The following is a 144179-nucleotide window of genomic DNA, read 5'->3' as shown; positions in this document are numbered from 1 at the left end:
TATACAGGGATAGTGTGTGGCATCATACCAAGTAAGGCTGTGTGGCATCATATAAAAGGAGGTTGTGTGGCAGCATATGCAGGGAGGCATGTGGCAGCGTATACAGTTTTTTATTTGACGTCTTGGGAGAGATATGTATCAACTGTTGTTTGTATTTGTCAGTTATGGCGCCCAAGAGAAGTATGAAATCCATTGATGACAATCAACCAATACAAAAACGAATACCACCAACATTTACCCCAGAGGAGAAAGAAAAAAGAGCCCAGGAGGTAAGACTTTGTGCAGTTGATGTCTGTGAAATGTTTCACTGTGCTGTGGGATAGCACGCTGACTCTTGCATTTGTGGGGGGCCAAGCACACCACCATCTACTGGTTTGAATATAAACCAAACCGGTACGAAAGTGGAATTTTTCTGGGACCTCTTTTGGTCCTCCATTCCATTCATAATATTGGTTCCTATATTTTTGGTGTCTTTTCACTCACCTTCACCATTGACGTAAGTGGAGCGCACACTGTTGAATATACCTATGTTTGGTGTCACATTTTTATAATGAAAAATGTAATTACTAGATGTACATGTCCACTCCAAAATCAATGATAAATAATGCAATATACAGCTGTTGATTTCTGTACTGTTGTCACAATCGGCATAATGTTGACTTACATTCCATTTTATAGTGCCAATTTATTTTTATTTTTTTAGAGAGAGATATTAGAGCAGGAACTACGAGGAAGGTGTCAAAAATATCAAGATCCAAATCGAATTCTTGTACAACAGCTAATGAGAAAACGGGAAGAGCAAAGTGTGAGACAAAGTCCTTCAGCGTCCGTAAAACCTGTGGAATCGTGGTGTCAGTGTGGGAACTGCATGAATTTGCCGACTGAAGAGGAATGCGTCTGTTGCAAAGATATACGTAATGTGCTCAACATAATCGAGGAAGATGAGCCGATGACGTGCATTACAGAGCATCCTACTTTTACGGACAGATGTCTGGACAAGGACCAACTTACCCTATGTGAAAGGTATAGATGTTTTGGTCCAACACGTCCAGCACCACTAAATAACAGGTAAGGAAATTATTTAGTGTTCCAGTCAAGTTTGAATGATGCTATTGTGATCCTAACCTTATTCCTAAAATAAATATTATTATGTTTACTTTCAGCAGCATGCATGTGTCTAATATGTGTCTGCCCAAAATCGTATGTGGTCCGTGTAACACTAGAAGTAAATTTTGATCGTGTTCCACGCAGCAATCAACCGATGTGTGTCGCTCCAGCCTTTGTGAGCTCTTATGTTTTCAGATTATATTGTAAATAATATGACCATGTCAGGGGTGACAGTATAAGATTGTCGTCTGTATAGTGTGCAAATATGATTGCCTAACAATAGTTTTTTATCCTGTATAGGTCCTTACGGAAGGTCGCATACCGAATGTTCACGATGTGGGTTCACGGTTACCTTGGACGAAAAAACAGGCGTACTATTCCAGCATGTGCAGTTCAGAAAGTCAGAGCAATGTTTCCCGAAGAAAATCAAGTATATGTTGGTTTCAAGCTAGCCACTGACAATAATGCTTCTGAAATGGCAGATTTTTGAAATGTGTTTGATTACTTTACTATGTTGTTATATTTTTCAATAAAATATTATGAAAATAAAAACTTTAGATGTTTATTTATTATAATATATTAACACAGGATAAGTATTGTACATAACAGAAAATAATATACAGGATATAAAGTGCTAGTGTTGATTCAGAGGAAGGCAAAAAACCCCAGGTTATTTTAGTTTTGTTCTTCATTTGTTGTGTGTGGGGGAAATTCCTTCCCGACTCCAAATATGGCAATCAGAATAAATCCCAGAATCAACATCCAATATCCACAGATAGTTAGCTTACAAATTCTTCCAGTGACAGGCAATATAAATAGTGGGAAATAGTTGTAAGGATTTTTGGAGAAGGGCAAACACAACATAGTTCAGTACATTAAAAACGTGTTTTGTGAGCTATAACAGCTGCTGCTTTATCCGGCCGTAGTTCTGTGGCTATGTTTGGTGGTAGGGTCAATGTCCGTGTTTGCCAACTATGTTCAATTTCGTGTTTTGACAATTTGATCACATTTACAAACATAGGAAAGAGGTGTGAGAAAGACATTGGTACGTACTCTTTCTTTGCATTCCATTTTTTGCTTAGTTTGGAGAAAACGACATTATACCTCATGCTACCAAGCAGATCCGACTTTGTGGTCTGTCGGTGGACTCTAGATTGTTCCCGTTTTGTATTATGATTATGGGCCAAAACAGCAAGTTTTCTCCGTGCTTCGATTCCGTCTAAAGAAAAATGTATTCTTTTTGGTCGGTATTTTAGAATAAAGCTGTGGAATACCTCGATTTTTCCAGTATGACAGAAAGTTGACAAGTGGGGCAAGTCTTTCAATAATTGTTTATCTTTTACGATCTTTTCAAGCTCCTCATAGGCTGCTGATGTTGTTGACATCCAATTGTGTTTGCGATCGTCATCAATGTCTAAACATCTGTGATCACATTGTGTGACAATGTCCCCAGGGAATTCATGTACATTACGAATATGTTGAAGTACAGAGAGCCATTTTTCACGCAGCACATCCACATTACCGGAAGCGGGTACTACAGCAGTACCAAAAATGATTGGTTATTGACGTGATCCAATCACCAATTTGGGAACAGCTTCTTTTTTTACTCGCAGCCTTCAGTTTCTTCCGAATGGACTTTGCATAATGCCATATATCAAATTGATGTTCAATCTCTGGGTATTGTTCACGTATTTTTTTACGTATGGAGACATGACGGTCTGTTGCAAGAACATACACATTGAGCCCATCTTGAATAACACGGTTAAGACAGGTTTGAAAGGCCAAACTTTCCATAGCCACAGAAGATGTGGTTTGTGTAACCTGAACGATTTCAAAGTCAACAATCTTGTCGCTCTTATAATCCATCAATGTGTACACACAATATTTTGCATTATGCCCAGGGCTATCACATTGTCCGTCACCAAGGAGACACAATGGTGTTCGTTTGATTTCTTTCTGAAGTTCCATTTTTTCTTGTTTCCAGTGAATGTCCACCACTGGAAATAAAAAATTTCTTTGGTGACGAAAGTAAGTTGAATGTGAAATAAATTGAATCCCAATAGATTTACAAATGTCGGACATCTTGGCATAGTTGCCACCATTAAATAAAATGGAAGCTGCAATCAGAACATTTCCAACCGGGATACGATTACACTTGGGTTGACTTTCCCAAAAAAAATCATGTCCATTGGAACATTTGCCTTGTAGTGAAAGATAGGTACCTTGCTGGAATTTGACTGGGTTTTCTATTTTGTGGCCACAGAAACACGCGCACTGAGCAACCAGTACATCTAAAGCCGATTCAAAAACCAAAAATTTCCGCTCTTTTACTAGGTCTTCATCTGCTGGTTCTGAAAACAAATTGGTTGTCAAGTTGTCAAATGACAGACTTGCATCTTGTGGTTCGTAGTCCAGATCTCTTGCATCATTTCTCCCAGTAGAAGAAACAAAGCTTACCTCTGGATCCTCCAATATGACTTGGCATGATGTTTGTCTTTGTAAGCGGGGGGTTGAAAACGTTGATGGGTAAAAATTATCCAACTTCATTGTTGATTGGTTTTCAAAAGAAAGTTCTTCCTCTGGAAACTGGCATCCTGTATCCACTGTGAAGATGTGTGATTGAGTGGTTGCATCTCTTTTTCTTTTGAAAGGTGTGTTGGTGGCTCTCGTTGCCAATGTCCTCTGTCGGGTGTTTGTTGCTGCATTTCTTTCAAAAAAATTTCTGTTGACACCAATTTTGACATTTTTCACTCCCATCACTTGGGACATTGACGTTGGTGGAGCGTTTTGCATAGAGGTACCGGTAGAAACGTATGTAATGCTGTTGGTGGATGTAGTAGCCAAAGGTAATTGCATGCATTGTGTTGCACAAGAATAAGTGTGTTCATGTTCTGTCCGTTTCCGTTTAGATGGTGGAGACTCTGTTTCCTGATAAGGGAATATAGTGGGAATTGCACTTTCCTTCAGCCATCGTAACTTCTTTTCAGACTTATAAACATAACAGTCTTGTTCGAAGTGTTTCGAACATAGTCTAAATAAATCTTGTTTTTTTCCATCCAAAATTCTTTGTGAGAGTGCATCTATATTGTCCAAGGATTGTCTGGCCTGTTGGAGCCAAACTTTAATCTTGTCAATGTTGCCTGGAAAAACATGCAGGATCACTCCTTGAGAGTAAGTAGCTCGATTAGACCGACTGTCACAACCAGAGACAATGCACGACGGCATTTCTATCAAAAAATTAAATTTAAATATTATGGCATGAGAAAACATAATTACGGTAATAACAAGGGATTACATAAAGAGAGTTGATACCCCTAATGAGGTATATTTGTGTACTACGATACTTATAATTTCCAATTTAGATCTGTGAGTTTGTCTTTTCTAAGTGCAAGATTAAAAGTCGTGAGTTTGTAGAAAATAATAAAATCCACAGCGTGTTTTCGAAGACATAACATCCGATTTGTGTAAGTTCTTCGGTCACTGCGTGTGAACTCACCCTCGGTTATCACACAAATGTGGCCTATGGTGGGTGGCAGATTATGTCATGTGGAGAAGTGAGTATTCAACATGTTACATTGTTTATAGGTAACTGTTTGGCACTGTGAATTGACTGTTCACCAAGGCAGAAAATAGTAGTGTGTAGTTTTACACGATCACTGAAAAACAGTCAATGATCTCAGTGCCAGACAGTTTCACCATGTCAATGGCTGAGGAGAGCAGTTTTGTGTGACTAACCCAAATTTTTATTTTATTTTTAGGTAATAGAGACAGGGAATGAAAGAGAATAACATTTATCAACCAATTTTTTTTTATTGATGAAGCCATAAGTGGCTTCCAAAGTAACATCATAAACACAAATAAAATATTTACATGCAGAACAAAAAAAATTTTTGTTCCATAGTCACAAATAAATTGTTCAGGTAAAAAGTCAACATTGACGGATAGGGACAAACACATAAAAGTACAAAATGGAAGACGAAACAGTAAAAGACATTTACATTGAAAACACACAGACGTCAACGACAATCACAAAGAAGTTATCAGCAGGTGAAAACACCTTGCTTCGTCACATCATCCAACTGGATCTTCATCAGCAGGTGAAAACACCTTGCTTTGTTTCATCTCATCATCCGACCGGACCTTTAGCAGCAGGTGAAAACACCTTGCTTTGTCTCATCATCCGACCGGACCTTTAGCAGCAGGTGAAAACACCTTGCTTTGTCACATCATCCGACCGGACCTTCAAATTGTATTACAGAACGTTTCTGCCAATCATGCGGCATGTCAAAGTTATATTTCCTAAAGAAGAATAAAATAAAAAATGGATCAATGGTTTGATCAACTTCAAGCGGTGAACTATGCGCAACATGGTCGCTTTGGAAGAATGACATCCCTGTCTGGTCACTCTGCATAGTTTGGCTCATCTTGTGAACTTGTGTGTCATGTATGTTTATATGAACTCCCTTGGTTCGGGATTACTTACTTTCTGTAATTCGTTACTTATGCTGCTCAAAATGGCCTGTTTGTCTCCACGGTGGTAATCCGCTCTGGTTGCTGCTGCCGCCGCTGTCGTCGTCTGGATCTGATCGCGTTGCTTGCCCTCCTCATAAAATAATTACAAAAATATATATAAATGACCATAATTTGCAATTATTGTAACATTAGGGGAGTCCCCTTGCTGCCACACCTGTTCAAAGTATCTATGCTCCTCGAATACACTCCTCACGGTCGTGTTTTGACTGGCGCGCTCCCTCTCCTCCTGGTAAACTGCTGTACAAAAAGTCACACACATGGTGGGATTAGATAAAGTGATGTACAAAAAGTGACACACATGGTAGGATATGATGCTACCCAAGCTCATTTGATATGATGCCACCCACTATCCCTGTATATGATGCCACCCAAGCTCATTTGATATGATGCCACCCACTATCCCTGTATATGATGCCACACAAGCTCATTTGAGATGATGCCACCCACTATCCCTGTATATGATGCCACCCAAGCTCATTTGATATGATGCCACACACTATCCCTGTATATGATGCCACACAAGCTCATTTGAGATGATGCCACCCACTATCCCTGTATATGATGCCACACAAGCTCATTTGATATGATGCCACACAATATCCCTGTATATGATGCCACACACTATCCCTGTATATGATGCCACACAAGCTCATTTGAGATGATGCCACCCACTATCCCTGTATATGATGCCACACAAGCTCATTTGCTATGATGCCACCCACTATCCCTGTATATGATGCCACCCAAGCTCATTTGATATGATGCCACCCACTATCCCTGTATATGATGCCACACAAGCTCATTTGAGATGATGCCACCCACTATCCCTGTATATGATGCCACACAAGCTCATTTAATATGATGCCATACAATATCCCTGTATATGATGCCACACACTGTGCCTGTATATGATGCCACACAAGCTCATTTGAGATGATGCCACCCACTATCCCTGTATATGATGCCACACAAGCTCATTTGATATGATGCCACACAATATCCCTGTATATGATGCCACACACTATCCCTGTATATGATGCCACACAAGCTCATTTGAGATGATGCCACCCACTATCCCTGTATATGATGCCACACAAGCTCATTTGATATGATGCCACACAATATCCCTGTATATGATGCCACACACTATCCCTGTATATGATGCCACACAAGCTCATTTGAGATGATGCCACCCACTATCCCTGTATATGATGCCACCCAAGCTCATTTGATATGATGCCACCCACTATCCCTGTATATGATGCCACCCAAGCTCATTTGATATGATGCCACCCACTATCCCTGTATATGATACCACACAAGCTCATTTGAGATGATGCCAAACACTATCCCTGAATATGATGCCACACACTATCCCTGTATATGATACCACTCAAGCTCATTTGATATGATGCCACCCACTATCCCTGTATATGATGCCACACAAGCTCATTTGAGATGATGCCACCCACTATCCCTGTATATGATGCCACACAAGCTCATTTAATATGATGCCACACAATATCCCTGTATATGATGCCACACACTATCCCTGTATATGATGCCACACAAGCTCATTTGAGATGATGCCACCCACTATCCCTGTATATGATGCCACACAAGCTCATTTGATATGATGCCACACAATATCCCTGTATATGATGCCACACACTATCCCTGTATATGATGCCACACAAGCTCATTTGAGATGATGCCACCCACTATCCCTGTATATGATGCCACACAAGCTCATTTGATATGATGCCACACAATATCCCTGTATATGATGCCACACACTATCCCTGTATATGATGCCACACAAGCTCATTTGAGATGATGCCACCCACTATCCCTGTATATGATGCCACCCAAGCTCATTTGATATGATGCCACCCACTATCCCTGTATATGATGCCACCCAAGCTCATTTGACATGATGCCACCCACTATCACTGTATATGATACCACACAAGCTCATTTGAGATGATGCCACACACTATCCCTGTATATGATGCCACACAAGCTCATTTGAGATGATGCCACACACTATCCCTGAATATGATGCCACCCACTATCCCTGTATATGATGCCACACAAGCGCATTTGAGATGATGCCACACACTATCCCTGAATATGATGCCACACACTATCCCTGTATATGATACCACCCAAGCTCATTTGATATGATGCCACCCACTATCCCTGTATATGATGCTACACAAGCTCATTTGAGATGATGCCACACACTATCCCTGAATATGATGCCACACACTATCCCTGTATATGATACCACCCAAGCTCATTTGATATGATGCCACCCACTATCACTGTATATGATGCCACACAAGCTCATTTGAGATGATGCCACCCACTATCCCTGTATATGATGCCACCCAAGCTCATTTGATATGACACCCACTATCCCTGTATATGATGCCACCCAAGCTCATTTGATATGATGACACCCACTATACCTGTATATGATGCCACACAAGCTCATTTGAGATGATGCCACCCACTATCCCTGTATATGATGCCACACAAGCTCATTTGAGATGATGCCACACACTATCCCTGAATATGATGCCACACACTATCCCTGTATATGATGCCACACAAGCTCATTTGAGATGATGCCACCCACTATCCCTGTATATGATGCCACACAAGCTCATTTGATATGATGCCACACACTATCCCTGTATATGATGCCACACAAGCTCATTTGAGATGATGCCACAAACTATCCCTGAATATGATGCCACACACTATCCCTGTATATGATGCCACAACGGATATGCTGCCACAACGTATATGCTGCCACAACGTATATGCTGCCACAACGTATATGCTGCCACAACATATAAGCTGCCACAACGTATATGCTGCCACAACGTATATGCTGCCACAACGTATATGCTGCCACAACGTATATGCTGCCACAACGTATAAGCTGCCACAACTTATATGCTGCCACAACGTATATGCTGCCACAACGTATATGCTGCCACAACGTATATGCTGCCACAACGTATATGCTGCCACAACGTATAAGCTGCCACAACTTATATGCTGCCACAACGTATATGCTGCCACAACGTATATGCTGCCACAACGTGTATGCTGCCACAACGTATAAGCTGACACAACGTATATGCTGCCACAACGTATATGCTGCCACAACGTATAAGCTGCCACAACGTATATGCTGCCACAACGTATATGCTGCCACAACGTATATGCTGCCACAACGTATAAGCTGCCACAACTTATATGCTGCCACAACGTATATGCTGCCACAACGTATATGCTGCCACACTAGAAATGCTGCCACACTAGAAATGCTGCCACACTGTAAATGCTGCCACACTGTAAATGCTGCCACACTGTAAATGCTGACACACTGTAAATGCTGCCACAGGCCTCCCTTGGTATGATGCCACAGGCCTACGCCTGTATGATGCCACAGGCCTCCGCTGGTATGATGCCACAGGCCTCCAATGGTATGATGCCACACTGTAAATGCTGCCACACTGTAAATGCTGCCACACTGTAAATGCTGCCACAACGGATATGCTGCCACAACGGATATGCTGCCACAACGTATATGCTGCCACAACGTATAAGCTGCCACAACGTATATGCTGCCACAACGTATATGCTGCCACAACGTATATGCTGCCACAACGTATATGCTGCCACAACGTATAAGCTGCCACAACTTATATGCTGCCACAACGTATATGCTGCCACAACGTATATGCTGCCACAACGTATAAGCTGCCACAACGTATATGCTGCCACAACGTATATGCTGCCACAACGTATATGCTGCCACAACGTATATGCTGCCACAACGTATAAGCTGGCACAACTTATATGTTGCCACAACGTATATGCTGCCACAACGTATATGCTGCCACAACGTATATGCTGCCACCACGTATATGCTGCCACAACGTATAAGCTGCAACAACGTATATGCTGCCACAACGTATATGCTGCCACAACGTATAAGCTGCCACAATGTATATGCTGCCACAACGTATATGCTGCCACAACGTATATGCTGCCACAACGTATAAGCTGCCACAACTTATATGCTGCCACAACGTATATGCTGCCACAACGTATATGCTGCCACAACGTATATGCTGCCACACTAGAAATGCTGCCACACTGTAAATGCTGCCACACTGTAAATGCTGCCACACTGTAAATGCTGCCACACTGTAAATGCTGCCACAGGCCTCCCTTGGTATGATGCCACAGGCCTACACCTGTATGATGCCACAGGCCTCCGCTGGTATGATGCCACAGGCCTCCAATGGTATGATGCCACACTGTAAATGCTGCCACAGGCCTCCCTTGGTATGATGCCACAGGCCTCCAATGGTATGATGCCACACCGTATATGCTGCCACACTGTAAATGCTGCCACAACGGATATGCTGCCACAACGGATATGCTGCCACAACGGATATGCTGCCACAACGGATATGCTGCCACAACGTATATGCTGCCACAACGTATAAGCTGCCACAACGTATAAGCTGCCACAACGTATATGCTGCCACAACGTATATGCTGCCACAACGTATATGCTGCCACAACGGATATGCTGCCACAACGGATATGCTGCCACACTGTAAATGCTGCCACACTGTAAATGCTGCCACACTGCATTTGCTGCCACAGGCCTCCATGATATGCTGCCACAGGCCTCCCTGATATGCTGCCACAGGCCTCCCTGATATGCTGCCACAGGCCTCCCTGATATGATGCCACAGGCCTCCCTGATATGATGCCACAGGCCTCCCTGATATGATGCCACAGGCCTCCCTGATATGATGCCACAGGCCTCCCTGATATGATGCCACAGGCCTCCCTGATATGATGCCACAGGCCTCCCTTATATGATGCCACAGGCCTCCCTGATATGCCTCCATCATATGATGCCACAGGCCTCCCTGATATGATGCCACAGGCCTCCCGTATATGATGCCACAGGCCTCCCGTATATGATGCCACAGGCCTCCCGTATATGCCGACACAGGCCTCCTGTATATGATGCCACACATGATGCCTATGTCAGCGTTACTTACCGCCTCGCTGGTCCTCCTCGTCCGCCTCGCTGGTCCTCCTCGCTGGTCCTCCTCGCTGGTCCTCCTCGCTGTTTCTCCTTGCCCGACTCGCTGGTCCTCCTCCGTCGCCTCGCTCGTCCTTCCACGTCCGACTCACTGGTACACCTCGTCCTTCCTTGTCCTCCTCGCTGGTCCTCCTCGCTGGTCCTCCTCGCCCAACTCGCTGGTCCTCCTCCGTCGACTCGCTCGTCCTTCCACGTCCGACTCACTGGTACACCTCATCCTTCCTTGTCCGCCTCGCTGGTCCTCCTCGTCCTCGAAGTGTCTCCTCGCTGGTCCTGGTCCGCCTCGCTGGTCCTCCTCAAAGCGTCTCCTCGCAGGTATGCTCGCAGTACAACCTCCTTCCTCTGTGTAGTCGCTTTGAAAATGGCGGCACACAGTGTAAGGAGGTTTGAAGACATTGAAACCCCTCCCTCTCCTGGCACTTGCCAGGATAAGGGAGGGGGGATTCTGTGAGCTCACTAGAGCGAGTCACTTTTCACAAAATTTGCAGCATAAAAGCTATGTGGTTGCTTTACCACATGCAATGCTGCAATTTTGGGAATGGCTCCATCTAGTGACGAGAAATGGTAAATATTATAAATTACAATCCAATTGAATCCAATTTAGAATATTTCCTGACTCGTGAAAAAAAAAAAAATGTGAACAATGTTTAATCACCTACACACTAATTGTTGAAATAAAAAATAAAAATTTTTTTTTGCTAACAACACATTCCCTTTAAGTTTTCACCAGTCTTTTATGTTCTCATTTTGAATCTCTTGGTACATTGTCTACCAGAAAAGTATAGACTAGACACCTGATGCAATCTGATTTCAGGCCTTAAACTCATTTGGCACACCTTAGGGTACTCCTATTCCACCTATGTATATTCTCTTGTCAAAGGAACCTCCAGGGATAGACTGCTTCAGTGAGGTTCCCTACTTTCTTACCTTGCCCATTCCTCAGAAAGCAGGTGAAGTTGCTTGGGTAAGCAACTACTAAGGGTGGGATTTCATCTATCCCAACAGGTGGGTACAATAAAGAGAGTGTCTTACATAATCAATCACCTGGATTATATGATGCATTATATAAATATAACACACATTGCAAACCTTGTAGGTTCTTCTTATCTGATAGCCTGAAAGCTATAGTACCCAGATGTGACCTAGCTTTTGCGTAAGCGATACAGTTAGTTCTTTTATTTTTGATTGCATTGTATCCTATCCTGGCTAACCATTCATTTTTATCACTGTAACCTGTTTCTAATGACAATTTATCTTCATAAGTGAAGTTGGCCAAATAGACTACAGAGGGTAGGTCTATCTTCGGGGCTAAAGGACTTTCAGTTGCATCATTTTCCGTAACTTCAATAAAGAAATGCCCTATATGGTCAGTACCTGAAACATCAGTTCCTATAGCATATAGTCCCTTATCCATTTTATTAGGATTTCGGAAGGTCAAAAATAACTGGTTACAGTTGGTGGAACTTGTACAGTGAGAGGTAGGTTTCTTAACCCCTTGGCGCACCACGACGCAGCTGTACGTCCGGGTGGCCAGTGTCTTAGCGCACGGGGATGTAAAGTTACTGCGAAGTTCCCGGTGCACACTGTCGGCGATATTGTGCACCGGGAACTGGGAGGCCAGCTGTCCCTGACAGCTGACACTCCACTGTATGCCGATCAGCGGCTTATTTCCACTGATTTCGGCAATTAATCCCTTAATTGTGGTGATCGATTGAAATCGCCGCAATTTGGAGGTTTCTAGCACATCGAAATTGTGAGTTTTGCAGATGGCTAGCATGGCGACCGGAGGCCAAGTAATGGCCTCCGTGTCTGCCATGTACGGAAGCCTATCAGGACCAGCCTCCTGATAGACTTCCTGTCAGAGTGACAGGGTGTCACTGCCGTTCGCGATGCACACTGTCGGCGACAGTGTCTGTGACAGCGTGCATCGGGAACCGGAACGTCAGCTGTCCCTGACAGCTGACACTCCACTGTTGCCGATCAGCAGCTCATTGCCGCTGATTTTGGCAATTAACCCGTTAAATGTGGAGTTGGATTGCGATCTCCACATGTAGGGGGTTTGTAGCACATCAGCAGCCCCCATGCAATTGTCGGAGCTGCTGATGCTTGTGATGGCACCCGGGGGCCAGACAATGGACTCAGTGTCAGCCATGTATGCAAGCCTATGAGGACCAGCCCCTGGCTGGTCCTCGTAGACTGTCAGAGTGACTGTGAGATCACACTGACAGTTGGAATACATTACACTACCTAGGTAGTGTAATGTATTCTAGCAGCGATCAGAGCTGCAGGTAAAAAAAGAAAGTGTACAAAGTAAAGAAAAAAGTAAAAAAGTTAATAAAAATGTTTTACAAAAGTGTAAAAATAAAGGATTTTTTTCCTATAATAAGTCTCTTATTATAGGAAAAAAAATGAAACCGTTAAAAAACAGTACACATATTTGGTATCACCGCGTTCGTAACGACCCAATCTATAAAACTATAATGTTATTTTTACTGCACGGTGAATGGCGCAAAAAAAACAAACTAAAAACCATGCCAAAATCACTATTTTTTGGTCACCACCCCTCCCAAAATATAGAATAAAAAGTGATCAAAAAGTGCATGTACCCCAAAATAGTACCAATAAAAACTACAACCCGTCCCGCAAAAAACAAGCCCTTACAGAAAATTAATTATTTTATAAAGAAGTGATTTTATTGTGCAAACGCTGCAAAACATAAAAAACTATATATATATGGTATCGCCGTAATCGTACCGACCCACAGAATAAAGTAAAATTGTCATTTATATGAATGCCGTAAAAAATAAAGAATTTAAAACACCAAAATCACTGTTTTTTGGTCACCAAAGCTCTAAATAAAATGTAATAAAAAGTGATCAAAAGGTTGTATGTACCAAAAAATGGTACCAATAAAAACTACAGCTCGTCTCGCCAAAAATAAGCCCTGACAACGCTCAATTCATGGAAAAATAAAAAAGTTATGGCGTTTGGAAGGCATGGAGTGAAAAGCTAAAATCAAAAAAACAAAATAGGATAAGTCCTGCAAAGGTTAATTAATTTCTATTAAAAAAATTAATTATTACCACATGTGGGGTATTGTCATACTCGGGAGAGATTGCGTCACAAATTTAGGGCGACTTTTTCTCCTTTATCTCTTGTGAAATTGAAAAAATGCAACATTTTAGTGGACAAAAATGTTTATATTCATTTTCACGGCCTAATTCTACCAAATTCTGCAAAAACCTGTGTAGTATAAATGCTTACTATACCTGTAGAAAAATTCCATGAGGTGTGTAGTTTCCCAAATGGGGTCACTTTTGGGGTGTCTCCACAGTTTTGTTCCCTCCAGGGCGTTGCAATTGCGACATGGCACTAAAAACCAATCCAGCAAAATCTACGCTCCAAAATCCAAATGGCGCTCCCTCCCTTCTGAGCACTGCTGTGGGTCCAAACAGCAGTTTATTACTACATATGGGGTATTTCTGTAATCGGGAGAAATTGCTTTACAAATGTTGGGGTGCATTTTCTTCTTTATTCCTTGTAAATATTACAAATTTCCATGTTTTTCAGAAAAAAAGTAGATTTTCATTTTCACAGACTAACTCTAATAAATATAGCAAAATACCTGTGGGGTCAAAATACGAACTATACCCCTAGATAAATTCCTTGAGGAGTCTAGTTTACAAAATGGGGTCACATTTGGGGGGTTTCCGCTGTTTTGGCACCACAAGACCTCTTCAAACCCGACATGGTGCCTAAAATCTAATCTCAAAATAAGCAGGCCCCAAAATCCCGTAGGTGCTCCTTTGCTTCTGAGGCCGGTGTTTCGGTCCATTAGGGCACTAGGGCCACATGTGGGATATTCCTAAAAACTGCAGGACCTGGACAATAAATATTGAGTTGCGTTTCTCCGGTAAAACCTTCTGTGTTACAGAATTTTTTTTATTACAAATGAATTTCGGCAAAAAAAAATGACATTTGTAAATTTCCCCTCTACTTTGCTTTATTTCCTGTAAAATGGCTAAAGGGTTAAGAAACTTTCTGAATGCTGTTTTGAATACTTTGAGGGGTGCAGTTTTCAAAATGGGGTGATTTATTGGGGGTTTCTAATATATAAGGCCCTCAAAACCACTTCACAACTAAACTGGTACCTGTAAAAATAGCCTTTTGAAAGTTTCTTGCAATGTTAAATACTTTTGTGTCAAAAAAGACAAAAGTATAATAGGTATGATACCTTTATTGGCTAACCATAAAAGTTCTATATGCGGCTTTCAGAGCACAGAGGCCCCTTCTTCAGGCGAGTTAACAAATTAATGACTTAGAAAAAAGCACAACATTTAGATGTTACACAAAGACAATTAGTACATGAAGTGATATATCATTAAGATAAGCCGGGGCAATAAATCTGAGGTTATAGGGGTGATGATTTAGGAGTTAAGGCATCTGGAGTTAGTCTGATGGGGGATGTGATGTGTGTCCATATAGAGCAGGGGTCGGGAACCTATGGCTCGCGAGCCAGATATGGCTCTTTTGATGGCCGTATCTGGCTCGCAGACAGGGCTCCTACCTGTCTATGGGAGGGATGCACGTTGCAGCCGCACAGCTCAGTATAGTACACATGACTATGAGAGCGGGGCTGCGGCTGTGTAATTCAGCCACAGCCCCGCTCCTGAGTCCTGACATATGCGCGCGGGGTCAGCATCATGTGATGCGGCCGGCGCTGCACTAATGATCTGCGGCATTGAAGACAGAACATGGCGGGCGCGCTACAAAGCACCCCCATGTTGTCTTCAGTGCCTGAACCGCCGCTCATTAGTGCAGCGCCGGCCGCATTACCTCATGCTGACCGCGCGCGCACTTCCTGTCAGGAGCGGGGCAATGGCTGTATTACACAGCCGCAGCCCCGCTCTATAACGCCGGAGATCAGAGAACCTCTCATCTCCGCCGTTATTCCCGTGAATGCTGCGATCACAGCTGACTGCAGCATTCAGGGGGAAAGTGAGAAGGGGGGATGCCCCTGGATCGCATCACAGGGAATTCCTGTGACGCGATCGAGGGCCATACCATATATGGGCAGACAGCCCAGGGTCTATTGACGGACCCCAGGGCTGTCTGACCATATCTCTTGTTGTTAGGATATACCCAAGTATGTCCTAACAACTGCCTGTGTGCTATCTGTCCACAGGTTAATGTACTGGCACATATCTGATATATGTCAGTACATTAAAGTTTAAAAATAAAGTAAAAACAAAGTAATGTTAAATGTAAAAAAAAATACACCTTCACCTTTTTTACAATAAACATTAAAATAAGTCTCAATACATAAAATATTCACATTCAGTAATGGCGCGCACAACAATTTTTTTGCATCATTTATGATGTGTACGCTGTAAAAAAATGAAATAAACACGGCTTTCATTCACTTATTAATGTGAGGCGCGAGGTGCGATGAATTTACCCTCCATGTTCCTCACATTAATAGTAATTAACCCCATCATGTACCTCGCCTATCTGCGCATGCGCGAGTTCAAAGAGACAGAGAGTCCTGGGTCCTGCCGCCGATGGCCATAGTGAAGCGCTCCTGCACGAAATGGTGAGTATATCTTAAATTCTATATTTTAAGGGTAAAAGTTGGGGGTCGTCTTATACGCCCAGTCGTCTTATACGCCGACATATACGGTAGTTCTTTGATGGCCTGATAAGCATTGGCGGCAGTGGTGAGCGGCAGGGAGCATGGACTACATTTCCCATAACTCCCTGCATAGCCGCGCCGTCTGCAAGCACGCACCTGCGTCCCCTAGTGAAGCGGCATCTGCCTCCTCCCTTGTGTCTCCCTTGGACGTTCCAGAAACCCCTGGCTGTGCTGCTGCTTTGAAGGTGAACATTATAACATGGAAATTGTTACACAGCCTCATGGTCAGCAGCAGTGAGCTGCATCAATAAAGGGGCTGTGTAATACAGTGTGTCCCACCAACCCCCCCTTCCCACTTCACCCCTGAAAATAATCCCACATAATCCATAATATAGCCCCCCCCCCAAAAAAAAAAAAAAAATATGGCCTTAAAAAACATCTGCCACCCATATTACACTCTTGGGGGCTTTAAATTAATCTCTTGTGGGCATAAGAAACTGATTTAAAGGACCACTATCAGGGCAAAAATCTGTTCTGAGCGCTTTATTACAGCTCTGGAGGTCTCCCAGATGGGTCTGAGCCTCTCTTTTTTGTTCATTTTCTGTAAGACCAACACTTTTAAAAGGGCCACTGACAGATACAATTGCTCCAGCGGTCACTTAGTACACAAAGGAGTGTTCCTCTCTGCTGCACTAAGCCACCGCTGGACCTAAACAATAATTCGCTGTAAAATAATAAAATAGATGATTGACATAACTGACAATGCGTTGTGTGACATGTCCAACATTCCAGCTTCTTTCTTCTGCGAATGCCTCAAAGCTGGCATTCTCTCAACATCAGGTGGGAAGAATGCCAGCTTCCAGTCATGCGCAGGAAAAAGAAGAAGCCAGACTGCTGGACTGATGTCATGCATCGCAAGCTCACAATGTAAGTTATTTATTTAATTTTTTTACTGCTAATTACCATTGTTTCAGTCCAGTTGTGGCTTTATACAGCAGGGAGGAGCATTCCTTGCTGTACTAAGTGAACATTGGAGCGATTGATCTGTCAATGGCCCTTTAAACATATTGTACGGCTCTCGCGGAATTATATTTCAAAATATGTGGCGTTTACGGCTCTCTTAGCCAAAAAGGTTCCTGACCCCTGATATAGAGGCTCATAAATCCAGGTGTTAGATTGAGACCTTGTGTCAATGACTGGAATTTTATCATCATCTTGAATTTTCTTTTTATTATTTATACTGTGGTATAAATTATTGGGGGTTGGAAACCTATGTGAGTAATTTAGCATAATCCTGTCATCTAGAGTGTGTGGGAGTGGATTTATGTGCTAAATTAATAAGCTCAGTAGTGTAGTTCACCCCTGTGACGTGACCTGAGATCGGCGATCGGCACAAATTTTCTTGAAAATGTGAGAAATTGCTGCTAAAGTTGTAAGCCTTGTAACGTCCTAGAAAAATAAAAGTACGTTCAAAAAAAGATGCAAACATAAAGTAGACATATGGGAAATGTTAACTAGTGACTATTTTGTGTGGTATTACTATCTGTTTTAAAGGGGTTGTCCCAAGTTGATAAATGGAGCTATAAAGCTCCCCCATGTAAAAATAAGAAGAATTCTAATTACCTGTCCGTCGTCCAGCGATGTCGTTTTCTTGATATCGTTGATTGAAGTTGCGGTCGGTCCCTCTTTGTATCCTGCTCGTTGCCTGGGTTCCCGGCCACCGCTATTTACCTTTAGCGGTGGCCGCGCATGCGTAATGACATCCTCTGCGTCCGGAGCAGAGGATGTCATTTACTCATGAACGCGCATCTCGGCGCATGCGCAGGAGATGCAAGGAGATGAAGTGGAAGGCACCCGTCGCGAGAAGTCTGCGCTCCGCTAAAGGTAAGTGTGTGTGTGTGTGTGTGTGTGTGTGTGTTAGTCTGTGTTTGTGTATATATGGGTGTGTTTGTGTATATGTGTGTGTGTTTATGTGTGAGTGTATATATGGGTGTATTTGTGTGTATATGTTTGTGTATATTTTTGTGTTTGTGTATATGTGTGTGTGTTTGTGTGTGTGTATATATGGGTGTGTTTGTGTATATGTTTGTGTGTATATGTTTGTGTGTGTGTGTGTGTGTGTGTGTGTTTTTGTATATGTGTGGGTTTGTGTATGTGTTTGTGTATATATGGGTGTGTTTGTGTACATATGTTTGTGTGTATATGTGTATATGTTTGTGTGTATATGTGTGTGTGCTTTTTTGGTGTGTTTATGTGTGTGTGTTTGTGTATATATGGGTGTGTTTGTGTATATGTGTGTGTGTGTATATATGGGTGTGTTTGTGTATATATGTATATGTTTGTGTATATGTGGGTTTGTTTGTGTACATGTGTTTGTGTATATGTTTGTGTGTATATGTGTGTTTGTGTATATGTTTGTGTGTGTGTTTGTGTGTTTATGTGTGTGTGTGTTTGTGCATATGTTTGTGTGTATATGTTTGTGTGTATATGTTTGTGTGTTTTTGTATATGTGTGTGTGTGTGTGTGTGTGTGTGTGTGTGTGTGTGTGTGTGTGTATATGTGTGTGTTTGTGTATATATGGGTGTGTTTGTGCATATGTGTATATGTTTGTGTGTTTTTGTATATGTATATGTGTGTGTATATGTGTGTGTGTGTGTGTGTTTGTGTATATATGGGTGTGTTTGTGCATATGTGTATAGGTTTGTGTGCATATGTTTGTGTGTGTTTTTGTATACGTGTGTGTTTGTGTATATGTGTGTGTGTGTGTGTTTGTGTATATATGTTTGTGTATATGTTTGTGTATATATGGGTGTGTTTGTGTACATGTGTTTGTGTATATGTTTGTGTGTATATGTGTGTGTGTATATGTGTGTATGTGTTTGTGTGTTTATGTGTGTGTTTGTGTAATATATGGGTGTGTGTTTATATGTGTTTGTGTATATGTTTGTGTGTGGTTGTTTGTGTGTGTGTAGGTGAGTATAAGTATCGGTATTGTTCACATTGCTAACTTTTTTTTAATGTTGTTGCAGATTTTGATGTACCGATTGGACTACGTCTTTCGATTCGTTGGACTACTGCGTAGATCTACGTTTTTTGAAAATTTTAATAAAATGGTTAACGAGGGTTTTGTTGGGGATTTCTTATTTCAATAAAAAAAAATTGTCTTTGTGTTTTTTTTTCAAACTTTATTAGTGCCTAGATAATGGCAGTTGGCTGATTGACAGCGTCCGTTATTAAGGCGGTACTTAGTGTTAGCCGGTGCAGAGGCTAGCACTAACCACCCATTATTACCCCGGTACCCACCACCACCAGGGGTGCCGGGAAGAGCTTGGTACGATCCAGTACCCGACCATCTGTTGGCTGGTATTATGAGGCTGGGAAGGGCCAAAAACAGTGGACCTTCCCACCCTTGTAATGCTAGGCTGCTGCTGCTGTGTTGTATCGGGCTGGTTATAAAAATGGGGGGGACCCCCACGTCGTTTTTTTGTAAAATTTAACAATAGACGTTGGGTCCCCCACATTTTTAATAACCAGCCATATACAAGGCCGCAACAGTCTGGCATTACATGGGTGGGAAGGGCCACTGGTTTTGTCCATTCCCAGGCTAATAACACTGTGTTGTATGTGGCTGGTTATGATAAATTGGGTGGAACCCCATGTCTTTTTAATAAAAATAATAAATAAATAATAAAAAAAAATGACGTGGGGTCCCCCCCATTTTTATAACCAGCCAGATAATACCCAGCCTCATAATACCAGCCTGCGGCCGCCCCAGAGCCCTACCATCACAACAGATGGTCGGGTACTGGATCATACCCAGCTCTTCCCGGCACCCCTGGTGGTGGTGGGTACCGGGGTAATAATGGTGTTTAGTGTTAGCCTCTGTACCGGCTAACACTAAGCCCCGCCTTAGTAATGGACCTTGTCACTCAGACAGCAGCCATTACTAAAGTGATAGTAATAAAACTTGAAAAGAAAAGACAAAGATATAGATAAAATATTTTATTGAAATAAAGCACCCCCAACACAACCCTCATTAACCATTTTATTGATGAAAAAAAAAGCGTCATCTAAGTAGTCCTCGAAACCGACGTAGTCCAAACACCAAACCTGTAAAAAATCAAAAATATAAAAACAAAATGAAATAAAACATGTCGTAGGCTTACTTTCACTTTCATGTGTGATACTGACTGTTATACCATGTATAGAAGCCTGCGGCAAAGTTGGCTTAGATACAGGGCGCCAGCAGACAGTATCATACATGGCCATACAGACATATATACAAACAAACATACATACATACATGCAAACATACATGCACGTATACACATACAAACATGACAACATACGTGAAAACATACATACAAACATACATACATGCAAACATACCTACATGAAAACACATACATGCAAACATACACACATACAAACATGACAACATACATACATACATGCAAACATACCTACATGCAAACATACATGCACATATACACATACAAACATGACAACATACATACATGAAAACACATACATGAAAACATACACACATACAAACATGACAACATACATACAAGAAAACATACATACATGCAAACATACATACATGAAAACATACATACATACATGCAAACATACATGCACATATACACATACAAACATGACAACATACATACATGAAAACATACATACAAACATACATACATAAAAAAAAAAAAACACCGACAAAGGCCATACTTACAAATGGACACAGCCAGGCCAGAAATGCTGATGAAAGGGCGAGCAGGTGCTTTAAATAATAATAGCCACTCCCACTAGTCTTGAGGGGAGTGGTGTGTGGTGCATGGGATGTGTAGTAAGAAATAATAAATGAATAGTGTGTGTGCAAGTGTAATACTATAAGTGAAATATAGGGGGCAGTAATAAATGAAGTGCCTCAATAGAAATAAATGGATAATGGGGTGCAAGTGAGTGAAACATGGAGGGATAGTGTGTACGTCATGAGGCACAACGTGTATAGCCAGGTAGAAGCCTATTTGTGACGCCTTGATAATTCATAGAGCGGGCTACCCTGCTTGCTATGCCAAACAACAACACACCATGCTCTCCCAGCATCAAAGACCCGGCTGTGTCCAAGAGAAGCGAATATACATAATAATGAAAAATACCTGGGGTATTGGTAATCATTTTGGCCAAAAGGACGCAAGCTCGCAATCCACGACAAGGATCCCCAGACTTGCGAGTCCCTAACTCCTAAACTGGAACAGAACGTTCCTGATGCACAAACAGAACCGATAAAAACAGGGACATATACAAAAACACCGACAAAGGCCATACTTACAAATGGACACAGCCAGGCCAGAAATGCTGATGAAAGGGCGAGCAGGTGCTTTAAATAATAATAGCCACTCCCACTAGTCTTGAGGGGAGTGGTGTGTGGTGCATGGGATGTGTAGTAAGAAATAATAAATGAATAGTGTGTGTGCAAGTGTAATACTATAAGTGAAATATAGGGGGCAGTAATAAATGAAGTGCCTCAATAGAAATAAATGGATAACGGGGTGCAAGTGAGTGAAACATGGAGGGATAGTGTGTACGTCATGAGGCACAACATACATACATGCAAACATACCTACATGAAAACACATACATGAAAACATACATACAAACATGACAACATACATACATACATGCAAACATACATACATACATGCAAACATACATGCACATATACACATACAAACATGACAACATACATACATGAAAACACATACATGAAAACATACACACATACAAACATGACAACATACATACAAGAAAACATACATACATGCAAACATACATACATGAAAACATACATACATGAAAACATATACATACATACATACATACATACAAGCAAACATACATACCTACAAGCAAACATACATATCTACAAGCAAACATACATACAAGCAAACATACATACATGCAAACATACATACATACATACAAGCAAGCATACATACATACAAGCAAACATACATACAAGCAAACATACATGCACATATACACATACATGCACATATACACATACAAATATGCAAACATACATACATACAAGCAAACATACATATATGCAAACATACATACATGCAAACATACATACAAGCAAACATACAAACAAGCAAACATACAAGCAAACATACATACAAGCAAACATACATACAAGCAAACATACATATATGCAAACATACATATATGTAAACATACATATATGCAAACATACATACATGCAAACATACATACATGCAAACATACATACATGAAAACATACATACATGCAAATATACACATACATGCACATATACACATACAAACATGACAACATACATACAAGAAAACATATACATACATACACATACATACATACACATACATACATTCACACACATACATAACAACATACATACAAAAATAAACTCACCTAAGACGTTCCCACGAAGAGCTGAACAGTCCCGTCACTTTTCTTCTCCCATTCACAATAACAGAGCGGTGGGCGCAGATGAAGTAATCACGTGTGCCTGATATGATTACGTCATCTGCGCCACAACGCATTGTTACTATGAATGCGAGCGGCGCCAAGAAGAAGGAAGATGGCAAGTGACGGGACCGTTCAGAGCGCCGTTAGAACGTCTTAGGTGAGTTTATTTTATTTTATATATTTTTAGTTGTTCGCCGGGTGCTGATGCAGCACCGATGCGGCGGGTACAAAAATGTAGTGACAGGGTGGGGGAGGGAAAAGTGGCTTGCCGAAACGGTAGTGTAGTGTAGTGTAGTGTTGATGACATTCACGGTAAGTTTGTCTCAATCGGGCTTACCATGCCCGCTTGAGACGTACATTCTCCCGATGTTGCTAGAACTACAGTATCTAGCAACGTCGGGAGCGCGCACAATGCAGAGCAGAGCGGCTTGATTGACATCGAGCCGCTCACGCCCCTTTTTAGAAAAGATAACCAGCACTTGCTGAGTTATCAAGTGTAAAAGAAAGGCACTTAGGAAATGAATTTTAAATTTTTTTTAACACCAAATGTTTTAAAATTAATTTCCTGCTTAGAATGTATAAAAAAAAAAATTTGAGTCAACTTGGGACAACCCCTTTAATAAAGGATTCACACTGCACATATAACGTTGTGCTGATATTGCTAGATATACGTTCACTTATGTTGCAAATTGGATATCACTGCCTTTATGAACGATTAAAATTGAATTTTATTATAGATATCAAAGACTAAAAATCGGCTGAATAGCCAAAGAACTATTTAAGGCATAAGCAGGGGGACCAGTAGGGGAACGCAAGTGGATACTGTAATTATCCACATACACCTCCACTTGCATATAGGATTTGGGTCCCTTTAAATTATAGTATAAACCTGGTCATCCCGGCCACTAGAGCTGTGTCCCTAGAGCTGTGTCCCAGCTAGAATAACTAATAACATTTTGCCCTGTCGCCTCCCAGCCTCTGGATGTTTTCTTTGCTGAATTTTGAAACCAGTCACTTCTAAAAAATGACCACCTTTTTTAATCAGTCTTTTATAGCCTAGGAGGATAGTGGCAATTCCCTAACTACCTTACAGTGTGATAAATGTATCCAAGAGGTACGTTTGGCTATCTTTATGGCCGTAGATGTAGTAAGTAGAACCTGATATGGTCTTTCTTAATGAAAATAAAACCAGTGTTTTATTTTTATAACTTTGATCAGGATCCAATTTCCTTGCTTCACAGGTTCAGGTATAGGGTCACCTGGAATACAATTAGAGATAGAAACTTACCTGTTGGTTAGTACTTTTGCCATATATTCAGCAAGTGTAAAATCAGACTCCTCATCCAACCTAGAGAATGTATTTAACTGTGGTATTACAAATGGTCCACCATACATCATTTCAAAAGGTGTCAAACCTGATGCTGTAGGAGTCACATGCATGTTTAGAAAATCACAAAAAAGGCCATACTTACTAAGTGGGTGGGTGAAAACCCGTTCCCAGCAGGACGCAGACAGGTCAAAAAATGCTGCAGAAGGAGGGTGCATAAAATAGTGATAGCCACTCCCACTAGTCTTGAGGGGAGTGGCGAACTAAGTGCTCACAAGTGTGCGATAAATGAGTGTCAGTGTTAGTGTAGTGCTAGGATGTGAATGTATGGTAAAAAAGAAATGTGTATGTATGGAAGTGTCAGAACTGTGTGATAATGTAATAAAAAATAAATGTGTGATGAATAGGGGTCAGTGCTGTGAATAGTACAGGGGGTGTCAATACTATGTGTAATACGTGGAGGGATAATGTGCTAGTCGTCAGGCATAGCATATCTTGCCGAATCACAGCCTATTTGTAACGCCGCTACTGTTAGCTAAGGTGGGCTGCTCTGCATGCCAAACCAAACGCCAGCACATCATGCCCTCCCCGCATATAAGACCTGGCTGCGTCCTGAAAAAAAGTATACATAGTAAAAATATCCATGAAACATGGGGTATTAGTTGTTATTTTGGCCAAAATACGCAAAGCTCGCAACCCAACGTCAAGGGTCCCCAGTGCCTTACGAGTCCCTAACTAGAACTTTTCTTTCTGAATTTAAAAACACCAATTAGTGAAGATGTCATTTATTCCAGAATTTTCCCGCAAGCTCCTCGGACAGGGAATTGAGTCCTTCCAATGCCTTTGTAATACTACCATCAGGAGCTGTATTATTTGGAATAAAAGTACAACAGAAAATACCAAACGTTTTGCAAACACCCCCTTTTTCTGCTAGTAACATATACAGGGCCATTCTATTTTGCCATGTCATTAAAGATGTAGGTCCCAACTGATTTGCAATGCCCTTTATTGCATCTCTGGTATAATTAACAAATCTCTGTTGATTGTAATAAATATTATTAATCCAGTCGACATTCTTATTTATCGTAGACTACCAGAAAATTATAGACTAGAAGCCTGATGCAATCTGATTTCGGGCCTTAAACTCATTTGGCACCCCTCAGGGTACTCCTATTTCATCTATGTATATTCTATTGTCAAAGGAACCTCCAGGGATAGACCGCTTCAGTGAGGTTCCCTACTTTCTTACCTTGCCCATTCCTCAGAAAGCAAGTGTAGTTGCTTGGATAAGCAACTACTAAGGGAGGAATTTCATCTATCCCCACAGGTGGGTACAATAAAGAGAGTGTCTTACATAATCAAGCACCTGGATTATATGAAGCATTATATAAATATAACACGCATTGCAAACCTTGTAGGTTCTTCTTATCTGATAGCTTGAAAGGTATAGTACCCAGATGTGGCCTAGCTTTTGCGTAAGCGATACAGTTAGTTCTTTTATTTTGGATTGCAGTGTATCCTATCCTGGCTAACCATTCATTTTTTATCACTGTAACCTGTTTCTAATGACAATTTATCTTCATAAGTGAAGTTGGCCAAATAGACTATAGAGGGTAGATCTATCTTCAGGGCTAAAGGACATTCAGTTGCATCCCTTTCCATAACTTCAATAAAGAAATGCCCTATATGGCCAGTACCTGAAACATCAGTTCCTATAGCATATAGTCTCTTATCCTTTTTATTAGGATTTCGGAAGGTCAAAAATAACTGGTTACAGTTGGTGGAACTTGTACAGGGAGAGGTAGGTTTCTTAATAATAATTAACTTTTCTTTTAAAGAGGGATTAATGGCAGACATCATGGAATATCCATAATCATTATGGGCTGTGGTCCATTTGGCCGAAGACCATGAAGAACATCTCCTTGTCCCTAGGGTATTTACATAGATAGTACAAATTTACTTATCTGAATATCCTAGTTTGTAAGCTACGATTCTATCCATGCATTGGTCTCTAACCACAGCGCAAAAATCTATTTCATATGTTGCAGTCTCACCTTCAGTGAAATTAAAATATTTAACTCCAAGCTAAGTCTTTAGGGAATCCTTTACCCCGACCCTGTTTCCCAGGGATCCATACCTTGGGTTGACACACCTTGGACCTCCACAGGATACCTAGAATAACTAATAACATTTTGCCCTGTCTCCTCCCAGGCTCTGGATGTTTTCTTTGCTGAAGTTTGAAACCAGTCACTTCAAACAAATGACCACCCTTTTTAATCAGTCTTTTATAGCCTAGGAGGATAGTGGCAATTCCCTAACTACCTTATAGTGTGATAAGTGTATCCAAGAGGTACGTTCGGCTATCTTTACGGCCATAGATGTAGTAAGTAGAATCTGATATGGTGTTCCTTAACGAAAATAATACCAGTGTTTTATTTTTATAACTTTGATCAGGATTTAATTTCCTTTCTTCACAGGTTCAGGTACAGGGAATACAATTAGAGATAGAAACTTACTTGCAGGTTAGAATTTTTGCCATATATTCAGCAAGTGTAAAATCAGACTCCTCATCCATCCTAGAGAATGGATTTAACTGTGGTGTTACAAATGGTCCACCATACATCATTTCAAAAGGTGTCAAACCTGATGCTGTAGGAGTCACATGCATGTTTAGGACTACTAATGGTAAACAATAAACCCAATTCTTCCCAGTCTCTTCCATTGCTTTCTTGAGTTTGTTTTTTAATATCCCACTGTGTCTTTCTACCAATCCCGCTGATATTAATTCTATTTGTAAGTTCTGTGCTAGTAAGTATATGACATTATTCACAAAGTGAGATCCATTGTCACTGTATATTTTCTCAGGTATCCCAAACCTACGTATTATCTCCTTTACCAATTCTTTAGTGACTGTGATCGCATCTGGGCTTGATGTGGGGAATAATTCTACCCATTTGGTAAATGCATCTATAATCACTAAGCAATATTTCTTCCCTTTGAGTTTCGCATGAGAACCAAGGTCAAAGATAACTAACATTAATAGCATACGAAATCAGCATTAATATACTTGTCTTAAAGGAACAATGTCTTTCTTATTCACTACATAAGAACAAGATGGGGTCTCCACACAAGATGGCTGCTGCACAAAATGAATTCACTTAAAGATTATTTTAATCACTTTCACATTTCCCACCTTTTGTTTATTTGAGGACTTTTTGTACCCAAGCCAGGTACTTAAAAGGGGGCTTATCTCCCTTACAGACTTTATTTTCTTAGCTTGCTCTACGGTCATACTTGTCCTGCATAATGCCAAAAAGGTCTATACAGTGGCAACAGGCTGGGCCAACTACTTGGCAAATGCCCCCTTGGCAGCATTCAAAACATCAAACACATAATCTGTAACAGTGTTCAATCTGTCGGCCACTTACCCTATATTATGTGCATTCTTCACTGCTAAAAATACTAATATTGGCAATAATCCAAACATCTCCTACCACTATACGTTTATTGGTCATAATTGTGTTACACTGTCACTTACTGTCCTAATGGGACTTTTACCCCTGCAGATATAACAGGTCGTGGGCAGCATCCAACCCAAAGACAGCCAGGTAACATAACCTCAGGGCTCTCATTGCTGTCATGTACTTCTTACTAATGAGTGACAACAACCTGTGACCTTCACTTCATAACTCCAGCTAAAACACCTCAAGTTTTTATTCACAATTCCGTGGCATATTTACATACATTATAATTATAAACCTCAGACAATATAAACAATAGGGTCTCAACTAATAAAATAATACTATCACCAATCTCCTGCTATCACCCTTCAGGTTTGGGTCCCATCAGTTCATTGACAAGTCCTGTACATCAAATCAAACAAACAAACAAACAAACAAACACCTTTATATAAGAAAAACGTCTCTGTTCGACTAGACAGGGCACCTAGAAAATGTGTACTGCCTGGGTACATTTTATTTGCACTTGGTGTTACTCTTTTCAGCAGGATTTGTACCTTGATCTGAGCTGATTAGCTGTAACAGCTCCTACCCACAAAAATATTCACAGATACCATATGTTTTATCTGACAAATGTCATAAACCAAATTTTTCTTACCTACTCTGAGATTCAAAGTAACACCCTTATACATATAACTAATATCTTAGGAAGCTAAAAAAAACTGTTTAATTCAATGAAATCCATACAAATGTGTAGGAATGGATATTGTGGATTTGGGAACTGTCCTCTCTTTGGTCTTACATTCCCCTGTGGATTATGTTTGGCGCTTGTTAAACAGGTTAAACAAAATTTTTAGAGTAGTTAGTAAAGCCATATACCGTGAACACTTTAGATATGATTTCGACCATCTTCCCTGTTGAGACATGGCTTGTCCCATGGCTCAATATAAATAAGTTGCTGGGTAGGATGTATTTGTTCTTACAAGATCCATCTACAAACAGTATAAGATCACTATTTGGTAGTGGAGTATATTTAAGATCTGATCTTGGTAACACTCTTTCTGCTATGGAGGATAGGCAATCATGTGGTTCACCATCCTCAGCAGTAGGCATCAAGGTCAAAGGATTTAAAGTGGTACATCTTTCTATCATAAATAACACTAATGTAACGGAAGCTCTTATAGCTTCTGCGGCGGCTACAACTGATTGAACACGGAAGTAAGGCTTTAGCTACTGGGTCGAATTTTGATGAGTAGTAAGCTAGAGATCTATCCTTTCCTCCATACTCCTGTGTTAGCACCGAAGTCATGTATCCATTTTTATAATCTACAGTTTGAACCAAGGGTTTTTGAATAATCAGGTAGTCCAAGCACTGAAGATCCTACAAGAACCTGTTTTATCTGAAAAAATGCCTCCTCATAAATCAAAGACATCAATGGTCCTGTAATAGCAGCATAATTGGCTATCCAACTTCTGCAGAAGTTGATCATATCCAAAAAAGACATAATTTGTCTTTTTGTCAGAGGTTTCGGTGCTTGGAGTATTGCTGATTTTCTTCCTTCATCTAGATGTTTACCTTCCTGGGTAATATGGTGTATGTAATGCCTGTGTGATGCCTAGGCTAGTAAGTATATGCTCTAGTTCTTCTCCTGTGAAGTGGGTTCCTCTGTCACACTCAATTACTTCAGGGACCCCTTATCGGCATACTAGTTCACTGAATATTTTCCTAGCGGTGTTTTTAGCTGTGGCTTTAGTTACTGGTCATGCCTCAGGCCAGTTTGGAAACACGTCAGTACATACGAGGACATATTCATATACACCTACCTTGGGTAGCTGTATGTAGTACACCTGCAGTCGCTGAAAGGGGTAATCAGGGCGAGACATGTGCTTACTGGGTGTTTTTGTTATTTTACCGGGGTTGTGTCTGACGCATGTCAGGCAACCCTCTACATATCGAGCAACTGCGTTCTGGAATCCAGGGGCAAACCTGTGTTGTAACGCTGTGCTATTCATGGCTCTGTTTGAGTTGTGGACTAGGGTGCACATCATTGGGAAAAGACTATGTGGTAAGAACGTTTTACCCTTTACACACCATGGCTCCCCTTCGCCTCTGACATCTCCTGCCTCCTGCCACAATTTCTGTTCAGGGGCCGGCGCTTGGGTCTGGAAAGCACACAGCATTTCCTCTGTGACTGTGCCCACTGCTTGGACTACCAACACGGGGAGGGTTGCAGCTGCTTTTGCTGCTTGGTTAGCCCTTGCATTCCCTTTTGCTTCAGGGGTGTCTAGTCTTGTGTGTGCTTGCACTTTGATTATGGCTACTTCTGTAGGCAATGCTAGAGCCTCAAGTAGTTATTGTACTGCATCAGCATTTTTAATTGATTTGCCTGCTTAAGTCAGAAAGACTCTTGCTCGCCATATTGTGCCATAATCGTGTGTGACTCCAAAGACGTACCTTGAGTCTGTATAGACGTTCACCCTTTTACCTGTGCCAAACGTTCATGCTTCTGCGAGTGCCATGAGTTCTGCCTCTTGTGCAGAGCTGCTGGTGGGCAGTGACATTTGCATCACCGTCTTATATTCCTGTACTACTGCATAGCCAGTGGTGAAATGTCCTGTCTGCTCATTCCATTATCTAGATCCGTCTACAAAATACTGAACATCATATTTAGTCAAAGGCACATCAGTGACACTTGGTAACCATTGGGCTTCAAGTTGCATTAAACTTTGACAATCATATTCCATATCAAACAAGCCGAATGTCATTTGCAAATTCGTACATTAAGGGTCTGGCACCCCCCCCCCCTTTCCCCTCCTTTCTCTACAACCATAGGCATAGTGATGGTTGTGTGGGACTGGGTGGTCTTGGATAGCAGTAAACCTATATCTGAAAATTAGAACAATAATGAGACTGTTTCATAAGCACATATGTCAACAGAGATACAACACACAAGCAATTTATCAACATATTGCAATAGACAAGTGGTGGATTGTTTGGGCGACACACAGGGGCGTAACTAGGAAAGACTGGGCCCCATAGCAAACTTTTGACTGGGGCCCCCCCTCCCCTGGGTGTCACACAACCCCCCCCCCCTTGTAGATAGTGCCATTTTTACAGCCCCCCATGTAGATAACGCCATACAGCCCCCCCTCTGTAGATAGCGCCATACAGCCCCCTGCAGATAACGCCATACAGCCCCCCTGCAGAGAACACCATACAGCCCCCCCCTGTAGAGAACACCATACAGCCCCCCCTGTAGAGAACACCATACAGCTCCCCCTGTAGGGAACGCCATACAGCCCCCCCCCTGTAGAGAACGCCATACAGCTCCCCCCCCCTGTAGGGAATGCCATACAGTCACCCCCCCCCTGTAGGGAACGCCATACAACGTTCCCCCCTGTAGGGAACGCCATACAGCGTCCCCCCTCCCAAAAAAATGCGACCTACAGTGTGCCGTACAAGATACATGTATCCCCTATCCACAGGATCTCCACAGGATAGGGGATACATGTGTGATCGCTGGCAGCGATAGGGAGAACGGGGGACTGAAAGTCCCCTGAACTTCTCCATCACAAACCTCTGACTTCCGGCGTCTGCGCAGCTCAATAAAAATGAAAGGAGCGCTGGTCACGCATGCGCACAAGCACGACCGCCACTCCATTCATTTCTACGGAGCTGCCGACACAGACCCCGGAAGTCCGAGGTTTGTGATGGAGAACTTCAGGGGACTTTCAGTCCCCTGTTCTCCTTATCACTGCCAGCGATCACACAGGTATCCCCTGTCCTGTGGAGATCCTGTGGAGAGGGGATACGTGTCCTGTGGAGAGGGGATACATGTCCTGTGGAGAGGGGATACATGTCCTGTGGAGAGGGGATACATGTCCTGTGGAGAGGGGATACATGTCCTGTGGAGAGGGGATACGTGTCCTGTGGAGAGGGGATACATGTCCTGTGGAGAGGGGATACGTGTCCTGTGGAGAGGGGATACATGTCCTGTGGAGAGGGGATACATGTATTTTGTTCTATTTTGCGCCTTCAGGACCAGACACCGTTTAGCCATTTTTAGCACATGTTAGTTAAATGGCTATAACTTTTTTATTTGTTGGGCTAATGACGTGATTTTTGCGACGTCTTTTCCGTAGACAATGCAGGTTTCATTTTTTATCGTTTTTATACACACCTTTTTTGCTATTTTAGAATTTTTATTCATAAACTTTGAAAATAATAGTAAAAAAATAAGCTTTTTTACGTTTCAGCTATTTTTTTTTGGTAATAACATAGTTTTACCCTAAAATAGACCTTTTATTTGTGATCGCCATTGTCTACCGTAAATTTTTATATATTACATGTCTATATTAGGGTAATTGGGTCAGCGCTAGCATTACAACAATGATTGGCGGGGGGGGAACGTTTTTTTTCGCGGTGGGTATTTTATGTGTATTTATTATTTACATTTTTTTTGCACTTTACTTTATTATTTTTTTATTACTATGGTCTGTCCCTCAAAGGTCAAAGAAGACCTTTGGGGAACTTTATATATTTTTTTTCTTTCTTTCACACCATGTCTTTCCACTGTAATTGGAGCCGCACAGCAGCCCCAGTTACAGGGGAAATCAGCCCTCTCATAGTGACGATTGTCACTAACTGGGCTGTGCTGGGTCTAGTTAGACCCAGCAGCAGTCTGCCACTAACGGCACCCGGCGATCATGTGACCAGTCACATGATCACCGGGAGGAATAGAGACAGCGCCGCTGCTGCTGTCTCTATTCCTATACACAGCGTTCATTGAACGCTGTGTACAAGTGATCGGAGAAGACAGAAGCAGCGAAAGCTGCTTCTATCCTCTCCTCAGGGTCCCCGGCAGTCACTGACTGCCGGAGACCCGACATTCAGCTGCCCGATCGCGCGGGCAGCAAGTTAAAACCCGAGCCGTAGAAAGTCTATGGCTCGGGTTTTAAGGACCCTGACCGCTGGCCGTAAAAATTCAGCCAGCGGTCGGGAACCAGTTAATGGCAGAGCGGGGAGATACCTCCCTGCTCTGCCGTAGTGTTCAGTGGCGTCCCGCTGTAGCAGCCATAGCGGCTGCTAGCGGAGCCTCCGGCCATGGTGGGGGCCCGTGCCGGCGGGCGACACGGGCCCCCTCATGCCGCGGGCCCCGTAGCAGCCGCTACTGCTGCTACGGCGGTAGTTACGCCACTGGCGACACACTTATCCAACAGCTCTTTCATTGCACGGATGACAATATAAGAGGAATTTGCTGCACCCTGGGGAAGCACCATCCAGGCATACTGTTTGCCTTTGTGTGTAAAGGCAAAATATTAGTAACAATCCGGAGACAGAAGGATAGAGAAAACTGGGTATTATTGGGAGACACAATAGGAGTTATCAGTCTATTTCTTAATAACTTAGCAATCTATATTTAACTTGAGAGAGACATAGAGAGAGCATTTTACATTCCTTCTCACATTTTCACACATTGCAATCAGCTGCAGTCTCCATCCCCCATCATTCACAAATTCCTTTTTCTTGTAGAACTATAAGCTTCAGCGAGCCAAAAAGCTGAAAGGAAACTAAATATATTTATAACTCTGAAATCAGCTATTTTTGATAGAGCAGCTTTAGAACGTAGGTTGCCTGCAGGATCAATATAATGGCAACATTTTATTATTTTTACTACTACATTTTTTATTGTATTATTTTGAAAAAATAACAAAACCAACAAAGGGAGGATACTCAACATGAGGACCTCCCTATAACATATAAACAAAAAATAACACATACATTACATTACAGGGATTCATAGGCATCAATCAAAATATACAATAGAACAGCTCTGGTCTACATATAACATCTATATATAACAGGAGACATCTTCATATAACAGGAGCCAGAGCAATACAAGTATACTAACAACAATCAGAATATCGACCCTATATACAGAATCAAGCAGAAGAGGAAAGTGAAGCTCGGGTCAACTCTGGGGCTAAAGCAAATTCTCTCCAAGGTTTCCATGCTTTTCCAAATTTAACTGACGAGAGGGTCTTAGTAGCCCATGACTTTTCCATAAGATAAGAAAACTGAACCTGATTAACTAATTCCGCCTTAGTCAAGGGATCCGACAACTTCCATTTACGCGCTATCATGAGCCTCGCAGCCAGTATGACATGGGACATAACTATACGCCCAGAGGCAGGGAGAAGTTCCACCCCCAGGAAACGCAGGGCCAATCCAGGAGAAGCAGCTATATTAACTTTCAGAATATTAGAGATGAGCCGGAAAGTGATCAGCCAGAGGGAAAAAAAACAATTGGGCATTCCCACCACACGTGCATGTACGTGCCTTTTGCTCCATAACTACTCCAACAAGACTCTGATACTAAGTCAGACATTTTAGCCACGCGTACAGGTGTAAAATTCCATCGGAAAGCAATTTTCCTAGACATCTCCCAATGTATCAAGCCCTTACAAACCCATCTCACCCAAGCCAAGGCCTTAAACCAATCTGGAAGAGATATATCTAAACCTAGATCGCCATCCCATGTTGACATATACAATAGTTTAACATTAGGAGTGGGGGAAGTAAATAAGCCATAAAATAAAGAAATGCCCTTAACCTCAGTGAGTTTACTAGTGTAAAACAGTATGCCTTGACATGGGAGAAACGTACTTGACACATCCACTGAGGAAAGCGCATGTCTGATATAGAGGTACTTATAAAAATCTGTTCCAGGGATACCATAACGAGCGGATAAATCCTGAAATGATCTAAAGGTAGAATCATTAGAAAGAGAAGAGATAGTCTTCATACCTGCAGACTCCCAAGCATCGATATTAACATTATCTAACAAAGAATACAAGTGCCTAAGAGGCATATCTTTCAATGACCCACCCTCATCCACGGCAGCGGAGCAAATAAAACCACGCTTGAATAGAAGCTCTTATCCCCAACAAAGGGACCTGCGAAGGGGCCCCAAAGAAAGAAGCTTTGTTCAAGCAGGCCATGAGGGAAGTACCCACCGCACACCATTCTATCCCCGTCCAGCGCTTCCCATTAGCCATCCACCAACATTTAACTAAGTCTAATAGTTGCCATATAATACATGTGCAAGTCCGGAACTCCCATCCCCCCCGACCTCCATGGTCTGATCAAAGTAGATATCCGAACCCTGGGGGGCTTTTTTTTCCAAATAAATTTGGACAATTCACTTTGCAACCTTGAAATAAATGAGGACGGTAACGGTATAGAGACCGTACAAACGTATATAAGATAATTGGTAAAACCAACATTTTAGTAAGCGCTATTATGCCAGCCCAGGAGATAAAAGAAGTGGACAATTTCTCCAATAACTGTGGAACTCTAGAAACCAGTGGAGAATAATTATAGCAAAACAAGAGAGAATTTGGGTAAGCAAGCTTAATACCCAAGTACTGTAAATTATCAGTGTGACGATCACCGATCTCAGGTCACGTCACAGGGGTGAACTACACTACTGAGCTTATTACTTTACCACATAAATCCACGCCCACCCACTCCAGATGACAGGATTATGCTAAATTACTCACATAGGTTTCCAACACCCCAATAATTTATACCACAGTATGCTACCACCACCTATACTTATCTAGGCAATAGGGGCCTACGTCTCTATGTTCCCTTACACCAGTTACAATAACAGATTATCTAAATAGAACACAAAATGCAGGTAACGTTCCTCACCTTCGGAAGATTAAGTTCAGTAAGACTACAAGGAAGAGACTTATTAATATTTCAAATTTAATACACAATAGTGCAGTGCAATACAAAAAATAGTTGTCAGATTAAAAGATGAAAAATATACATACAGTTACAATGCATTCAAACAGTTTATGAAAATAAAAGGGATAAAAGAAACAGAACAAAACCTTACTGATGTACAGCTGTAAAGGATTTGCCAGACACAGGTTCTGTGTCGACGCCCGTGGGCAATCAGTCTGCACCTGCTCCTATGTCTGTGAGACTGGCTCCATCTTCCACCACTCAGGATGGAAGGCTTAGGAGTGGGAGAGCCTATCACAGCCTGGCCAGACGGAGCTAGTTCCCGCCCACTGTCTATTTATACCTGCCTTTCCTGTTCCTCCTTTGCCTGTGATTCTTCTATGCTTGTTTCCTGGCTTGCTGCTGCTACTTGTACTACTGATCCTCTGCTTGTTATTGACCTTGGCTTTCTGACCACTCTCCTGCTCAGCGTTTTGTACCTCGCTCACTCCTGGTTTGACTCGGCTCGTTCACCACTCTTGTTGCTCACGGTGTCTCCGTGGGCAGCTGCCCCGTTTCCCTAGCTTCTGTGTACCCTTGTCTGTTTTGTCTGTCTTGCACTTACTGACCGTAGGGACCGTCGCCCAGTTGTACCCCGTCGCTTAGGACGGGTCGTTGCAAGTAGGCAGGGACTGAGTGGCGGGTAGATTAGGGCTCACCTGTCTGTCTCCCTACCTTGTCATTACATAATCACAGGCCCATATACCTAGTCTACCCTGGTCCCTGACACATCTATGGACCCCCTTGAGACCCTGGCCCAGCAGATGCAGGGCCTCTCCCTACAGGTCCAGGCCATGGCTCAGAGGGACAATCTGCGTGATGCTTCCCTGGTAGTGCCCCCCACCTCACCTCTTGAACCCCACCTCAAGTTGCCCAACCGGTTCTCAGGGGACAGGAAGACTTTTTTCTCCTTTCGGGAGAGTTGTAGACTCTATTTTCGCTTAAAGCCCCACTCCTCAGTTTCTGAGAGCCAGCGGGTGGGTATAATTATGTCCCGGCTCCAGGACGGGCCCCAAGAATGGGCCTTCTCCTTGGCTCCTGACGCCCCTGAACTTTCCTCCGTTGATCTTTTCTTTTCTGCTCTCTGGCTCATTTATGACGAGACTGACAAGACTGACTTTGCCGAGAGTCAGCTGGTGACCTTACGTCAGGGTAAGAGACCTGTAGAGGAGTATTGTTCTGACTTTAGGAAGTGTTGTGTAGCTTCTCGGTGGAATGACCCTGCCTTGAGGTGCCAGTTTAGATTGGGTCTGTCGAACGTCCTGAGAGACCTGCTAGTTAGCTATCCCTCTGCTGACTCCCTAGATCAGGTTATGGCTTTAGCGGTACGACTTGACCGACGTCTCAGGGAACGACGACTTGAACGTTTTTGTGCCTTCTCCTCTGACTCCCCCATGATGGCTCCCGAGGTTCCGTTGCTTCATTCTTCCACGGAAAACTCGGATGAACCTATGCAACTCGGGGCCTCCGTGTCCCCCCAACAGTGTAGAGAGTTCCGCAGGAAGAATGGTCTCTGCTTCTACTGTGGGGATGACAAGCATCAAGTCAACAACTGTCCTGGGCAAAAGAATAAGCAGCCGGAAGAACTTCCGCGCCAAAGTGATCATCGGGGAGGTCACTTGGGCGCACAGGTATTTCCCGTAAAGATGAAACCTAATAAAATCTTGCTTCCCTTTCAGGTCTCTTTTGGTGGTAGGTCTGCTACCGGCAGTGCATTCGTGGATTCAGGGTCTTCTGCTAATATTATGTCTGTGGAATTTGCTATGTCTCTAGCTATGCCATTGATTGATTTGCCTAAACCTGTCCCGGTAGTGGGTATCGACTCCACTCCTCTTGCTAATGGTTATTTTACACAGCATACCCCTGTTTTTGAACTCCTTGTTGGCTCCATGCATTTGGAGCAGTGCTCTGTACTGGTGATGAAGGGATTATCGTCCGATTTGGTTTTAGGCCTTCCCTGGTTGCAGTTGCATAGTCCCACGTTTAACTGGAATACTGGGGATCTTACCAAATGGGGTAATGAATGCATGACGTCATGTTTTTCTGTTAATTCTATTTCTCTCCCTGAGGAGGTGAACACTCTACCTGAGTTTGTTCAGGACTTCGCTGATGTTTTCTCTAAGGAGGCCTCTGAAGTGTTACCTCCTCATAGAGAATACGATTGCGCAATCGATTTGGTAACAGGAGCTAAGCTCCCTAAGGGTAGGATATTCAATCTCTCTTGTCCCGAACGTGAAGCCATGAGAGAGTATATCCAGGAATGTCTGGCCAAGGGTCACATTCGCCCCTCTACTTCTCCGGTAGGTGCTGGCTTCTTCTTCGTAGGGAAGAAGGATGGTGGTCTTAGGCCGTGCATCGACTACCGGAACTTGAATAAGGTCACTGTAAGGAACCAGTACCCCCTTCCTTTGATTCCTGATCTCTTCAATCAGGTTCAGGGGGCCCAATGGTTCTCTAAGTTTGATCTACGGGGGGCTTATAACCTTATCCGCATCAAAGAGGGGGATGAGTGGAAGACTGCGTTTAACACGCCCGAAGGTCATTTCGAATACCTCGTCATGCCCTTTGGGTTGTGTAATGCTCCCGTGGTCTTCCAGAATTTCATAAATGAGATTTTAAGAGACTATCTGGGGTTATTTCTTGTAGTGTACTTTGATGACATACTTGTGTTTTCCAAGGACTGGTCCTCCCACATTGAGCATGTCAGGAAGGTGCTCCAGGTCCTTCGGGAAAACAAACTGTTTGCTAAGACCGAAAAATGTGTGTTTGGGGTGCAAGAGATACCATTTTTGAGTCAAATCCTCACTCCTCATGAATTCCGCATGGACCCCGCCAAGGTCCAGGCTGTGGCGGAATGGGTCCAACCTGCCTCCCTGAAGGCGTTACAGTGCTTCCTGGGATTCGCTAATTATTACAGGAGATTCATTGCTAACTTCTCGGTCATCGCTAAGCCTCTTACGGATCTCACTCGCAAAGGTGCTGATCTCCTCCGAGGTGGGAGTGGGTGCTGTCTTGTCCCAGGGTACCAGGTCCCTCACCCATCTCCGTCCCTGTGCCTACTTCTCCAGGAAGTTTTTGCCTGAGAGTAACTATGATATTGGCAACCGCGAACTCTTAGCCATTAAATGGGCATTTGAAGAATGGCGCCACTTCCTGGAGGGGGCTAGGCACCAGGTAAAGGTCCTTACTGACCACAAGAATCTGGTTTTCTTAGAATCTGCCCGGAGGCTAAACCCGAGACAAGCTCGATGGGCGTTATTTTTTACCAGATTCAACTTTTTGGTCACCTATAGGGCTGGGTCTAAAAATATTAAGGCTGACGCACTGTCGCGTAGTTTTATGGCCAGCCCTCCTTCGGAGGAGGATCCTGCTTGTGTTTTGCCTCCAGGTATAATCATTTCCTCTATTGATTCTGATTTAGTCTCCGAAATTGCGGCTGATCAAGGTTCAGCTCCCGGGAACCTTCCTGAGAACAAGCTGTTTGTTCCCCTGCAACTCTGGCTAAGGGTACTTAGGGAAAATCATGACTCTGCACTATCTGGCCATCCAGGCATCCTGGGTACCAAGCACCTCATTGCCAGAAACTACTGGTGGCCTGGGTTGCTTAAAGACGTTAAGGCCTACGTTGCCGCTTGTGAGGTTTGTGCTAGGTCCAAGACTCCCAGGTCCCGACCAGCGGGCTTACTATATTCTTTGCCCATTCCCCAAAGACCTTGGACTCATATCTCCATAGATTTTATCACCGATTTGCCTCCATCTCAAGGCAAGTCGGTGGTGTGGGTTGTAGTAGACCGCTTCAGTAAGATGTGCCACTTTGTGCCCCTCAAGAAACTACCCAATGCTAAGACGTTAGCTACCTTGTTTATCAAACACATCCTGCGTCTCCATGGGGTTCCTGTCAATATTGTTTCTGACAGAGGGGTACAATTTGTTTCATTGTTTTGGAGAGCCTTCTGTAAAACGTTGGAGATTGATCTGTCCTTCTCCTCAGCTTTCCATCCTGAAACTAATGGCCAAACGGAGAGGACTAATCAGTTTCTACAACAATATTTAAGGTGTTTTATCTCTGACTGTCAACATGATTGGGTCTCATTCATTCCCCTCGCCGAATTTTCCCTTAATAACCGGGTCAGTAACTCGTCAGAGGTCTCCTCCTTTTTCTGTAATTTTGGGTTTAATCCACGGTTCTCCTCCGTTTCACATGGTGGTTCCAACAATCCCGAGGTAGATGTAGTTCATCGGGAACTGTGCACAGTCTGGGCCCAAGTTCAGAAGAACCTAGAGGCGTCCCAGAGCATACAAAAGGCAGATAGAAGACGTTCTGCTAACCCCTTGTTTGTGGTCGGGGATCTGGTGTGGCTATCTTCTAAAAATTTGCGCCTTAAAGTCCCGTCTAAGAAATTTGCTCCCCGGTTTATAGGGCCGTACAAGGTCATTGAAGACCTTAACCCTGTCTCCTTCCGACTGGAGTTGCCCCCGTCTTTTTGAGTGCATGACGTCTTTCATGCCTCCCTCCTTAAACGCTGCTCCCCGTCCTTGGCTCCCTCGAGGAAACCTCCGGTCCCTGTTCTCACCCCTGAGGGGGTAGAATTCGAGGTGGCCAAGATTGTGGACAGCAGGATGGTCCAAGGCTCCCTCCAGTACCTGGTCCATTGGAGAGGATACGGGCCTGAGGAGAGGACTTGGGTACCCGCCCGGGATGTTCACGCTGGGGTATTGCTCAGGAGGTTCCACCTTCGTTTCCCCAATAAACTAGGTCCACCTAGAAAGGGTCTGGTGGCCCCTCATAAAAGGGGGGGTACTGTAAAGGATTTGCCAGACACAGGTTCTGTGTCGACGCCCGTGCGAAATCAGTCTGCACCTGCTCCTATGTCTGTGAGACTGACTCCATCTTCCACCACTCAGGATGGCAGGCTTAAGAGTGGGAGAGCCTATCACAGCCTGGCCAGATGGAGCTAGTTCCAGCCCACTCTCTATTTATACCTGCCTTTCCTGTTCCTCCTTTGCCTGTGATTCTTCTATGCTTGTTTCCTGGCTTGCTGCTGCTGCTTGTACTACTGATCCTCTGCTTGTTATTGACCTTGGCTTTCTGACCACTCTCCTGCTCAGCGTTTTGTACCTCGCTCACTCCTGGTTTGACTCGGCTCGTTCACCACTCTTGTTGCTCACGGTGTCTCCGTGGGCAGCTGCCCCGTTTCCCTAGTTTCTGTGTACCCCTGTCTGTTTTGTCTGTCTTGCACTTACTGAGCGTAGGGACCGTCACCCAGTTGTACCCCGTCGCTTAGGACGGGTCGTTGCAAGTAGGCAGGGTCTGAGTGGCGGGTAGATTAGGGCTCACCTGTCTGTCTCCCTACCTTGTCATTACAATAGCAGTGATATCCTGGCTGTGGGGACAGCTGAAAATATGGGCAGTCACTCCAACCAAGACATGGATCCCCAACGACTGACACCACCTTCACTTCTCCTGGCATTTTAAACCCAGTTTTTTCCCCCCAGTCCCCTAGCTGGTGATGTCACTGAGAGGAGGCTGTTCATATGATAATGAAGCATACTCCTCCCACTATACAGTTGTATTTATATAGCGAGACATAAAAGTGGTCATGTGTTCTTGCAAGAATTCCCTAGAAATATAATATTACCTGCATTCACCTGTGCAGACATTTACCAACCCGGGCATATCAAACACCACTGTAATAGGCCCATGTTTTTAGCCAATAGCCAATTCTAGGTAGTTCCTCTGGGTGTAGGGATGTGAATTTGACATATATATGAGGGCTATTTCCCCTGATCATAACTAGCTATGTGGGTAACTACAAATATCAATTATGATGGGGTTTTCCTTGATGTATCATATTTTCTTTGAAACATGTGACAATGGCCTATGCTTACCTTGTCCACATGGCAGACACACCACAGGAACCATTTGCATAGCTTTAGATGTTTGGTCAGGATGTGTGAGCAATTACTTCTAACCCTGGGTGAGAATGCTATCTAAGGCTAGATACAGGCCCTGATGACAAATTCTTAATCAACACATCTCGCACCTTGGTGAGGAAAGGGCCAATTAAACATTTGTCAGACAGTGGATGTCCTTTGATGGCCAAAATATGCATTTCTTAGGTAAATCAGATGTAACTTCTGTGTCAGAAGGAGTTATGAACTGACCTCTTAATAACCTACTTTTGATTATATTACCTATAAAACCACAATCAGCGTTCCACTTATACGGATACTTAACAGCTAACAACGACTGGGTAGAGTTAGATATTCCCATATTCAAAATCTGAGATTTATTGAGATTAACTTTATAATAAGATACTCGACCAAACCTCTCCAGAGTGGCCTGCAATTCTACCAGAGATAACTCAGGGTATGATAATGCTAAAATAACATCGTCAGCGTACAAACCTATTTTGTGAGTAGTCCCCCCTACCTATATACACTGAATCCCCCCATTCTCTCTAACCGCAACAGCAAGAGGTTCCATCATTAAAGCGAAAATAAAAAAGAGAGGGGACACCCCTGGCAAGTACCATTCGAAATCTGAAAGGGCTCTGAAAGGAATCCAGAAACTAGAACTCTAGCCGAAGGGTTGGAGTATAACGCTAAAATGGCAGATGTAATATAACCCAACAGACCAAATTTCTCCAAGGTGTTAGAAAGGTACATCCAATTCTCTCAGTCAAATGCTTTTTCTGCATCCAAGGCTAATAATAAAGAAGGAATTTTTTTATTGCTCAACCCATTGAATTAGATCAATTAACCGTCTGGTACCGTCAGGTGCCTGTCTCCCAGGTACAAAGTCCACTTGGTCAGAGGAGATAATGTCTGGAATGACAGGAAGCAACCTGTTAGATAACACCTTGGAGAATATCTTAACATCTGAATTTAACAAAGAGATAGGTCTAAAATTGGCTAGGTTATCAGGATCCTTTCCGGGTTTAGGAATAGTAACAATAGTTGCCGTGAGCATTTCTGCTGGGAAAGATCCCTCGACAGCTGCTTTGTTAAATACTGCTACTAGATGAGGTAATAATAGATCAGAAAACTTTTTGTAATATGCATTTATAAAACGATCCGGCCCTGGTGCTTTAAATGGTTTGAGTGAGAAGAGAGCCTTAGAAACCTCTGTGCTAGATATAGGGTCAGATAGGGATCTCAGGGAATCTGAACTAATCGAAGGCAGTTGTACGCTATCTAAAAATGAGGAAATATCCTGTTGTAAAGGTTGTTAGGTAGAGGGGGTCTAAAGACAAATTATATAGCTCCTCATAGTATATGTTACATTTTTCCTCTATCAACCACGGGTCCACCACTTTCCTTCCCCCCTCCCCCTTTAAGTGTGCAATTTTAGATCTCCCAGCAGACTACTTTACCTTCCTAGCCAAGAGAGCACCTGCTCTATTGTTATGTACATATGAGCTTAATTGAACCTTTCTCAGGGTATAATCATACCTAGATTGTAACAAGATTTGTAAATGCGTCCGTAAACTATGTAAAATATGCATGTGAGATATTGAAGGGGAAGCTTTATTAAGGCTCTCTGTTTGAGAAATCTTAGTAACCGTATCTGTCACATCTTTTTCCCTTAGTCGCTTCGCTTGAGCAGAGGCCTGGATGAGGATACCCTTCATGTAGGCCTTATGAGCATTCCACAAAGAATAAGGGTATGTAACAGATGGAGCATTAATATCAAAATAAGTAGTGAGAGCATCCTTAATCCTAGTCTCATAAGCAGGGTGAGATAGGATGTAATCATTAAGCTTCCACTGAGAGAGCGGAGGAGATTTAAACCTTTCCTCAACAGTTAATGAAACCGGAGCGTGATCAGACCAGGTAATGTCCCCTATAGAGGATGATCTTTCCAACAGTAGGTTTTGTCTATCTGTGAGAAAGTAATCTATTCGGGAATAAAATAATCTGGGAGAAGAGAAGAACGTATAATCCCGTTCAGAGCAAGGCAACATTTTATTATTATTATTACTTTTTTCTTTGTTTCTTGGGCTTTCTACAGTATCTGGCTATGGGACCTTGCCCATAGTAATTGTAACACCTGATGTCTTTCTTCTTTTTTTTTTTACTTTCTGTAACTCACTAACTGGATATATTCCCCCTGTTCTAGGCTTTGGCATCCTGCTCATCATGGTTAGTAGATCATCATCATCATCACCACGTTAGGTGACATACAATACATTGGTGAAGCATGTGGGGTTATAGTTACTGTAAGTGCATCACTCTAATATCTGCATTAAGAGCAATAGTTTTCAAAACTTTAGTATCTAGAGTATACTCCAAAGATGGAGCTGGAAGCACAGTACTCCACCCATTCCACATTTTGTATACATTATTACCATGTGCCTGGATCATTATGATCATACGACTTCCTTCTGGCTATGCCACACACCGTGTCCCCTGCGGTGGGGTTTTACCATAACCCCAAATTTCACTCTCATCTACAGAAGTCCCAAACTACAGGGACACAATATAGATCTTGTCAGACCACCTTTAATAGGCAATATCACCGTACTAAGCCTTACTACTACACGTCACATTTTGCTTCTATAGCCTAGCAGTCAAAGATTAGTAACTCAAGCGCAGGCACAGAAATATACAATAGAGAAACACTCTTATAGATACAAAGGATCAAACCATCAATCAGTACACAAACATTCCCTGCTTCACTTTCTACCAACTCCTGCTACTGAGTGTAACACAGAGCATTAAACTAGACAGTGGACCTTTTATGGGATTCAGAGACTTTTACCATCCCTCATAGCATGCAGACAGTTCAGGAGTAACCCTTCACTTGCCTTATACATTCACACACCTTTCAAAGGTCCTTCTATTACCCATTCACTGTATTGCTAGTGAGAGAACAGTCCATACATCCACATCACAAGAGAACACAAAATAGAAGTATAGTAGAACATTTTTATAGCCCCAACAGAAAAGATGCAGACCTTATTTATACAAAACAAGTCATACATACGCTTCTATCTTTCTTTTCTCAATTGTTAACTCACTAACTCACTCCTGACCACATGCGCAATAATAGTCACAACATGGAAGTGCAAGAGTGCTGTCCAGATTCGGGGGCGGGAGTGGTTACCCGTCACTTCACACACGGAGTTTGTAATAAAGTGTCTCAACTTAGACCCACATTCTGATGTAAATCTGTAAAACACAGGGAGACTATACCATATACTTCCATTCATTCAAACAGCAAACATACAGTTAGCATAACAATATTACATATATTCTGCAATCTATAATATAAACCAAAATCCTCCTATGGATATTGGCCATCAAATCATTAATCACAGCAGTTTTTATAGCCAATATGACTTATGTACACCAGGAGATAGAGAAACTAAGTGTACAAGACCACATGTTTAAATTACACCTTGTATGTAAGATCATGTTAATTTATTATATAAAATGTGTTACATGTCTATATAATATAATGCAGTTAAGGTTAATTTATTATATACAATGGTTAGTTGAACAGATGGAATTCCTGTGACCACCTGTCTGGTGACTCAACACAACAGAATCAGCACAGCTCTGTTCTCCCACAGGAGACATCATCATTCTCCACATTGATACATCAGTAAATGCTTAATTTCTTAATTTTTTCCTATCATTCCTTTCTCTGATAATTACCATTATTACAATACTAATCATAATAGTAGATATATCGTGGGTTATCTCTTCGGGGTATATCGAAGGTCTATGATATATTGTTGAGTGTATACTATCTAAGTATATGTGACCACAAGGCATCAAAGTCACAGTACACACACATCGCTTACAACAACATTCACAAGTATTATTTTGATCAGTCATATACTTAATGTTCCTGGGTGTTTTAACAGTATTTTTCCTATGAATTTGTCCTGGTAACAATTTTACCTAGGACCATTCCTAATTGGACTCCCTTATACACACAGGGTTTTATTTATTTAACCCTCATACATTCATTCTTCACAGTCAAGGAGTCTCATGTGGATTTTAGTTATAGTTTGGGATGAACTACAAGTTGTTCGCGAATAACAGTGCTCGCTGCACCTTATAAATAAGGCCGCTTACCAAAACGTTATTCTCCCTGGACTATAGTGCTCGCTGCAATCTAGACGCATAGAGCCACTTACCAAAACACAGTCCCAAGACAGTAATGTCGCTCACCCGAGGTGACCACGACGAGGATTTTGTGAAAGACTGTCTCAACTTTCACTTTTGCAAAATTGAAGAGAAAACATACAAAAAAACAGATTCAACCGGTTTTCAATACTTATTATCCTATTATTTTACTCTATAAGTATACTGCTCATATATGTTTAATCTATAACAATCATTTCTTTCAACTTTCCACAAACCATTCTATTCATAACATGCAAACGACCATTTTATGGCTGCCAGTCTTTTCAACAAAATTTTCTCTCATATCAACTTGCTCTGTAAATGTAAAGGATCTGCCAGACACAGCTTCTGTGTCGACGCCCATGGTTAATCAGTCTGCATTTGCTCCTAGGTCTGATAGAGTGACTCGATCTGCTACCACTCAGGCTGGTAGGCTGAGGAGTGGGAGAACCTATCACAGCCTGGCCAGACGGAACTAGCTCCTGCCCTAGGTCTATTTATACCTTCATTTCCTGCTCTTCCTTTGCCTGTGATTCTGTCTTGTTTCCTGGCTCTGCTGTTCCTGCTAGTACTATTGACCTCTGCTTCCAATTGACCCTGGCTTTACTTACTACACTCCTGCTCTGCGTTGGGTACCTCGTACACTCCTGGTTTGACTCGGCTCGTTCACTACTCTTGTTGCTCACGGTGTTGCCATGGGCAACTGCCCCATTTCCCTTAGCTTCTGTGTACCCTTGTCTGTTTGTCTGTCGTGCACTTATTGAGTGTAGGGACCGTCGCCCAGTTGTACGCCGTCGCCTAGGACGGGCCGTGCAAGTAGGCAGGGACTGAGTGGCGGGTAGATTAGGGCTCACCTGTCTGTCTCCCTACCCCGACATTACATAATCACTGGCCCATATACCTTTTCTACCCTGGTTCCTACACAACTATGGACCCCCTTGAGACCCTGGCTCAACAAATGCAGGGTCTCTCCCTACAGGTCCAAGCCCTGGCTCAGAGGTGCAACCAGCGTGATGCTTACCATATAGTGCCCTCAACCTCACCTCTTGAACCCCACCTCAAGTTGCCTGACCAGTTCTCAGGGGACCGGAAGACTTTTTTCTCCTTTCGGGGGAGTTGTAGGCTCTATTTCCGATTAGGACCCCACTCCTCCGGCTCCAGGATGGCCCCCAAGAATGGGCCTTCTCCTTGGCTCCTGACGCCCCTGAACTTTCCTCTGTTGACCTTTTTTTTTCTGCTCTCGGGCTCATCTATGACGAGACTGACAAGACTGCCTTTGCCGAGAGTCAGCTGGTGACCTTACGTCAGGGTAAGAGACCCGTTCAGGAGTACTGTTCTGACTTTAGGAAGTGGTGCATAGCTTCTCGGTTGAATGACCCTGCCTTGAGGTGCCAGTTAAATAGGGTCTGTCGAACGCCCTGAAAGACCTATTAGTTAGCTATCCCTCTTCTGACTCTCTAGATCAGGTTATGGCTTTAGCGGTACGTCTTGACCGACGTCTCAGGGAACGACGACTCAAACGTTTTTGTGCCTTCTCCTCTGGCTCCCCCATGATGGCTCCCGATGTTCCGTTGCTTCGTTCTTCCACGGGAATCTCGGAAGGACCAATGCAACTCAGGGCCTCCGTGTCTTCCCAATAAAGTAGAGAGCTCCGCAGGAAGAATGGTCTCTGCTTCTACTGTGGGGATGACAAGCATCAAGTGAACAACTGTCCTAGGCGTAAGAATAAGCAGCCGGAAAACTTCCGCGCCTAAGTGACCATCGGGGAGGTCGCTTGGGCGCACAGGTATTTCCCATAAAGATGAAACCTAATAAGATCTTGCTTCCCTTTCAGGTCTCTTTTGAGGGTAGGTCTGCCACCGGCAGTGCCTTGGTGGATTCAGGGTCTTTTGCTAATATTATGTCTGTGGAATTTGCTATGTCTCTAGCTATGCCATTGATTGATTTGCCTAAACCTGTCCCGGTAGTGGGTATCGACTCCACTCCACTTGCTAATGGTTATTTTACGCAGCATACCCCTGTTATTGAACTCATTGTTGGCTCCATTCATTTGGAGCAGTGCTCTGTACTGGTGATGCAGGGATTATCGTCCAATTTGGTTTTAGGCCTTCCCTGGTTGCAGATGCATAATCCCACGTTTAACTGGAATACTGGGGATCTTACCAAATGGGGTAATGAATGCATGACATCCTGTTTTTCTGTTAATTTTATTTCTCTCCCTGAGGAGGTGAACACTCTACCTGAGTTTATTCAGGACTTCGCTGATGTTTTTTCTAAAAAGGCCTCCGAAGTGTTACCTCCTCATAGAGAATACGATTGCGCAATCGATTTGATAGCAGGAGCTAAGCTCCCTAAGGATAGGATTTTTAATCTCTTTTGTCCCGAACGTGAGGCCGTGAGAGAATATATCCAGGAAAGCATGGCCAAGGGGTAGATTCGCCCCTCTACTTCTCCGGTAGGTGCTGGCTTCTTCTTCGTAGGGAAGAAGGATGGTGGTCTTAGGCCATGCATCGATTACCGAAACTTGAATAAGATCACTGTAAGGAACCAGTATCCCCTTCCTTTGATTCCTGATCTCTTCAATCAGGTTCAGGGGGCCCAATGGTTCTCTAAGTTTGATCTTCGGGGGGCTTATAACCTTATCCGAATCAGAGAAGGGGATGAGTGGAAGACTGCTTTTAACACGCCCGAAGGTCATTTCGAATACCTCGTCATGCCCTTTGGGTTGTGTAATGCTCCCGCGGTCTTCCAGAATTTAATAAATGAGATTTTAAGAGACTACCTGGGGGTATTTCTTGTAGTGTACCTTGATGACATACTTGTGTCTTCCAAGGACTGGTCCTCCCACATTGAGCATGTCAGGAAGGTGCTCCAGGCCCTTCGGGAAAACAAACTCTTTGCTAAATCCGAAAAATGTGTGTTTGGGGTGCAGGAGATACAATTTTTGGGTCAAATCCTCACTCCTAATGAATTCCGCATGGACCCTGCCAAGGTTCAGGCTGTGGCTGAATGGGTCCAACCTGCCTCCCTGAAGGAGTTACAGTGCTTCCTGGGGTTTGCTAATTATTACAGGAGATTTATGGCTAACTTCTCGGTCATCGCTAAGCCTCTTACGGATCTTACTTGCAAAGGTGCTGATCTCCTCCACTGGCCTCCGGAGGCGGTCCAGGCTTTTGAGATCCTTAAGAAGTGCTTTATCTCGGCCCCAGTGCTGATTCAGCCTAACCAAATGGAACCATTCATCGTGGAGGTTGACGCCTCCGAGGTGGGAGTGGGTGCTGTCTTTTCCCAGGGTACCAGGTCCCTCACCCATCTCCATCCCTGTGCCTACTTCTCCAGGAAGTTCTCGCCCACTGAGAGCAAACTATGACGTGGGCAACCGCGAACTCTTAGCCATTAAATAGGCATTTGAAGAGTGGCGCCACTTCTTGGAGGGGGCTAGGCACCAGGTAACGGTCCTTACCGACCACAAGAATCTGGTTTTCCTAGAATCTGCCCGGAGGCTAAACCCGAGACAAGCTCGATGGGCGTTGTTTTTTTACTAGATTCAACTTTGTGGTCACCTATAGGGCTGGGTCTAAAAATATTAAAGCTGATGCACTGTCGCATAGTTTCATGGTCAGCCCTCCTTCGGAGGAAGATTCTGCTTATGTTTTGCCCCGAGCTATAATCATATCCTCTGTTGATTCTGACTTAGTCTCCGAAATTGCAGCTGATCAAGGTTCAGCTCCCGGGAACCTTTCTGAGAACAAGCTGTTTGTTCCCCTGCAATTTCGGCTAAGGGTACTCAGGGAAAAGCATGACTCTGCACTATCTGGCCATCCAGGCATCCTGGGTACCAAGCACCTCATTGCTAGAAACTATTGGTGGCCTGGGTTGCCTAAAGACGTTAAGGCTTACGTTGCCGCTTGTGAAATTTGTGCTAGGTCCAAGACTCCCAGGTTCCGGCCAGCGGGCTTACTATGTTCTTTGCCCAGTCCCCAGAGACCTTGGACCCATATCTCCATGGATTTTATCACCGATCTGCCTCCATCTCAAGGCAAGTCGGTGGTGTGGGTTGTAGTAGACCGCTTCAGTAAGATGTGCCACTTTGTGCCCCTCAAGAAACTACCCAATGCCAAGACGTTAGCTACCTTGTTTGTCAAACACAACCTGCGTCTCCATGGGGTTTCTTGTCAATATTGTTTCTGACAGAGGGGTACAATTTGTTTCATTGTTTTGGAGAGCTTTCTGTAAAAAGTTGGAGATTGATCTGTCCTTCTCCTCGGCCTTCCATCCTGAAACTAATGGCCAAACTGAGAGGACTAATCAGTCTCTAGAACAATATTTAAGGTGTTTTATCTCTGACTGTCAATATGATTGGGTCTCCTTCATTCCCCTCGCCGAATTTTCCCTTAATAACCGGGTCAGTAACTCATCAGGGGTCTCCCCCTTTTTCTGTAATTTTGGGTTTAATCCACGGTTCTCCTCCATTTCACCTGGTGGTTCCAACAATCCCAAGGTAGATGTAGTTCATCGGGAACTGTGCACAGTCTGGGCCCAGGTTCAGAAGAACCTAGAGGCGTCCCAGAGCATTCAAAAGACTTAGGCAGATAGAAGACGTTCTGCTAACCCCTTGTTTGTGGTCGGGGATCTGGTGTGGCTGTCTTCAAAAAATTTGCGTCTTAAAGTTCAGTCCAAAAAATTTGCTCCCCGGTATATAGGACCGTACAAGGTCATTGAGGTCCTTAACCCTGTCTCCTTCCGGCTGGAGTTACCTCCCCGTCTTTTCAAATACACAACGTGTTTCATGCCTCCCTCCTGAAACGCTGCTCCCCGTCCTTGGCTACCTCGAGGAAACCTCCGGTCCCTGTTCTCACCCCTGAAGGGGTAGAATTCGAGGTGGCCAAGATTGTGGACAGCAGGATGGTCCAAGGCTCCCTCCAGTACCTGATCCATTGGAGAGGATACAGGCCTGAGGAGAGGACTTGGGTACCCACCCGGGATGTTCACGCTGGGGTATTGCTCAGGAGGTTCCATCTTCGGTTCCCCAATAAGCCAGGTCCTCCTAGGAAGAGTCCAGTGGCCCCTCATAAAAGGGGGGGTACTGTAAAGGATCTGCCAGACACAGCTTCGGTGTCGACGCCCGTGGTTAATCAGTCTGCATCTGCTCCTAGGTCTGATAGAGTAGCTCGATCTGCTACCACTCAGGCTGGTAGGCTGAGGAGTGGGAGAACCTATCACAGCCTGGCCAGACGAAGCTAGCTCCCGTCCTTGGTCTATTTATACCTTCATTTCCTGCTCTTCCTTTGCCTGTGATTCTGTCTTGTTTCCTGCTGTTCCTGCTAGTACTATTGACCTCTGCTTCAAATTGACCCTGGCTTTACTGACTACGCTCCTGCTCTGCGTTTGGTACCTTGTACACTCCTAGTTTGACTCGGCTCGTTCACTACTCTTGTTGCTCACGGTGTTGCCGTGGGCAACTGCCCCATTTCCCTTAGCTTCTGTGTACCCTTGTCTGTTTGTCTGTCGTGCACTTATTAAGTGTAGGGACCATCACCCAGTTGTACGCCGTTGCCTAGGACGGGCCGTGCAAGTAGGCAAGGACTGAGTGGCGGGTAGATTAGGGCTCACCTGTCTGTCTCCATACCCCGACATTACAGTAACCACCTGTAATCACTTACTTTGTCATTTAAAGTACGCCCAGTTAACAGAGTTTACACCTGGCCATACACAATTCCTTATTCAACTTTTTTAAACAAATCTTAATACTCTATAATCCTTAATCTATAAGAGATCCTCCAAATCTCCAAGTACTTTATCTTTAACGTGCTGCACGGAGTTATTTATTACCTGTAGCCTTCTCACACAGGCTATGGACTTTTAACCTTGAGAACCATTATTCTCAGGTTTTTATATTAAGACCTGTGCTTAATATAACCAAGACCCTGTCTTAGTATCTACGATCCACCTTAGGTTTTTATAACATAACCTTATAACATCTAAATATGAAAAATAATAAAAACATATATAAACAAAATTATATTACCTTTACTCAGATGAAAACTTGAATCCTCGACTCTCCTTTCTACGTTCTTTAGAATCCCTCACTCCACCTCGTCTCTCTGTCTGACTGGCCTCAGTTTGACAGCAATTCAGCTGGAGGTCTTTAGATTTAGTGAGTTCATTGAATAACTCACCCCGTGCAGGGTGTACAGTCCTTCAGAAGACAAGGATCCGGAGATGTTGGATTATGGTTTGAAGGACCAAAATGTTAGAAGAACTTTCTATTCTTATCAAAATAGTATTGAGGAGTCATCTGAATAAATGGGAAAGCGCTGGTTTTTATTCTTATCGATAAGGAGACAATATGGCAAAAGTCTGCATCTACACTGAATGACAGAGTTTTTATACATATTATGAGACAAACAAGTCCGGACTAGTTCTAATACATTTTGCTTCATATATCATACTTGACAGCTAAAATACAAAACTAATTGGAAGTTTAATTTCTGTCTGGAAATTCTAATCTCCCTTTTTAGGAATTCAGCTTCCTCCTCCTCATATATAATATCAGTTATCTTAACAATAAAACATATTAGACATTTTGTCTGTCAAGGCTTTTACAGATAAGTTTGCATACACATTTTTAGTCTTCATTAGATAAAGTAATCATAAATTTAAAACTTTCCTAACAATTTATCTGTAAGAAATAGGTCAATGTGGGAATAGATTTTATTGGGGTTAGAGAAGGAGGTGTAATCTCTTCTGTTAGCATGGAGGATTCTCCACATATCATACAAACTTTCTTCAAAGTGTAGACTTGAAATACCCATGTCTTTAGTAGGAGAGCGAGAAGAACTCTTATCCATTTCAGCATCTGGGACATTATTAAAATCCGCACGAAAAATAAGAGACCCTTTTTTTATATCATTGAATTGGCTTTCAATCATATTTCTAAGAAATTTGGATTGATGAGAGCTAGGTGCATATAAGCACACTATAGTATAGGGGACATTATTAATATGACAAAGCACAATAAGGTATCTGCCTTCAGCATCTGCTACGGAAGATACTAGATGGAAGGCAATATTGTTTTTAAAGGCTATCATTACCAGTGGTGTAGCTATAGGGGTTGCAGCGATTGAAGTTGCGACCGGGCCCCTAAGCCAGGGGGGTCCAGATGCCCCCCTTACCACACTGTGCAGTGCAGCCAACTCCCTAACCTTGCCGGGGGACCAACAGCGGTGGATTGTCGGTGGGGCCAAGAGCAGAGGATGTCGGCCGGGGGGACTAAGAGCAGAGGATTGCAGGACGTGGGTGGACTCTCTCCTAACTCTCAGAAAGTACCACGGGCGGTGGCGGAGTCAGTGACGCTTGGACAATTCATGGCCAATCGAACGTCACTGACTCCACCCCCAGTCAGTAACTCCGCCCCCCATCTGCACTTTCTTGGAGTCAGAAGAGCCTGCTCGTGTCCCACATACGTTTCTGAAAACGCTGCCGGGGGGGCCTCCGGGGGGTGTCCCACAGCTATGGGACGATAGCTGGCCAGCATGTGAGCGGCTGTGTTGTCCATGAGAGCCTGGGAGGAATAATGTACATGATTTCCCTGTGCGCTAACCTGGTTGGCCAGAGCGTAGGGAAGTGGGACAATCAAGGGGCCCTTGCTCCACCTTTTCATTGTTGTGACTGGAGAGGGTCTGCTGTAATCCTGACCTGCACGGCCTGCAATTTAATGGTAAGGAACTAGGAAGAAGACAAGTTGCTGCTTAAAGGGTCCCAAGATTAAAAGTAATCTCCTAACCACCGGATAGGTGATAACATGCTGATCTGTGGGGGTCCAACCGCTGGGACCCCCACTGATCATGAGAACCGGGGTCCCTTTCCTCTGAATGAATGCAGCGGCAGGTCCCGCTTGCGTGCTGCGGCTCTATTCACTGGCTATGGGACTGCCGGAGAGAGCCGAGTAAAGCACTCAGCTATTACCGGCAGTGCCATAGAAAATGAATGGAGCAGCAGGGAGCAAGCGGGACCCCAGCGGTCGGACTCCACTGATTAGCATGTTATCAGCTATTCTGTGGTTAGGAGATAACTTTTTAATCTTTGGACAACCCCTTTATCCCTTTCATGACTAAGCCATTTTTTGTGTTTTCGTTTTTCACTCTCCTTCCAAGAGCCACTCAGCAGACAGTAATCTTATACTGTATAAGATTACTGTCTGCTGGGGCCATGTATCTAAGCCTAACATGTGGCAGGCTTAGATACAGGGTCCAATAGACAGTATCACATATGGGCCCTGTATCTAAGCCTACCGCACGGTAGGCTTAGATACAGGGCCCATGTGTGTACCTGTCTGATGGGCCCTGTATCTAAGCCTATACATAGTAGGCTTAGGTACATTGCCCCAGCAGACAGTAATCTTATACTGTATAAGATTGCTGTCTGTTGGGGCCCCGTATCTAAGCCCATCAGGCATAATTGGAAAAGGGGAAGGAGGGAGAAAAAGGTGTGTGGCTCCAATAGGAATAAACCCAAGGATAATAAGTGAAAATAAAAAAAACTTTATTATAAATTAATTGTATTATTAAAAGGTCCAATGTCAGTATATAGTATACGTGCAGATGTCACCTAATTCTGCACTAAGGACAGTTAGGTCCCAGTGTAAAAAATGCTCTGCAATATTGTGAGTTAGACAGTGAGAGCTCAAGGTTGCGACATACTGATGACGAGTGAATCATGCGTTGTCACAGTGTTAAGAATTGACACTTTGTGTACTCATGTGTCCGCCACACTGAGGGGTCATCAATGTATCTGCTACCTAGCATCGAGAGGACAGCTATATTGCTGGTGCTGACTGTGTAACCAAGTCTCTTCACCGGGCTGTAAAATTTAAAGCCCAGCAGTGAAGAGGCCCCTCTGTGAAAGCGGTAAGGTGCACAGCCAGCAGCAGTGCCGTCTGTGTCACAATGGACACAGAGGGCAGCAAATTGAGGACCTCGTAGTTGATGTTGCTGTGGACACCGCTGTGTGAGCGGAGAGGGATGTGACCAAGCAACAGTGCCGTCTGTGTCACAGTGAACACAGAGGGCGGCAGATTGAGAACCTTGCGGTGTTTCTCTAGGTGGTGATACAAGCAGCCTCTTGTCCTCAGCCGTAACTCCAAAAGTCCCAGGCAGGGTAAGTGTGGGGAACGTTGAGCGCATGCACCAGTGAACCCAATTGATTCACGAAGGTGGCTGCGAGCCTCACTGGCTTGTCCAACCAGACATGGTATAAGGTCAGTGTTAGACAGTGTTACAAATTGTTGCAGATGATAGTAAAGCTGATATTGGAACAAATAAAAAAGTGTCTAAACACCAAACGCATTTCCAGCTTCTTGTAGACCCCTTTCTCGGCGGGGCCTCTTCACTGCTGGGCTTTAAATTTTACAGCCCGGTGAAGAGACTTGCTTATACAGTCTGCACCAGCAATATAGCTTTCCTCTTGATGCTAGGCAGCAAATACATTGATGACTCCTCAGTGTGGTGGACACATGAGTACAAGTGTCAATTCTTAACACTGTGACAACACATGATTCACTCCTCATCATCAGTATGTCACAACCTTGAGCTCTCACTGTCTAACTCACAATATTGCAGAGCATTTTTTACACTGGGACCTAAGGCCTCATTCACACGGCAGGGTTTCCCGGCCGGGTGCCGGCCGTTCATAAATCGGCCGGCACCCGGCTGCATTAGGAATAATAGACCCCTAATGGGGCTATTCACACGACCGATTTTTTGACGGCCGGAAAATCCGGCCGTCAAAAAATAGGACATGCTCTATCTTTGCCCGGACACCCGGCCGCCCGGCTCCCATAGAAGTCTATGGGGCCGGGTATTACACGGCCATCACCGGAATGTGTTCCGAGTGATGGCCGGGTTTCCCGGCGCTTGCGCTCTATCTCCTCCTCCTCACAGCGCAGAGTGCATGTGAGGAGGAGGAGTTGATGCCATTCTGACGAATGGCATCGCTGTACACTGTGTTGCAGGGCCGGGGTGTACAGCAGGTGGAGGGAGCGCTGCGCTGGCTCCCTTCCCCTGCTTGTTAAAAGCACCCTGGCTCGGCGACACCTTCGATGGCGCCGCAAGTAGTAGTAGCAGCAGCTGCTGTTGCTGCGGCTGCTACTACTGTAGCGACGCCACTATAGCAGAGTAGGGAGGTATCTCCCCGCTCTGCTATGTGCTAGCCGCACTTTAGCTCCTTGAAGGAGCGGAATCCCCGTGTTTTCGGGGATTCCGCTCCTGGACAGAGCGGTTGATGTCTCTGTCCATATCTGGGCAGTGACATCAGGGGAAACTCCTGAAGCGGAATCCCCGAACACATGGGGATTCCCCTTCAGGAGCTGCCGCTGATGTCACTGTCCGGATCTGCCCGGCCCGGCACGGATGCATAACTTTATGCAAACCGGCCGGGCAAAATGGCCGATTTTACCGGCCGACACTCGGGCTCGGGAACGACCCGGTCGTGTGAATCCCGCCTAACTGTCCTTAGTGCAGAATTAGGGGACATCTGCACGTACAGTATATTATATACTAACATTGGACATTTTAATAATACAAATTAGTTTATAATAAAGTTTTTTTTATTTTCACTTCTTATCCTTCAGTTTATTCCTATTGGAGCCACAAACCTTTTTTCTCCCTCCTTCCCCTTTTCCAATTATACCTGATATATTTATCTTGGTGGTGTACACCGTGTGTGGCCCCCTTCTGTCAATTTTATTTAATTCATTAACTCTCAGGGCAGTCGCCCATTCTATCTGTTCCCATATCTAAGCCTAACATGTAGTAGGCTTTGATACAGGGTCCAAGAGATAGTATCACACATGGGGCCTGTATCTAAGCCTACCACATGTGTTACTAATGGTTTTTTTTATGTTTGTGCTTTTTTTACTGGTTTAGATGTTGGACTAGGTCAGATTCTAGGACTACTTTGATGATGGCTATTTTTATTTTCAATTTAATGGTTATTGAGGGTTGTGTGTTTTTTTTTATTTCAATAAAATATTTTTTTGATGTCTTTGTATTTTCTTTTAAACTTTATTACTACCGCCTTAATATTGGCCGCTGGCTGATTGACAGCGTCTATTACTAAGGCGGGGCTTAGTGTTAGCCGGTGCAGACGCTAACAGTAAGCCCCATTATTACTCCGGTACCCACCACCACAATCTGTAGTGATAGTTGGGCACTAGGGCGGCCGCAGCCTAGTATTATTAGGCTGGGAAAGCCCAAAAACAATGGGTCATTTCACCCTGGCAATGTTAGCCTGCTGCTGCTGTGTTGTATCTGGCTGGTTATGAAAAATTGGGGGGGCCACATCATTGAAAAAAAAATAATTAGAAAAAACCACATGGGGTCCCCTCATTTTTCATAACCAGCCAGATACAACATAGCAGCAGCAGGCTTTCATTACCAGGGCGGGAAGGGCCACTCTTTCTGGCCTTTCCCAGCCTAATAATACCAGCCTGCGGCCACCCCAGTGCCAATCCGTCACTACAGATGGTCTGGTACTGGATCGTACCCGGCTCTTCCCGGTACCCACTAATAATGGGGGATAGTGATAGCCTTTTCAACGGCTAACATTAAGCCCCGCTTTAGCAATGGATGCTGTTAATCAGCCAGCGGCCATTACTAAGGCAATTAGTAAGGCAATTAGCGAGCTCCGATTCCTGGCATTAATCCCTTCGATGCAGCGATCCATAGTGATGGCGATGGCAAGGCTGGCGACTGTTACTATGGCAACAGGAGCCCTAACAATGGACTCCTGTCTGCCATTACGTAAGCTGATTAGGCCCCGCCCTGAGGCGGAGCCTGATCGGCTTGCTGTCAGTGAACAACTGACAGTTCCAATACATTGCACTACATAGGTAGTGCAATGTATTAGAACATCAAACAAACAGTTGGACATTCAAGTCCCCTACTGGGACTAAAAAAAGTGTAAAAAAAAGTGTAAAAAAAGTAAAAATAAAAGTTGTAAAACATACAATAAAAGTTTCAAGTAATAAAATAAAACACAATCGCCCTTTTTCACTTATCAAGTCATTTATTATAGAAAAAAATAATAAAGCCATACATATTTGGTATCGCTGCGACCGTAACGACCTAAACTATAAAAATATTATGTTATTTATCCAGCGCAATGAACGCCATAAAAAAAAACCTCAAAAACACTGCCATAATTACTGTTTTTTTGGTCACTGTCTTCCAAAAATTGAAATAAAAAGTCGCATGTATCCAAAAATGGTACCTATAAAATCTATACCTCGTCTCGCAAAAAACAAACCCTCACACCGCTCCATCGACGAAAAAATTTAAAAGTTATGGCTCTCACAACTTGGTGACAGAAAAAATACATTCTCTTTCCAAAAGTAATTTTATTGTGCAAAAAGTTATAAAAAAGTTCTATAAATTAGGTATCGCCGGAATCGTACTGACCCGCAGAATAAAGGTAACGTGTAGTTTATAATGGTGGACGCTGTATAAAAAAAAACAACTAAAAAACTATGGCAGAATTGCTGTTTTTTTTTGTCACCTTGCCTCCCAAAAAAAGGATAACAAGTGATCAAAAAGTCGCATGTACCCCAATATGGTACCAATAAAAGCTACAGCTCGTCCCGTAAAAAAAGAGCCCTCATACCACAACGTCTATGAAAAAAATAAAATAAGTTAAGGCTCCAATAATTCAGGAAAGAAAAATATCCGGTTGTGCCGGCCCGAGGGGAACATTTCTTCTGTTTCAAAAGGCGATGTATCAAGGCACTAAAATTAGGGAACCAGGAAGGGGAGGGCCCAAACATATCTGCTGGAAGCGACGGTGCCCGTATTATACCAGGACAACACTTTCCCGGCAAAATTCCCCAAACTGCAAAGGTGCGGAGTGTGGACCAAAAGGGGGATAAGGAAGGACATTTAAAAGTGCGACACCGGCCTGTGCAGAAAGGATCAATCACAGCGTAACACACATCTATGGATCATTTTATTATTTTTTTTACCTTATTATTATACCACCTGACTATGCCCCTGATGTACTCTTCCCAGCTCAGATATGCCCCACATTATCAACGGAAACAACAGTGATACTCCAAACAAAACTATTACCAAGCAAATTCCACGCTCCAAAACCCAAATGGCGCTCCCACCCATCTGAGCCCTACAGTGTGCCCAAACAGCAGTTTACGTCCACATATATGGCATCACCATACCCGGGAGAACCCTTTTAACAATTTTTGGGTGTATGTCCCCAGTGGCACAAGCTGGGCACGACATATTTGACACTGAATTGGGAAAAATTTTAATTTGTACCTTCCGCAGCGCAATCATTTATGGAAAAGACACGTGGGGTGAAAATGCTCACTACACCTCTTAATAAATGCCTTGAGGGGTGCAGTTTCCAAAATGGGGTCACTTCTCAGGGGTTTCTTTTATTATTTCACATCAAAGCCTCTGCAATTGTGAACCAATACTTTATATGTCGCCAAATTAAGCCTCAATTTTACATGGTACTCTTTCACTCCTGAGCCCTGTCGAATGTCCAGGCAAAAGATTAGGGCCACATGTAGGGTGTTTCTAAAATAGGGAAACACCGCAAAATAATTGAGAGCTGTCTTGTTATGGTGGCACAAGCTGGGCACCACATATTGGCGTATCTAAGGTAAAATTCCCATTTTCATTCTCCCACATCGTGTGCACACGAATTTCTGCAAAACACCTGTGGGGTTAACATGCTCACTACACCCCTAGGTGAATACCTTGAGGGTGTTGTTTCCAAAATGGGGTCACTTCTGGGGGGGATCCACTGTTTTGGTCCCACAGGGACTTTGCAAATGCAACATAGCGACCAGAAACCAAAAGCAGCAAAATCTGTACACCAAAAGCAAATGGCGCTCCTTCCCTTCTGAGCCCTGCCGTGTGCCCAAACAGCATTTTATGACCACGAGTGGGGTATTGCCGTACTCCAGAGAAGTTGATTTACAAATGTTGGGGTTCTTTTTTCCTTTATTTGTTGAGAAAATTTAAAATTTGGAGCTAAAGCTACGTCTTATTGAAGAAAAAGGATTTTTTTTATTTTCACTGCCCAATTCTAATAAAATCTATGAAACACCTGTGGGGGCAAAATGCTCACTACACCCCTAGATGGATTCCTCAAGGGGTTTAGTTTTCTCAATGGAGTCACTTTTTTGGCGTTTTCACTGTTTTGGTCCCTTAGGGGCTTTGCAAATGCGACATGGCCTGCGCAAACCATTCCTGCTAAATTTGAGCTCCAAAAGCCAAATAGCGCTCTTTCCCTTCTAAGCTCCGCCGTGTGTCCAAACATCCGTTTATAACCACATGTGGGGTATTGTTTTACTCGGGAGAAATTGCTTTACAAATGTTGTGGTGCTTTTTCTCCTTTAGTCCTCGTGGAAATTAGAAAAAATTAGCTAAACCTACATTTTCTTTGAAAGAATGACGATTTTCATTTTCACGGCCTACTTCCAATAATTTCTGCAAAAAACCTGCGGGGTCAAAATGCTCACTAGATAATTTCCTCAAGGGGTGGTTTCCCAAATGGGGTCACTTTTGGTGGATTTCCACTGTTTTGGCACCGAAAGAGCCCTTGAAACCTGACATGGTGCCTAAAATATTTTCTAATAAAAAGGAGGCCCAAAATCCACTATGTGCTCCTTTGCTTCTGAGGCCGGTGCTTCAGTTCATTACCACACTAGGGCCACATGTGGGATATTTCTAAAAACTGCAGAATCTGGGCAATAAATATTGAGTTGCGTTTCTCTGGTAAAAACTTCTGTGTTACAAAAAAAATAGATAAAAAATGAATTTCTCCAAAAAAAAAAATGAAATTTGAAAGTTTCACCTCTACGTTGCTTTCATTCCTGTGAAACGTTTAAAGGGTTAAGAAACTTTCTAAATGCTGTTTTGAATACTTTGAGGGGTGAAGATTTTAAAATGGGGTGACTTTTTGGCGGTTTCTAATATATAAGGCCCTAAAAGCCGCTTCACAACTGAACTGGCCCCTGTAAAAATAGCCTTTTGAAATTTTCTTGAAAATGTGAGAAATTGCTGCTAAAGTTCTAAGCCTTGTGACGTCATAGAAAAATAAAAGGACGTTCAAAAAACAATGCCAATCTAAAGTAGACATGTGGGGGATGTTAATTAGCAACAATTTTGTGTGGTATAACTGCCTGTCTTACAAGCAGATACATTTACATTTAGAAAAATGCTAATTTTTGCAATTTTTCACAACATTTTGGTGTTTTTCACTGGTAAATATTGAATTTATCGACCACATTTTTCCACTATCATAAAGTCCAATGTGTCACGAGAAAACAATCTCAGAATCGCTTTGATAGGTAAAAGCATTCCGGAGTTATTACCACATAAAGTGAAATATGTCAGATTTGAAAAAATGGGTCTGGTCCTGAAGGCCAAAATAAGCTTGGTCCTGAAGGGGTTAAAGTATTAAAGAAAACACACACATAAGAAAATATTTTTTTATTGAAACAAGAACTTCCCCACACAACCCTCTTTGACCATTTTATTTAAAAAAATAAAAAAACGTAGGTCATCGAAGTAGTCCAACGAATCTACGACGTAGTCAAAACGGTCCAGCAGAACCTGCAAAACAAAAAAAATAAAGTTAGTAATATGAAAAATAAAAAATCTTAAAGTCACTTTCAGCGACTTCTGTCTTCTCTCCTGTGAAGCAATAGAAACTAGACGTCAATGAACTTCTGAAACGTCATATATTACAAATTAAAAGGGAATTCCCCACAAACACATTTATGCCCAGGATAGGGGATACATGTGTGATCGCTGGGGGTCCGACCACTGGTGTCCCCAGCAATGAGAACTGGGGACCGAAAGTCCCCCGAAGTGGCCAGCGCTCCATTAATTTCTAGGGACTTAAGGGATCGCTGTTTCCAGCAGCTCCATAAAAATTTATGAAGTAATGGTCGAGCAAGTGCAATAGCGCTCCATTCTCATGGAACACTTCAGGGGAATTTCAGTCCCACAATCTCATCGCTGGGGGTCCCAGTGGTCAGACCCCCAGCGATCACAGACGTATCCCTTATTCTGTGGATAGGGGATACATGTGGTTGTGGGAAAACCCCTTTAAAGGGGTTTTGCAATCCCTTAAAAATGATGGCCTATTCTCAGAATAGGCCATCAATAGCTGATGGGTCGGGGTCCAACTCCCGGGATCCCCGCCGATCAGCTGTTTTGAAGGGGGTGCAGCGCTTGTACGAGCGCTGCTTCCCCTTAGTTTTTTCTTGCTCACTGCGAATCTCCGACACAGAGGCAGCGGCAATTCACAGGTATTGCAGCCTTTTCTCCCAATTCACTTCAATGATAGAAGGCTGCAATACTGTGAATCGCAGCTACATCTGTGTTGCAGATTCATAGTGAGAAAGAAAAAACTAAGGGAAAGAAGCAGCGCTTGTAGGAGCGCTGCACCCCCTTCCAAAATGCTGATCGGCGGGTATCCCGGGAGTCAGACCCCGACCCATCAACATTTGATGGCCTATCCTGAGGATAGGTCATGAATTTTTAGGGACTGGATAACCCCTTTACCTCCATATGGAGCATCCATTTAGGCATTTTTATATTTAAAGAGACTCTGTCACCACATTATAAGTGGCCTATCTCCTATATAAGGAGATGGGCGCTGTAATGTAGGTGACAGTAATGCTTTTTATTTAAAAAAACGATCTATTTTCACAACGTTAGGAGCGATTTTGGTTTATGCTAATGAGCTTTCTTAATGCCCAAGTGGGCGTATTTTTACTTTCGACCAAGTGGGCGTTGTACAGAGGAGTGCATGACGCTGACCAATCGGCATCATGCACTCCTCTCCATTCATTTACACTGCACTAGCGATATAGATATAGCACTATGTGCAGCCTCATACACAAGCCCTAACATTACTACAGTGTCCTGATAATGAATACACATGAAATCCAGCCTGGACGTCATGTGTACTCAGAATCCTGACACTTCTGAATCTTTTCTGTGAGATTTCCAGTACGGGAAACCAAATCTCGTTTAGCTCCGTAATCTCGCGAGATTTGGTTTCACTTGCCAGAATCTCACAGAAAACAGTCAGAAGTGTCAGGATTCTGAGTACACATGACGTCCAGGCTGGATGGTCATCTGTATTCATTATCAGGACACTGTAGTAATGTTAGGGCTTGTGTATGAGGCTGCACATAGCGATATAACTATATCGCTAGTGCAGTGTAAATGAATGGAGAGGAGTGCATGATGCTGATTGGTCAGCGTCATACACTCCTCTGTACAACGCCCACTTGGTCGAACGTAAAAATACGCCCACTTGGGCATTAAGAAAGCTCATTAGCATAAACCAAAATCGCTCCTAACGTTGTGAAAAAAGATCGGTTTTTTAAATAAAAAGCACTGCTGTCACCTACATTACAGCGCCCATCTCCTTATATAGGAGACAGGGCACTTATAATGTGGTGACAGAGCCTCTTTAAAGTGTAGCTAAACGTGTAACAAACTCCTGACATATCATAGTGACATGTCAGAAGTTTTTATTGGTGGGGGTCCGAGCACAGGGACCCCCAGCAATCGCTAAAACGAAGCTGCTCGTGTGAGCTCTCAGCCGCTTCGTTTCTGTTCGGCTTTTTCTGGAAAGCTGATGTATCGGAGTACGGACTCATAGACTTTCTAATAAGCCCGCCCTCCGATACATTGATTTCCGGAAAAAGCTGAACAGAAACGAAGCGGCTAAGTGCTAACACGAGCGCTTACGAGCGCTTCAGCTGCTTCGTTCTAGCGATTGGTGGGGGACTCAGTGCTCGGACCCCCACCAATCCAAACTTCTGACATGTCACTATGACATGTCAGAAGTTTGTTAAACGTTTAGCTACACTTTAAAAAGCATGTGCCTGGGGACACTAGTGTTTCTAAAATCATAAAATAATGTCATTTATATTATGATTTTAGAAACACTAGTGTTCCCAGGCACTAAATTGTTTTTACTCTCTACTCACCACTGTCCTCCTGTGTCTGTTTTCCGCTTGGTGCCGTGCTGCCTCAACGCTCTGCTCCCTGGCTCCAGGCAGAACGCTGTTACGCCGAGCGTCATAGTGACATGGTCCAGCTGGGCGCATGTATTACGTCGTTGGGGGGCTTGGCTGGCGACAGGGAGTGTCCGGGGCACCACAGAGCCCAGCGGGACATTTTTCAGACTGCCCGGGACAGCGGTGAGAAACCGGGACAGTTGGAAGCTATGAGATAGAGATAGACAGACAGACAGACCGAGAGAGAGAGATAGATGATAGATAGATAGATAGATAGATAGATAGATAGATAGATAGATAGATAGATAGATAGATAGATAGATAGATAGATAGATAGATAGATATGAGATAGATAGATAGATAGATAGATAGATAGATAGATAGATAGATAGATAGATAGATAGATAGATAGATAGATAGATATGAGATAGATAGATAGATAGATAGATAGATAGATAGATAGATAGATAGATAGATAGATAGATAGATAGATAGATAGATAGATGATAGATAGATAAATAGATAGATAGATAGATAGATAGATAGATAGATAGATAGATAGATAGATAGATAGATAGATAGATAGATAGATAGATAGATATGAGAGATAGATAGATAGATAGATAGATAGATAGATAGATATGAGAGACATATCATTATCTACGACATGGTTAGAATTACAGGACATATAGATTGCTTTTTATTGACAAGTGAACGTGATGGAAATATATCCAGTAATTGCACCATTCTTCTACATTGCAACCATTATATGACCATCGTGTACCTTAGACGGCGCCATCTAGCGCTCATTCCCCGCAGCTACGCGTAAAGGAACTGATGAAATGCGACCAATCACTGAGCAGGAAGTCCTAGGACTGACCAATGAGAAAGCTGAGTGAGAAGGAACAGGAAGTAGCTGCGGCTGGAGAAAGATGAGAAGAGAGGAGCTGGCAGTGAGAGGATCAGTCTATGTGTGTACTAGTGTTTGTATGTCTGGACGTCCTGCTGACTGTACACTGCGCTCCGTGTCTACGTGTGTAGTGTGTGATCCCTGTCCGTGTACCGTACAAGCATGCATTATGTACATCCGTGTATACAGAGGACATGTGTGTTGTCCGGGAGTCTCCTGTCTGTCACATGATTGCTTAGATTTGATGTTAATCACATATATTGATTGTGAATGTACTGGATCTTTGCATTGGTACAAGGAGGTGTATATATGTATGTAGATATATCGAGACTGGCCCATCACTCATCTGATTGGTCATGGGGGTTTAGATTGTTTAATTTCTCTATTGCACACATTATCTGCGGTATTAAAAAAAATAATTCAAATGTCTTAAAATAGAATAAGTACTGATTGTTTTTTCTTTCTCCTGGCGATCCAGCGCTGACGCTCCGGTGGTCCATGCGGTCTTGTGTCACATTCCTGGCATGAATGCTCAGCGGTGGGCACCATGATGCCAGGAATACGACACGTCACGGCTGAGCCCTCTGATTTGCTTCAGCCGGTCACATGCTGCCTGTGTGTAAATGTTCACCAGGAGGAGCGCCGGAGAGTCCGCGCTAGATCACTGGAGGAAAGAATAGTTACATTACTGATAGTTTTTATTTTGGGACTTTTGTGTGGTTTGAAAAAATTCTAACAACCCGGATAACCCCTTTAAAGTGGGAGACAATGCAGGGGAAGGCGGGTGTTTAGGTTGCTAAGGCAACTGACGGAAACCTCACCTGCCCAGGATCTTCTGACCGCTTCCCATTTGGCCTTTCCTTCAGCGTCTTCCACCATGATACATATCCGCTACGTGACCCAGTGTCTTTCATAAGTGGAGCTAGACGTTAAAACTTAGTCTTGGCCATTTATTGGGTGCAGATGAGTAAGATCGTTCTCCCGTTCACTGACCGGAAATTTTCCCTTCTTTCATGTTATGGTCCCATAGTTTAACCTGCAGCTGCTCAGCATTAAAAACATTGGGGACAAACACAGTGGTGGCCAATACAGAATGTATACTTTTTATAATTAAAGCTTATAGTCTTCTAGCTAAAGGTTTTCTTTGGAAGAGGTTTATATGTGTGGGGACACCCCCCCCCCAACTGGTAACACCCAGTTATCAACTTATTTATTAGTTTCTAAGAGGAATAACAGAGGAACAGCACAACACAGATTTCTAGGAAAAGATGCTCCAGAATAGTTTTTATTATGGAGAATACAATTATTTACTAAAACAGACAAGTCCGGTGAGGTGACAGATTCTCTTTAAGGCTATGTTCACACGGAGTATTTTAGGGGGGGGGAATATCTGCCTCAAAATTCCGTTTGGAACTTTGAGGCAGATTTTCCTCTCCCTGCACGCCGATTTTCGCGGCAATTATCGCGCCGTTTTTCGCCCGCGGCCATTGAGCGCCGCGGGCATAAAACAGCGAGAAATACGCTTTCTCCTGCCTCCCATTGAAGTCAATGGGAGGTCAGAGGCGGAAGCTCCCGAAGATAGGGCATGTCGCTTCTTTTTCCCGCGAGGCAGTTTTACTGCTCGCGGGAAAAAGACGCCGACGCCTCCCATTGAAATCAATGGGAGGTGTTCTCGGGCCGTTTTTGCCGAGTTTTGCGACGCGGTTTCCACGTCAAAAAACTCGGCAAAATACCCCGTGTGAACATAGCCTATGGCTGTGTTCACACAGAGTTTTGTGCAGGCAGAAAATCTGCCTCAAAATTGCGTTTGGAATTTTGAGGCCGATTTTTGCTGCGTTTTTCGCCCGCGGCCATTGAGCGCCGCGGGCAAAATACTCTGCAAAATACGCTTTCTCTGCCTCCCATTGATGTCAAAGACGTAAACGCCCGAAGATAGGGCATGTCACTTCTTTTTCCCACGAGACTTTTTTTTCACGCTCGCGGGAAAATAACGCCTCCGCCTCCAATTGAAATCAATGGGAGGCATTTTCGGCTGTTTTTGACGCCTATTCCGACGCGGTTTCCACGTAAAAAAAAAAAACTCGTGTGAACTGGCCCTAACTTGTCTCCTGAACTCATAAGCACAAAACGAGTCAATTATTTTGCTGAGTTATAGTTTACTGCAACCATAGAAAGGCCTGTAAAAATTGTGATCGCTTCTCTCTGCCTCCTCAACTGCGCCTTACAACCAACTGACGGGCACAACATGTCCGTCAGCGTCTTACTCCCCTCTCCCCATTGGATTTAACGTGCAAGCTTGACCAAGAGCACAGGTTTCTGGCGATACATTTCTACATTCAGCAGCACGCACGCAGTTTTATGTAGAAAGTTTGTCAGACATATTCCATATGGCAGCAGGGTGAACTCATTAGCACTTTATCTGTCTGCCATGTGTGTTATAGACCGGCTATAAGTTGTGACCCATTTTGGAAAAATGTACACAAATCTTGCATAGCATTAAAAACACGACATGCCAAGATCTATGGATCACTATTGAGCAATACTCTGCATTAGTCAACCATTCCCGGTATGGTGGATCTCTTATCTAATCCGCCATTACTGAACGTCTTGACCTGTTGAAGGAATCCTGATATGTCTAGAATTAGATGTGCCCCTGCTTTTCTATGTTTGCCGGTTTTGGATGTGAATAAAGAAGTAATACTCCGTTCAGTGGCGCATGGTGTGATGTGATATATATTTATGTATGAATAGTGCCACCCATACACGTATATTATTGGTCTGGCAGCTTGTGCCTATGCGGGCCATCACCTCCGGCCTCCATTAAATTAACAAGCACATTCAGCTGAACCGAACATGCATGTTAAATGTGGAATAGGCAAGGGTCAACAATTGCCGATTGTCTATGGCCGTCTTAAGTCGTATTACATATTCCACATATGATCTTGTTACAGGGCCGGGAGTTCTGCTTTGGTGAAGATAGGAAGCCTTACAGATGTGAGATCGGATACTGTTGTGGGGACACTGAATGTTGCACATACTACTATGAGTTGTGGTGTAAGTATGGAATACTTTCTGATATGCAGTAATCTGCTTTTAATCAGCAATGGGCTTCTCTTCTTACATGTTATAGCGGAGTGGTTCGATCACGGAGACCCTGGGAATTGTTTTTCCAATCCTGGGGAGACCCTGCCCAACTAGGAGTGGGTAAAACATTTCAGTACCGGGTTCTGGTTCAGATGTGTTGATGGCTATGTCCGACCTTCATTCCCAAAATTCTTCCAGCGGACTGAGATCAGTTTGCCATCCTCGCAAATATCCGCTGTTGTTTCTGGTTTCTCATGCAGAACTCCTGATCTGGCTCCAAGGAGCATAGAAATCTTGTTGGAAAATACTGTCGAGAAATGTCAGGAGATAATATTGGTGGGTGACCAGGTGCTGAGACCCTCACTGAATGCCAGACCGAAGGGTTTATGGCTCCTGTCGGCCTCTTTTATTTGGGAGAAGTGCTGTAAAGCCGGACCAGAGTCCTTACATAGTTTACGGTATACCATATCCAGTCCCTTACCCCTTTCAGGACGCAGCCTGTTTTGGCCTTGTGGCACAACCGATTTTTTCAAATCTGATGTGTTACTTTATGTGGTAATAACTCTGGAATGCTTTTACCTATTCAAGCGATTCTGAGATTGTTTTCTTGTGACATATTGTACTTTAGGTTAGTGCAAAAAATTTGGACGATAAACGTAATATTTATCTGTGAAAAACAGCAAAATTGAGAGAAAATGTGCAAAAATTATACTTTTTCAAAATGTAAATGTATCTGTTTGTAAAACCGATAGTAATACCACACAAAATAGTTACTATTTCACATATTCCATGTTTACTTTATGTTTGCATCGTTTTTTGAACGTCCTTTTATTTTTCTAGGACGTTACAAGGCTTAGAACTTTAGCAGTAATTTCTCACATTTTCAAGAAAATTTCAAAAGGCTATTTTTTAGGGACCAGTTCAGTTGTGAAGTGGCTTTGAGGGCCTTATATATTAGACCCCATAAATCACCCCATTTTAAAAACTGCACCGCTCAAAGTATTCAAAACAGCAGCCAGAACGTTTCTTAACCCTTTAGGCGTTTCACAGGAATTAAAGCAATGTAGAGGTGAGATTTACAAATTTCATTTTTTTTTTGCCGAAATTCATTTGTAATACATTTTTTTTCTGTAACACAGAAGGTTTTACCAGAGAAATGCAATTCAATATTTATTGCCCAGATTCTGCAGTTTTTAGAAATATCCCACATGTGGTCCTAGTGTGGGAATGGACTGAAACACAGGCCTCAGAAGCAAAGGAGCACCTAATGGATTTTGAGGCCGACTTTTTTTAGAATATGTTTTCGTTACCATCTCAGGTTTGACGAGGTCTTATGGTGCCAAAACAGTGGAAACCTCCCAAAAGTGACCCCATTTTGGAAACTACACCCTCAAGGAATTTATCTAAGGGTATAGTTAGCATTTTGACACCACAGGTTTTTTGCAGAATTTAGTGGAATTGGGCCGTGAAAATGAAAATCAAATTTTTTTTTCTTAAAAAAACGTAGACATTTTTACAAGGAATAAAGGAAAAAAAAGCACCCCAAGATTTGTAAAGCAATTTCTCCTGATTATGGCAATACCCCATATGTGGTAATAAACGGCTGTCTGGACACACGGCAGGGCTTAGGAGGGAAGGAGCACGATCTGGCTTTTGAAGCTGGAATGGTTTTCAGGTGTAATGTCGCATCTGCAAAGTCCCTGATGGACCAAAACAGTGGAAACCCCCAAAAATTGTTGGGAAACTACACCCCTTGATGAATCTATCCAGGGGTATAGTGAGCATTTAGACCCCACTGGTCTTTTGCAGAATTTATTAGAATTAGTCAGTGAAAATGAATATCAATAGCAATTTTTCCTGAGTACGACAATACCTCACATGTGGTAATAAAATGTTTTTTTCATTAGAAATTAATTAACCCTTTCAGGATTAATCCATTTTTTGCTTTTTTTATTTTAGTTTTTCACTCCCCGACTTCCAAGAGCCATAAATATTTTCTTTTTCCGTCAATAGAGTGGTGTGAGAGTTTATTTTTTTGCGGGAGGAGTCGTAGATTATATTGACACCAAATGCAAAACCAAAAAACAAATGGGTATGTAAGAGGCAAAGAAACGATAAAGTCATGATATATAACACAAAAAATGTTTATTCCAATAAATATACCACATGTACAGATTTAAAACCAATTAAAACAACATACACATGCTAATCATGAACTCATTGGGGGTTGCCACCCTAGTAAGCGGCCACATGATACCCCCAAAAACCACCAATACCCCTCAACATACGGTAGGTAGTAATAACCATGCATGAATCTAATGGATAAATGATAACAGACCATAGGAATGCATGAAGCGCAGTATCCAAAGAGGGAAAGGGGACTAAAAGCCCTACGCGTATCGCCACTGTGTGGTTTCCTCAGGGGTTCTATTGACACCATTTAAAGTACCATATAATGTACTGGGAAACTGGCAAAAAATTATTTGCGGGCTGAAATTGGAAACTACTGATTCCTCCATTGTTTTTTGGGTTTTGTTTTTATGGCTTTCACCGTGCAGTAAAAACTACAACTTATCTTTATCCTGTGGCTCAATACGATTACGGTAATACCAAATTTATATAGGTTTTTTTCTTTTTCTATTTTACTACTTTTACAAAGAAAAAACTATTAGTTAAAAAAATAATTTTAGGTTTTTATTGGTACAATATCTTGGTACTTACAACTTTTTGATCACTTTTTATTATTTATTTTTTTAGCGCTAAGGTGACCAAAAAACTGTGATTTTTGGCAGTTTAACCCCTTCCCGACATTTGCCGTACATGTACGTCATGGAAAGCATTGACTTCCCGCATCTTGCCGTACATGTACGCCGAATGTTTGGGACCGGCTCAGAAGCTGAGCCGGTGCCATCATCACCGGATCTCAGCTGTGTCTTACAGCTGACATCCGGCTGTAACGGCGGGGACCGAAATTAGCTTCGATCCCCGCCATTAACCCCTTAAGTGCAGCGCTCAAACGAGATCGCTGCACTTAAGGTGTTTGCAGCTCATCGGAACCCCAGTAATGAAATTGCCGGGGTTCCGGTGGCTGCAATGGCAACCGGAGGCCTAATACTGGCCTCCCGGTCTGCCTAGCACCGAAGCCGGTCAAGATCCGCCCGGCGGCGGAGCCTGATCGGCTTCCGTAGCTGCCGGCAAGATGGCGCCGGGTCAGGAGCTGATCCGGCGTCATCAGCGGTGGAAGTCAGCTGTACTGTACAGCTGACATCCACCTGTAACGGCAGGAACCGGAGCTAGCTCCGAACCCTGCCATTAACCCCTTCGATGCAGCAATCGAAAGCGATTGCTGCATCGTAGCGGTTACTAGCAGATCGCCAGCCCTGACAGGCAATCAGGACTGGCGACTGCTGTTATGGCAACAGGAGACACAATGGTCTCCTGCTCTGCCATTACGGAAGCCGATTTAGGCCCCGCCGGGAGGCGAAGCCTAATCGGCTTGCTGTCAGTGAATGACTGACAGATCTAATACATTGCACTACATAGGTAGTGCAATGTATTAGAAAAAAAAAAATCTGACCGTTGGTCCTTCAAGTCCCCTAGTGGGACTTGAGAAAAAGTGTAAAAAAAAGTGCAAATAATAAAAGTTTGAAAACAATAAAAGTTTCAAGTAATCAAATAAAACACAATCCCCCTTTTACTCTTATCAAGTCCTTTATTATTGAAAAATAATAATAAACCATATGTATTTGGTATCGCCGCGACCGTAACGACCTGAGGTATCAAAATATTATATTATTTATTGCACGCGGTGAACAGCGTAAAAAAAAACGTTACCAGAGTTTCTGTTTTTTAGTCACTTTGCCCTACAAATGTTAGAATAAAAAGTGATCAAAAAGTCGCACGTATCCAAAAATGGTACCTATAAAAACTATAGCTCGTCCCGCAAAAAACAAGCCCTCATACACCTCCGTCGACTAAAAAGTTATGGTTCTCACAACTTGGCGACAGAAAAAATACATTCTTTTTACAAAAGTAATTTTATTGTGCAAAAAGTTGTAAAACATAAAAAAGTGCTATAAATTAAGTATCGCCGGAATCGTACTGACCCGCAGAATAAAGTTAACATGTAGTTTATAATGCGTGGTGAACGCTGTATAAAAAAAACCGAAAAAAGCTGTGCCAGAATTGCGTTTTTTTGTTTACCTGGCATCCCAAAAAATAGGATAAAAGGTGATCAAAAAGTCACATGTACCCCAAAATGGTATCAATAATAACTACAGCTCGTCCCGCAACAAACCAGCCCTCATACCGCTACGTCTATGAAAAATAGAATTACTTATGGCTCCAATAAGTCAGGAAATAAAAAAATATGCAGTTGTGCCCGAGGGGAACATTTCTTCTGTTTGAAGAGGCGATTTATCAAGGACCTAAAATTAGGGAACCAGGAAAGGGAGGGCCCAAACATATCCGCTGGAAGCGACGGTGCCCGTATTATACCAGGACAACACTTCCTAGCAAAATTCCCCAAACTACAAAGGCGCGGAGTGTGGATCAAAAGGGGGATAATAAAGGACGCCATTTATCAGTGCGACACCGGCCTGTGCAGAAAGGATTGCTTCACAGCGTAACACACATCTATGGATTATTTTATTGTTTTTTTTTACCCCATTATTATACCACCTGACTATGCCCCTTATATACTCCGCCCGGCTTACATATGCCCTACATTATAAACGGAAACACCAGTAAGACTCCAAACAAAACTACTACCAAGCAAAATCCACGCTCCAAAAGCCAAATGGCATTTCCTCCCATCTGAACCCTACAGCGTGCCCAAACAGCAGTTTCCTTCCACATATATGGCACCGTCATACCCGGGAGAACCCTTTTAGCAATTTTTGGGGTGTGTGTCTCCAGTGGCATAAGCTGGGCACGACATATTTGCCACTGAATGGCATATCTAGGGAAAAATATAAATTTTTAATTTGCACCATCCACAGCGCATTCATTTATGGAAAAGACCTGTGGGGTAAAAATGCTCACTACACCCCTTAATAAATGCCTTGAGGGGTGCAGTTTCCATAATGGGGTCACTTCCCAGGGGTTTATTTTTATTATTTCACATCTGAGCCTCTGCATTTGTGAACCAATACTTTGTAAATCGCCAAATTAGGCCTCAATTTTACATGGTACGCTTTCACTCCTGAGCCTGGTCGACTGTCCAGGCAAGAGATTAGGGCCACATGTAGGGTGTTTCTAAAACCAGGAAACCCAGCATAATAATTAGAGAGCTGTCTTGTTATGGTGGCACAAGCCGGGCACCACATATTGTCCACATATCTGTGGAAAAAATCCCATTTTCACTCTGCAACATCGAGTTCACACTAATTTCTACAAAACACCTGCAGGGTTAACATGCTCACTACACCCCTAGGTAAATGCATTGAGGGGTGTAGTTTCCAAAATTGGGTCACTTCTGGGGGGTTTCCACTGTTTTGGGCCCACAGGCGCCCAGAAACCAATCCAGCAACATCTGCACTCCAAATGGCGGTCCTTCCCTTCTAAGCCCTGCCGTGTGCCCAAACAGCAGTTTATGACCACATATGGGGTATTGCCGTACTCGGTAGAAATTGCTTTACAAATGTTGGGTTCTTTTTTTTCCTTTATTTGTTGCGAAAATGAAAAAATTTGCGCTAAAGCTACGTCTTATTGAAGAAAAAGGATTGTTTTTATTTTCACTGCCCAATTCTAATAAATTCTATGAAACATCTGTGGGGTCAAAATGCTCACTACGCCCCTAGATGAATTCCTCAAGAGGTGTAGTTTCCTAAATGGTGTCACTTTTTGGGCGTTTTCATTGTTTTTTCCCCTCAGGGGCTTTGCAAATGTGACATGGCCGCCGCAAACCATTCCTGCTCAATGTGAACTCCAAAAGCCAAATAGCGCTCTTTCCCTTCTAAGCCAAGCCGTGTCTCCAAACAGCCGTTTATTACCACATGTGGGGCATTGTTTTACTCGGGAGAAATTGCTTTACAAATTTTGTGGTGCTTTTTCTCCTTCAGTCCTTGTGGAAATGAGTAAAAATAAGCTAAACCTACATTTTCTTTGAAAAAATGTAGATTTTTATTTTCAGGGCCTACTTCCAATAATTTCTGCAAAAAACCTGTGGGGTCAAATCGCTCACTATACCCCTAGATAATTTCCTCAATGGGTGTAGTCTCCAAAATGGGGTCACTTGTGGGGGGTTTCCACTGTTTTGTCTCCTCAGGGACTTCGTAAATGTGGCATGGCCTCCGCAAACCATTCCTGCTAAATGTGAACTCCAAAAGCCAAATAGCGCTCTTTCCCTTCTCAGCCCTGCCGTGTCTCCAAACAACCGTTTATTACCACATGTGGGGTATTGTTTTACTCGGGAGAAATTGCTTTACAAATTTTACGGTGCTTTTTCTCCTTTAGTACTTGTGGAAATGAGAAAAAAAATCGCTAAACCTACATTTTCTTTGAAGAAATGTTGATTTTAATTTTCACGGCCTACTTCCAATAATTTCTGTAAAAAACCTGTGCGGTCAAAATGCTCACTGTACCCCTAGATAATTTACTTGAGGTGTGTAGTTTCCCAGATGGGGTCACTTTTGGGGGATTTTGACTGTTTTGGCACCGCAAGAGCCCTTCAAACCTGACATGGTGCCTAAAATTTATTCTAACAAAAATAAGGCCCCAAAATCCACTAGGTGTTCCTTTGCTTCTGAGGCCGGTTCTTCAGTCCAGTAGCACGCTACGGCCACATGTGGGATATTTCCTAAAACTGCAGAAACTGGGCAACAAATATTGAGTTGCATTTCTCTGGTAAAACCTTCTGTGTTATAAAAAAAATTGTACTAAAAATTTATTTCTGCAAAAAAATATGAAATTTGTAAATTTCACCTCTACTTTGCTTTAATTCCTGTGACATGTGTAAAGGGTTAAGACATTTTCTAAATGCTGTTTTGAATACTTTGAGGGGTGAAGTTTTTAAAATGGGGTGACTTTTTGTGGGTTTCTAATATATAAAGCCCTCAAAGCCACTTCACAACTGAACTGGCCCCTGTAAAAATGGCCTTTTGAAATTTTCTTGAAAATGTGAGAAATTGCTGCTAAAGTTCTAAGCCTTGTGAGGTCATAGAAAAATAAAAGGATATTCAAAAAACGATGCCAATCTAAAGTAGACATATGGGGGATGTTAATTAGGAACAATTTTGTGTGGTATAACTGCCTGTCTTACAAGCAGATACATTTAAATTGAGAAAAATGCTAATTTTTGCAATTTTTCGCTACATTTTGGTGTTTTTCACAATTAAATACTGAACATATCGAGCAAATTTTGCCAGTAACTTAAAGTCCAATGTGTCACGAGAAAACAATCTCAGAATCGCTTGGATAGGTGAAAGCATTCCGGAGTTATTACCACATAAAGTGACACATGTCAGATTTGAAAAATGAGGCTCGGTCAGGAAGGTCAAAAATGGCTAAAGAGGGAAGGGGTTAAATTCTTTATTGTTTACGGCGTTCACCATGCCAGTTAAATAATGGTATATAGTAATAGTTCCGACATTTACGGATGCAGCGATACAAATTTTTTTTATTTATTTTGTTACATTACTTTAGAAGAAAAATGGGAAAAAGGTTTTTTGTTTTTTTTAACTTTTAATTCATTTCATTTTATTTCACTACTAATAACTTTTAACTTTTTTTTTTACATATTTTATTAGTCCCCCTAGGGGACTTGAACCAGCGATCATTAGATCGCTGGTACAACATACTGAAATAGTAATGTATTACAGTATATTGTATTTTTTACAGGCTTCTGTAACTGCGCGATCGCTGCTCCTGTCCGTTAGTGCCGGGTGTCAGCTGTAATACACAGCTGACACCCGCAGCGTATGGAGCGGCTCAGCACGTGAGCCGACTCCATACATCAACCCCCACACCACATGATGTTCTTACATCATGGTGTGCGAAGTGGTTAATACGCAGCGGATGGTGAAAATTGCAATTTTCCACAGATATGCCATTTTAGTGCACAATATTTTGTGCCCGGTTTGTGCCACTGAAGACAAATTTCTCATAAAATGTTAAGTGGGTTCTCCCGGGGATGGCGATGTCATATATGTGGACGTAAACTGCTGTTTGGGCACGCTGTACGGCTCAGAAGGGAGTGAGCGCCATTTGACTTTTGGCAGATTGGTATTTCAGTTTATAATGTGGGGATATATGTAATCTGTGCGGAGAACATCAGGGTATAATAAGAGGGTACAATATTGGGGTAAATAAATAATTCATAGATATGTGGCCGGTGTCGCACTAATAAGTGGTGTCCAATCTTATCCGCTTTTGGAACACTCTGCATATTCAGACCATATTCTGAGAGCCAGAACTTTTTTTTTTTTTCTCCACCAGAATTGTGTCAGGGCTTATTTGTTGCGGGACAATCTGTAGTTTTCATTGGTACAATTTTAGAGTACATGCGATTTTTCTTTTTTTTATCACTTTTCATTACATTTTTTGGCAAGTAAGGTGACAAAGAAAACATAAATTCTGATGATGTTTTTTTTTTTTTTTTTTTACAGTGTTCACCTTGGGCTACAAATAACGATTTTACTTTATTCTGCAGGTCGATACGATTACGACAATACCATATGTATATAGTTTTTATATTTTGCAACGTTTGCACAATAAAATTATATTTTTTTTAAATCTCACCATATTCTGAGAGCCATAACTTTTATTTTTCAGTCAAAAAAGCTGTGTTGGGGTTGTAGTTTTTATTGTTACTATTTTAGGGTACATGCAACTTTTTTAGCACTTTTTCTATATTTTGGGAGGGGTGGTGACCAAAAAATAGCGATTCTGGCATTGTTATTTATTTTTGCTGTGTTCAGCATGCGGGATAAATAACATTATAGTTTGGGACGTTAGAAATGCGGTGATACCAAATATATGTACTTTTTTTTTTTTTAAACGTTTTTATTCATTTATTCCTATAATAAGACATTTTATAGGACAAAAAGCAGTTTTTGTTTTTTTAACTTAAGTCTTATTTCTACACTTTTATAAAACATTTTTTTTTACTTTTTTTGTCCCACTAGGAGACTTGAAGACCTGCAGCACTAATCACTGCTATAATACATTACACTACCTATGAAGTGTAATGTATTATAACTGTCATTGTGACTCTGAAAGGAAGCGTATCAGGACCAGCCGGAGGCCATTGTCCGGCCTCCAGTTGTCATGCCGACCATCGGCAACACTCGCGATCGCATTGTGGGGGCTGCCGATCTGCCACAAACCCCTTAAATGCATCAATAGCCGCATTTAAGGGGGTAATTGAGAAAATAAGCGGCGATGGATCGCTGGCCGGTGGAGTGGGGTGTCAGCTGTCTGAGACAGCTGACCTCATGTTTCCCGGTGCACACTATCGCCGACAGTGTGCACTGGGAAGCACTCCGTAACTGTACGTCCTGGTGCGCAAAGTACCTTCCCGCCAGGACGTGCCGTCGCGTCCCGGTGCGCCTAGGTGTTGTGCCTAGGGGTTAACAATAAGCTCTTTACAAAGCAACCCCCAGAGATTAGCTTTAACCTATGCGAAACATGGTCGTAAGTGATCAATTTCCCTGCAACGCAACCATAGGGGAAATTATGCATTACATAGTGCCCATTCCAATCAATGGTTTGTCTGTGTAATGCAGGACTGGTCCTCAAAAGAGAAAGACGCTCTTTGTAACCACTCTCGACTCTTGTCACCATTGTATGACGAGATATGATTGTTTTTTTCCAATTGGATATCAAATTTACATCAGAAATATTGTTTTTAGTACCATAAATATGATTTGTTATAAGTTGTTTTTTTGGTAACGTTTTCTCTAGTGTACAACGTCTCGTGACTATTTATGCAATGTCTAGTCCTAGATAACTACGTAGGTTTAATAATAATACCCCTTGTGTCTACTGGGTTATTAAGTAATCCTTGATGTCTGTTACACTTACGTTATTGAAGGCGCATGGCGGAAATTATGGATTTTATTGACTTATAATGGGTCAGTCAGATTACTGCTTGTTTTATTCTTCAGCATGCTGCGCCTTCCTGTGCATCAAAGAGCAGCAGAAACCTGAGTGAAAATGATGATGCAAGTTCGATCATAGCTTAAAAGGGATTAAATCCCAGGTGTCTAGTTATTCAATAATAACATTTCTGGTGTCTATTAAGTTTGAAGCAAAATGGAGGCAAACCAATATGGAGGCAGGATCGGCAGCATGGAGGATGAATATGAGGCAGAGTGGGCAATGTGGAAGTGGATATAGGGCAGGTTGGGCAGTATGAAGGGGAGCATATGTGGTAGGATGGGCAGTGTGGCGGGTAGTTATGAGGATGGGCAGTGTGGCGGGTAGTTATGAGACAGGATGGGCAGTGTGGTGGGGAGAATATGTGGCAGTATGAAGGGAAGAATATAAGGCAAGACAGCCATTTTGAAGAGAATATGAGGCAGGATGGGAAGTGTGAAGGAGAATATGAAGCAGGATGGGAAGTGTGAAGGAGAATATGAGGCAGGATGGGAAGTGTGAAGGAGAATATGAGGCAGGATGGGCAGTGTGAAGGAGAATATGAGGCAGGATGGGCAGTGTGAAGGGGAGAATATGTGGCAGGATGGGCAGTGTGAAGGAGAATATGAGGCAGGATGGGCAGTGTGAAGGAGAATATGAGGCAGGATGGGCAGTGTGAAGGAGAATATGAGGCAGGATGGGCAGTGTGAAGGGGAGAATATGTGGCAGGATGGTCAGTGTGAAGGAGAATATGAGGCAGGATGGGCAGTGTGAAGGGGAGAATATGTGGCAGGATGGGCAGTGTGAAGGGGAGAATATGTGGCAGGATGGGCAGTGTGAAGGAGAATATGAGGCAGGATGGGCAGTGTGAAGGAGAATATGAGGCAGGATGGGCAGTGTGAAGGAGAATATGAGGCAGGATGGGCAGTGTGAAGGGGAGAATATATGGCAGGATGGTCAGTGTGAAGGAGAATATGAGGCAGGATGGGCAGTGTGAAGGGGAGAATATGTGGCAGGATGGGCAGTGTGAAGGAGAATATGAGGCAGGATGGGCAGTGTGAAGGAGAATATGAGGCAGGATGGGCAGTGTGAAGGGGAGAATATGTGGCAGGATGGTCAGTGTGAAGGAGAATATGAGGCAGGATGGGCAGTGTGAAGGGGAGAATATGTGGCAGGATGGGCAGTGTGAAGGAGAATATGAGGCAGGATGGGCAGTGTGAAGGGGAGAATATGTGGCAGGATGGTCAGTGTGAAGGAGAATATGAGGCAGGATGGGCAGTGTGAAGGGGAGAATATGTGGCAGGATGGGCAGTGTGAAGGAGAATATGAGGCAGGATGGGCAGTGTGAAGGGGAGAATATGTGGCAGGATGGGCAGTGTGAAGGAGAATATGAGGCAGTATGGGCAGTGTGAAGGGGAAAATATAAAGTAGGATGGGAAGGGAGAATATGAGGTAAGATGGGCAGTGTGAATGGGAGAATATGAGGCAGGATGGTGCAGTGTGGTGGAAGGATATGTGGCAGGATTGGCAGTGTGAGTGGAGAAAATATGAGGCAGGATGGGTAGTGTGAGTGGGGAGAATATGAGGCAGGATGGGCAGTGTGAGTGGGGAGAATATGAGGCAGGATGAGCAGTGTGAAGGGGAGAATATGAAGCAGGATGGGCAGTGTGGAGGGTTATGAGTCAGGATGGGCAATGAAGGGGAGAATATGAGGCAGGATGGGCAGTGAAGGAGAATATGAGGCAGGATGGGCAGTGTGGATGATAAAAATGAGCAGTGTGGAAGGTGGTTATGAGGCACGATGGCCAATGTGGAGGGTGGTTATGAGGCAGGATGGCCAATGTGGAGGGTGGTTATGAGGCAGGATGGGCAATGTGAAGAACAAAATATGAAACAAAATGGGCAGTGTAAAGGGGAGATTATGAGGCAGTGAACCGTGTGGAAGGACAAAATGAGATAAGATAGACACAGCATTTGGAAAAGAGGGATAGCTTATAAGACAGGATTTCCAGTATTCAGGGAGAAAAGATCAGTCGGTACACGTAGAAGCTGGTGTTGCGCAACAAGCACATGACGATAAACCTTTTTACACTTAGTTGGTGGTATAATTAAACGTTAGATTTGCATACATTCATATATGAAAAAATCTACTTTGTGTGTTTTGTGTGAAGACTTCTCCAGGTAAGTACATAGATATACTAAGCCCTTTGATGCTACAAACATGTAATGCCTTTTTCCCATTCAGGGTTCTGGTTGGCCTGGACTCTTATTATCCTGGCCGGGTGCTGCTGTGCTTATCGTCACCGCAGGGTTAAACTGAGACATCAACAGGAGCTGAGACAACGAGAAATCAGCCTTATGGCCTACCAGGGGGTTGCTCCATCGGCAGCTGCTGCCACTGCCTTAGGTATCCTTTATCACAGTGTAATAGATTGATATGATAAAAGAGAGGCGACTGCGCTTCAAATAATAAATTAAAAGGATGCACATGAGAGTTAATATCTTGGCCAGAGTTGAAAGTAGTTCCAAAAAGCATCTCGCTCTCGATCCCGCCTGTGTAACCACTTTGATGCCGTGGTCAATAGTGACTGCGTAATCTAAGTGGCTTCAGAGGGAGGGGGCTCTCTCTGTCAACACATTGGCATCGCGGTGGCGTTGTAACGATAGTTTCCATAGCAGCCGGGGGCATAACAAAGGCAATGGCGGTTTTACACTGACAGGCATAATACACTGCAATACGGAAGTATTGCAGTGTATTATAAAAGTGATCAATATCAGTAAAAGTGATCGCATAGTGATGTCCCATAGTGGGACTAAAAAAATAAACCTAAACAATAGTTTAATAAAGTAACTAGTAAATGAAAAATTCCATGTAAAAAAAAAAAAAATCCACCTTTTCCCCTTAAAAAAAGTGCTTTATTATGGAAAAAAAAATAATCAAAAGCTACATATAATTTGTATTAAGTTATTTAACCCGTTAGTGACCGCCCCATAGTATTTTTACGGCGGCCACTAACTTTTTACGGCGCTGCATCGGAATAGGTAAACAGAGCAGGAAGCTGTTAAATCTCGCTACTCTCAGCTACCAGAGGTAGCTGAGGGCTGGGGGCGTCCCTGTTCTAATGGGTTTGATCGATATTAGTGTTGATCTCACACGTTTAACCCCTCAGATGCAGCGCTCAATATCGAGCGCCGCATCTGAGTTGTTTTGGAGAGAGGGAGCTCCCTCTCATACCACCGACACCCGGCGATAAGATTGGCGAGTGTCTGTGTCTCCGATGGCAGCCGGGGGCCTAATAAAGGCCCCCAGGTCTGCCTGTAGTGTATGCCTGCTAGATCATACCCCGACTATAAAGCTATCGCATTATTTAACCCGCACGTTGAACGTCGTAAAAAACCATGCAAAAATTGCTGTTTTCTTTGAATCCAGCCTTAAAAAAAAGTGATCAAAAAGTCGCATCTACTCCAAAATGATACCGATAAAAACTACAAGTTGTCCCGCAAAAAAAAGCCCTCATACAACTGCATCGGTGAAAAAATAAAAAAGGTATGGCTTTTCAAATATGGAGACACAAAAACAAATGATTTTGAAAAAAAAGTGTTTTCGCTGTGTAAAAGTAGTAAAACATACAAAAACTATACAAATTTGGTATTGTTGCAATCGCAACAACCCACTGAATAAAGTTATTTTGTTATTTATACCACACGGTAAACGGCCTAAATTTAGGACGCAAAAAAGTGTGGCGAAATTGCAGGGTTTTTTTCTATCCCTCCCCCCCCCCCCAAAAAAAATTTAAGAAAAGTTAATCAATAAATTCTATGTACCCCAAAATGGTGCTATTAAAAATTTACAACTTGTCCCACAAAAAACAAGACCACATACAGCTATATCGACGCAAAAATAAAAAAGTTATAGCTCTTTGAATGAGATGATGGAAAAACGTAAAAAATGGCTTGGTCATTAAGGGGTTAACCTGATTGGTGAACGCCGGAAAAAAGAAACAAAAAAATGACGGAATTGCTGTTTTCTGTTCATCCTGCCTGCCGCAAAATGCAATAAAAAGCAAGCAAAATTTTGTATGTACCCCAATATGGTACCAATAAAAGATGAAAATTGTCCAGCAAAAAATTTGCCCTCATACTGCTACGTTGGCAGAAAAATAAAAAAGTTATGGCTCTTACACTATGGTGACACAAAAATATATATTTTTAAAAGAAAGTGTTTTTATTGGGCAAAAGTAGCAAAATATAAAAAAAACTCTACCAATTTGGCACCGCTCTAATTTTAATGACCCACAGAATAAAGTTATGTAATTTATGGCCAATTGCAAACAGCGTAAATTTAAGATGCAAAAAAGAATGGTCAAATTTATGTTTTTTTTCTATTCCCCCCCCCAAAAAAAGTTAATAAAAGTTAATCAATAAATTATATGAACCCCAAAATGGTACCATTAAAAAAAAAATACAACTTGTCCAACAAAAGAGAATTTCTTATACTGCTCTGTCAACGGAAAAGTAAAAAGTTTTGGCTTTTAAAATGTGACGATCAAAAAAAAAAAAAAACGAAAAAAAAAAAAATCACTAAAGGGTTTAGTTGGCCATACACATGATGTGAAAGTCAGCCAGACCTGCTGATTTCAGTGGGGTTCACCAATCTTGTTCATGGATCCTGAACATGCCCAATCCTTTGTATCTGCGGTTCTGGCAGTGGCCTATTCCCCTTTCGAAATGAACATGTATAGTCTGCCAAACAAGATGGTCATGTTTATGTTCTGAGCTAGCATTCGGCCTACAGCTATCTTATGTGTATGGACAGCTTAACTGTAACCAGGTCCGGCATTTGGTGAGGGATAAATACTGTACATTCGCACTGGGAGGCAGAATCGACTTTAAACCTCTTGCATTTTTATCTCTGGCATATGTACCTTCACTTACAGAGCCATGGCCCAACTGCAAACTGCCTACTTATGATGAAGTGACACAAGACCCTCCTACACCACCACCACCTTATTGTGAGATTTTGGATGAGACTCCAACTGGTCTTGTTCCTCCAGTCTGTTCCACAGGATTGAATATGACATGGTCTCACCAGGAGGACCCTTCTCCTGAGGAAGCGGATGGACCTCCAGAAGAACGGCGGCAACATGACAATGTAGATCAGGGGAGCTCAAGTGCCTTAGAGAGAAGACGTCATGTCACAGGGGACTCGGGTATTGTATTGTGTGATGAAAAGATGGCCTGCCTCAGTGAGAGAGAAGAAGAGGCTGACTTATGTCCAAGAGTATATGTCAGTGTGGAGACAGATAACTAATCTCTATCCCTGGTCTATAAGCTGTAGTGGGCATATAGGATGATAAGGGTCTGTATCACAAAGACATTACTTCCAAGGGCTGTTACTCAGGGGGAGCAGAGGCCTCGCCAACCCTGACAACCCTCTATTTCCTGGCACTATCCTTGCACTGATGGCATCTTCTTACAGAGCTTTTGCACTTTGTTTTGTATGTTTGTCAGCGGATTTCATGAAGAATCCAAGTTTTTGTTTCCTTGTTATTATTATTTTTTGTATAATGTTAGACACATTTTGTTATAGACATCAGGACGCTAAGTAATATCGTGTTTACCTGAACATGGTCTCACACGACAGAGATATGTCTGCTTAACAGAAGGGAAAACTGAAAAATAAACCAGCTCAGTTTAGCACTGAAGTGTTTTTTTTTTTCTTCTGGAAAGGGGGGTGGGAATCTATATGTTTTTTTTTGGTAGATATGGGTGATATACAAGTGCACTATCTTAAACTTGTAGTCTTATTACTTTGGTACTGTAATAGGACGCCACCATTGCAACAAGTCAATTCGTGAAATTTCTTCCTTCCTAAATATTCAACGATCAATCGTGAGTGGTATTATTGTAAAATGGAAGTGTTTAGAAACCACACCAACTCAGCCACGAAGACAGACCTTACGTGGTAGACCACGTAAAGTTACAGAACGGGGTTGCTGAGGTGCATAAAAGTTGCCAACGCTCTGCTGACTCAATAACTGCAGAGTTCCAAACCTCCTCTGCCATTAACATCCGCACAAAAACTACACCGGGAGCTTCATGGCGTGGGTTTTCATGTCCAAGCAGCTGCATGCAAGCCTTACGTCACCAAGCATGATGCCAAGTCTCGGATAGAGTTGTGTAAAGCACGTCGCCATTGAAAACGTGTTCTGTGGAGGGATGAATCACGCTCCTCTATCTGGCAGTCTGATGGATGAGTCTGGGTTTAGCGAATGCCAAGAGAACGTTACCTGCTTGACTGCATTGTGCCAACTGTAAAGTTGAGAGAGCGGATAATTCTATGGGGTTGTTTTTCAGGGGTTGGCCTAGACACCTTAGTTCCAGTGAAGGGAAATCTTAATGCTTCAGAATACCAAGACATTTTGGGGGAAGGCCCAAAGAATGGAGATTGTGAGCCAGGCCTTCTCATCCTACATCAGTGTCTGACCTCACAGAGGCTCTTCTGGATGAATAGGCAAATTCCCAGACACACACACTAAAATCTTGTAGAAATCCTTCCCAGTAGAGTGGAAGCTGTTTGAGCTGCAAATGCAAGGACCAACTTCATAGTAATGCTTATGGATTCAGAATGGGAAATTGTACACCAGCTTCTGCAGGTGTAATGTGTAGGTGTCCCAATACTTATGTCCATATATGGTGTATGGAGAATCTTCGCTTTTAAACAAGCCCTGGAGCGAAAACTTTTTTTTTTAATCAAGTAGATTTTTATTGTACATTTTTTTAACAACAACATAGAGCCCCAATACAAAAGAAACAAAACAAAATAACCCCCCCCCCCCACCATCCAAAGTATATATTACAATGGTTATACAATATTACAATGTACAATAATATAATCTACATACATACATGGCGTACACAGTTCTACTTATTCAAATACCATGAGTAAGGCAGTGCGTCATGAGCGGTCAAAGTGATAGCCTTTTAGTCTGTAGAAGATGTTGACTAACATTCAGTCGTTCCCAACCCTTCTGCCACATCGGGCAAGGAGTCTAACCACTGTCTCTCTATATAAGGCCTCATGCCCACTTCAGTTTTTTCCTTCAGGGTGCTATCCGTTTTTTGTCACTGATCGCACCATGAACCCACTCATTTCAATGGGCCCATGCACACTTCTGTTATTTTGACTGATCCATTGTTCCGTTCCGTCAAAAGTAGAGCATGTCCTACTTTGGTCAGTGATTCCGTCACCGTGGGGTCCATAGAAGTCAATGGGTCCGTCAAAAAAACGGACGGCACACGAAGGCTTCCGTGTGCGGTCTGTTATTGACTGATCCGTTGCCCTAGGCAGGGTGCACCAAAGTTTACAGACTGACATGTGATAAGTTCAAATAAAGTTCCAATACCTTCTGTTTTCTTAATGGAAACATGGAAGCGAAACGGAAGCACAATGTCCGTTTAAAACGGAAACACAGAATGGACACTGAGTACACACAGAAACCACACGGATCCGTCAAAAACGGTGATGGAAGTGTGCATGAGCCCTAAGGGACCCATATTTTATTAAACGCGCGTCTAGCAGTTCGAGATTCATAGGTATATTTTTCCATACACATTAACCAATTAACGTAGTTACAAAATTCTATCAGAGTGGGGGGCTGATCATCTAGCCAATGTTGTGCAATAAGCTTCCTAGCTACATATAACAAACGTGCAACGGCTAAGTTAACATGTTCAGAGATAGATCTATCTTCCACGTATCGTAGAATCTACAGAGACCTGACATATGGAAGAAATAAGTTCTACTACTTCTGACCAAAACTGTTGCAATCGCAAGCATTGCCACATCATATGTATCAAAGTGCCCGGTTCCACAGCGCACCTAGGACACATAGAAGAGTCTCTAAATCCAATGTCATGCAGAAAAACCGCGGTTCTATAAACCCTATGTAGCAAGTATAAATGAGAAATACGATGTGCCTCATTCATGGATAATTGAGGGAGTCGTGATAGAACGTCATTCCAGTGGGTTTCCTCTATGGCCCGATTGGATCGCAACGTTAGCTGTTAGGGTATGTTCACACGCTTAGCAAAAAAAACGTTGAAAATACAGAGCTGTTTTCAAGGGAAAACAGCTTATGATTTTCAGCCGTTTTTTTTAGCAACTCACGTTTTTCGCTGCGTTTTTTACGGCCGTTTTTGGAGCTGTTTTTCTATAGTGAATGAAAAACGGCTCAAGAAGTGACATGCACATCTTTTTCGAGGGCAAATTTTTACGTGGCTGTTTTGAAAACAGTGCAATCGGAACAGAACGCCGTATTTCCCATTGAAATCAATGGGCAGATGTTTGTAGGCGTTCTGCTTCCGATTTTTCAGCCAGCGGCTGAAAACACTACGTGTGCACATACCCTTAGAAGCATGGATTAAATGAGAGCTGCAAGCATATTCAGCTCTCACTTCAAACCCCTCTAGATCCAATATCAGCTGTTAGTACCAAGAACATATCCGATATGTCCCTGGCACTGAAGTGCCTTCCTAGCAGGACGTATAACATACGTCCTTGGCAGGAAAAGGGATAAACTCAGTAAGTTCCTGCAGGTAGCCAGAATTTTAAAGTTGTCTGGTTTAGAAAACTCATTTTCAAATACATTAATAGGGAATTCAGAGTTAATAGAGAAAAGTTCCCATGCAGGGCCCTCATCTATTAACTAGTGTGGAGAGTGTCTCTCTCTAGAGCAGTGGACCCCAACCAGTGGCTTGTGAACTCCAGTTGTGTGGCTCACGATAGGATCCCTCAGTTATGACCATATTCATTGACTACAGTAAGATTTTCAAATTGACTATATAGAACACATCCTATCCTTTGAACCGTGCCAATTTGGATGGTATAATACAGGTTTTCTTCTGTACTAGTCCTTCTCCATGAACTAGAATATCATCAAAATGTTAGTTTGTCAGGAATTCAATTCAAAAAGTGTCTCTCGTATTAGATAGATTCATTACACAGAGTGATCTATTTCCAGCATTTTTTTTTCTTTTAATATTGATGATTATGGCTAACAGTTAATGAAAACCCAAAATTTAGTGTCTCAAAAAATTAGAATATTATATAAGCCCAATATAAAAAATTATTTTTAGTACCGAAATGTCGGCCTACTGAAAAGTACGTCCAGTATATGCACTCTACTTGGTTGGGGCTCCTTATGTATGAATTACTGCATCAATGCGGCGTGGCATGGAGGCCATCAGTCTGTGGCACTGCTGAGGTGTTATCAATGCGGCATGGAATGGAGGTGATCAGCCTGTGGCACTGCTGAGGTGTTATGGAAGCCCAGGTTGCTTTGATAGCAGCCGTCAGCTCATCTACATTGTTGGGTCTGGGGTCTCTCATTTTCCTCTTGACAATACCCCATAGATTCTTTATAGGGTTTAGGTCAGGTGAGTTTGCTGGCCAATCAAGCACAGTGATACTATATAATATATGAATTTAACTTTTTGAACTGAATTACTGGAATAAATTAACTTTTTGATGATATTCTAATTCATTGAGAAGGACTAGTATATAGCACTTGAAACATGCAACACTACCTGTACCATTTTCTTAATTTCCGCCACATTTCTCCATGTTTGGACTGTGACTTGCAACCATCACTCCAAGTTTAATGTGGCTCACAGGGTCGGAAAGGTTGGGACTTCTCTAGAGTATCCGTGGGCACACATCCATGAATGAACAATCAGTCCATCCCTAGAACTGGTCAACCCTGCACTGCATTCCCCAATGCAGTGTAATAAAAGGAGCAGTAACTTTTTTTACATGTGCAATATTGGTGTTAAATAATATTGATCCTAAAAAGAGGTAATTCATCATGTATCTATAACCTGAGAATATCATAACATGTGAGGAGATAGACCATCACTGATTTCCAGAATAATATGCATCTATGTAGAGCTGAACCAGATCTGACATTACTCAGGTTTCTGTTTACACCACATTCGAAGGGACATTTAGATCAGTAACACATTGCTTACAATATTTGCCCTAATTTATCAGAGTATGAATAGGGAAAGCTGGCATTGATGCCCATTGTAACCAATCACAGTACAGCTTACATTTTTTTCAGAGCAGTTCATGAGATGAAATCTGAGCACTGATTGGTTTCTCTAACCTTTCAGGTGACTTTTGACAATAAGCTGTCATATGTGTGAACATGAGGAATAATACTATTTCTGGCCTTTCTATGACTTGTATGCAGCATTAATTAGCAGTTCTCCCCTCTGCAGGCTGTAGCGCCCATGGCCGCGGACTATCAGGATTACTCACCCCCCCCCGAGGGCCGCAGCCATGGATCAGGGAGCGCTGGGCTGCATCTCCCCAGGAGACACCAGCGGTCACTTCAGCTCCGTTCGGCTGTGTCCCACAGGGTGCGCACACACGCTTGTGCACGGCCTCAAAAGGGCAGCTAGCGCACATGAAAACAATTACCAATTAACCCATGACTACCCTGGACTATAAGTCATTGCCTGAGCATTGTTGTATTTACCCGTGTTAGTCTTGCATATAGTCCCTCAGTGTTATCCTGTTCCCAGTGTTCCCGTACCTGCCACCTGTATCCCGTGCTACCGTTGTTCCTGTGCCTTAGAAGTTGGAGTCGTGTTGTGCCTCTGGTCACGCCTACTGTGTTACACCACGCCTGGTGTCATCTGCCACCCTTTGCATTATCTGCCGTCTGAAGTACCATCTATGCATAGCCACTGCGACTGTCTGGACTATTCAGGTACCCTTGTGCTGGACTTTATATTATTGGGTACTCTGTTGTTTGGACAGCTGCCTCCCCGCTACGGCGGTGCGGCCCAGTGGGTCCACATACCTACAGGTCGTGACTATGCTCAGGCTATGGACCCCGCTGGTCAACCTAAGACCTTGACGGTGTCACAAGCCATGCAAGCGAATCTGCGAGACCTCCGGTCACGACAGTATCAACTCCTGGCAGTAAACGCCATTGCACATCGGCTGGATGAGCAAGCTGCAGTCTCCAGAGCTCCTGTTCTTGTTACCCCGGCTGTTCCTCCTGCTACACCTGTCAGTACCAGTACTGATCCCCGATTCTCGCTGCCACTACCGCCTCATTACGATGGAGACGCGAGTACTTTCAGGGGATTCCTGAACCAGTGCCAGATCCACTTCACGTTACATGCCAGAGCGTTCCCTTCTGATGGCGCAAGGATCGCTTTCATCATCTCTCCCCTTATTGGCAAGGCCCTAGCATGGGTGAATCCTATCTGGGAACATCAGGGACCAGAGACTCGTGACTTCCAGGGGTTCCTACGGACATTTCGCACAGTGTTTGAGGAGCCTGGACGAGTCTCGTCAGCAGCTACCTCCTTGCTGACCCTTCACCAGAGAGACATCTCCGTGGGCGAGTACGCCATTCAGTTCCGCACCCTGGCGGCAGAGCGGTCCTGGAACAACGAGGCCCTAGTAGCTCCATTCTGGCAGGGACTGTCTTCCAAGATGAAGGACGAACTTGCCGCTCGTGATCTGCCATCTACCCTGGATGAACTCATTCTGCTTGCCACCCGGATCGACATGAGGCTCCGGGAACGATCCCAAGAGGTTCGCCAGGAGACAGAGTTCCCCAAACCGGCCTCCACAGTCCAGCAATTTCTGTTGCTCTCACCCCTTTTCCCACCTGAGGAGCCTATGAAGGTGGACCTGCTCAAATTATCCGTCCAGGAGAAACAACACAGGCACACTTCGGGACTCAAGCCAAAATACTCCAATACTTGGTTTGGGAGATAACCCTAGGCGATACAGCGATGAATGAAAAACTCTCCTCAAAACTATTCATCCCTGTGACCATAGGGTCCGACGAGACGTTGCGCCGGGTCCCTGCCTATCTGGACACTGGCTAATTTCATCCAGAGAGACTTAGTGGATCTTCTCCAGTTGTCCACAGTTCCTCTGGAGACGTCTTTGGCTGTTGCCTCAGTGAACGGACTGCCTCGGTCCGATCCAGTCGTATCTGCCTCTGCCCGATTCAGTCGCTGAAGCTCCGGGTTGGAGCCCTTCATTCGGAGCGAATATCTCGACCTGCCCAAAACCGTTAACGCTGTGCTACTGGGCCTACCTTGGCTTCGACTAGGTTCAACAGTGGGGCCCCAAGTGTCTCAACCGCTGTCTGGGGCAGATCCATCCGGCCCAGCCTCCTCTACCCCAGTCATTGGCAGGATTGCCTCCCCACTACTCAGTTTGCGGATGTCTTCAGCAAGAAGGAGGCGCAGATGCTACCCCCACACCAGTTGTATGACTGCCCTATTGAACTGTTTCCTGATGCGTCCCTTCTTCGTGGAAGGGTATACCCTCTCTCCTTGTCAGAGACTCAGTCTATGTCTGCCTATATCCAGGAGAATTTGGAGAGGGGTTTCATACGAAAATCCTCCTCCCCGGCTGGGGCCAGGTTCTTCTTTGTCAAAAATAAAGACGGATCTCTTCGACCGTGCATCGACTACCGGGGCCTCAGTCAAATCACGTTCAAGAATGGATATCCGTTGCCGCTAATTTCAAAACTGTTTGACCGCATACGAGGAGCCAAGATTTTTTCCAAGCTAGACCTGCGTGGGGCTTACAACTTAATCGGGATCCGCCAGGGCGACGAATGGAAGATTCCCGGTGTCAGCTACGTCCCAGGTGCCCGTAGCTGACTCTGCATTCAGGGACTTCCTGCAGATCTGGCAGCGGACCTGATCTGCAGGAAGGTCCTGCTGGCGATCGACCACATGAAACAAAAAGGCAGACACAAGAGAGCCGTCATACAAGTTTGCTCCCAGGTTCCTCGGACCCTTCGAGATCCTGCAGCAGATCAAGCCTGTCTCCTATAAGCTTCGGCTGCCTCCTACCCTCATGATCCCTAACTCCTTTCACGTTTCCCTCCTGAAGCTTTTGGTCCTGAACCGCTACACTAAGTCTCCTAGTCCTGCAGTTGCCCCCAGCAGTTCATCACATATATTCGAGGTTAAGAAGATCCTGGACACCAAAAGAGTAGGAGGTAGAACTTTTTATTTAGTGGCTTGGAAGGGGTTTGGCGCAGGAGGGGTTCTGGGAGCCAGAGGAGAACCTCAATGCTCTTACCCTCTTTAAGACATTTCTCTCACTCTGGCCCCAAGAAGAGGGGATGTAAGATGGGGGATACTGTAGCACCCATGGCCATGGACCGTCGGGATTACTCACCCCCCCAGCCATGGATCAGTGAGTGCTGGGCCACATCTCCTCCCCAGCAGACGCCAGTGCTCACTTACGTTCGGGTTAATAGATCCCATAGGTACCAATTAACCCATGACCACCATGGACTATAACGAGGGCCCTGCCCCATCACTCATTGCCTGAGCGTTGTTTACCCATGTTAGTCTTGCAAATGGTCCCTTAGTGTTATCCTGTTCCCAGTGTTCCCGTACCTGTATGCTGCATCTCATGCTACTTGGTGTTCCTGTGCCATTGGAGTAGTGTTGTGCCTCTGGTCACGCTTTGAATCATCTGTCGTCTGAAGTACCATCTGTGCCTAGCCACTGCGACTGTCTGGATTATTCAGGTTTCCTTGAGCTGGACTTTGGATTATGGGGTACTGTTTGGCCAGCTGCCTCTCTGCTACAGCAGTGCGGCCTAGTGGGTCCGGAGAACCACAGATCGTGACACAGGCTCTCGATCTAGTTCTTAGTTTTCTCTGAGCAAGTGAAACTGCTATCATGTCTTCTATACACTGCATACATAGGAGACATCCTGCTGCCCAATCTTTTTGCAGCACACCCTCAGAAGAAGCCACAGCATGGAAGACATTGTAGAGCAGTAAGGGTATGTTCACAATGAGTAAATATGAGTCAGATGGAAAAACTGCTCCAAAAAGTGACATGCACTTATTCGCGGGCGTCTTTTTACGGGACGTTTTTGGAAAACGAGGCGTAAAATTACACCCCGTCGGAACAGAACACTATTTCCCATTGAAAAACAATGGGCAGATGTTTGTAGGCATTCTGCTTCCAATTTTTCAGCTGTTTTTTGGGACGTTTACAGCCCGAAAACACTAAAGGATCAGATTACATGTTGCCCGTAGTAGTCTATGGAGAGGAGAGGGAGCAAATAGTCAGATTTTAGCAGGGAATTGAGAGAGAATAGTAAGTGCTGGGAGAGAGGTGCTTATAAGTGGCGAAAGGCATTTTTCTCCAATAAGATATTACAAAGCTTCTTATATTCACTTATAGGGATGTCACGATACCAGAATTTGGACTTCGATACCGATACTTCGTTTAGTATTTCGATACCAATTTCAATACTTTGCCAACAGTAATAAAAAAAAAAAAAGTTCTTCCGTTTTCTGATGTGAGGTGCGATGAATTTTGAATGTGCCTCACATTAATAGTAATTAATCCCATCATGTTTCTCAGTCATAATTTGTTAATGTGTGAGGTACATGATGGGGTTAATTACTATTAATGTGAAGAACATGGAGGTTAAATTCATCGCACCTAGCATTAATAAGTGAAAGGAGGCAGTGTTGATTTTATTTTTTTTACAGCGTACACATCATAAATGATGCAAAAAAAATTGTTGTGCCAGTTATTACGGCCGCGCCAATACTGAATGTGTGAATATTTTATGTATTGAGACTTATTTTAATGTTTAATGTAAAAAAGGTGTATGTGTATTTTTTTTTTTTAAATTTAACATTACTTTGTTTTTACTTTATTTTTAAACTTTAATGTACTGACATATCGGATATGTGCCAGTACATTAGCCTGTGGACAGATAGCACACAGGCAGTTGTTAGGACATACCATATTTCCTGTTAGGGCATACTGAGGTAAGACAGTCCTGGGGTCCGTCAATAGACCCTGAGCTGTCTGGCCATATATGGTATGGCCCTCGATCGCGTCAGGAATTCCCTGTGACGCGATCCATAGGCATCCCCCCTTCTCATTTTCGCCTGAATGCTGCAGTCCGCTTTGATGGCAGCATTCAGGGGAATAACGGCAGAGATGAGAGGTTTCTCTGATCTCCGCCGTTATAGAGCGGGGCTGCAGCTGTGTAATACAGCCATTGCCCCGCTCCTGACAGGAAGTGCGCGCGCGGTCAGCATGAGGTGATGCGGCCGGCTCTGCACTAATGAGCGGCGGTTCAGGCACTGAAGACAGAACATGGGGGTGCTTTGTAGTGCGCCCGCCATGTTCTGTCTTCAGTGCCGCCGCTCATTAGTGCAGCGCTGGCTGCATCATATCATCCTGACAGCGCGCACTTGTTATCAGGACTCAGGAGCGGGGCAATGGCTGAATTACACAGCCGCAGCCCCGCTCTTACATTCATGTATTACTATACTTAGCTGTGCGGCTGCGCAGCCAAGTATCGAAATACAGGAAATAGCGGTATCGAACCGTTTAGGGGTGCACAGTATCGAAGTTTCGATGCATCCCTATTCACTTATACTATAAAATTGGTAAAAACGTAGTGACCATTTAATGTTTATAATAAGGATTCTGCGGCTATTAGGCTGGCCCTACACGGAACGTAAGGCCACACCTAGCGGACAAAAATCGCATGTGCTTTTACTGTGAATCGGCGCATTTTTTTAAATTCTTATGTCCATGTGGTTTTTGCAGGTAAAACAGCGGTTTTTAGATGATACACGTGGCCAACCCATTAAATAAGTGTTTGACAGACAGCTATCTCCACCGACCTCCTGATAAACATGTTTACTATGAGCCGGCGTAGGTTTCTCCCATAACTTCCGGCAGTTTCTGACGTAAACTATAGTCAATGTGTTGGGCTGCGGGTGGCCTCACCCTCTTTTTGCTAAAGTGCTGTGGGTGGCGTACAGGCATTATTACATATGAAAGATACCAAGGTCCTTTGCTTTTTGAGAATTGTGTTCAGGGCGTAAAAATCAGAAAACACCATTTCGGGAACATCGTTTATTGAGTTTTACAAGCAGAAACAAGGTAAAGGCAGCATAAGATGCATTGAACGTTCACAGTAGAAACAACTTAGTGCTACACCCAGATAGATTTTTTTCCCTGAGCCAGAAGTGGACACAATCTTATATAGACATGGCAATCAGATGCTATCAAGCAACTGTAGAGGTAACATGACCCAGGGTTGCTTAAAGCTCATGGGCATCAGATCGTATTTATAGGATAGCTGGCAAGTTGCAGGTCAACCACTCTGGATTATTTTCTCATCTTGTAATGTAGAATACATGAAGACATGGTACAGTATACATCGTTAGTAAGGCTTTACCAAACAGAAAATGTCTGACACAATAACTAGGTACAGCAGAGGTCCTGAGGAAGTTTCCCACCTTGCTTAAAGAGGACCGGTCACCTCTCCTGACCTGTATGTTTAGGAAATACTTGTATTCCCCATTTAAAAAATGTAATTGGGTATGTCACTTCACTATACAGTCAGCACTGATTAGACTGTGTAGAAACACACTGTATTGAATAGTAACAATCAGTTGTCAATTTATTCATACATTTCCAGGAGGCATAACAGAGGAACAGCACAATGTAGAGTTCTAAGAAAAGATGCTCTAGAATTATTTTAGGGAGAATACAAGTATTTACCAAAATAGAGATTTCAGTAGAGCAGACCGATACTCTTCAAAAAGATAATTCCACTCACAAGTGACGTATCAGAAATCAAATTGGTAAAGTCCATGAGCTCCGTCATTTGTACTGCTCAGATATCCAATACTGGAAATCTCACAGACCATTCTAAACAAACAGCAGTATAAAATATACGGATCTTTACCTATGAGGCCGTGTCAGATTTCCAGTTACTGAATTCTGCAAGCGCTCTCGAAAGGATTCTGTTCTGGCAAATAGTGGTGGTCCAAACTCGAACATTAGCTTTGCATTGACCTACATGTGCTACCATCACAGAAAACCCTTCTTCCTTTCAGTTCCAGGCAGATGTGCTTACAGAATATACAATAAAAGCAGCAAACAAAGCTCAATATTACATGGAAATGCACCTATTTTCCATTGAAATGAGGCACGGTTACAGGTGGAGACTCACCATAACTGAGCCTTACTTTATACACGCACATATAGCTTCTTGCTTGATCTGTTTTGAAGGCGCACACCACCCTCTTCACCCCCATGAGTAACAGCAGACATCTAGGTGATAATGTAATAATCAGACAAATGCCACATCTAAGGGTATGTTCACACGCGTCGCAAAAAAAGTCTGAAAATACGGCGCTGTTTTCAAGGGAAACAGCTCCTGATTTTCAGCTGTTTTTTAAAGGGAATGTGTCGCTAGAAATTACTTTATTTTTTTAGTTAAACTATTATTTGAGTGATTACATATTGTTTTAATTTTTTCACAAGTCAGGAAATATTATAAATTAGATTCTAATTTATAATTGAAGGAACAGGGGGAGTAGGAAAAGTAGTGTGTTTCATAGATGTAAAAAATAAAAAATACTTTATTATTAAATTGTTATTAAAAACAATGTTGGATGTAATTTACGTTGCGCCAAAGTCCCCTAGATTGGCACAATATGACAAATTATGTCTAAATTAAATTGCTCCAATTCTATAGTAGTATATTGATTTATATAGACGACTGACCTCTCAGTGTTGGTGAGAAAACAGTCAATTGCAAGCAAAAAATTATTATTAACGTTCCTCCAACGGGCTGTAGATAAAGCCCAGCGATGGGGAAACCCCTACATCAATCTTGCTGCAATAGGTTCCATGTACATGCATATAACTGCATAGATTGCATGCACAAATTCTAATTTATAACATTTCCATGTGCTGGGCACTAGAGGGAGCACTTCCCAAAATTGCAGCATGGTCAATGTGGTAAAGCAACCTCATTGCTTTATGCTGCAAATTTGGAGTAGACACTCTCCCTCCCTTATTCTGGCTAGTGAATCTTCAAACCTCCTACACGGTGTGCCGCCATTTTCTGAGCGACTGCACAGTGTAGGAGGATTAGATACAGTGGTAATCAGACAGTATCACACAAACATAATACACACATCACATACACAAACATAACTTACCTGCTTCTGCCGCCTCCACTCCTATTCCTTGCGCCTTCGCTTCCTTGAACATATGGCCGGAAGCCGCGGCCGGAAGTAGTCATCTTACTGTCTGGCCGCGGCTTCCGGTCCACATGAAAATGGCGCCGATTTCACTCTGCCTGGGAGCGGCGCATGTGCGGTTCCCACACAGACGGCGTACCGCTGTAGTGAATGGAACGGCTCCCGTTCGCATGCTCTATGGGGATGTATGGGCTGTATTCCATCTCTGTAGGTGTCGTTAATCGACAGATGAAAAAAAATAAAAATGGCAGCCCCCATAGAGGTAAAAATAAAAAAGTAGAACACACGAACACAAATAAATACATTTTATATTTTTATCATACTAAAAGCAATATGATTAAAAAATATATATATTTCATGACACCTTCCCTTTAAGCAAACTAGCGTTTTTGGAGCGGTTTTTATATAGAGTCAATGAAAAACGGCTTCAAAAACAGCTCAAGAAGTGAGATGTACTTCTTTTTACAGGGTGTCTTTTTACGCAGTTTGCGGCTCGAAAAACAGCCGAAAATAAGCCGTGTGAACATACCCTAATAAGTGACATTCCCAGTAACCCCTGGACTCATGCTTCGCTTACAGCAGTGGTCTCAAACATGTAGCTCTCCAGCTGCTGGGAAACTCCTAACAGGTGGAAAGCTACAAGATGGAGACCACTGGAAAGCGACATGAAGCAGTACTGTTCATTAGTGGGCAAGGGTGAAAAGGTGGAGGATGTTAAAGAGGTAGAATGATGGTATTATGGTTTTAGGTTATTCAATTCCTCACCGTTTATGATCTCTGCTTGCTGTCATTCAAGGGGAACCTTTATTTATTTTCAGGGAATATTAATTCTGTCCTGGTCATGTGATGGACACACAGGTGCTCAGCTTGTTACAGTAGTTATCAGAGCTATGTATTGTAAAGGCTCTTTTACACCAGCCGATAAGCGACCGATGCAGCGAGCGCCGATCAACGAGACATCATTCATCGGTGCTAGTTTGCTCCGGTCACACGGCGCTATGGATGGGGACAAGCGGTCGCTACTCCGATCGCTCGTCCCCATACATAATCATCATCATGTCGGCAGCGCATCTCCCCGTTTATACAGGGAGATGTGCTGCCGTCAACGATAATATTTAACTTTTTTAAACCGATATGACCAGCAGATGATCGAGCGTTTGCTCGTTCGTCCGCTGATCGTTCCAGTTTACACTGGGCAATTATCGTTCTGTGAGCGCTCGTCTGCCCGATAATCGTCCAGCATAAAACCCTCTTAACGCGGCAAGCTCCTTTGTGATCACATGACCAAGACAGATTTGTATCCACTGGAAGTAATCAATGAAGGTTCCTATTTAAAGGAAGGCAAGCAGAGATCTTAAAACCAGTGAGAATTTTATACAGAAGAGAATACCCCTTCAGAAAACCTGATAAAAAAATTAAAAAAGCAAACGTAGCTTAAAGACCATCTGAACTAGATAGAGAAGTTTTTGTAGGTGTACTCACATACCTTTACACAATAGTGAAAAAAAATCTGCATATCAAAGATCTTCACACTGCTGAAAGAAAACTACTGAAGCGTCAAAGTTGTAAAAAAAAAAATGTATATATTTGTATGTATGTGAGGATAGAGGAGAAGGGGCCGTGCTGTCACCTTCCAGGGCCGTTCAGAAAATGAAAGCTGCATGGATTGGTCTCTATTGGCAACAAGGACACTTTTCCTCTGAAAGTGAATACACGGGGCCCAGTTTAGCTAGAAAATTGGTTTATGTCCGATCAGCAAAGCTATTCACAGTAAGAGGTAGGAATTCATACAAATTCCCAGTATAAAACATTGATGCTTAGGCTAGTCCATCAATGCGTGATCAGTGGGGTCCGGCCCCTGCAAAACATCAGAGCAAAGGAGTTGAGGCGGCCCCTTGAAAGTACTGAAGATCAGCGATTCAAGCTCTGCTTCTTCCCAAGGATGGACCATTAATAGTCCTGGAAAACACATTTATAAAGTACAATTAGATCATGACAAATAATTGGCTGCAACGAAGATGCATAAAGACATATAGAGAGATTTAGCTCCCACAGCAGCCAATCAGGTCACGGGTTTCATTTTCCAAAGGGCATCAGAAATATGAGAGCTAGAATCTGGATGATATGGCAAGAAAAAAGGGAAGGCAGCAAGTATCGCAACTTATATCATTCTAAAAATCACAGGCCATGAGGGTGGCATCGATAGGTCTGTGTATGCTGGTCATAGTTCTCTATACTTTACATAGCTTTGTGTGGTTCCTAAGACTGGGGGTACCACTGCACACTGGCAGTCACAGAATTATGTCCTGTAAGACAATGACCACAACATGTGGCAGCTGAGCGGGGCAAAAAACAATGAGCAAACTGACCCGCTGGCGTGGCAGAGTCAAATACCTATGTAGGAGGCTGCAGCTGATGGAGGTCAACCTATAGCCCTATCCCAACCGGATAAAAACTGCAATCTGACTCAACCCAAAATAAAAAGTAGAGAAGCTACATGAAGGCTGGCATCAGAGGTCTTTCTTTTTTTTTTCAAGATTATCTCTCCAAAACTGTTTGACAAATCCATAATAGTGTTTGATATTGTGAGCACATAGTTTTCAATACACGATGGTAAAACATTGCCACTGCTTGAATTTTTAACACCGTGTCCATGTATGAAAGATTCTTACATTAATCTCTATGAGCTTACTTTATAAAAAAATAAAAATTAAAAATAAGTAAAAAGTTATTGATAGGTTAAGGTCCCTTAAATAAAACGAATTATTGTTTTTATAATAATCCCAAAGTACACAATCTGAATCCTTATCTAACTTTCCAAGTACAGAGCGCCCATCTAGTACTGCAGTGGTCAGATGTGCTTTTCATCTGATTGAGATGGCGGATCATCATATGGTCAGTCATAGATCAGACATATGTATTATGTATAGAAATTCTTTGTGGTTTAAAAAAAAAAAAGGAGATTGCAGTTGAAGAGATCGTTCATTCTTATCCTTCAATAGTTCCTGTCACCTATATACTACAGAGGCAGCTATTACATGGGCATAACCGGTATTCAGATAACCCAACATTTACCTCGTCGTGAACGGTCATCATTACAGCTTACGGCACTTTGGTCCTAATGCCATTAGAAAAGCCCATAGGCCGGATACCCATGACAGCTGGCTTACCTGATAACCTGGCTGCCACCACGGTGTGTAGGTGAAATGTAGAAATTCAGGCAGACAAATATGAAAACTTCATGGATCTGTTACAGATAGACAAGTCTTCAGCAGCAGCTTACAAAATAACAAACCAGTGTTTAAAACCAACAGCAAGAGCAGAGTCTGCCACGTCTCTGCCACAAGGATTCATATTGTGACCCATTCACAGAATGACTCTCCACCAGGAACGTGGTCTGCAAGTCTCATCAGTGCACCGAAGACTTAGAGTGGCAAACGGACGGCATCAGTAGAAATGTTTCCGGCTTCTTTCGTGCCACTTGTTGTACACAATGAGCAAGATGACACCAGCAAAGACCACGCCGAGCAGTGTAAAGAAGACAATAAGGAAGAGTGTAAAACCACTCATGGACTCAGCCGGATCATCCACTGGAAGAACAACACAGGAAGTTTATGGTCATGGGATAAATATACATATCACGTAAAAAAAGAATATATAGAATACCTGGTGACCTACCTCCTGGCAGCTTCATGTTGTCTACACTTGGAATAAAAACCTCCTTGTCCATCTTGTCCTCTGAGGGTGAGCGCTCCACGCTGATCTGGTACAATTTCAGAGAGATGATGTCATGGTTGTCTGTGCAGAGAAGACATATTTGATTAAATTTACAGACCGCGAAAAAATAGGGTGTCTTTCTGGCATGCGCAATTGCTGGCAGAGAAAACAAAACAAAAAACCTGTAGGCCCAGATTTACTAAGACTTTCGTCTCAACCCAGTCAAAGACAAGCTCTGGAGTACACCATCTACGAGCTTGGCATATATTTTTGCTATAATTTCCACCAGTTTCAGTCATAAATAATAGTACGTTTGTTGGATCATGGTCCTTCACTAAGCCACACCCACTATTGTAAAAATAACCGCAAAAAGAGCAGTGTAAACTAAATAAAAATTATTATTATTTTTAAAAAAAGCAATTTTTTTTACTACAACTAAAGTGGCGTAGATTCCTCACAGTTCAGAATTCTTTTCTGCTATTTTCAGGGTTCGCAAACAGGAGTCTTTAAGCCACCCTGGTTGAGAGGGCACGGAGATTGGATTCTCCAGTCCTCTTTCAGAACCTGGCTGAGGGTATGTTCACACGGCTTATATTTAGCAGTTTTTCAGGCTGTAGACACCCCGAAAAACGACAGAAAATACGGAGGCTGAACGCCTCCAAACATCTGCCCATCGATTTCAATGGGAAAAGGGCGTTTAGTTCCAATGGGGCGTTTTTTTTAAATGGCCGTTTGAAAAAAAACGTCGCGTAGAAAAACGCTCCATAAAAAGAAGTGCATGTCACTTCTTGAGCCGTTTTCCATTGTGTCAATAGAAAAACAGCTACAAAAAAAAGTTTCTGGTTTCAAAAACAGCTGAAAATCAGGTTATTTTCCCTTGAAAACCGCTCCGTATTTACAGCTGTTTTGCGTGTGAACATACCCAAGTCTCAGCCAATGCACACGACCGTGCCCGCAATCACGGCCCGCAATTGCGGGCACGGCTGGCCGCCGACTGACAGCCGCATTCTCGGGCCGTGCTCCCAAGTATGGGAGCACGGCCCGCACACTGCAAAAGAACGGACATAATTCCCGGAACATTTCCATGGCACGGACACCCTTTTCCGTAGTGCTACGGAAAGGTGTCCGCGTTCAATGAAAGTGAATGGGTCAGTTTTTGTGGACCGCAATTGCGGTCCGCAAAAACGGAGGTTTTTTTACAGTCGTGTGCATGGGGCCTTAGCCAATGCACCAGCATCCAGCAGATGTCTTAGCCAATCAGTGGAGTGGTTGTTGGTCAGGTGCACTGTGCACATAAGAGACCTCCATCCCAAAGTCCCTCCAACGCATGTGACTATTAGTTTTCCACATCTGGTGTTCCCACTTGCAGCGGCCGGACTGATGACGCCTAAAAATCCCATCAACTTAATCCTACCTGAAAGATCTCCAGTAGCTGCTGAACTCCCAAAGTAATATCCACGGGGCAAGCGCACACCAGGTACATCCAGACAATCTCTCCATTCCTGCTTTCCATCAATGTCAATCATAACCTACACATAATGTAGAGGATGAAGAGTGGGCAGGAGTTTGGTAAGAAATATATTCCATGAACTGCACTTTTCAGGTGAAGCCAAAATCTTGTAGTAATAGAATAATTTTGTATGCAAAGTTCCTCAGACTAAGTTTATAGTAATAAGACTTATAATGGGGTCCTGGATTACAGCTAGTCTACCATTATTTAGCCTAGTCACTGCGTCCGAGATCAGCAACATGAACAGTGGCCATGAAAACTATTTACATACCAGATGGGGTATGGATCTAGAAGGAAAAGTCAATAGTAAGGGCATAATCTTACCGTTAGTCTGCGCTTTACATAGCGTATGACGAGGAAAGTGTCGTGGTTGAGATTCCTAACCATAGCTGTGCATCCCCCGAGCTCAGTAGGGTGGCCATCCCGGCTGTGATCATATATCAGAGATCCATTGCTCACCATTGCAGACACATAAGGAAATATACGCTGTAAAATAGAGCGGGATAATAGCAGGATGACCTTCATACAACCTCAAACAGTAGTATCCATATCCGACGTTAACGGATCACAAAGGCTGGGTTCACACAACCTATTTTCAGACGTAAACGAGGCGTATTATGCCTCGTTTTACGTCTGAAAATAGGGCTACAATACGTCGGCAAACATCTGCCCATTCATTTGAATGGGTTTGCCGACGTACTGTGCAGACGACCTGTCATTTACGCGTCGTCGTTTGACAGCTGTCAAACGACGACACGTTAAAAATACAGCCTCGTCAATAGAAGTGCAGGACACTTCTTTCTGACGTAATTTGAGCCGTTCTTCATTGAAGTCAATGAAGCACAGCTCAAAATTTACGGCTGTCAGAGAAGCCTCGCAAAATGCGAGGAGGAGCTTTTACCTGTGAAACGAGGCAGCTGTTTTCTCCTGAAAACAGTCTGTCTTTTCAGACGTAAAAGCCTCTCACGTGTGCACATACCCTAACAGACACAATATTAACAATCATGATACTGGTGGAGCTAAGAGCAAAGGGGGGAGACTTATCCAGACTAATGTAACCAATGGGACGGCTTCTTTTGTTTTCACAATCTCTTCTGAAATAGGAGGGCTGGAATGATTGGTTGCCATTAGCAACTGCACCAGTTTTGAGATATCTCCCCAATGTATTACCTCATTCATCTCCTTAGTGGTATTTTGAAATTAGAAAGAGGCCAACTAATACGGAGCACTCATTACCATTACATACAGAGGACTTACTAATACTGAGCACTCATTACCATTACATACAGAGACCGACTAATACTGAGCACACATTACCATTACATACAGAGGGGACTGACTAATACTGAGCACTCATTACCATTACATACAGAGGGGACTGACTAATACTGAGTACACATTACCATTACATACAGAGGGGACTAATACTGAGCACTCATTACCATTACATACAGAGGGGACTAATACTGAGCACACATTACCATTACATAGAGAGGGGACCGACTAATACTGAGCACTCATTACCAAAACATACAGAGGGGACTAATACTGAGCACTCATTACCATTACATACAGAGGGGACTGACTAATACTGAGTACACATTACCATTACATACAGAGGGGACTAATACTGAGCACACATTACCATTACATAGAGAGGGGACCGACTAATACTGAGCACACATTACCATTACATAGAGAGGGGACCGACTAATACTGAGCACACATTACCATTATATACAGAGGGGACTGACTAATACTGAGCACACATTACCATTACATAGAGAGGGGACCGACTAATACTGAGCACACATTACCATTACATACAGAGGGGACCGACTAATACTGAGCACTCATTACCATTACATACAGAGGGGACTAATACTGAGCACACATTACCATTACATACAGAGGGGACCGACTAATACTGAGCACACATTACCATTACATAGAGAGGGGACCGACTAATACTGAGCACACATTACCATTACATACAGAGGGGACCGACTAATACTGAGCACACATTACCATTACATACAGAGGGGACTGACTAATACTGAGCACACATTACCATTACATACAGAGAGGACTGACTAATACTGAGCACTCATTACCATTACATACAGAGAGGACTGACTAATACTGAGCACTCATTACCATTACATACAGAGAGGACTGACTAATACTGAGCACACATTACCATTACATACAGAGGGGACTAATACTGAGCACACATTACCATTACATACAGAGGGGACCGACTAATACTGAGCACACATTACCATTACATACAGAGGACTGACTAATACTGAGCACTCATTACCATTACATACAGAGAGGACTGACTAATACTGAGCACACATTACCATTACATACAGAGGGGACCGACTAATACTGAGCACACATTACCATTACATACAGAGGGGACCGACTAATACTGAGCACACATTACCATTACATACAGAGGACTGACTAATACTGAGCACTCATTACCATTACATACAGAGAGGACTGACTAATACTGAGCACTCATTACCATTACATACAGAGAGGACTGACTAATACTGAGCACACATTACCATTACATACAGAGACCGACTAATACTGAGCACACATTACCATTACATACAGAGGGGACCGACTAATACTGAGCACACATTACCATTACATACAGAGACCGACTAATACTGAGCACACATTACCATTACATACAGAGGGGACCGACTAATACTGAGCACACATTACCATTACATACAGAGGACTGACTAATACTGAGCACTCATTACCATTACATACAGAGGACTGACTAATACTGAGCACTCATTACCATTACATACAGAGACCGACTAATACTGAGCACACATTACCATTACATACAGAGAGGACTGACTAATACTGAGCACACATTACCATTACATACAGAGAGGACTGACTAATACTGAGCACACATTACCATTACATACAGAGAGGACTGACTAATACTGAGCACTCATTACCATTACATACAGAGAGGACCGACTAATACTGAGCACTCATTACCATTACATACAGAGGGGACCGACTAATACTGAGCACTCATTACCATTATATACAGAGGGGACTAATACTGAGCACACATTACCATTACATAGAGAGGGAACCGACTAATACTGAGCACACATTACCATTACATAGAGAGGGGACCGACTAATACTGAGCACCCATTACCATTATATACAGAGGGGACTGACTAATACTGAGCACACATTACCATTACATACAGAGGGGACCGACTAATACTGAGCACACATTACCATTACATACAGAGGGGACTGACTAATACTGAGCACACATTACCATTACATACAGAGGGGACCGACTAATACTGAGCACACATTACCATTACATACAGAGGGGACTGACTAATACTGAGCACACATTACCATTACATACAGAGGGGACTGACTAATACTGAGCACACATTACCATTACATACAGAGGGGACTAATACTGAGCACACATTACCATTATATACAGAGGGGACTGACTAATACTGAGCACACATTACCATTACATACAGAGGGGACCGACTAATACTGAGCACACATTACCATTACATACAGAGGGGACTGACTAATACTGAGCACACATTACCATTACATACAGAGGGGACCGACTAATACTGAGCACACATTACCATTACATACAGAGGGGACTAATACTGAGCACACATTACCATTATATACAGAGGGGACTGACTAATACTGAGCACACATTACCATTACATACAGAGGGGACTGACTAATACTGAGCACACATTACCATTACATACAGAGGGGACCGACTAATACTGAGCACACATTACCATTACATACAGAGGGGACTGACTAATACTGAGCACACATTACCATTACATACAGAGGGGACTAATACTGAGCACACATTACCATTATATACAGAGGGGACTGACTAATACTGAGCACACATTACCATTACATACAGAGGGGACTGACTAATACTGAGCACACATTACCATTACATACAGAGGGGACTAATACTGAGCACACATTACCATTACATACAGAGGGGACTGACTAATACTGAGCACACATTACCATTACATACAGAGGGGACTAATACTGAGCACACATTACCATTATATACAGAGGGGACTGACTAATACTGAGCACACATTACCATTACATACAGAGAGGACTGACTAATACTGAGCACACATTACCAAAACATACAGAGGGGACCGACTAATACTGAGCACTCATTACCATTACATACAGAGGGGACTGACTAATACTGAGCACACATTACCATTACATACAGAGGGGACTAATACTGAGCACACATTACCATTACATACAGAGGGGACCGACTAATACTGAGCACACATTACCATTACATACAGGGCCGACTAATACTGAGCACACATTGCCATTACATACAGAGGAGACTGACTAATACTGAGCACTCATTACCATTACATTCACACTAATCCCCAAGGAGGCAAGAGAGGTAAGTGGTTCAACACATCCCTGGCGCTGCTAGTTTCACGGACGGCCAAAAATGTAACTTGACCGATAACACGTTTTTACAGCCCGAGGTGTCTGACAGCGCCGTTACACATGATATTTTTCATGGAGATGCTCCCTATTAACTAGATTGGACTGTTTTCTTGAACTGTGCATTATTATCCAGTAACTGACGGACATATGGTTTCTGTTCTGTGCAGTAAGTCCTAGCGGATGATCACGTCACCCCAGGAGGCCGAGTTCATCATAGCCAGCAGCGTGTACACACACTAGGGACTGGAAATTAATCCATGCAGAAGGGAAAGGACTAAGACTGATTATTGTCTGTAGAACTCACTCACACCACAAAGTATATACAGCATATTTATATACAATTCACCCAGAACCACGTCAACCTGAGTACAATGGGTTACTACTTGTCCAGTGCACGTGTCTGCTTGGTTGTCAAAATTTGGTGCCAATCTGTGCCAGAATCCTTAAAGAGGCTCTGTCACCAGATTTTGCAAGCCCTATCTCCTATTGCAACAGATCGGCGCTGCAATGTAGATAACAGTAACGTTTTTTTGTTTTTTTTTAAACGAGCATTTTTGGCCAAGTTATGACCATTTTTATATTTATGCAAATGAGGCTTTCTAAAGTTCAACTGGGCGTGTATTGTGTGTGTACAACTGGGCGTGTTTACTTCTTTTACTAGCTGGGCGTTGTGAATAGAAGTGTATGATGCTGACGAATCAGCATCATCCACTTCTCTTCGTTACCACCCAGCTTCTGGCAGTGCACAGACACACAGCGTGTTCGAGAGATCACGCTGTGACGTCACTTCCGGCCCCAGGTCCTGCATCGTGTCGGACGAGCGAGGACACATCGGCACCAGAGGCTACAGTTGATTCTGCAGCAGCGTTTGCAGGTAAGTAGCTACATCGACTTACCTGCAAACGCTGATGCTGCTGCAGAATCAAATGTAGCCTCTGGTGCCGATGTGTCCTCGCTCGTCCGACACGATGCAGGACCTGGGGCCGGAAGTGACGTCACAGCGTGATCTCGAGAACACGCTGTGTGTCTGCACTGCCAGAAGCTGGGTGGTAACGAAGAGAAGTGGATGATGCTGATTCGTCAGCATCATACACTTCTATTCACAACGCCCAGCTAGTAAAAGTAGTAAACACGCCCCGATGTACGCACATAATACACGCCCAGTTGTACTTTCACTTTAAACACGCCCAGTTGTACTTTAGAAAGCCTCATTTGCATAAATATAAAAATGAATCATAACTTGGCCAAAAATGCTTGTTTTTAAAAAAAACAAACGTTACTCTTATCTACATTGTAGCGCCGATCTGCTGCAATAGGAGATAGGGGTTGCAAAATCTGGTGACAGAGCCTCTTTAACATACTGCTTGTTCTAAGCCGAGTGATCTTTAAATGATGGATTTAAAAAAACTGAACTATTTGTAAAAAATCCAATGCTCCTTGAACTGGGGATGGTTAACACGGCTCTTAAAGGGACACTTTAGCATTTGCTATTTTCAGTCCTGGATTTGGATTCAATATACAACTCAGTAGTTGCCTCTTTATGACCAGCAGTGCAGTTACAGGGATTTTCCCAACATTTCTGAAGGTTTTCCATAGAACCTAGTTTGTACATTCCCTATTCGGGGACTATATTTCAGATGTTGTGAAGCTGTTGGTACTATGTATCATACATGGCGGTCCTGCAAGGTTGTGGGCGCGTTCTGGTCAGGAGTCTGCGCCATGGTCTCAGACGTTTTAGGGGTTGCCTGCCATAAACTCCCTACTGTGCGTCTCCTTGGAGAGGAACCCATGGAGCTTAATAATGTGAAATCTAAGCGAACTACATTTTGCCATCAACTAGAATTTACATAGCTGCCAAATAATATGCGAACGCCGTATGTATATTTTTTTATGAGACCCAAGTTGTACGTTTTGATAAACCTTTAACAAAAATCTAACTATATATAAAAAAAAAATTGGAAGCCATCAAAAGCAGACACTATGAAATTACTACAAGGGGTGCGGCAGACCGGGTTATCCTCCCCTCACTGGCGTTTACGTACTATCTTACCCTTTGACGAGCATTATTTAGCAAGTCGGACATAGTGTTGTGGACTACACCGTTCAGCCAAAACATTAAAACCCCCTGCCTAATATTGGGCATGTCCCCCTCATGCTGCCAAAACAGCTCTGACCAGTCGAGTCATTGACTCCACAACACTTCTGGAGGCGTCCTGTGGTATCCTAGCACCAAGAGGGTAAGTTGTAAGGTGGGTCCTCCATGAATCAGACTTGTTTCTCCAGCACATCCCACAGATGCACGATCGGATTGAGATCTGGGGAATTTGAAGGCCAAGTCAACAGCTTGACCACTTTGTGATGTTCCTCAAACCATTCCTGAACAATTTTTTGCAGTGTGGCATTATCCTGCTGAAAGGTACTAACCCCTGCATACCTGGACCACCACACAAGCTCTGCCATTTTGGAGATGCTCTGACCCAGTCGTCTAGCCAACACAATTTAACCCTGGTCAAGGTTGCAGAGATCCTTACACTTGTCCATTTTTCTTGCTTCCAACATATAAAATTCAAGGACTGTTCACTTGCTGCCCAATATATCCCAACCCGTGTCAGGCGCCATTGTAACCAGATAATTAATGTTATTCACTTCACCCGTCAGTGGTTTTAAGGTTATTGCTGAACGGTGTGTGTTGTTACCATAGAGCTTTTGGTCACTTCTTCCCAATCACTCCATATAATGGTATATACGATCTATTTCTGCGCTGTTCCCCAGGCTCACGATTGTAAGTGGATTTCTATACTTGCCTACATGGGAAACACAATGCTGGTCTTTATTCTTTGTTATAGCTCAATAAATTCCTTTTGATACAATAGGTTCCAACCTCACTTTTCATTGGATGTGTCATCCCATGGCATCAAGACATAGGTCTGGGGGATGGGACCTCCTCTGCAGGGAGGGAGATAGACGCTGTACAGGAATAGCCATTTGTCATTGTCAGGGTAAAGGAAAGGAGCTCTTAGTGACAGATCCAAAGGGACAATGGACCCCTGCTGTTGTCACCAGATTCATGCATGGGCTTTTGCTGTGCAATGGCCCAGGCAAAAAAATAAACAGACATACTATCATTGTCTGAAGTCAGGGCGGTTTCTTTTAGCTTTCAACATGTCAAGTAATAATTTACATGCTACACATGACCGGAGTTTCCCTTTAAAGGGTCACACTGATTTTGTTCAACCTCTGACGCGATTGGTGGAGGTCCGGGCACGGGGTCCTTAGGGTGCTGGAGTACAAGCCATAGACAGTAAATTGGCCATACACAGCAATCCAAACAGCGCACCACAGACCCTTCATTCTAGCATTTGTTGGGGGTCTCTGCACCCATCTTCTCACAGATCTCAACTTTTCATAGGTCTCTATGGCACAACCAGAGTGCAGCAAAACCGCAGTTTTACCACGGTTTTCAGTGCGGCTTTTGTCTGTGCAGTTTAGAGGTGAATGTATGTTACCTGTAAAAACTGCACAGGCAAAAAGCGCATCACAAACCACGGCAATTCCCAGTATAACCACAAGGAAGCAGCCAGTGGCAAGAAATAGAAGAGGACGGCAGTCAGCATGTGCAGAACGCGTGAAGTCACGTACAAATCACAAGAGAAATAAGACCCATAAGAGGCAACAGATGACAAACACGGCATCCAGTCAGACAGAAAGGCAAGTGTATGAATAGAGGCGCTTAGTAATGTACCTGATTCCCTGCAGAGTACCTTTTCTTCTTTCGTCCAGAAGCAGAGGAGAAAGCACACACAACAACACAAACATTGTATCTTAGTAACATGCAAGGTAAAGCAGAGACAGTACGGACTAGATTACCCGCTAAACATACTAGGAAGGGGGGTTGGTTATTGTAGTCATCCGCCAGAACTGGGGAAAGTGCCGTTCTGCTGGACGTCACAAGACCACACTTATTATACTGGACTATGTTATTAGCAGGCACGCTATTCTGTCACTCAGAGGTTTACAGTGTCAAAATCAATGTGTCAGACTTTACCTACTAAAAAAAATTGCAAGCCCGATACTGTATTCATTTTTTTTTTTTTAATTAATAAAAACAAACTATAGACTTTAACCTCTTACGGACATTTGACATAGCTGTAAATGAGTCGTGGGGGGAGGGGAGGGGGGGGGGAAGAGCACGAAGCGGGCTCAGGTGTCAGTTGTATACTACAGCTGACACCTTGCATTTGTTGCCGGGATCAGAGATAACGGCAGCGTGCAGGCCTAATAAGGGCCCCTAGGTCTACCATCTTGGGATGGGAAAAATGCACAATACACAGAAAATACATAAAGTATTGCGATGTATTGCACCAGAGATCTAATGTTCACCCTAGGGAAACTAATAAAAAAACAAAAAAACACGTAGACAGTTAAAGTCTATAATAATGTAAATAATAATAATGTAAATAATAATAACACGTCAATAAAAAAAGATATTCTATTCCACCACACAAATACATTTCTTTTAGTTTCAGTGCATTATATGACGCTGTTAAAAAACTGCAACTCGTCTCGCAGAAAACAAGCCCTCAGACCGCTACAGAAGAAAAAAAAAGAAAAAAAAAAAAAAAGAAAGTTATGGCTTTTGTAAGGCCCCATGCACACGACAGCAAAAAACCTCCGTTTTTGCGGACCGCAATTGCGGTCCGCAAAAACGGAGCCATTCACTTTCATTGAACACTGACACCTTTCCGTAGCACTACGGAAGGGTGTCCGTGCCGTGGAAATGTTCCGGGAATCATGGAACATGTCCGTTCTTTCGCATTTTGCGGGCCGTGCTCCCATACTTTGTATGGGAGCACGGCCCAGAAATACGGCTGTCAGTCAGCGGCCGGCCGTGCCTCAAACGGCTGTGACTCAAAATGTTAAATTAAAAATTGCATTTAAATTATATTCCCCGTGTTTTGTTCTTTTTTCAGATCTTCTAGCTCCTACAGATATAGGAATGTGGTTTACACTGCTGCTTGTTCTGGGGTCGCCATGCTAGCACTGATAGACTTCGTGCATGGCCATCCTATCATGTGACCATCATTCATAATGATACATTTTTAAAGCAGCTGGTTAAAAAAAAATACAAAAATAAAGTCAGTGGAGCGGAGCTGCAATACCAGACAGAGCCCATTGACCGCTATGGCGCGGTTTCGGGAAAATACAAGCAGAACCTTTGTTCTAATCATAGACAACCCCTTTAAGAATGGAGGTCACATGGCAGGATGTTCATGCGCAGAAGAGTTAAGGCCCTATTACAGGGGCCAGCGATCCGACAAAAAAAGCATTCAACGGCTGATCGTGTGGTTTATGCAGCATTAAATATTATCGTTGTCGGCAGCGCATCTCCCGGTTATGGAAATGTATGGGGACAGGCGCTCGTGGTAACGATTGCTCGACCCCATACATTACTGATCATCACTTCTTGGGAAAGAAGAAAACAAGCTGTCTCGTTGATCAGCGCTAATTTTTACGGCCCATATCGTCCAGCGTAAAAGGACCTTTAGACTGCCAATGCTACCATAGCATACCCAGAGCAAATAGCGAAGAGATCAAGAGGAAAAACAAGACAATGGGTCAGATTACTAATCCGGTCCAAAATTTAGGCAGGCGGAAAATGTACCAAACTTATCACAATGGCGCACACGGTGAGATAAATATGGCGCACCTTGGCTGGTGTATTCTGCACCAAAAAATGGTGCAAATCATTAATAAACCTGGTACATTTTGTGACTAATTTTAGTCACCATCATATTTCTAGAAACTTTTTAAAACTGTCGAGAAAGGTGAAAAAAAAAAAAAGTGTCTAAAACACATAATAAACTTGACGCACGGCATACATGCCAAATTTTGCCACAATTTGTACTAGAATTCTAGCGTATTTTGCTTCATAAATCTCCACCAATGCGTGTACCCCGAAAATCTGGTGAGTCTACAGTAAAGTTTTTGTCTCAAGTGTTGTAGAGCCAGACTTACTTCATGCTGTTTCTCCTCATTTGGGTAGGTGTCCACAAACACTCCAAGACCTAAAAAATTGTCTTTACTTCCAAACACGAGACCTGGATACATCAGATGGGTAAAAGTCAGGTTAATAAAGCACATAAATAAATACTTCTTAAAGAGGACCTGTCACTAGGTACGACAAAGTGATTTAGTAATCCCACCAAATAGCCGCTGTGTCTAAGAGTCCAACGGTGTTTGTCTTGTACTTGGGGGTCCCCCCGTTGCTGAGCTATGGACTCCTCCTTATTTGGCTAGCCAAGTGGGTTTGGCCGCCAGCGATTCTTAATGGACGGAGCAACCACTGAGGCTCTGACACTTCAGCGTGAGGCTGATACACATCGATACCCATCACTGGAGGTGCTCGCCTGGCTAATCCTGCCGGCCATAAAATGTCAGATAGATGCGGGTCCCACATCTATCTCTAGAACAGAGCCCACTAAACCCTGTTCTAGCGCTGCGTGTTACTGCGGACACGTCTGATTCCCGACTACGAAGGAGAAAACCGCGTAGCTCGCTGGGTTACGCGGTTTCCGTAACTCATAGTAGTGAATGGCAGTTACGGAAGCAGCACAGCATGCGATATACACGGTTTACGTAACTACCATTAAGTTCTATTGGGCTCTGAGCTCTAAGCCCCATAGAACTGAATGGTAGTTATGGAATTTACGGACATTTATGGCAGGCAGGATTATCCAGGCGAGCACCTCCAGTGATCGGTATCACTGTATCAGCCTGATGCTGATAGGTCAGTGTCAGAGGCTAAGTGGTAGTTTCACCCATTAAGAATCGCTGGTGGCCAAACCCACTTGGCTAGCCAGCGGCTCATTTCCAAATTAGTTGCTAAATAAAGAGGGGTCCATAGCTCAGCAACGAAGGGACCCCCAAGTACAGGAGAAACACCGCGGGACTCTTAAGGCGGGACTCACACGACCGGGTCGTTCCCGAGCCAGAGTGTCGGCCGGTAAAATCGGCCATTTTGCCCGGCCGGTTTGCATCTGTGCCGGGCAGATCCGGACAGTGACATCAGCGGCAACTCCTGAAGGGGAATCCCCATGTGTTCGGGGATTCCGCTTCAGGAGTTTCCCCTGATGTCACTGCCCTGCTCTGCTATAGTGGCGTCGCTACAGTAGTAGCAGCCGCAGCAGCAGCTGCTAGCGGCGCCATCGAAGGTGTCGCCGGGCCAGGGTGCTTTTCAAGCAGGGGAAGGGAGCCAGCGCAGCGCTATCTTCCACCTGCTGTACACCCCGGCCCTGCCACACCGTGTACAGCGATGCCATTCGTCAGAATGGCATCAACTCCTCCTCCTCACATGCACGCTGCGCTGTGAGGAGGAGGAGATAGAGCGTAAGCTCCGGAAGACCCGGCCATCACTCGGGACACATCCCGGTGATGGCCGTGTATTACCCGGCCCCATAGACTTCTATGGGAGCCGGGCGGCCGGGTACCCGGGCGAAGATAGAGCATGTCCTATTTTTTGACGGCCGGTTTTTCCGGCCGTCAAAAAATCGGTCGTGTGAATAGCGCCATTAGGGGTCTATTATTCCTAATGCAGCCGGGTGCCGGCCGATTTATGAACGGCCGGCACCCGGCCGGGAAACCCTGCCGTGTGAATGAGGCCTAAGACACAGCGGCTATTAGGTGAGACTACTAACGTACTTTGTAGTACCTAGTGACCGGTCCTCTTTAAAACAATAGAGAGAAATAACTTCTCACCATCTTGCATCCGATCCTTGGTGAACCAGATGGCAAAGCCATCACCATTCAGGTTTTTCTTGCCCTGTCCATGAACTTTAAAATGAACTTGTAGTTCCCAATCCCGTAAGTAGCAGGGCTGGAAAAAAACAATTATATTCTGTTATTTGTGTAGTGAAAGTAGTGTGATAATGTGATGATTAATGAACGAAAGAGATATTCAGCTCCGAAGGTACATAATTGTGAATGCAGCTCTGGACTATGATACAGGCTGTAACATGATGAGTAAAGTAAATACTCAACTTTCTAGTTAGATCACATCTACATATAAACTGGAAATTAGGGCTCAGACGTGAGCGTACACTTTTAGGCCAACTTTATTTGGGGTCTAAGGTACAGGAGTTCAGAGATGGAAAAGAGTAAGGGCCAGTTCACACCTGCACATGCATTTCCATTGTTCTGCTCTGTCGGACTTTAATGGGTTCCATCAGGGTGTCCGTAGTTTTACCGAAAACCAGACTGTATCGGTCTAGCAGCTTAGATGGAAGTATCCCATGAGAAGGGGATAGATTGAAGCCCCATTTACTTCAATGTAGCTGAACTGCAATACCAGAAATAACCCATGAAAAGAGGTGGCACTGTTTCTGGAAGAAAGCATGCATGTTTTTCTTATCCTGGACAAACCCTTTCAGGGAAGTCCATTCTAATCATCTGAGGTAACAGGAGCACCATCTAAAAACAGAGGATAACCAAAAGTCCAGGCCAGAAGCATGATGATTGTAGACCACAAATGAAAGATGTAGACAGGCCTATATATATATATATATATATATATATATATATATATATATTATATATATATATAAAAGCAAACACTCTTACCATACGGTTCCACACAGCTCCACGTTTGCTCTGTAAATCAGGAGTCAGTCGGACATATTGGGGAGTAACCAGTACATTGCCCATCAAATCCCATAGAGACGAAGAAGAAGAGCCCACTCCTGACAAAAAATAAATAATAATATTGGTTTATTGCATTTTTCATAAACGTGAATAACTTACATTTATCAGACAAGTTTTAGGGCAAATGGCACAAAGTGCTTTGATTTACCTACACCGATTCCAGTGCCTCCTCATCAGATGTCTCACTGTAGCCAAGGGGACTTAGGGAATGTCCTCATGTCTTAAGCCCCATGCACATGAACATGCGTTTGCGGCCACAATTCCCCTGAAAATCCACAGGAGAATTGCGGCCCCATTCATTCCTATGGGGCCATGCAGACGACCGTGGTTTCCACGGTCTGTGCATGGCCCAGGAGCTCGGACCGCAGAAAGAACGGGCATGTCTTATTACGGCCGTGTTCTGCGGTCCAGGCTCATAGCAAATAATGGCCACGGCCATGTGCACGGACCGCGATTTGCGGGTGGCTCACGGGTGACACTCCGCCCGCGGCCGACCTAAAACTCACGGGTGTGCACGACGCCTTATGCCTTACATGTTTCTCTCAATTAATCCCCATTAAAGCCCCATGCACACATCCGTATGGCTAATCTGCGGACCCATTCATTTCTATAGGCCACAGACACCTTTCCGTATATTTACTGATGTGTATAAAGTCGTAGAAATTATCTGCAAAATATAGAACAGGTCCTATTCCTGTCCGCAATTGCAAACACGGATTCGGCCATAGAAATCTATAAGCGATGAAAAACTGCGGACAGCTATAGAAGTGCATCCGTAGCCATCCATAATTGCAGAAGCATTGCTACGCGATGGCAGGGGACACCAAGAAAATGGCGCTCCAGTGATCATGTGACATGTTGGTGAAATCATTTGTAGCCTCCCTTTTTTTTTTTGCGGATTTGTAAATATGGGTGCACTACGGACTGTATTTACAGGCAGCGGACGATAAACCGTGTCAGAAATCCAAAGCTGACCCATAGATTTCTGCTGCAGGTCCGCACGCAGATTTGCACCATTCAATAGGGCTAATCTGTCTGTGGTTACCCTACACTGTTTTTTTCACGGAAACCAAATCAAGAAGTGACATCACTTACTTTTTTTACCTCAACGTGGCAAAGTTTGTGGCAAGTTTCACGCACCGAAACTCGCTTGCAAATCAGTCTCGTGAACAACGCATTAAAGCAGCTCCAAAGGTGAAGCTTCATAGTTCATTTTTCTCTAAATTCTTCAACATTTCATTTCTTCATCAAGTCAGATGTTTGCCCCTCCTCCAGTCACCTATATACCCCTCACCTTATCTCTCAGATATGTGGCATCCAGTGTCATATTGTCATGTGACCTTGTTGACCATGTGACATTTTTTTACCGGTCGTAAGAATACCAGAATCTATTCTTATTTTTGTATTTCTGAAAAACTTCTAGCCTTAATAGAGTTGTAGATTAGAAAATCATGGCTGCTCTACTCCAGAAACAGCATCACACCTGGCCATGGCAGCATCTGGTATAGCAGCTCATCCTCAAGCAAGTGAATAGGGCTGAGCTGCAATACCACATACAGTCCGTGGACAAGAGTGGCGCTGTTTCTGGGAGAAAGCAGCCATGGGGTTTTTTATCATAATGTCCAAACTTTAGACACAGCTACTTATGCAACAGGATGATGAAAGTTCATGTTTGTGCGCTGCCTGTTGCATCATGGGACTGGTGTCACGAAATTTGCCAGTGAGCTTGATACATATATTCTCCAGAGAACTGTCCAAAAACAGAAAATTATATATATATATATATATATATATATATTCATATATCAATGAAACAGACAGCGCAGCAGCCATAGTCGATCGTTTACCTACGGAGATTTTACCACTTTGTTGTGGCAGTCATTTGGCGAAAGTGACAACAGGGAGAGTGAGGAGGAGGTGCATTAATGGAGCGGAGGTCAAGCATGCCCACAGCGCTCTATTCAGTCAGTCCGAATGGCAGAAACAGCCGAGTACTGCGCTCCGCGGTTTCCAACAGTCCTATAGAAATCGAATAGAGTGGCAGGCGCATGCTCGACCTCCGCTCCATTAAAGCTCCTCCTCATTAGGGGGTCAGGTGGGACAGGGGTTCAGGACACTCCTCGCTGGGGGTCTCAGCTATCAGACAATCACCTATCCTGTGGATAGGTGATAATCGGTTCCGATGCAACCCCTTTATGGATGGAAGATCTATTTGAAGATAGTGGGTTAGATTCAACGAATTTCAAATCTTCCTTATGATCATCTCGGGTACAGATCTTAGGAGACCAATTTAGAGTGGAGATCGCAATCTCAGAAAAACATTAAGATCAGAAAAATCGCTGTAAGAGCAATCACTTTGGTGCCCACCTCCGTACCATGTGACTACGATTACAATTTCATCGCAATATAGATTTATTGAAGACCAAGCCAATTACAGACCTGCTCGCTGGTTATTGGAGGCACTCAGTCGCTCTGTGTATAGGAGCCAATCAGCCGGTCTTTCTGGCCTCTGACAGCCTTTGCACTGTTCATTACCCCTCCAGTCATCTACAGAAGGCTGCACATTACTATGTACAACTCCTAGTCACATGTCCTCGCCATCAACATCTTCTAGCTGCACTTCCTGCCATGCCAGGGTCATATGACCAGGGGTTGTTGTCCCCTTTGCCCTAGCGTCCGGGTCGCCGTCTTTCACTTTACAACTTACCCTGATAGGGCTTGCTCAGTGAGTGCTCCCTCTTCAGATAGTCCTCTGTCTGATCGGCAGACACAGCGCACAACCACACAACTAGCAGCCGAATGACACCGGTCCACAATACCTCCGGCCGGCCCCCGATCCCGACACTCCATTTATCCACTACCGCCATCTTGCTACTCTCGGCTCTGACAATGAGCTAACCAATCAGAAAACAGGCAGTAGGCGCAGTGACCGGCCTATTCCAGAATATTGAACGTTGCTATTGGAATTCATATGACCAATAAGAATAGAGATAGGCGGTGCGTTGTAGATACTGCAGTCTGATTGGCTGGTGAAATGTGAGTCTTGTTACCCGGGTTACGGGGAGTAGTAATGTTTACTGCCTGCGGGTCTCATGGGGGATTAGGACAGACAGCAGTCTCATTAGACTGCGCTGCCAGTAATGAGTCACTTATGTAAGAGCCGTGCGACAGCAGAAATCCCTCAGTAACTCATAGACATAATTGCTGCCCTCTCTTCTATTAATGTCTTGAAATAAACATGTACTGGCAGAATTTATTTAGGTCTGGGAATTTTCACTTCCAACCTATTAACCCCTTCCCGCCTTTTTCCGATTTTCATTTTCGCTTTTTCCTCCCCATCTTCCAAAAGACATAACTATTTATTTATTTCTCCGTTGATAAAAACGTATGAGGGCTTGTTTTTTGTGAGGCGAGTTGTGATTTTTCATGGCGCCATTTATTGTACCATATAATGTACTAGGAAACTGGAAAAAATTACTTTGTGAAGTGGAATGAAAAAAAATTGTTTTTTAGGTTTCGTTCTACGGCATTCACCGTGCGGTAAAAACTTTATTCTGCGGGTCAATACAATTACGCCGATTTTAACTACTTTTAGGCCGTAGCGTAAATGCTGCGGAATTTCCGCAACGGAATTCTGTGCGGAAATTCCGCAGCATTTACAGTAGCAGCAAAGTGGATGGGATTAAGTAAACCTCATGCTCACGCGGCGGAAGAAAATGCAGCGTAAATGTCAATAAATTGACCCGCGGTGCGGAATTTAATTCAATATCAATTTATGCTGCATTTTAGTTGATTCTCCGTTGCAGGTTTTCCCCATTGAATTAAATGGGGATGCAAATTCCGTAAAAAAAAACAAGCGTTGCGACTTTTCTGGCGTATTCGCAGCGATTACGCTGCAAAAATCGCAACTACGGAAAACAAAAAAAATTATACTTACCCAGAACACCCTCCTTCCTGCAGTTCAGCCTCCAGGGATGGCATTTCATCCCATGTGACCGCTGCAGCCAATCACAGGCTCAATGTGGTGCGATTTTTCGGACGGAAAGTACTACGGGTTCCAGGTCAGACACGCTGCGTGATTTTTACGCATCCTATCCGCCCCGTGGGAACCCAACCTTGTAAGACTAATTGTTAAAAATAAAATTTGTTTTGTGTCGCTATATTCTGAGAGCCGTAAGTTTTTTATTTTTTTCTCGATTGAGCGGTATAAGGTGTTTTTATTGGTACAATTTTGGGGTACATAAGACTTTTTATTACATGTTTTGTGGAAGATGACGTGACCAAAAAAAATGTAACATTTTTTATTTTTTTACGACGTTCACCGTGCGGGTTTAATGATGTTACATTTTAATAGTAAGGACTTTTACGAATGTGGCGATACCAGTTATGGTAAAAAAAATAAACATAAATACATTCCTTTTATGGTAAAAGGATTTTTTTTTTACTTTTATTATTTGTATTTATTTTCAAAAAAACTTTATTTAACTGTATTTGACAAAAAAAAATAGTTCCCCTAGGGTACTTGAACCAACAATTGTTGGATCACTTTCACATTATACTGCAATACTAATGCATTGCAGTATATTGTGATTTTGACAGTCTCTTATTAAAGGAACAGTGTCATCACAATTTTTTTTTTAATATGTTAAAGATGTTAGTGCTTTATTAAAAACGTTTATATTTATTTGTGTGTTTGTGTGTTACTTTTTCTTATTTTTACACTTTTTCTTCCCTATGGGGGCTGCCATTTTTTTTTCCATTTCTGTATGTGTCGATTAACGACACATACAGACATGGAATACGGCAGCCACAGTCCCATAGGGACTGCGAACGGGTCCCGTCCCATCCACTTCTGTGTACGCCGTCTGTGTGGGAACGGCGCATGCGCCGCTCCCACACAGACCAATTTGAAATGCGCGCCGTCCGGCGCCATTTTCCTGTGGACCGGAAGTCGCGGCCGGACAGTAAGATTACTACTTCCGGTCGCGGCTTCCGGACTTGTGCACTTGGACCAGCGGCAGCAGACGGAGCGGACGGGCCGGAGGGAGCCGCGGCGGCAGGAGCAGGTAAGAGATTTCTATGTATGTTCGTGTTTGTGTGTGTTTACTACTGTATGTTAACCTTCTACACTGTGTGTTAGCTCAAAAAATGGCGACACACAGTGTAGGAGGTTAGACCGTTCAATCCCCTCGTTTATCCCGGCAAAGGAGGGGGGGATTCTCAGAGCTCACTAGAGCGAGTGCTTTTTTCCCAATTTTGCAGCAAAAAGCAATGTGGTTGCTTTACCACATGCAATGCTGCAATTTTGGGAATAGCTCCATCTAGTGACCAGCACTGGGAAATATTATAAATTAGAATCTAATTTATAATATTTCCTGACTCGTGAAAAAAAAAAAAAATTTTTTAACAATGTTTAATCACCTATACACTAAATGTTTAATTAAAAAAAAACAAACATGTTTTGCTGGCAACACATTCCCTTTAAGCCCGGCCTCTTGCAGGGCATAATAGGAGCAAAAAGATGGCAGACCCGGGGGCCTTTATTAGGCCCCAAGGCTGCCATAACAACCATCGGCACCCTGCATTTGCGTCGCAGGGTGGCTGATGGGATGTCAGAGGCCCCCCCCCCACATCTAATGGCTTATATGACCATGGCATCCCGTTCATTGCACAGAAGTAACGGCTTTACACCTCTTGCACATGACCGAGTTCGGGCCGTGAAAAGCGGTCAGTGTGTCGGATGGATTTCCGGGCCCGACTTCGGTACAGGTGAACGAGACTCTTTCCATCAAAGACATTTATGATGGCAGGAGCCGACATGCTCATCTTACGGAGCGCCGCCATTTTTTTTAATGCCCGATTGGGGAAAAATGGTGAGGGGGTAAACAATTTTGGAGCACGGCTAGTGGAAAAATGCGAAAATATTTATGAGGAGGCATGTGACTCCAGCGGAGCAGAAAGCTAAGAATTGCGTATGAAACGGCAGTCTTAGTAAATCTGCCCCATTTTTTGGTCTGAGACTCTCAGACCTAAGTTGCAAATCACACGTCCCCAAACCACACCGACTTTGGTATGTATTTACATATGCCGGTTTTTGTGAGTGTTACGCAACTTGCATAAAATTATGTTAAAAACCCTCTATACCAAATGAAAGTCATAGATTGGGTCTCCGCTCTATTCGCCTCCGCTCTGACAGACTTGGCACAACTATGTATTACTGCATCTTCCCTGCAATGACTGACGACAATTTCTACTGACGAACGGACAATGATCAACTATTACCAAGCCACCTACTTTTTGAGAATGAATTGTCTATTGCGTGAATTGCCCAGGCGTCTGCACATCATATAACGCCCCCTTCTGGTTAGTGTCAATAAGTAGTTTAGCGAGGCACTCTTACCAGAATAAGGCCCCATGCACACGACCGGTGCCCATAATCACAGTCCGTGATTACTGGCACTGACGGCTGCGGACAGCCACTCGCATTTTCGGCGGCACGGACACCTTCATGTAAATATATGGGAAGGTGTCCGTCGGCCATAGAAATTAATGGGTCCGTAATTACGGAGAAAATCTACGGTCTTGTGCATGGGGCCTAAATAGTCATTCCCAGGACAGGCTTTAGCTGCTGGAGGTCAACAAAGGGTCTTAGATCTTGTTCACACGGACGAAAATTCACACGGAGCCCGACAATATTTATATTGATACAGTTTCCACGAGTATTCCGTACAAAATAAGTGTTGGGTAGCCTTGGGCAGATTAGCCCCATGAAATTAGACTAATCTGTGTGCAGAACAGTGGTGTTTTTACTTCGAAACCACTGCAAAAATCTGAGGGGCAGCCTTGGAATTCTGCAGCAGCATTTCTGACACATCCACGTTGGATTTTTCCTCTGGAAAAATCCTCCGTGTGAACATGGCCTTACATAAGTGAAAAATGTAAATCACACATACAGTTTATGATGCAGTTTTTTTTAACCTTTATGTTTTTCCTTTCTTTTACATCCACTCCTGACTTTAAAAAAAAAAGTGCACCACAAACTGCATCAAAACTACGTGTGTGATTCCAGTCAAACCTTAGGGGGAGTAGCTGAGCCAAATATGAAGAAGTTTTATTTATATTCATGTTCAGTCTAGTAAGGCTGGGTTCACACACCCTATTTACGGACGTAATTCGGGCGTTTTAGCCCCGAATTACGTCCAAAAATACGGCTCCAAAGCGTCAGCAAACATCTGCCCATTCATTTGAATGGGCTTTACGATGTTCTGTGCCGACGGTCATTTTTTTTACGCGCTGTCAAAAGACGGCGCGTAAAAAAGACGCCCGCATCAAAGAAGTGCCTGTCACTTCTTGAGAGGTAATTGGAGCCGTTTTCCATTGACTCCACGGAAAAACAGCTCCAATTACGTCCGTAATGGATGCAGCGAAAAGCGCCTGCACTTGCCATTACGTCTGAAATTGCGGAGCTGTTTTCTCCTGAAAACAGCTCCGTGATTTCAGCCGTTACGAACGTGTACGTGTGAACATACACTAAATGTTACATTTCAAGGAGATGTTAAGCTATGTATTGATTTATACTTCACCTGGACTGCAGGGTAGCCTGGTGTAATTTATGTAAATAGGCACAAAGGTGTCATCCTAAAAAAAAAAGTGTCAGGACTAAACTGTCTGAAGAGGTAGACAGCAGGGGATCTGTCCGATTTGTAAAATATTTGTGGGAGTGATCATGACAATAAAGGGTGTGGTTACACAAATAGGGACTGTGGTACGGTATTGCATTATTTCTAGGCTGCACACTCATGCAAAAAAATAAAAAAGTTATGGAAATTGAGGTGCTGGTTGCAAGCAGATTTAAACAAGATATTAGCAAATAAAACCATATTACTATACAAACATATTTTATATTCTATCTATTCAAGACAGAGCAAGTACTCTTCTTCAATATGACTGATTAATAATAGTTATTAAATATTGCCTGTTCCAAGGGTGTTGCTAAAGTCCTAAGATCAGGGGCACAAGTGAAAATTGTATTACTTTAATCGGTTCTGTGGGGCCTGTAACCTATATCCAGGACCGGCCTTTGGGGTGTGCGACCTGTGCCATCGCACAGGGCACATCACTCCAGCAGGTGTTTCGGAAGCGCCCGTCCCGTCGACTCTGCAGCTGCCTTTCCGCCTGGGCGTTCCTTTTCTAACATTGCCAGTAGCGTAACTACCGTTGTAGCAGCCATAACGGCTGCATACGTTGCCCGCGGCATGAGGGGCCCTGTGCCCGGTGGCGCCGTTAGCAGCCGCTATCGCTGCTACAGCGGTAGTGATGCCACATTCAATAGTATCTGCGTCCTTAGGCTTAATGTCCATTTCAGTTATTTTCGTCAGTGTGTTTTTTTAATTGTTATCACACTGACACATTAATTTCTATGGTGCCATGCACACTTCCGTTGTTTTAACACAACCATGTGGCCGTTCCGACAAAAATAGGACGGGTCCTACACCTGTCTGTTTTTTGACAGAACAGTCTCGGCCTTCTCATTCATTTGGTCCGTTGAAACAACGGACTGCACACGGAAGCCATCCGTCGTTAGCGGCTGTACCACGGCCAACGGAAGTGTACATGAGGCCTTAGGATACTATTGAACACTATGGGAGAGCAGGGAGATATCTCCCTACTCTGCCATTTACTAGGATACAGGTGTCATTGGATCAGGCTGGCATACGCAAGGATCCCGTCGGCATTGTGGAGCAGCACCATTCATTGCGGGAACGGGTCTAGGTGAGTATAATGTTGTTGTTTTTTTTTTGTTTCAGGGGCACTGTCTACAAGGGGGTGGTGGGGAGCTGTATGGCACTGTATACAAGGGGAGGTGGGGGGCTGTATGGCACTGTCTACAAGGGGGAGGGGGGGCTGTATGGCACTGTCTACAAGGGGGAGGTGGGTGGCTGTATGGTACTGTCCACAAAGGGGAAGTGGGGGACTGTATGGCACTATCTACAAGGGGGAGGTGGGGGGTGTATGGCACTGTCTACAAGGGGGAGGTGGGGGGCTGTATGACACTGTTTACAAGGGGGAGGTCGGCGCTGTATGGCACTATATACAAGGAGGAAGTGGGGGCTGTATGGCACTTTCTACAAGAGGGAAGTGGAGGGCTGTATGGCACTATCTACAGGGCGCTGTATGGCACATTCTACAGGGGGACACTATCTACAAGGTTGGCTGTGTGTGGCACCCAGGGGAGGGGAGACCCAGTCAAAAGTTTGCTATGGTTGTTTCCTAGTTACGCCCCTGGCTCTCGCGCCAGCTATGCACGGAGACTGACACATGATGTGTCACATGACAATGCAACATGTGTGTCACAGTGCAGCACCGGGGCAAGAACAGAGAAGGACTCAGTAACGCCTGGACGAGAAGTGAGTAAAATCAACCATCGCTCGGTTCCAGGGTCCCCAGTGTAACGTCTATGGCCACGGCCCGTCGATCGGTCGTTAACCCCGACGGCCGTGGCCATGGACAGCTTACCTGCCTGCAGCGTCGTCCCCCAGTCAAGCGCCGGCACTCTCTTCCGGATTGCAAGTGTCTCCGGCGGGTGTGCGCGCCCGCGCGTGCACGGCCTTAAAGGGCCAGTGCGCGCGTTTTTGTAAAAACTGTAATCTGGCCCAGGATGCCCTGGGCTATAAAAAGGGCTCTGCCCTCTTGCCCTTTGCCAGAGCATTGTTAGTTTTCCCGTTGTTCGTCTTGCTTATGGTCTCCCAGTGTCTTCCAGCCTCCCAGTGTACCTTGCTCCTGTATTCCGTATCCCGTATCCTGTTTCCGTGCTACCTCGTGCTATTGCCGTGCTGTGCTACCTACTGTGCTGTGCTACAGTCTACGCTACCCTGCTACGCCTCACCGAACGACTTCCCACCGCCTGGTTCTGCACGTGTCCGCCTCGCCACTGCCTACGATTGCCTCAGGTACTCTCGCTGAACCATTGAACTGTGTACTTTCCGGTTTGGCCAGCTGCCATCCCCGCTACGCGGTACGGCCCAGTGGGTCCACACCTCGCACCGCGACACCCAGGCTGCAAGTCAGCCATTATTTATACATAATTATTAAATTACACAGTGGCACAGTGGGGGCATAAGGGGGCTGTATACTGTGTGGAGTGGACATAATCATACTGTGTGACAGTGGGGACATAAGGTGGCCATTATATTGTGTGTGGGGTGGCATAAGGGGGCATTATTTATACTATGTGGGGGTCACAAGGGGGCATTATACTGTGTGTGGGTCACTAAAAGGCATTATGCTGTGTTGGAGCACTAAAGGGGGACAGTATATTTTGTGGTGGCACTAACGGGGGCATTATACTGTGTGGGGGCACTAGGGGGACTTTATACTGAGGGCAGGCACTAAAGGGGACATTATACTGTGTGGGGGTACTTGGGGACATTATAGTGTATGTGGGCACTGAAAGTGGGCTTTATACTGTGGGGGCACTAAAGGAGGCATTAAAATTATACTGTGTGGGGGTCACTAAGGGGGCATCATACTTCGTGGGGGCCACTACAGGGGGCATCATACTGTGTGGTTACACTTAGAGGACAAAATACTGTGTCCTTATAATATATTATTTAATATTATTATACTAATGTATAGGGCAGCCATGGTGGCATTATACTGTAGGGGGGGGGCAAACGGGGCATTATATTGTGGGCGACACTAAAGGGGCATTATACTGTGAGGGGGCAGTATACGGTGTGGGAGCACTTAGAGAACATTATACTGTACAGGGGCACTAAAGGGAGCATTATACTGTGTGGGGGGCACTAAAGGGGGCATTATACTTCGTGGGGGCACTAAAAAGGGCATTATACTTTTTTATTAGGCATTTTATTTCTGGTGGGATGGGGCGGCGAAAGAAAATTTTGCTATCTATAATGAGGCCGGCCCTGCCTATATCCATAGCAGTATCTATGTATGATAGTATAGTTTTAAATCTTACAGTCATACAGTTACCATGTAATACCACTATACAATATTAATAATATCGCCACTTCATGACCTAATTCACATAATACACCCATATTGTTGCTGAATAAAAAACATTATGTAAAGACCAATAGTACCACCATACAGATAACAGTTCTACACATGCGCTCTGCAGACCATATGAGTGAATACAGTACAGTGAAATCCAGTGACTCACTGTAGCGCCAGCAGGCCGCTGACCGATGATGTTCCCCTCCTGCTGGTGGTCGCGGCCGCCAGCTGGACTGTGCTCACCGACGCTCGCCTCCTCCAGGATGCCGGCCAGCTCCGAGCTCTATCAGGTAGTGAGACGATCTGCCCGTAGGGTGCGCACGCGCTCTTATGGTCTCTTAAAGGGCCAGCATCAGCACCAGTAAAAGTGTCTTCAGCCTCTGACTCTGCCCACTATCCCAGTGCAAGAGCAACGTTGTACTAACCCAGTGTTAGCCTATGAAGGTTCCATTTCCTGTGTCTGTTACCAGTAGGTATCCTGTGTCTGTAACCAGTCAGTATCCTGCATCCTGTGTCCGTGACCAGTCGGTATCCTGTGTCACGATCTGTGGGTATTGTGGACCCACTGGGCCGTACCGCCTTGACGGTAAGGCAGCTGACCAACAGGATACAAGTCAAAGTCTATAGTTCGTATAGGTGTACCTGTGGTAACTTCGGACAGTAGCAGGATAGGCTCGGATGGGACCTTGGCAGCAGGCAGACACCAGGCGTGGTGTAACAAGACAGGCATAGTATACAGCACAACACGACTCCAACTCTACACGGCACTGGAACAAGAAAGCACGGGATACAAGGTACAGGTAGCAGGAATGGGAACACTGGAACTGGAAAACACTCAAGGGACCATTTGCAAATACAGACACGGGTAGGTACAAACAACGCTCAGGTAATTCAGGAAGGGGCAGGGCCCTTCTTATAGTCCAGGGTGATCTGGGAGCAATCAGCTCAAATCTAAAACATGTGTGCGCTCTGGCTCATTGAGGCCGAGAATGTGCTGGAGTGCGCACCCTAGTGGTCACTGCAGGGCAGGACGGACACATGTGCTGGCATCTCTGGGGAGGACGACGTCTGCAGGAAGATAGGAGTCTACAGTCAGCAACCGCGGACGTTACAGTATCCCCCCTCTTACGCCCCCTCCTCTTGGTACCAGAGCGAGAGAGAAACCTCTTCAGGCGGGTAGGGGCATTGAGGTTCTCCTCTGGCACCCAGGACCTTTCTTCTGGACCAAACCCCCTTCAATCCACCAAATAACAAGTTCTTCCTCCTACTCTCTTGGTGTCCAGGATCTCCTTAACCTCGAATTTATCTGATGAACCACTGGGAGCAACTGCAGGACTAGGAATCTTTGTGTAGCGGTTCAGGACCACAGGCTTCAGGAGGCAGACATGGAAGGAGTTGGGGATCTTGAGGGTAGGAGGCAGCCGAAGCTTGTAGGAGACAGCGTTAATCTGTTGCAATATTTCGAAGGGTCCGAGGAATCTGGGAGCAAACTTGCATGATGGCACCCTCAGCCGAATATTTCTGGAGGACGGCCAGACCTTGGTACCCGGGAAAAACTGGGGCGGAAGATACAGACTCTCTTCTCCTCCTATCTGCCTTTCGCTTCATGTGGTCGGCTGCCTGCAGAATAGAGGACTGGGTTTTCTGCCAGATCTGTAGAAATTCCCGGAATGCAGAGTCAGCTGCAGGCACCTGGGATGAAGCAGACACAGGGAGAGGAATATGTGGATGTTGGCCGCAGACTATGAAGAATGGTGAGGAGGTGGTGGACTCACTTATGTGGTTGTTATAGGAGAACTCGGCCCAAGGAAGAAGCTACACCCAGTCATCATGCTGCCTGGAGATGAAGTGTCGTAAGTAGTTTTCCATGATGGAAAGAAACCTCCAGCTCACCTTCAGCAGAATCCCGCTGCTAGCTGCGCCTGGGTCCCCCTGTCGGCACCCGATCTGTGGAAGCGAACAATGGTACAAGGCAGGTTCCAGCGCAAAGTAATTATTTTAGTGATAGGTAGTTTAAAATGGAAACATAGTTCCAATTTTATTGTAGAAACAGTAAAACAGGGAGACAATGTCCCACATAGAAAGGTGGATGTGAATGATGCACGCTGCCTACGTGTTTCAGACGGCTTCCGCGTCCTTAATCATGGCTGAATTCGCGGTAGCCGTCTGAAACGTGTAGGCAGCGTGCATCATTCACATCCACCTTTCTATGTGGGACATTGTCTCCCTGTTTTACTGCTTCTACAATAAAATTGGAACTATGTTTCCATTTTAAACTACCTATCTCTAAAATAATTACTTTGCGCTGGAACCTGCCTTGTACCATTGTTCGCTAGTTTTCCATGATCTTATTGATCCTCTCAACTTGGCCATTGGACTGGGGGTGGTAGGCTAAGGAAAAGTCCAACTTTATATTGAGGAGTTTACAGAGGGCCCTCCAGAAATTTGAGGTGAACCCCCCAATCAGACATGATATGCAGAGGTAGGCCATGCAGGCGAATGATGTGTTGGATGAAGAGGTTGGCCAGTCGAGAAGCAGAAGGTAGGCCGGTTAGCGGAACAAAATGAGCCATCTTTGAGCATCGGTCCACCACCACCCATACCGTACCCAGCAGAGGGAGGCAGATCCGTGACGAAGTCCATTGCAATATGCTGCCAGGAAGCATTGGGCACAGGCAGCGGCTGGAGCAGGCCAGCCGGTTTGAAGTGAGCAAATTTGTTTGCTGCGCACACCATGCAGGAAGAGCCAAAGTCTTTGGGCAGCGTGGGCCACCAGAACTGACGGGCAATCAGGTCTCGGGTTTTATGGACACCCGCGTAACCTGCCAGTTTAGAGCCGTGTCCCCAGTGGAAGATTCTTCTTCTGTCTGCCAGACGCACAAAAGTCCTCCCCGGAGGGATGTCTCTAACTTGCAGAGGGTTGACAAGATGATGCAGGATGGGTCAATGATATTTTGTGGAGACTCCATGGTGTCCTCTGTCACGAACAAGCTGGGCAAGGCATCGGCCCTCACATTCTTGTCGGCAGGGCGGTAGTGGAGCTCAAACTGAAACCGGGCAAACAACAGCGACCACCTGGCCTGACGGGATTCAGCCATTGGGTCGTCTGGAGATAGGTGAGGTTCTTGTGGTCAGTGAAAATCAGGATGGGATAAGCTGCGCCCTCTAGTAGGTGTCTCCACGCCTCCAGAGCCAGTTTGATGGCCAGTAACTCCCAATCCCCAATCGAGTAATTGCGCTCTGCGGAAGAGAAAAGCTTGGAGTAATAGCCATATACCATGGTCTTGCCTTTGGGTCCTCTCTGAAGCAGAAGTGTGCCAGCACCAACAGAGGAGGCGTCCACCTTCAACGAAAACTGTAGAGAAACATCAGGATGATGGAGGGTTGAGTCTGACGTGAAGGCACTCTTCAAGCTATTGAATGCGGCCTCTGCCTCTGGAGTCCACACCTTGGCGTTCATGCCTTTTTTGGTCAGGATAGAGATGGGAGTGGTTAGTGAGGAGAAGTTTGGGATGAACTGTCAATAAAAGTTGGCGAATCCCAAGAAACGTGTATGGCCCTTAGGCCTTGCGGGCGTGGCCATTCCAGGACGGCCTTTACCGTCTCAGGATCCATCTTGAGACCCTGATCTGAGATAATGTAGCCTAGGAATTGTAGAGACTTTCTCTCGGACACGCACTTCTCCAACTTGGCATACAGACGATTCTCCCTTAATCGCAGCAAAACTTGACGGACATGTCTCTGATGAGTCACTGGATCTGGGGAAAAAAATTAGAATGTCATCGAGATAGACGACAACACAGACATAGAGGAGGTCTCGGAAGGTGTCATTGACGAACTCTTGGAAGACCGCGGGAGCGTTACACAGACCGAAGGGCATTACCAAGTATTCATAGTGCCTTGCTCGAGTGTTAAATGTCGTCTTCCATTCGTCACCCCGGCGAATGTTCAACAAGGAAGCAGCTGCCGATGTGACTCGTCCAGTCTCCTCAAACACCGTGCAAAACATCCATATCTCCCAGATAGGGTTTGCCCAGGCTAGGGCCCTGCCAGTGAGGAGAGAGACGATAAAAGCGACCTTTGCGCCATCAGAAGAAAATGCTCTTGCATACAGACTGAAGTGGATCTGGCACTGGTTCAAAAATCCCCTGCAGGTCCTCGCGTCTCCATCATAGCGAGGGGGTAGTGGCAGAGAAAATCGGGGATCAGCACTGCCAGGAGGTGTAGTTGGAGGGTCCGTACTGCCAGCAGGTGTAGTAGGAGGAACGGCAGCTTGCACATCCAGCCGATGTGCAATAATGTTCAACGCCTGGAGGAGTTGGTACTGTCGAGACCGGAGGTCTAGCATATCCGCCTGCATCACTTGTGACTTCGTCATGGTCTTGGATTGACCAGCGGGGTCCATAGCCTGAGCATACTGTCACGATCTATGGGTATTGTGGACCCACTGGGCCGTACCGCCTTGACGGTATAGCAGCTGTCCAAAAGGATACAAGTCAAAGTCTATAGTTCATATAATTGTACCTGTGGTAACTTCAGACAGTAGCAGGATAGGCTTGGATGGGACCTTGGCAGCAGGCAGACACCAGGCGTGATGTAACAAGACAGTTTATTTATAAACTGTATCGTAGTATACAGCACAACACGACTCCAACTCTACATGGCACTGGAACAAGATAGCACGGGATACAGAATACAGGTAGCAGGAATGGAAACACAGGAACTGGAAAACACTGAAGGGACCATTTTCAAAGACAGACACGGGTAGGGACAAACAACGCTCAGGCAATGCATGAAGGGGTAGGGCCCTTCTTATAGTCCAGGGTGATCTGGGAGCAATAAACTCAAATCTAAAACATGTATGTGCTCTGACTCATTGAGGCTGGGAATGAGCTCGAGTACGCACCCTAGTGGTCACTGCAGGACAGGATGGCCGCATCTGCTGGCATCAATGGGGAGGACGACGTCTGCAGGAAGATTGGAGTCTGCGGTCAGCGACCGCAGACGTTACATCCTGTGTCTGTTACCAGTCGGTATCCTGCATCCTGTATCTGTGATCAGTCGGTATCATGTCCCCGGTATCCTGTGGCCTGCTTCGAGTAATGCAGCACCAGCCTGCTTCCAGTAATCTGGCACCAGCCTGCTTCCAGTAATCTGGCACCAGCCTGCTTCCAGTAATCCATTGCCATCCTGCTTCCAGTAATCTGGCACCAGCCTGCTTCCAGTAATCCGTTACAATCCTGCTTCCAGTAGACTGGCACCAGCTTGTATCCGCTACCTGCAATCTGACTGTGTCCAGCTGCCACCAAGGTACCATCTACCTGTGACTGTATTACTCCTATCTGGCCGCAGCTACTCCGTTACGGCAGAGTAGCCCAGTGGATTCACAACCCCATTGGAAGTTACACTCACAGTTGACAGTCTTCTCTGATTGGAGTTGTTTACTTTTCCTTTACTTCTCCATGTAGTCCAGAACCTCATGACAACTTCTCCCAACCATTATACATCTCTGCAGAGTTTGCTGTCCAGACATTTTCCCAGCTTTTCCAGCACCCTCCCCCCTTTTCCCAACTCTCTACACAAACTTCCCATCCTGACGCCCCTTTAACAGTATCCTGCTGTTTCCCCATTACTGTTCCTGCAACACCCCAGGAGCTCACATGATGGTACCTGCTGTGTAGTACAGTACCCCCACATACTCTACATCAAAAATATTGGTGTCATAACTTTAGTTACCTCAAAAATAATAGTGCCTAACAGACAGTGCCACAGATGGTAATAGTTCCCCACACAATAATATGCTTGTCTTTGTGCCCCACAAAGTAATAGTGCCCGTTAGCGGCATCAACACAGTAAAAGTGCCCCTCTTTGTGTCCCCAACACAGTAGTAGTACAGTCTTAGTTCCCCTTTACTGTAATAATGTTCCCGTACTGCCCTTTCGCAGTAATAATGCTTCCTTACTGCCCCTAAACAGTAATAGTGCCCCCTTAGTGTCTCTACTTAGTAAAAGTGCCCCCTTACTGCCCTCCACACAGTATTAGTGCACCCTACTTATTAAAAAGTGCCCTCCACACATTAATACTGCCCCCTTAGTGTCCCTACACAGTAATAGTGCACCCTAAGTAAGCTCCAACACAGTAAAAGTTCCCTTTTAGAGCCCCCATATAGTGCCCCTCTAAATAAACTCCAACACAGTAAAAGTACCCCGTTATTGCTGCTGCCCTCCACATAGTAATAGTGCGCCCTAAGTAATAGTGCCCCCACAAGTAATAATGACCCTGAAAAATAATAAAATTAATATTCACCTAACCTAATTCCCACGGTGAACGGATCAGCTCAAGATACGGGCTCCTTCCGACCAGTACTCTGCGCTGTCACTGCATCGTGACGGCCTGACTTTTGCTTTAGGGTTTTTCATGATGGTAACACACACCACACACACACACAGTGAAAGAAAACACAGCCAAAACAGAATTTCCCTGAAATACCTTAATTATGTTTCATGGTTTAGTGCCAGGGCTAGCAGGTTTTCAAGCCTTCGTTTCTGCACTCATACAACAACATCTCCATCCTATAGGTAGTGAACTTTATCACTCACATTAAATAATATTACACCAACTATCCCGAAATGTCCTATTACCAGGAATGAAACCATTTAAGGCAATTAAAGGGGAACTGGAGATTCTATTTAGTAAATAACTTTTTATTTTTACTTTTCAGTAGTGACATACCCGGTGACAACATTGGATCAATGGGGGTCTGCGTGAGGCCAAGTTGTCACTCAGTGAGGCCTCCACTGTTTCCAGTGATAACAGTCAGCCTGGTTTATAGAAAAAAAAGTTGGCAACATCTTGTTTTTGTTTTTAACTAAATGAATATATATATGCAAGAGTCTAGAACAATAATTTCCAACCCTATTACCGTGAACCCCTGAAAATGTTTTCCTCCTTGGAAGTTGTATGTCCCGTATTTTTATGGACTGTCCCATGAAACAGACCTCAAAGGTGATGGGGCTTATGCAAATATGCACAAAGTGAACGTTTCTATTGGCTATTCCTAGGTGGATCAGGGGCGAAACTAACATGTCCTGCAAATGAGGAATCAAATGATGGGAGGTACAGGGACCCCTAAAGGCTCTTGCACACGACCAAGTGCCACTCGAGCCGTTTCTCATGAAAATGGAGCCGACTCTCTGATCCGTGGAAAGATAGAACATGTCCTATCTTTTGACCGATTACGGACGGGACTCGGGCGGCACACATGATCATGTGCAAGAGCCCTAAGTAATACCACATCTCGAGGGACAATTGTTGGGAATGACTAGTCAATGGAATTAAAACAAAACAAAATAGACACGTTTTCTTTAATGTTTGTCATTGATGTGATGGCATCTCAGGTGACGCTACAGCTGGGACATAGGTAAACATCATCTCTTCACTGAGTGCCATGATTGATCAGTTAGTATGAAAATTCAGTAGCAGTGTGTACAGGGGGCATCTTCTTCAGCAGCAGTGAACAAGAGGAACCAAGACTGTCGATAGTAAACCTCTCACCCTGCTTACCATGGCATGTGCAGACAAGCACGTGATTATGGAATTTCCTCCTTGATTGCGTAAGAAAACAATTTTTAGTTTGTTGACATGATATTCTCTCCTTTACACACATTACATAAAGATTTAATCTTATCCCTTATATCAACAAGTTGTGCTGTGCCAATCCACAAACTGGTTATGTGCACCAATCGTTCTAGATGATAAATTATGGTTACTTTGCAGCAATGAGGCCGTATGTTCAAATCAAAACAGGGTAAAATCTTTATTGCCTTGCAAAAGTATTCAACTTCCTAAAAAGTCAACAGATTTGTCAGGGTTACAATTGACACTTACACAGATTGTATTTTTTGTATTATTGTAAACCATTGTGCTTTTTATTTGTAAGCAGATTTCTTAAAATAAAACTAAGAACTGAAAAAAGCTGCCTGCATAAGTATTCAAACCCTGTGCAGTGGAAGCTCCAAGTTTATACAGATGAAAGATATTGCCCTAAGGCTTCATGCACACGACTGTTATGGTTTTTATTGTCCGCAAATACACATCCGACGCCTACGGATACACATCCGTAGCCGTCTACATTTGCAGAAGCGCACATAGACTTCTATGGGCATGTCCGTGTTGCAATTGCGGACAAGTATAGGACATGTTCTATGTTTTGATTATTTCTACGGCATGGACACACATCCGTAAATATACGGAAAGGTGTCCGTGGCCAATAGAAATTAGTGTGTCCGCAATTTACAGACGAAAACTACGGTCGTGTGCATGGGGCCGAACAATTGGTCTCTACCTGTGTCATGTGCACAGAGCAGTGGCGTAGCTATAGGAGTAGCAGCAGTTGTCTAAAGTCAGGAGGCGCGCACCGCCCCCTCACACCCACCCACCACGTCTGTCAGCTGAGTTACTGTAGTAACACTTTACTATCGTTTCTGCAGTAACTCCTCCATTTACTTATCCTGCTTCTCTGCTCTGGGACCGGATGCCGATACTGGGTAATGATGTAAATGGTGCGGTGGCGTCCGGAGCTGAAGAGGCCCAAACCGAAAGTGAGGAAACTAAAGGATGGCTAATTCAGCCATGAATAAGAGCACGGATAGTGCTCGAAACGCGTAGGCTTCTATCTATTTGCCATCCTAACCACCTTGTTACTCCTCTTGTGTTCGCTATTTATTGCTCACATCCAATAAAAGTGGAAACCGAGTTTCCCCACTTCCATTATACATCGCTGGATCCTTTCCTTTCCTTTTTTCCTTTGTATTGCCTGCCGTGAGCCGTCGCGGTGATCCGGGCGAGATCCGAATACAAGAACGTGGAGCTGGTGAGCTGGTGGTTTCCTCCTACCCTCTCTTTCCTCCTTACAATTTCTTTATTTTGTCTAGTCTGCAGGTCTGGTGTTATTTTAGGATCTGAATTATTTTAAGGTCTGGTGTGGGTTTTTAATTAATTTAGGGGTCTGGGATCTGGATTCATTTTGGGGTCTAGTGGTCTGGATTAACTTCAGGGTCTGGTTTGGGGCCTGAATTAATTTAAGAGTCTGGTCTGGGGTTTGGATTCATTTAGGGGTCTGGTTTGGGGTATGAATAAATTTTGGAAACTCGAATTTTGCAAACATCACGGCAAAGAAAGGACACATTAGAATGGAAGGATTGCCACAGCAGCCATGTAACCTCTGGTACGTAAGGCATTGTATTATGATAGTAATTTCCCCTAGAATACCTTCGTAAGACACAGCATGTGATGGAGCAGCTACAATTCTTTTATTGACAGATTAAACTAGAAATAAATAGTAAAAACTTTGTACACTTCCATATGAAATCAGAGGAATATGGAGGTACAGTAGGGCCCCATAGAGTGCTATGGGAGCCATATCACAGCTTCGTACAACTAGAAGTCGTGTAATGCCGTATTATGTCTGTGGCCATGTAAGGGGTCAGAACCATAATATGCACTGGACATATAGTTTATGAGTCTGGTGTATTCATAAAGAGAGTGCACCCCCTGCCTCTCTACGACCCTCACGCCAGTGATTGATGGCTGGCTGTTGTGTATATTGTATATAATAAGTGGTTTATACACAGCATCCCTTCAATCACTGTGAGGAGGCCAGAGCGCTCTTCTCATGAACACACCAGATTCATAAACTATGTGTCCGTTGTATTTTCTTGTGTTTTTTTGTGCCGTTTTTGTGAATAGGAGAGCAGACCTGCTCTAAAGATAAAATTATAGACCTGCACAAGGTGGGGGCATCGGTGGCTGTAACTGTTAGGGTCCTATTACACGGCCCGATATGGGCCGTGAAAACAAGCGCCGATCACCGAGGCAGCTTGTTGAATGGCGCTCGTTCGCTCCTTTCACAAGCTATTATCAGTAATATATGGGGACGAGTGTTAGTACGATCGTCCGTCCCCATACACTTCCATTATGTCGGCAGCACATCTCCCTTTTGACACAGGGAGATGTGCTGCCGACAATTAAAATATTTGATGCTGCATAAACTATATGATACGTTTGCTCATTCATCAGCTGATCGTTGCCCTGTTTATACAGGGCAATGATCGGGAACGAGCATTCATATGAACGCTCATTTGCCGATAATTGGCCTGTCTAAAAGGGCCTTAATATGGGGAATCTGTGGCTGTAAAGGGGTAAATCTCTGGCTGGTGCAAACGAAAAAGGGGAATATTTGAGGCTTGCACACTAGGAGCCTAGGCTGAATTATCTCAGGAACATTGGGGTCAACAATAAAGAAATGCTAAAAACTTTAACACAACTCCATGTGATACAGTTTTCTGCCTCACACTTGCTTGTTCTTCTTTCACTCCTGGGAGATTTAGGCCCAGTTCTTCAGTGGTTGGTAGATAACTTGGGTCCGTCTTGACAAAAAGTGGCTCCTGTACCACAATCATCTGCCCATATATGAGGACATTGTAGCCTTTACTAAAGATGGAATGATCCATAGTCAACATTTTATGGTTATAGCTGGGACTGCTTTTTTTTTTTTTTTTTTACAACCATGGTGAACCCAAACTTTTCCAGCAGTAAATGGCCATCCCTATGACCTTACTTTTGTGGGATTGATCATCTAACTGGTCAAGTAGCAGGGCAGTAGTCTATGACAGTCACTAAAACGTTGATCTCTACTTTCACAGAGTGCAGTCCTTGCAGAATACCAAATCTTCTACATAAGGAGGTGGTTTACTACCAGCATTGATTGAGTATTGAGCATTTAATGCAGCCCAGGGTAAGCATCATTATTCATCAGCAAAGGACAGAGAGCAGATGGAGCACCATAGATTTGCCCCCCTTTTAATGGGACCTATAGGAGTGCCTGGGCATCTTCTATGATATGTAGGCCCTTGTTAATCACGATTATTATTCCAAGTGTTACATGCGGTTGCAACAATAATATTAGTAACATAGTTTGCAAGGCTGAAAAGACACAAAAGTCCACGCAGTTCAGCCTATTATAAAATGTTTTTACAGAAGAGCTATTGGCCAAAAGCAAGGTTCTACTCTTTAGGCACTGTCTTCTTTTCATGGGTTTGCGGAGGTATCTTGGTCTTCACCTTTCCTTCCTATAATTACACTATAAAGTTATGATCACTAAGGTCAAAAAGGTAAAGCGGGCAGAAGTCATAATGTTAACACAGGAAAATCCAAGGTGCGGTTCACAGCTTGTGCCAGGGACAATTTACTTATATTTTGCAACAAGACAAAAGCCATCAAGACATCGCAGCTCATAATAAGGGTATGCAGCTCAAAAGAGGGCCAATTAGACTGTTATCCGGACATAAATGATCTCTGTAATTGGGAAGGTTGATTTAAGTATACAGCAGTCAGATAGACGGGTTATTATCACAAACAAGTTTACTAGACTGCTTGACGACGCAGAACAAGTATGTTCATCTTGAGTGTCAGGCTCATGGTGAAGCCCTGTCATGAGGAAGCCCTTGACATCACTGTCCATATGTGGACAGTGATGTCAAGAGCCTTTCAATGCCGGAGTTCCCGGCTAAAACATTGCAATTGCTCTGGCTGGAGACTCCGGTCCAGGGGGAGTTTCTGATGTCAATGTCCATATGATTTTTCTAATTTTAAATGTATCTGCTTGCAAAACAGATAGTAATACCACGCAAAATAGTTACTATTTCTTTTTTGAACATTATTTTATTTTTCTAGGACGTTACATGACTTAGAACCTTAGCGGCAATTTCTCACATCTTCAAAAAAATTTCAAAAGGCTATTTTTCAAGGACCAGTTCAGTTCTGAAGTGGCTTTGAGGGCCTTATGTACTAGATAGACCCTATAAATCACGCCATTTTAAAAACTGCACCCCTCAAAGTATTCAAAATAGCATTCAGAAAGTTTCTTAACCCTTTAGGCATTTCCCAGGAATTAAAGCGTATGTGTAGAAATTTTTTACTTCCCCTTTCCCATCCCTTGGTTAAACTTTATGGACATGTGTCTTTTTTCAACCGTACAAACTATGTAACTATGTAACTATGTAAAGCAAAGTAGAAGGGAAATGTACAAATTTAATTTTTTTTGACGAAATTAATTTGTAATACATTTTTTTCTGTAACACAGAAGGTTTTACCAGAGAAACGCAACTTAATATTTATTGCCCAGATTCTGCAGTTTTTAGAAATATCACACATGTGGCTCTAGTGTGGTAATGGACTGAAACACCGGCCTCAGAAGCAAAAGGAGCACCTAGAGGATTTTGGGCCTCCTTTTTTTTAAAATATATTTTAGGCACCATGTCAGGTTTGAAGAGGTCTTGTGGTGCCAAAACAGTGGAAACTCCCCAAAAGTGACACGGTTTTGGAAACTACGCACCTCAAAGAATATATCTAGGGGTATAGTTAGCATCTTGACCCCACATGTTTTTTGCTATATTTATTGGAGTTTGTCTGTAAAAATTTAAATCTACTTTTTTTCAGAAAAATATAAAAAATTATTTTTTTTACAAGGAATAAAGAATAAAAAGCACCCCAAAACTTGTAAAGCTATTTCTTCCAATTACGGCAATACCCCATATGTGGTAATAAACTGCTGTTTGATCCCACGGCAGAGCTCAGAAGGGAAGGAGCGACATTTGGATTTTGGAGCACAGATTTTGCAGGAATGGTTTTCGGTGCCATGTCGAGTTTGCAACACCCTGGAGGGACCAAAACAGTGGAAACCCCCCAAAAGTGACCCCATTTTGGAAACGACACCACTCCCAAAAAAATTCTAGAGGTATAGTTAGAATTTTGACCCCACCATTTTTTGGATGAATTTAGTGGAATTAGACCTTGAAAATGAAAATCTACTTTTTGTCTGAAAAAAACATCGAAATATTAAATTTTTACAATGAATAAAGGAGAAAAAGAATCCAAAATTTGTAAAGCAATTTCTCCTGATTAAAGCAATATGCCATAAGTGGTAATAAGCTGCTGTTTCGACCCACGACAGGACTCAGAAGGGAAGCAGCGCAATCTGGCTTTTAGAGCTCAAATTTAGGCCCCATGCACACGACCGTGTTCGGTCCGTGATATACGGTCCGCATGTCGGCTGCATGTCCCGGACCGAACACAGTGCAGGGAGTCGGGCTCCTAGCATCACACTTATCTATGACGATAGGGGTCACTGCCTGTCCGCGGAACTACTGTCCCGTACTGTAATCATGTTTTAGTGTGTGACAGTAGTTACGTGGATAGGCAGTGACACCTAGCGTCATAGATAAGTATGATGCTAGGAGCCCGGCTCCCTGTACTTTGTACGGTCCGGGACAAGCGGCCGACATGCGGACCGTATATCACGGACCGAACACGGTCGTGTGCATGAGGCCTTAGCTGTAACAGTTTTCAGGTGCCATGGCAAAAGGCTTAAATTGGAAAAAGATGCGATTCCTCCATTGGGTTTCATTTTTACGGCTTTCACCGTGTGGTAAAAATGACAATTTACATTTTTTCGGAGACTTAATTCGATTAAGGTGATACTAAATTGATCGTTATTTTAAAATATTTTACTACTTTTACAAAGTAAAAACTATTTGTTAAAAATCCAAAACGTTTTGTTTCACCACATTCCGAGAGCTATAACTTTTTTTATTTTTTGTTCGAGTGGTGTGAGGGATTATTTTTTGCGGGACGAGCTGTAGTTTTTATTTGTACCATTTTTTGGTACAACATTTTGATCACTTTTTGTTACATTTTTAAAAAAAAGCTATGGTGACCACAAAACACCAATTTTGCAGTTTTAAATTCTTTCGTTTTTTTACAGTGTTCACCGTGCAAGTAAAATAATGGTATACAGGGCCGCCATCAGGGGGGTATTAGGGGTACTTCTGTAAGGGGCCTGGCCAAAGCCAATTGAAAGTCGGCCCCTGCAACTGCCACGACTTGCCTTTAGTAGAAAAAAACAGGCCCCTGCAATGGGGCCTGTTCTTTTCACCAAAAGAATGTCGTGAGCTGAAGGCCCCCCCTTTCGTCATGGGTGTCGTCAAATACCGCACGCTTGCGTGCGCGCCCGCTCGCGTCGGAATGCAGGCGCCCGCCAAGACCGCCCGCCCGCTCACGCCCACGCGCGCACCCGCGATCGAGACGCACCGACGGGCACACAAGGGCAGCGGCGCACAGACAACTTTCCTCCTCCTCCTCCAGAGCGTAGCTGCGTAAGGAGAGGGGGAGGAGTCCAGTTGTAGCGCGGCGGCAGGCGTTCTACGATCCCCGCCATTTTCTGGAGCCTGGCTGGAGGGGAAGGACTGGACGTCTGGACCGAAGACATCGCCTGACAACGAGGACTGGAGTGGGAGCCAGCAACTCTTCTGACACAGTGAGTAAAGTGTCTCAAAGTTCTGATTATGTATGGCCCTGTTCACACAGAGTATTTTGCAGGCAGAAAAAATCTGCCTCAAAATTCCTTAAAGAATTTTGAGGCAGATTTTGACCTGCCCACACTATCTTGCCCCGTTTTTTGATGCGTTTTTTGCCCGCGGCGATTGAGGACAGCAGACAAAAAACGCAGCGAAAAATGCATTTTCTGCCTCCCATTGATTTCGATGGGAGGTCAGAGGCGGAACCGCGGCAAGAAAGGACATGCTGCTTTTTATTTTTTCCGTGACTGGCTCCCATTGATTTCAGATTAAATCAATGGGAGGCGATTTTGGAAGTTTTTTGGTGCTGATTCTGACGCAGTGTCCGAGTCAATATCAAGGCCCAAAAACTCTGTGAACTGGGCCTTATTGTTAGGGTAGAAACACACTAGGCATGAACGCTGCGGATTTTATGCAACACATTTTATTGCGGAAGATCCGCAGCGTATAAGGCTGGGTTCACACGACCCATTTTCAGGCGTAAACGAGGCGTTTTACGCCTCGAATTACGCCTGAAAACACGGCTCCAATACGTCGGCAAACATCTGCCCATTCATTTCAATGGGTTTGCCGATGTACTGTGCCGACGACCTGTAATTTTACGCGTCGCTGTCAAAAGACGGCGCGTGAAATAACAGCCTCGTCAAAGAAGTGCAGGACACTTCTTGGGACGTAATTTGACCCGTTTTTCATTGACTTCAATGAAGAACAGCTCCAAATTACGTCCGGAAAGGACGCCTCGCAAAACGCAAGTAGAAGCAATTACGTTTGAAATTCAGGAGCTGTTTTCTCCTGAAAACAGCTCTGGAATTTCAGCCGTAATTGACATTATCGTGTGCACATACCCTTACAGTCGCAGCAGAGTGGATGAGATTTAAACAAATCTCATCCACACGCTGCAAAAAAAAATTGACCTGCGGTGTGGTTTTTTAAGCCGCAGCATGTCAATTTATGCTGCAGAATCAGGATAGGCCATCAATAGTTTATGGGTCGGTCCGAGCGCTGCTTCCTCTTCATTTCTACTTGCTCACTGTGAATCGTCGACACGGATGTAGCGGCGATTCACAGCATTGCAGCCTTCTCACAATGAAATGAAAGGGTAGCATGATCTAGTGCTGGACGGAGTACCGTTAACAGACGGTGCCACTGTAGGGGGGCCCAGACAATTTAGCTGTATGGGGCCCTGAAATTCCTGATGGCGGCCCTGATGGTATATTCTAATAGTTCTGACTTTTACGGATGTAGCGATACCAATTTTGTTTATTTTTTTTTATTTTTTACATTACTTTAGAGGAAAAATGGGAAAGGTTGTTTTTTTTGAACTTTAAATATATTAGATATTTTTTTCACTAATAATAACTTTATTTACTTTTGTTTTTACACATTTTATTAGTCCCCCTAGGGGACTTGAACCAGCAATTAGTAGATAGCTGGTACAATACACTGGTACATAGCTGTACAATGTCATTTTTACAGGTTCCTGTAACAGCGCGATCGCTGTTCCTTTCCGTTAGTCCCGGGTGTCAGCTGTAATACACAGCTGACACCTGCAGCATATGGAGCAGGCTCAGCGCACGCATGAGCTCGCTCCATATATAACCACCCGCACCACGACATGCTATTAAGTCATGGTGCGCGAAGGAGTTAATGCGCAGCGGATGGTGCAAAGTAAAAATTGCAATTGTCCACTGATATGCCATTTTAATGCACAATATGTTGTGCCCAGTTTGTGCCACTGAAGACAAATACCTCATACAATGTTGAGCGGGTTCCGCCAGGTATAAAACGTCATATATGTGGACGTAAGCTGGTGTTTGGGCATGCTGTAGGGCTCAGAAGCAAGGGAGCGCCATTTGGCTTTTGGAGCACAGATTTTGCTTGGTAATAGTTCTGTTTGGGGTATTGCTGGTATTTCAGTTTATAATGTGGTGGCATATGTAAGCTGTCGCACTGATAAGTGGTGCCCAATCTTATCCGCTTTTGGAACGCTCTGCACAATTTCTCTCGCTATATTCTGGGTGCCAGAACTCTTTTATTTTTCCTCCACCGGAGCTGTGTGAGGGCTTATGTGTTGCATTACAATCTGTAGTATTCATTGGTAAAATTTTAGGGTACATGCGATTTTTTGATCACTTTTTATTCGATTTTTTGGCAAGCAAGGTGACAAAAACACATTCTAAGGCCGGATTCACACGAGCGTGTGCGTTTTGCGCGCGCAAAAAATGCTGCATTTTGCGCGCGCAAAAGGTCTGTGTGTCATTAGCATATGGTGCGTGGCTGCGTGATTTTCGCGCAGCCGGCATCATGATGATACTCTGTTTTTATGTTTACAAACTGAAAAGCACGTGGTGCTTTTCTGTTTTCATTCATAGTTTTTACTACTGTAGCGCGCATCACGCGCGGCACCCGGAAGTGCTTCCGTGTGCTGCGCATAATTTTCACGCACCCATTGACTTCAATAGGTGCGTGATGCGTTAAAAACGCACAAATATAGGACATGTCGTGAGTTTTACGCAGCGGACATACGCTGCGTGAAAATCACGGACTGTCTGAACGGACCCATTGACTTACATAGGTCCGTGTGACGCGCGTCAAAATCACGCGCGTAGCACGGACGTATTATAAGTTCGTCTGAATAAGCCCTGACAATGTTTGTCCTTTTTTTTTTACAGTATTCACCGTGCACTATAAATTACATTTTACTTTATTTTGCAGGTCGGTACGATTACGGCGATACCATATGTATATAGGTTTTTTTATGTTTTGTGGCGTTTGCGCAATAAAATCACTTTTCTATAAAATAATTAATTTTTTGTGTCACCATATTCTGAAAGCCATAACTTTTTTATTTTTCAGTCAAAAAAATCTGTGTAAGGGCTTGTTTTTTGCAGAACGAGTTGTAGTTTTTATTGGTACTTATTTTGGGGGTACATGCAACTTTCTGATCACTTTTTAGTCTATATTTTGGGAGGTGTGATGACCAAAAAAATTGTGATTCTGGCATTGTTTTTTAATTTTATTTTTTTTCGGTGTTCATCGTGCGGAAAATATTATATTTTTATAGTTTGGGTCGTTACGATCGCTGTGATACCAAATATGTGTCCTTTTTTTAACGTTTTAATTTTTTTCCTATAATAAAAGACTTATAGGGAAAAAAAGCATTTTTGGTTTTTGTAACTTATAACTGTCACGGACACAGGGTATGTGGACCCACTAGGCCGCTCCGCCGTAGCGGAGAGGCAGCTGACCAGGTCACAGTCTATGCGAAAGTCAATGGCAGACAGTAATGCTTGGGTACCTGAAATAGTCCGAAAGGTGACTGTGGCTTCAGCACAGATGGAGGCTGGTGCGGCAGGGGGTGCCAGACGTGGCGGGCAGTATCCGATGAAGCGGAAGACACTGGACGTGGCAGACGACACTACTCCAACGCTGGTAGGCACAGGAACTAGAACAATACGGAATACAGGAACGGTAACAGGGCACGGGTAACAGCTGGAACGGGAGACACTAAGGGACCATTGCGAGACAGACTGGGATAGACTAACAACGCTCAGGCAAGGATCAGAAGGCCTGGGGCCTTCTTATAGACCAGGAAATTAGGGCAGATGATGATAATGACGAAATCATTTGTGCGCGCGCGCTGGCCCTTTAAGGCCGTGCGCGAGCGAGCACGCGCACCCTACGGGACAGGGCGGAAGTGAGCGCTGGCGTCTCCTAGGAAGGAGACAAGGACCAGCGCTCACGGATCCATGGCTGCGGGCGTCGGGAGGTGAGTAAACCCGACGGCCCGCGGCCATGGACGTTACAGTATCCCCCCTCTTCTTGGGGCCAGAGCGAGAGAGGAACTTTTTAATGAGAGCAGGAGCACTGAGGTTCTCTTCTGGCTCCCAGGACCTCTCCTCAAGACCAAACCCTCTCCAGTCCACCAAATAGAAAGTCCTTCCTCCTACCCTCTTGCGGTCCAGGATCTCCTTTACCTCGAATACATCAGAAGGACCGCTGGGAGCAACTGTGGAACTAGAAGTCTTGCTGTAGTGGTTCAGGACCACTGGTTTCAGGAGGGACACATGGAAGGAGTTAGGGATTCTGAGGGTAGGAGGCAGCCGCAGTTTATAGGAGACAGGGTTGATCTGTTGCAGAATCTCGAAAGGACCAAGGAACCTGGGAGCGAACTTGTATGAGGGTACCTTCAAGCGAATGTTCCGAGAGGACAGCCAGACTTTAGTCCCTGGAAGATACTGAGGCGGCTCTCTTCTCTTAGTATCTGCCTTTCGCTTCATGCGATCTCCTGCCAGCAAAATAGAGGACCGGGTCTGTTGCCAGATTTTCAGGAAGTCCCCATATGCAGAGTCAGCAGCAGGAACCTGAG

General features: G+C 43.8%; 2 protein-coding genes and 2 long non-coding RNA genes across 8 annotated transcripts; 2 read left to right on the top strand and 2 right to left on the bottom strand.

The window, feature by feature from the left end:
- The first annotated feature begins 186 nt into the window (after positions 1–186).
- On the top strand, positions 187–1519 carry LOC142748250 (uncharacterized). The gene is made up of 3 exons (XR_012882205.1): positions 187–269; positions 704–1068; positions 1408–1519. It is a non-coding gene; the product is annotated as an uncharacterized LOC142748250 (long non-coding RNA).
- Positions 1520–5012: 3493 nt separating this feature from the next.
- LOC142748249 (uncharacterized) lies at positions 5013–5872 on the bottom strand. Its single transcript, XR_012882204.1, has 3 exons — positions 5795–5872; positions 5591–5710; positions 5013–5406 (listed from the first exon to the last, which is right to left on the bottom strand). It is a non-coding gene; the product is annotated as an uncharacterized LOC142748249 (long non-coding RNA).
- Positions 5873–64595: 58723 nt separating this feature from the next.
- LOC142748248 (WW domain-binding protein 1-like) lies at positions 64596–83483 on the top strand. 2 transcript variants are annotated; one of them, XM_075855354.1, is made up of 4 exons: positions 64596–64696; positions 67587–67689; positions 80042–80203; positions 82734–83483. In XM_075855354.1, the coding sequence occupies exons 1-4, from the start codon at positions 64658–64660 to the stop codon at positions 83105–83107; spliced, it is 678 nt and encodes a 225-aa protein (XP_075711469.1). In that variant the 5' UTR covers positions 64596–64657; the 3' UTR covers positions 83108–83483. The 2 variants fall into 2 exon arrangements, with proteins under 2 accessions (XP_075711469.1, XP_075711470.1); XM_075855355.1 differs by having other exon boundaries at positions 64632–64678.
- A 10255-nt stretch (positions 83484–93738) lies between these two features.
- On the bottom strand, positions 93739–117252 carry LMAN2L (lectin, mannose binding 2 like). 4 transcript variants are annotated; one of them, XR_012882515.1, is made up of 10 exons: positions 117085–117252; positions 114297–114415; positions 113436–113553; positions 111696–111778; positions 109423–109449; positions 101449–101610; positions 101029–101143; positions 99576–99695; positions 99068–99487; positions 93739–97856 (listed from the first exon to the last, which is right to left on the bottom strand). XR_012882515.1 is itself a non-coding variant. In XM_075858590.1 (9 exons), exons 1-9 carry the CDS (start codon positions 117242–117244, stop codon positions 99345–99347), a joined length of 1047 nt encoding a protein of 348 aa, XP_075714705.1. In that variant the 5' UTR covers positions 117245–117252; the 3' UTR covers positions 93739–99344. The 4 variants fall into 4 exon arrangements, 3 of the variants coding, with proteins under 3 accessions (XP_075714705.1, XP_075714706.1, XP_075714707.1); XM_075858590.1 differs by having other exon boundaries at positions 93739–99487; XM_075858591.1 differs by having other exon boundaries at positions 93739–99487; positions 109423–109446.
- Positions 117253–144179: the final 26927 nt, after the last annotated feature.

The sequence above is a fragment of the Rhinoderma darwinii genome, chromosome 3, assembly GCF_050947455.1.
Source record: "Rhinoderma darwinii isolate aRhiDar2 chromosome 3, aRhiDar2.hap1, whole genome shotgun sequence".
In the NCBI taxonomy this organism is placed as follows: Eukaryota; Metazoa; Chordata; class Amphibia; order Anura; family Rhinodermatidae; genus Rhinoderma; species Rhinoderma darwinii.
Note: the sequence above shows the minus strand (reverse complement) of the source record. Positions and strands in the feature narration are given on the sequence as shown.

Excerpts from the sequence above, each read along its gene's own strand:
- LOC142748248 (XM_075855354.1), top strand. The coding sequence starts at position 64,658 with ATGAGAAGAGAGGAGCTGGCAGTGAGAGGATCAGTCTAT. Across the intron at positions 67,690-80,041 it reads ATACTACTATGAGTTGTGGT|GGTTCTGGTTGGCCTGGACT; the intron begins GTAAGTATGGAA and ends TTTCCCATTCAG. Across the intron at positions 80,204-82,733 it reads AGCTGCTGCCACTGCCTTAG|AGCCATGGCCCAACTGCAAA; the intron begins GTATCCTTTATC and ends CTTCACTTACAG.
- LMAN2L (XM_075858590.1), bottom strand. The coding sequence starts at position 117,244 with ATGGCGGTAGTGGATAAATGGAGTGTCGGGATCGGGGGCCGGCCGGAG. Across the intron at positions 113,554-114,296 it reads GAGCTGTGTGGAACCGTATG|CCCTGCTACTTACGGGATTG; the intron begins GTAAGAGTGTTT and ends GTTTTTTTCCAG. Across the intron at positions 99,488-99,575 it reads CAACATGAAGCTGCCAGGAG|TGGATGATCCGGCTGAGTCC; the intron begins GTAGGTCACCAG and ends TTGTTCTTCCAG.